The sequence below is a fragment of the Bombina bombina genome, chromosome 3, assembly GCF_027579735.1.
Source record: "Bombina bombina isolate aBomBom1 chromosome 3, aBomBom1.pri, whole genome shotgun sequence".
Taxonomy (NCBI): Eukaryota; Metazoa; Chordata; class Amphibia; order Anura; family Bombinatoridae; genus Bombina; species Bombina bombina.
The window spans coordinates 768,996,258-769,140,436 of NC_069501.1; the positions used below are offsets into that span (position 1 = coordinate 768,996,258).

The 144,179-nt window shown below is 41.4% G+C and overlaps 1 protein-coding gene across 1 annotated transcript; it reads right to left on the reverse strand.

The window, feature by feature from the left end:
* Positions 1-10,537: 10,537 nt before the first annotated feature.
* On the reverse strand, positions 10,538-101,918 carry CHST10 (carbohydrate sulfotransferase 10). The gene is made up of 6 exons (XM_053707635.1): positions 101,605-101,918; positions 67,338-67,473; positions 57,169-57,260; positions 52,353-52,584; positions 39,801-39,906; positions 10,538-11,993 (listed from the first exon to the last, which is right to left on the reverse strand). The coding sequence occupies exons 2-6, from the start codon at positions 67,435-67,437 to the stop codon at positions 11,456-11,458; spliced, it is 1,068 nt and encodes a 355-aa protein (XP_053563610.1). The 5' UTR covers positions 67,438-67,473; positions 101,605-101,918; the 3' UTR covers positions 10,538-11,455.
* Positions 101,919-144,179: the final 42,261 nt, after the last annotated feature.

A 144,179-nucleotide genomic window follows, 5' to 3' on the forward strand; every position in this document is an offset into this window, starting at 1 on the left:
AAGATTTTTAAGCTAATTACACCTATTCTAAGCCCCCTAATAAAATAATAAAGCCCCCCAAAATAAAAAAAATTCCCTGCCCTATTCTAAATTAAAAAAAGTTCAAAGCTCTTTACCTTACCAGCCCTTAAAAGGGCCTTTTGTGGGGCATGCCCCAAAGAATTCAGCTCTTTTGCATTTAAAAACATATACAATACCCCCCCCCATTACAACCCACAACCCACATACCCCTATTCTAAACCCACCCAAACCCCCCTTAAAAAAGCCTAACACTACCCCCCTGAAGATCTCCCTACCTTGTCTTCACCACACCGGGCCGAACTCCTCATCCGATCCGGGGGATGTCTTGCTCCAAGCGGCAAAGAAGAATTCTTCCTCCGGCGATGTCTTGCTCCAAGCGGCAAAGAAGAATTCTTCCTCCGGCGACGTCTTCCTCCAAGCGGCAGCAAAGTCTTCTTCCTTCCGGCAGCATCTTCCATGAAGCGGCATCTTCAATCTTCTTTCTTCGCTCCGCCACCGCGGAGCATCCATCCCGGCCGACGACTTCCCGACGAATGAGGTACCTTTAAATGACGTCATCCAAGATGGCGTCCGCCGAATTCCGATTGGCTGATAGGATTCTATCAGCCAATCGGAATTAAGTTAGAAAAATCTGATTGGCTGATTGAATCAGCCAATCAGATTCAAGTTCAATCCGATTGGCTGGGGGGGGGGGTTGGAAGCAAGAAAACTAAATCTTATCATATTTTAAACACATCTGTCTACTGACCTCTATTGACAACTTAAAGGACCAGTCAACACATTAGATTTGCATAATCAACAAATGCAAGATAACAAGACAATGCAATAGCACTTAGTCTGAACTTCAAATGAGTAGATTTTTTATAACAAATTTCAAAGTTATGTATATTTCCACTCCCCTTGTACCATGTGATAGCAATCAGCCAATCACAAATGCATATACGTGTAGTCTGTGAATTCTTGCACATGCTCAGTAGGATCTGGTGACTCAAAAAGTGTAAATATAAAAGGCTGTGCCCATTTTTTTTTTAATGGAAGTAAATTGGAAAGGTGTTTAAAATTACATGCTGTATCTGAATCATGAAAATTTTATTTAACCTGAGTGTCCCTTTAAGGTTACATAGGTATTTTTCATTAACTTTTTCTTTCAACACCATCTAGTGGTCAAATTACAAAATAACAAAACTAGTCAGGCAAATAAGACAAAATCAGCAGGCAAAGGAGAAGATTAACGTTCAGGCAAGGGTCAGTAAAAAAAGAAGTGAAACACAATTGAAAGCAGAGCTAACTTTATACATGGGCATTGTTACATAGAACAGTGCCCTTTAAAAAGGAATCCCAAGGAAACAGGTAACAACAGTAGTCCCAGACTGAGGCTAGAAGCACTAATAAAATCACAAATCCAGTCAGGGAAAGAACCCCTGCCTATATGTAGCAACAATATCAAACACAGACCTTGCTACAGATAGAGCTAAAGAGTGCTATCAACTGCACTTCAGACAAAGTGTCAGGAGCAACATGCAGTAAGGTAACAATATTAAAGTCTCTATTTTTAATGGATGTCAAGCTCCATTAAAATCTGGATACACAATCAAATAACCTTGAGCACATAATTCACAATGCTCCTGAGCTACGTTCATAATAATTATGTAAATCATCATCTTAATGAAAGACAGCCACACTCAGATGATAATGAAGACTTAAAGAAAGAGGATATAATTACATTGACACAAAAAAGGATTTGTCTCAATACCCAAAACATCTAAAAATAATTAAACTATGCCATACTTAATAGTAAAAAGGAAACCAATATGAGTAGACCTTAAAGGGATAGTCTAGTCAAACTTAAACTTTCATGATTTAGCTAGAGCAGTCAATTTTAAGCAACTTTCTAATTTACTCCTATTATCAATTTGTCTTTGTTCTCTTGGTAGGGGGCGGTGTTGCTGATTACGTAGAGCGTATTGCTCTCCGCATTCAGCGAGGTCTGACGGACCTGATCTGCACTGATAAATATCCCCCTGTATGTGTTCTTGATTTATATTATTCTATTATTCTGTACAGGTATGCTTCACTTTACAGCGCTTCGCTAATACAGCGCTCTGTGGAGATGAAGTTCAGCCTCCAAGGATTTTGAAACAGTGCTGTACTCATCGTGAGATTGCAAGAAAAGTGACTGGCACCATTTTATTATGCTTAGTTCACTCTGTTTACAGCATTGCAGTGCAATCTGTGTCTCAGTGCTATAGTCTGGCAAATTTTACTACAGTAATTGTCACTATTTTACAGGTACAGTATTTATTGAATACTAATTGAAAACTGTGCTGTGCTAGTGTTAAACTAAACATAGCACTAATGCACCCCTAATATATGTTAGTTCAAACATGTTTTAAAGTCTTTAAACACACTGGCAAGTGAAAAGAAAGCTAAAACTGCCTTGTTTCACTTTAAGGCGGTTTTCACTTTACAGCGGGGCTCCGGTCCCTAACCCGCTGTATGAGCGGGGTATACCTGTATTCCTGACTTCATGGATCCCCTGACCTTGTACTGTCCCTTTTTTACTTTAAGCTCAAACACTCTAAAGTTATGATAAGTTAACTACACACAACAACTCAAATACCCCTTTTAAAATATCCTGAGTTATCTACGGTTGCAAATGATATGTCATGATGGGGGTAATTTTTATTCCTGGGCTGCCATACTGTCTCAAAGGCAACATATCCCCAGAAAATCAATGTGACAAATTTCCATGTAAATGGGCAGGCCCCATGTTGGGCCCTGTATCTTCCTAAAAACCCTATAAAACCTGTGCATGGGGGTTATTGTACTTGTGGGACATCGCTGAACACAAATATGGGTATATTATATCAGTAAAACATAAAAGGATGATGATCCAAATAGTAAAAGGGCAGTGTTTGTGTGAGAAACGCAATAAAAAATATGACCAATAAATTTGGCCAGGTGTTGTAACTAATTGGCTACAAAAAAAGACTGGACATACCCCCTTTGAAATACCCTGGGTTGTCTACTTTTGCAAATGGTATGCCATGATGAGGTAATTTTTATTTCTGTGCTGCTATAATGTCTCAAAGGCAAAAAAAGGCCCAGAAAATCAATGTGTCAAATTTCAATGTAAATGGGCAGGCTCCATATTTGGCCCTTTAACTTCCTGAAACCCAATAAAATTAGCATGCACAGTTTTTCATAGGGTGCTGCGGCACATCATAGAAAAAAGACTTTATTGCTATTCATATTTATTAATCATACCAATTACAACCATGACTGACATAGAGGAAATGTGTGAATTATTTTCGCTAAAAACCTCCCCAGAAAGGAGAGGAACTGACATTGAACTGGACAAAATATTTACCACTGACAAGTCACAATTAACGCTGAGCACTTTATTTGATGATATGGAGCTCCTGTTAAGAAGGGAATTGAAAACAAAATGTGACATACAGATCCTCATGAAATATCATGAAATGGGGATAATACCTAGAGGACTCCGCATGAATAAATTCCCCACGTTCATAACTGAAGACAAGGAGTTTATTGCACGTTGGAATCAGACTTTGTCTGAGTGCTCTTTGAAACTTATACTGTTAATTGTTGAATTCAAATCTATTTTATTGAAGGAAATATTAGTCCAGATAGGATTAACTCAATCAGAATTAAATAAGAGAAGGGATTTTGAAGATTTCTTAAAATTTGACAAAATTTTATCAGAAAGTATATCTGAAGCAAAAAAACTACTATTAGAGATTAAACATAGAAAGTACATCAGGGATCAAAATGATTACGACCAAAATAGAGTATATGTATGGAATAGGAGAGACAGGTCACTATCCAGAAATTACCAACAGTATCCCAGAGGCAATAGGGGTAGGAGAGGTAGAGGGAGAGGTAGAAGGGGCAGGAACTATTACCAATATGACAATAGGAGGGTTAGGTTTAGTGAAAGCGAAGCAGAATCTACTGATGAATTCTCAAGTTCAGGAGAGGATGAACAGATACACTCAGGGACTGTTCGGTCATTACCGCCCTCAGATCCTATACAGGTTAGGTCAGAAGAAGTCACAGTAAAACCTAAAATTAAATCTATCCTGGTCCAACCCCCTCCCCCACCTCCCCAAATGTCCACACAAAGTATGGGGGGTCCAGGTACTAGTAGTAAATATGTACCAACCCCCAAACCTGGAAGTACAGAAACCAAAACATATAATGAGCTTGACAAGGTTTTTTGCCTGGGCCCAGTTGGTACAGACGGGGGGGGGGGGGGGGGGGGGGCAAAAGGTAACAAACAATCAGAACCCCCATGCACCAACACTGGAACAAGGCCCATCAGAACAGACCAGGTCCAATCGGTACCCACAGAGAAGCCAGAGAAGGGGCTATCACACAAAGTACCGGTAGTTAACAATGTTATTAATATTTCTGACTATACACTTACAGAATTTGAGATCAAAGTCTTAAATAAAGGACTTAGTTTTGTCCCTACTTCTAACTTTAATCTATTTTCAACACTATTAGATGTCAATAAATTAATTAGAACAATGACACTAAAAAAGTTTTACCAACAAACTGAAAATACTGATATGGACTATGACAGAACTGACATCACTACTATCATACCACAACTCACATTTGAGGAAGATTGTGATATAGTAGCCTTAGAAGACTTACATTCGACAGGAGCAGTGGGATCCTCAGACACTCTAAGCTTGCCGAAATTTAAAGGCAACTCATCCTTTTATCCCATACAGAGTAGGGGTCAAATCTTAGAAATCTTTCAAAAAAGGGTGGAAGATGATCTCACTACCCTCTCAAATAACTGCAGATCACAGTTAGGTAAGTCTAACCTTTCATTAAAAGAAAGAGAAGCTCCTACAAGGCTACAGAACAATGATGATCTAGTAATCAGAGCCGCGGATAAGGGCGGCTCCATAGTGGTTATGAATAGGAACCAATTTCTAGCTGAAGCCAGGAGACAGTTAATGGATACAGAACAATACATTCTGTTAAACAAAGACCCTACAGATGTCTTTGACCTTGAGTTAATGGACCTACTAGACGAAGGAAGGGAGATAGGGATGTTTGATGATGACACGTATAAATACTTAAAAGTAGAATTCCCAGTCAGACCAATTTTCAATCACCTGCCCAAAGTCCACAAACCAGGCACAGAAATACATGGCAGACCAATTATTAGCGGTATTGGATCTCTGACTGAGAGACTTTCACAATGGCTTGATGCGATACTACAGCCATATGTGGAAGGCTTGCCAAGCCATTTGACAGATACAAAGCACTTACTAGGATTATTGAAAGAAGTAGGCTGGAAGAGAACAAACACTTGGCTCACTATAGATGTCAAAGCCCTTTATTCCTCAATACCACACAAGGAAGGCCTAAAAGCTATCAGGTACTTCCTAACGAGATCGGGAAAATTTGAGGATGAACAGTGCAGTTTTATACTCCTACGCTAACCTCTATATGGGGTGGTGGGAGCAGTCCCACATCTATGGAGATAGAAATGAATACAAACAACAGATCACATTCTACAAGAGATTTATAGACGATCTCATAGTGATCTGGCAAGGAGACAGAAATTTGGTCCCCAGATTCATTGATGAGCTAAATAACAACAATATAGGCCTTAGCTTCACTTTTGAAACCAACTCAAACACAATCAATTACTTGGATGTATCCCTAACGGGAACAATATTAGGAACAAAAGGTTACATATCCACAAGTGTTTTTCGAAAACCTACAGCCAAAAACACAATTTTACACGCTAGGAGCAACCATCCCAACAGGGTCTTCAGAGCAATTGCCAAGGGCCAATTTGTTAGTACATTAAGAAATTCCTCTGACAAATCCACATTTGAGACACAGGCAAGTGAGTTACCTGACAGACTGATCTCTAGAGACTATCCCAAGAAAATGGTATCAGGGATCAAAAAAGAGATAAGTAAGAAAGACAGGAATTCTCTACTTGAGACAAATAAAGACAATAACTAAAAGTCATACAAAAGACACTACTACATTTCTGACAACGTATAGTGACCAGTATGGGGAAATTTGTAACATAATTTCCAAACATTTTCCCTTACTCTCAGTGGACGAAGGTCTAGCTGATGTAGTCAGAAAAGGCTGTCGTTTTGCCTTCAGAAGAGGGACCACAATAGGAAACAGGGTGGCACCTACAATGCTCAGAGCTATAAATAGGAACACTCCAGGTTCCTGGCTGAGTGCCAAAGGGGTTTTCAGATGCCACTATAACAATTGCATAGCATGTAACCACTTATATGTATGAAATGGCTTCAGAAGTACTATGACAGGGGAAACTTTTGAACATCAGAGATGCTTTAACTGTAGGGCCACTTATGTAATTTACCTTTTAACATGCTCACTTTGCAATTTGCAATACGTAGGGATGACCTCAAGAGAGGTCAAAACCAGAACATGTGAGCACGTTAACAATATAAAAACAGGTACCCTTACTACACCTTTGATCTCACATTTCTTGCAAACTCATAACAAAAGCCCTGTCACACTAAATTGGACAATTGTAAAACATGTTCCACGTCCCCAGAGAGGAGGAGATAGGGATTTACTGTTATCCAGAGAAGAGGTTTTCTGGATATTGAAACTTAAGACCAGGAGACCCTCAGGACTAAATAGTGAATTTGACCTCATTAATTTCTGGCATTAGGATCATTTTTCATTGGTTAACGTTCTAGAATCGTAATTGACCAGTGAATGTCTGCATTATGGTGTTATCATGTCAAGTTGCATATTGTATACTAATTGTATATTTATTAATTATTAAGATAGAATGGACATGATCCCACTATTAAAACTTTCTATAAGCCCTTATATATGAAATATGAAAAATGTACAAGTGCAATACATGCATAGAGAGTTTCTATGAGGGTAACACGAACCAATTTCTATATGTCTGTTAATGTACATCTCCTATACCAACATATATACAAATGCTTTCTTATATATGAATAATAGGATCTTTACTTGTTTGTTATTTATTGATCACCTGTAGAATTTCATGCTCTTTATTTTTAATTGATTCACTGTATATGAAACCATTTACCATATGAGTCTTCTCTATTGTAATATGTGATAAGTCAAAATAAGAATAAATGACACACTTAGCAAAAAAGCAAGAAATACACACACATCTATGTCAGATCTATATTGTTGCCGCACACTGAATCTTTAACAAAGAGAAATATAATGCTTTAAGCACTACAACATTGGAGGTGTGGTTAATATTATTTTAACCAATCAGGTAAAAGGGTGTCCTTTTTAAACCTAAGGATGATGGTCACTAACTATGCTATGACTACGGCGTGGGATGCCGAAACGCGTCAGCATTAGTGACCACCATCCATGTTGACTTTGTTGTTGCTGTGCCGCAATGAATTAATTGCTGGGGCTGCTATGTATTATGCCTGATTTTACTTGCAAATAAAAAGCCGTGCTGATTTAAATTTCTACAAGAAGTGCCGGATTTCTTTATTCCTTTCTGTCACTTATCCAAGCCTATCGGAAAGTCTGGCTACAATACTCCGGGTTGAACCCCCCTCGCCCACCCAATGGAATTCAGAGGCGGGACCACACAGTGACGTCAGACGCCGCGGAGAGTTTGGCCGCACACACGTACTCACACGGAATCGAGGATCCCAGTGAGCTCGAGGAGGGGAGCGATTGGCAGAGCCGGAGACACCGAGGTGGACGAGTGAAGTACGCTCCCCTAGGATCGAGCACTGAAGCAGCGACCTGTGAGTACCAGAACTTTGTGAGCCTCTCTATATCTGACTATACATTTTTCATCACTTGACATAATCTGTTGAAGTGGGGGCGAGGTGAGGCGTGTATATATACACACAAGTCCATCATTCACACGGATAGGAGAAATCACACTGTATTCTACGTTTGAAATGAGCAGGCCCATATTTGGCCCTTTAACTTTCTGAAATCCGATAAAACCTCTACATTGTAATGCTTGTGGGATATTTTCCTATCAGACCAAACTTGGCCAGTAGTCTTCTTTTCCCGGCATCAAGCAGAAGGATAAGGAAATATCCCAGAGCAAAGTGAGTGTAAGAAATGAGGTATGCAGTACTCACGGTAGACAGGGTAGTCCTTCACGGCAATAAGATTAAGGCAGAGAATGGTCAAAGACAGGCAGAGTTCGGCAACAGAAAGGAAATCCAGCAGTATAGCAGTTCAGAGGTAAACCAATAGAGTGGTCAGGAACAGGCAGAGGTCAGCAACAAAAGATAATCCAGCAGTTTAGGGGTAAACCAAGCAGAGTAGTCAGGCAGGCAGAGTTCAGCAATAAGGCAATCCAGCAATTCAAGGGTTAAACAGGCAGAGTAGTCAGACAAGCAGAGTTCAGTAATATTAAGGCAATCCGGCAATTCAAGTAATAAAGCACCTAGGAGCACACACAGTAACACCTATACTTCGGCAGTGAATGTAAGTTATGCAGGTACTTACATAGGCACCGATTTGCGCCAAGGAGTTCAAAGGAAGGGAATGGACGTGCAGCGATGACGTCATCCCCGCACGCTCACAGGAACCGCCGCATCCCTGGCAACAGCCAGAGCAGCAACCACCACATCCCTGGCATACATAGGGGGTACTGTTGTACCCATAGCACATAGCTGAACACAAATATGGGTGTTTTATAGCAGTGAAACATACAAGGAAAATGATAGAAACAGCCAAAGTGCAGTGTTTGTGTGAAAAACATACACACACACACAAATAAATTTGGCCAGGTGTTGTGACCAAGTGGCTACAAAAAAGAGACTAGACATAGCCCTTTTAGAATACCCTGGGTTGTCTACTTTTGCAAATGGTATGCCATGATAGGGTAATTTTCATTCCTGAGCTGCCATACTGTCTAAAAAAAATATATATATGTTTTGGGCCCTGTAATGTCCTGAAATCCCATAAAACCTGTACATGGGGGTATTTTTGTACTTGTGGTACATCGCTGAACACAAATATGGGTGTTTTATTGCAGTAATGTCTATCAAGATTATGCTATTCACAATAAAATTGATTGGAAAACAAAACATTTCTTAATTTCTCACTTACTTAGATTTTTTTCATAAAAAATTATAGTTTATTTATAAATATTTGATGTTAGAAGAAAGCCCTATTTGTCCTCTAAAAAAATATATATATATAAGTGTGGGTGCACTTAATGTGAAAGAGGTAAATTATGGCTGAACAGACATAGTTGAAATTCTAGATTTTGTTTACTTTCAGAACTTGGACAATTGCCTCTGTCTTGAATGGGTTAAAGGAGAGAGGCTATGATGACAAACTGTTATGTACTAAAAATGCAGTTGATCGAATTTCACGAGTGTCTTTATTAAGTAATAAGAACAAAAAGGATAATAAACAATCAAAGTTTAGCGAAAAGTTAATATTTAGTACATCAGAGAGTTTACCAATGCTTATTGTGGATCATACTTTGAGTAAAATAGTGGCATCTGGGTGTAATTTTGTTGTCAAAAAAGATAGGACTATTGGTAATTTAAGAGCCCCCTCACACTTACCATATATGAAATTAACACTTGCAGAAGAGGTTTTACTAGGTGTAAAACTTGTGAATTTGTTAAATAAGGGGATATTTTTTCCTCTAGTATATCCAAGAATGAATACAAGATCAATTATAGATTAAAATGTAATTCAACACTTGTAATCTATCTTCACACCTGTAAGGGGTGCTATATCCAATATGTTGGAAGAACGAATAGATTATTGAAGGACAGAGCTCTGGAACACATCAGGGATATTGAAAACCCTGATGTGTTCACTCAAGTGGCCAAACACTTTAAAAATAAGCATGCATGTGATTCATTATTGGTCCAAATACAGGCTATAGATCATGTCCCTTTAAGTAAAAGGGATGGGGATAGAGAATATGTCCTTAGTAAAAAAGAGGTCAAATAGATATTTCTTCTCAATACTAGAACACCATGGATATCATTATGGAAACAGATGTTGATCTATTTATCTAAATATTATGCAAATATAGTTCAAGGATTAGATACAGCTATATTTTTCCATGTAAGAAATATTATTGTGTATGGTCTTGGTCCCAAGGGTTCTATACTCGGTTCAATAAATTTAAAAACATGTGTAAAGAAAGCGTTAATATGTTAATGTTTTCATGCTGTTTGTATGCTTTAAAAGGAGGCATAGGAGACTGCTTGTTCAGGCAGTGAACAAGTGCAGAGGTCCCGCATGACGCGTCTGACTGCTGCACTCTTCCTCCTTTTCTGTGACATGTGGATTATTTGATTTTATGAAACACACAAACTTTATTATTTGACAGTGACTAGGTGTACCAAAAACATTTTCTATTTTTCTTTTGTTTTTATTTCTCTATGCCTGAAAAAATGGAACAGTGTTTGAGACAAATCATTTTATTAAAAAAAAAAAAAAATTTAAATAGTAAACCAATGCAGATAAAATGCTGAAATGCTACAGTTTATTGCAATGTTGGAGCTGGCATACTGTAACATGTTATACAATTTTACTACAGCAGCTTTTTTGTTTAGCAAGAAAACAATATCAAGTTATTTATTTTGTTTTGTTTTAATGTTGACAATCTAGGCTTTATGTCACGCAATATATATAATATAATCAAAATATCATAAATCTCTGCTGCTTGTGCTATTTTCATTAAATGCTATGCCCCCACAACAGTTCATTTATAAAGTGCCCAAAACACAAGTTCCAAATTGTCTGACAAAATCAGGTCAACCTAAAACTTCCAATAATAACAAAATTACTCAAGTATAAATACACAGTATTTAAAATTGAGGTCCATGTTCTCATGTTTGCAAAGTTAATTACAAAAGGCAAATAATGAATTCAGTATTTGCTGCGTGACCATACACATATTAGCAGACAATTATGTCAGAATACTTACAAAAAAAAAAAAAGTTTTTTTGTTTTTTCTTAAAAAAAAATATTTTTGATCACATATAAGAAATGAAAACACATAGCAATAGCACTGTAATGTCAAACGGCTGCATCAGTAATGTGGCTATTGCTAGTAAGATTCCAGTGTTATCATATCATGAGCCTTTGTTCACTTACTCCTTAAGAATATGTAAAGCAACATTTGTGTTTTAACAAGACAAAAATGTTAATTCCCATCCCAAGTATGACTTTTGGGTCTTAGTTAACACAGTCCAAAATAATCATAACAGAGCAGTGCCACAGTCACAACTGGGTCAAGTGCAAAACTTACGGTTGAAACGCAGAAAAGGACCCAGCAGCAACACTGTAATGTAAATACAATTTATTTTCAGGCAGGGAAGATAAAGGAATTCAGTAGTTATGTCACTGAAAAATGTAAACCCTCAGTGAGTCAAAAATGTCACTAAAACAAAAATATTGGCTCCTTATATCCAAAAAGCTTAAAATCACCTTCAAATCTTGCATAAAGGCGCTTGATATCCCTTTTGGAGACTTTAGAGAAGTAATTCTGAACCTTGGATTTGTTGTAGTGCGTGATTCCTGGAGGTATAGCAGGGAAGGATACCAACTTATCAATGCCTGCTTCCTTCAGAATGTATGGCGCATCTTCCTCAAGAGTTTCATGATGTCCAATGACACTGTAATTAATGTTGCATGGTGCACAAAGCTCCACATAAGTCACCCAATGAATTATATGATCACCAAACTGCAGATCAAGAAACCTATGATTTGGGTCTCCCAAGTATCTCACAAAGTCTTGGAACTGCATCCCCCCTCTGGAGACTCTCCGGTCCTTCCTATACTTGCGAATGATGACTGGAGCAATTTCATGCTTATACCAGGGCTCAAAACGAGGATTGTGAACAAACTTATCCTTGAAAGCAGAAATAAGCCTTTCAAAAGGGTCTCTTACAATGAAGAATTTGAAGTATGAATTCAGTCTGCAAAAGAAATAAAGCTTATTAGGATAATGGTAAGGAATGGAAAATAATGAAGTATGATAATACATTTAATGATCTGGGCTTATCTAAAAATGATCTATGGCAACATTGCTTAACTGCGTTTCTTATATGAGGTAGATCAGAAATCATATGGTTGAAGTCTTAATTTTTAAGAGGTTGTCTAATATTCAAATACAGGTAGCCCTCAGTTTACGCCGGGGTTAGGTTCCAGAAGGAATGGTTGTAAATCAAAACCGTTGTAAATTGAAACCCAGTTTATAAGGTAAGTCAATGGGAAGTGAGGGAGTTAGATTCCAGGCCCCTCTCAAAATTGTCATAAGTAACACCTAATACATTATTTTTAAAGCTTTGATATGAAGACTTTAAATGCTAAACAACATTATAAGCCTAATAAAATAATCACACAACACAGAATATGTAATTAAACTAAGTTAAATGAACAAAAACATTTGCTAAACAGCATTATAAACCTAATAAAATAATCACACAACACAGACTTTACTTGCATTTTTCTGCAAACAATTATTTTTTATGCATTCCAATCTGGACTGATTTATAGACAGGAAGATCTTTTTCCTATGAAAGGATAGCTCAGGTCTCGATAGATTGATAGCTCAGGTCTAGTTATACTGATTAATTTTAGCTTGCTTGGATTGCATATCTTTGCTGCTACACAAGCGGACAGCTCCACCTACTGGCTATTTTAATCAATGCACTGCTTCTCAATGCTTTTCAATAGCAGTCACATAACTGGAAAAAAAGGTTGTTATTCTGAAACGGCGCAAATTGAACCGTTGTAAATCGAGGGCCACCTGTATAAACCTTAGCGATGTTCCTATTGATGGAGATGATCACTGTTGATGTCTTTGTGGACATTTGTAGATAAATCATTTGATAAGATTTTCAAAAAGATTGTGATCAATACTGATGTGTTTTATTACATTAGAGAACAGATTGTCTTAGGTGAAGAAGAGTTCCTATATTAAATAGCAACATCTCTATATTTTCTAATTTCTCTAGAAAAAAAGGGTGCTTGAGAGGGGACATAATTACTTATACAGAGAAGCCAAAAGCTCCGTTTATTCCAAGAAAAGTGTTTGTAACAAGAGATCACAATTTAAGGCTGGAAGAAAAGAGATTTAATCTCCTTCAAGGTAAACAGTTTTCACTGTAAGGGCAATAAAATTGTGGAATTCATTACCTAAGGAGGTAGTAAATGCCAATACCATAGATACATTTAAAAATGGTTTAGATACATTTCTGACTAGAAACAGAATTCAGGGATATAATTTTATTACAAGACCAGAGACTCATATTTTTCATATATCTTTCTTTTACTACTCATATGCAGCATTTAAAAGTATTGATACAGAAGTAAATTAATCCAACATTAAAACAATAAGGGAAACACAGAGTTAACATAAGTAACCAATGAAATGGATACTTTGGAAAACACAGAAAAAATGGACCAATAAGATGAGTCATAGCTTCCTTAAACTGTCTAATACGTTCGCCAACTTCCTCTTTCTTTTGCTGCTCTTATATATTTTTTGTGTTGTTAATATCTTGTGTATTTTTTCCCTTTTTTGTCATTAATTTTGAATTACTACCTTTATTCATTACTTCCCGTTTATTTCAGTTTTTCTATTATTTTTTATTATTTTATTTATAATAAATTCCCCCTTTTTATTTTTTGGTTGCTATTATGTTTCTCTTGTTTATGGTATCTACCGCCACACTACCCATCTGGGTCTGTGTGTAATTTAGTATTTTTGACCTTCTCCCCCTCCCTTTCCCTTTTACTTTCCTTCTGGCAGCTGGGTCCGTCTCGAGCGGCTGCCTGCCATCTTGTGACATCACATTCTTCTCTCTGTTCTTCCCACATCCTTTTCCCGCCCTCTGACGTTGTCAAAATTTTTAATTCTTTACATAACGCCTGTTTACTCCTCTTCTCCGTGTCCGGATACTTTTAGTATACTTTATTTCTTCATAACCCCTGTTATATTTGTGTTATATAACCACTAGGTGGAGGCAAAACTATATATTATCTATTTGCTTGCAGACTTTTTTATAAAAAGAAACGGTCTGAAGGAAAATTCATTTGTATTTTAACTGTTGTTTATTTAAGATCTCTATTGTAATTGAAGTTCTTATATGTTTTTCTTTAATTTTATTTATTTTTTCATAAATATGTCTCAAGCTACTGAGTCAAATGAACCCTTAACTGCACAGTCTGTGCAAATGACGATTGATAATTCTATGGGCAAAATGATGTCAATTCTCCTATCTCAACAGCCTAATCCTAAAACTATTTTTAAAAGTTAAAGGCCTTGTTCTGTTTTGGCTAGTAAAAAATTACTTTCAAAGTCTCGTCAGACTCTTGCTGACACTTCAATTCCTGGCGGTAAAGTAAGAAAACATCAGCAAAACCTCCCCCTAATACCAAGGGGTTACATATGGGATCAAAAAATACTGAGACTTTAACTATGAAAAAACCTAACGGCTAGATTACGAGTCTTGCGTTAGCCGTAAAGTACGAGTCTGGCAGGTACAGGTGTACCGCTCACTTTTCTTCCGCGACTCGACCTTACCGCAAATCCCCTTACGTCAATTGCGTATCCTATCTTTTTAATGGGATTTGCCTAACGCTGGTATTACGAGTCTTGGAAGAAGTGAGCGGTAGACCCTCTCCTGTCAAGACTCCTACCGCATTTAAAAGTCAGTAGTTAAGAGTTTTATGGGCTAACGCCGTAACATAAAACTCTTAACTAAAGTGCTAAAAAGTACACTAACACCCATAAACTACCTATTAACCTCTAAACCGAGCCCACCCCCAAATCGCAAAAACTTAAAGTATTTATCCCCTAATCTGCCGACCCGACATCGCCGCCACTGTAATAAATATATTAACCCCTAAACCGCCACACTCCTGCCTCGCAAACACTAGTTAAATTTTATTAACCCCTAATCTGCCATCCCTAACATCGCCGACACCTACCTACATTTATTAACCCCTAATCTGCTGCCCCCAACGTCGCCGCTACTATATTAAATTTATTAACCCCTAAACCTAAGTCTAACCCCCCCTTACTTCAATATAATTTAAATAAAACAAAATAAAATTACTACAATTAAATAAATTAATCCTATTTAAAACTAAATACTTACCTATAAAATAAACCCTAAGCTAGCTACAATATAACTAATAGTTATATTTGTATCTAGCTTAGGGTTTATATTTATTTTACAGGCAACTTTGTATTTATTTTACCTAGGTACAATAGTTATTAAATAGTTATTAACTATTTAATAGCTACCTAGTTAAAATCAAGACAAATTTACCTGTAAAATAAATCCTAACCTAAGTTACAATTACACCTAACACTACACTATCATTAAATTAATTTACTAAATTACCTACAATTAAATACAATTAAATTAAATAAACTAAAGTACAAAGAACAACAAACACTAAATTACAGAAAATAAAAAAAGAAATTACAATTTTTTTAAACTAATTACACCTACTCTAATACTCCTAATAAAATAAAAAAGCCCCCCAAAATAATAAAAATCCCTACCCTATACTAAATTACAAATAGCCCTTAAAAGGGCCTTTTGCTGGGCATTGCCCCAAAGTAATCAGCTCTTTTACCTGTAAAAAAAATACAATACCCCCCCCAACATTAAAACCCACCACCCACACACCCAACCCTATACTCTAAAACCCACCCAATCCCCCCTTAATAAAACCTAACACTACCCCCTTGAAGATCACCCTACCTTGAGCCGTTTTCACCCAGCCGGGCACAAGTGGACCTCCAGAGGGGCAGAAGTCTTCATCTGATCCGGGCAGAAGAGGTCCTCCAAGGGGCAGAAGTCTTCATCCAGGCGGCATCTTCTATCTTCATCCATCTGGAGCGGGTCCATCTTCAATCCAGCCGACACGGAGCATCCTCTTTAAACAAAGTCCAAGCGAAGAATGAAGGTTCCTTTAAATGACGTCATCCAAGGTGGCGTCCCTTAAATTCCGATTGGCTGATAGGATTCTATCAGCCAATCAGATCTAAGGTAGGAAAAATCCTATTGGCTGATCCAATCAGCCAATAGGATTGAGATTGCATTCTATTGGCTGATTGGAACAGCCAATAGAATGCAAGCTTAATCCTATTGGCTGATTGGATCAGCCAATAGGATTGAACTTCAATCCTATCGGCTGATTGGATAAACCAATAGGATTTTTCCTACCTTAATTCTGATTGGCTGATAGAATCCTATCAGCCAATCGGAATTCAAGGGATGCTATCTCGGACTCTCTCTCTTAAAAAATCAAAATCTTCTAAAAAAGAGAATTCAAAAATTTTTGACTGCCTTGGTAATCCCAGATTCTGTGCAGATGATTTACATCACCCCAGATCTTCTGAGTGGTGCCCCTCTTTAGACTCTTTTTCGAAAACAAGCCATTCAAAATGTCAATTTTTCTCAGGATCTCTTCCTCAGCAATCTTTTTCTTGTAAAAAAGAAAAACGGTCAATTCCGCCCTGTCATAAATTTAAGAGATGTAAATGCTTTTGTTTCCCATCATCATTTCAAGATGGAAGGAATTCATCTTGGAATTGCATCAGAGAAAACGATTGGTTAATTCGCTTAGATCTGACAGATGCTAATCTGACCGTTCCTATAGCTCCGGATCATCGGAAATTTCTAACTTTTTCCTGGAAAGACCAATTTTGGAGTTTTACTTGTCTTCCTTTTGGTCTTTCTTCAGCTCCTTGGATTTTTACGAAATTATTAAAACCAGTTATGGCCTGGTTAAGACTCAGAGGAGTCTGTCTAATTATTTACCTAGACGAAATTCTGATTATGAACCAGAATTTAATTTATCTTCAAAATCATTTATCCCTTACCATTCATCTTCTGGAGAATCTAGGTTTCATAATAAACAAACAGAAATCTGTCCTGATTCCTACTTAGTCTCTGGTCTTTCTGGGTTTCACCATAGATACTTTGAAAGCCATTCTCAGTTTACCTCCAGACAAAATAAAAAATATCAAGAAAGAAATATCTCGTACTCTCTCAGCTCAATTCACTCCTATCAGGAATATAGCCAGAATAGTGGGGTTACTTTCATCCTCTATTCAGGCTATATTTCCTGCTCCCCTTCACTATCAGGAATTAAGTCTCATAATCTTCCATTTACATAAAGGGTTTTCTTATTCTCATTTAATAGAACTTTCTCCAGAGGCCAAGGAGGAACTCTCCTGGTGGCTCTCTCATATGGAGGCTTGGAACGGGAGAGCTATTTTCGGCAATTCTCCGGACCTTGTAATTGAATCAGACGCCAGCAGGGGTGCTCATTGCGGTCCTTCCATCACAGGAGGAAAGTGGTCTCTGAAGGAGAAATGGTTCCATATAAATTGTTTAGAACTGTTAGTGGGTTCTTTCGCTGTCAAGAGTTTTTTGAGGAATTCTTCTCCAGTTACCATTTTGCTTCGCATGGACAATATCTCTGCAGTTCGACATCTAAACCGCTTGGGGGGTACAAAGTCCAGAGATCTTTCCAATATTACCAAAGAGTTAATTCATCTGTGTTTAGACAGGGATATTTCTGTGAAAGCAGAATATATGCCAGGTCTTTCAAACACAGCAGCGGATTGGGGCTCTCGTTTTATGGTGGATTCCAGCAATTGAAGTCTTGACAGAGATGTCTTCCTTTCTCTAACCCACCTCAGAGGTCCCTTCAGTCTCAATCTTTTTGCGTCTCGTCTGAATTTGCAAATTCTTCCCTGCTTTAGTTGGAGACCGGAACCAGAAGCAGCGACAATCAATGCTTTTCTCCAACTCTGACCTCCTCAAGGATTTTGAGAACAATTTCAGTGGTTCGCAGAGACAAAATTTCTCTTCTTTTAATAACCCCCATTTGGCCGACTCAACCATGGTACCCTGCACTTCTGGAAATGTCCTTCAAACTCCCTATTCTTCTCCCTCATTTCAACATTTGTTAACCAATACAGAAGGAGATTTTCACAATCTCATTCTTCAAGACTCCCTTCGTCTCATCGCTTGGTCAATTTCTGGGATTCCTCTCCTCTCGAAGGACTTTCTGAAGGAGCTAAGACTCTCATGCGAGAATCTTGGGCTCCAGGCTTCTTGCCTTCTGAAGCTTCTCTTTGTGTTGTTAAATGTATGAGTCTAAAACTTCTCTCTTAAGATCTTCTTCTAATCAACTTTTTATCTCCTTTTTTCCTCCTCATGCTCCGGTTACTAATACTTCTTTTTCACACTGGGTGAAATGGGTTATGAAAGAGGCTGGTATTGATATTTCATTTTTTTTCTGCCCATTCTGTTAGAGGTTCAGCTGCTTCTAAAGATTTTCTAAAAGCTGCTCCTTTACAACAAATTTTAATTTCTGCTGATTGGTCTTCAGACTCTATTTTCAAACAGTTTTATTTCAAGCCCATTCATCATCCAGCTAATAATTTATTTTGTTAGCTGCTTTAAACTAGCAAAATATGCGTCTCTGGTCTTGTAATAAAAGTTCGATTATCCTAACTTGTGAAGGTATAATCTAGATTTTATTAAAAGATACAGACACAAGTATTTTCCCACCCTTTGTCCCTTATATTCTCCCAATATTAATAATTTATTTGGTTTTCAGTTACCAACCAGTTATGAAGATCTACTTAAAGGTGGTTTTATTCCTCTTCATTCTTCACTTCAATCAAATCATTACAGTCTGCGGAATCTCTTCTCCTGGATCAAATAATCCTGGTTGCTTCCTTCATCTCTTTGTCATGGGATTTAAAGAAGTTTCTTAATTTCCAGCTGGATTTTGATTCTTCTGTTGGTTTTTCTGCTCATGTTGGAACTTTCATCTGTTATTTTTAATTTTTTGTTTTTCAGCGTCAGCCAAGAAAGAGGAAGTTGGGGAACGTATTGGACAATTTATAGAAGCTATGACTCATCTTATTGGTCCATTTTTTCTGTGTTTTCCAATATGCTTCATATGAGTAGTAAAAGAAAGATATGCAAAATAGTCGTCTCTGTGTCTTTAATAAAATGTAGATTATACCTTCACAAGTTAGGATAATAGAAATTGCTTGTGATAAATGGGTCACCTTTTCTTAATGGAATTAATTGAAGCTTAACTAGAGCTATTTTGTAAGTATATTAAGATTTATATAGTTTGAACTCAATGGACATCAATTTCACAATTATAATAAACTCAAAACTATAATACTTCCATTATGTATCTTTGGCTTATGTATTAGGAAACATTAATTAATTTTATATTTATAGGTTGAACTGTATGTACTTCTGTCTTTTTTCAACCTCATCCACTATGTATATTTGCATTGTTTTAACTTCCATTAAATGTTTGTATCTGTTATATATCTGCAACATGAGTTATGAATGTTCAAAAATGACAATGGGAAAAATTCAGAGAGATAAGAAATGGCATTCGTAAAAAAACCCCATAATTTATGCTTACCTGATAAATTTATTTCTCTTGTAGTGTATTCAGTCCACGGGTCATCCATTACTTATGGGATATATTCCCTTCCCAACAGGAAGTTGCAAGAGGATCACCCAAGCAGAGCTGCTATATAGCTCCTCCCCTCACATGTCATATCCAGTCATTCGACCGAAACAAGACAAGAAAGGAGAAACCATAGGGTGCAGTGGTGACTGGAGTTTTAATTAAAATTTAGATCTGCCTTAAAAGACAGGGCGGGCCGTGGACTGAATACACTACAAGAGAAATAAATTTATCAGGTAAGCATAAATTATGTTTTCTCTTGTTAAGTGTATTCAGTCCACGGGTCATCCATTACTTATGGGATACCAATACCAAAGCCAAAGTACACGGATGATGGGAGGGACAAGGCAGGAACTTAAACGGAAGGAACCACTGCCTGTAGAACCTTTCTCCCAAAAACAGCCTCCGAAGAAGCAAAAGTGTCAAATTTGTAAAATTTTGAAAAAGTGTGAAGTGAAGACCAAGTTGCAGCCTTGCAAATCGGTTCAACAGAGGCCTCATTCTTAAAGGCCCAGGTGGAAGCCACAGCTCTAGTGGAATGAGCTGTAATTCTTTCAGGGGGCTGCTGTCCAGCAGTCTCATAGGCTAAACGTATTATGCTATGAAGCAAAAAGGAGAGAGAGGTTGCCGAAGCTTTTTGACCTCTCTTCTGACCAGAGTACACGACAAACAGGGAAGAAGTTTGACGAAAATATTTAGTTGCCTGTAAATAGAACTTCAGGGCACGGACTACGTCCAGATTATGCAAAAGTTGTTCCTTCTTTGAAGAAGGATTAGGACATAACGGTGGAACAACAATCTCCTGATTGATATTCCTGTTAGAAACTACCTTAGGTAAAAACCCAGGTTTAGTACGCAGAACTACCTTTTCTGAATGGAATATCAGATAAGGAGAATCACAATGTAAGGCCGATAACTCAGAGACTCTTCGAGCCGAGGAAATAGCCATCAAAAACAGAACTTTCCAAGATAAGAGCTTAATATCAATGGAATGAAGGGGTTCAAACGGAACCCCTTGAAGAACTTTAAGAACCAGGTTTAAGCTCCACGGAGGAGCAACAGTCTTAAACACAGGCTTAATCCTAGCCAAAGCCTGACAAAAAGCCTGGACGTCTGGAACTTCTGCCAGACGTTTGTGTAAGAGAATAGACAGAGCAGAAATCTGTCCCTTTAACGAACTAGCAGATAAGCCCTTTTCTAAACCCTCTTGTAGAAAGGACAATATCCTAGGAATCCTAACCCTACTCCATGAGTAACCCTTGGATTCGCACCAATATAAATATTTACGCCATATCTTATGGTACATTTTTCTGGTAACAGGCTTCCGTGCCTTTATTAAGGTATCAATAACTGACTCCGAGAAGCCACGCTTTGATAGAATCAAGCGTTCAATCTCCATGCAGTCAGCCTCAGAGAAATTAGATTTGGATGTTTGAAAGGACCTTGTATTAGAAGGTCCTGCCTCAGAGGTAGAAACCATGGTGGACAGAACGACATGTCCACTAGGTCTGCATACCAGGTCACCTGGCCACGCAGGCGCTATCAGAATCACTGATGCTCTCTCCTGTTTGATCTTGGCAATCAGTCGAGGTAGCATCGGAAATGGTGGAAACACATAAGCCATGTTTAAGACCCAAGGGGCTGTCAGAACATCTATCAGCGCCGCTCCCGGGTCCCTGGACCTGGATCCGTAACAAGGAAGATTGGCGTTCTGGCGAGACGCCATGAGATCCAGATCTGGTTTGCCCCAACGCTGAATCAGTTGAACGAAGACCTCCGGATGAAGTTCCCACTCTCCCGGATGAAAAGTCTGGCGACTTAGAAAATCCGCCTCCCAGTTCTCCACGCCTGGGATGTAGATCGCTGACAGGTGGCAAGAGTGAGACTCTGCCCAGCGAATTATCTTTGAGACTTCCAACATCGCTAGGGAACTCCTGGTTCCCCCTTGATGGTTGATGTAAGCCACAGTCGTGATGTTGTCCGACTGAAATCTGATGAACCTCAGTGTTGCTAACTGAGGCCAAGCTAGAAGAGCATTGAATATTGCTCTCAACTCCAGAATATTTATTGGGAGGAGTTTCTCCTCCTGAGTCCATAATCCCTGAGCCTTCAGGGAGTTCCAGACTGCGCCCCAACCTAGAAGGCTGGCATCTGTTGTTACAATCGTCCAATCTGGCCTGCGAAAGGTCATACCCTTGGACAGATGGACCCGAGAAAGCCACCAGAGAAGAGAATCTCTGGTCTCTTGGTCCAGATTTAGCAGAGGGGACAAATCTGAGTAATCCCCATTCCACTGACTTAGCATGCATAATTGCAGCGGTCTGAGATGCAGGCGCGCAAATGGCACTATGTCCATTGCCGCTACCATTAAGCCGATTACTTCCATGCACTGAGCCACTGACGGGCGTGGAATGGAATGAAGGACACGGCAAGCATTTAGAAGTTTTGATAACCTGGACTCCGTCAGGTAAATTTTCATCTCTACAGAATCTATAAGAGTCCCTAGAAAGGAGACTCTTGTGAGTGGTGATAGAGAACTCTTTTCCACGTTCACTTTCCACCCATGCGACCTCAGAAATGACAGAACTATCTCTGTATGAGACTTGGCCATTTGAAAGCTTGACGCCTGTATCAGGATGTAGTCTAGATACGGAGCCACCGCTATGCCTCGCGGTCTTAGAACCGCCAGAAGTGAGCCCAGATTCTCGGGGCCGTAGCCAACCCGAAGGGAAGAGCTACAAACTGGTAATGCCTGTCTAGAAAGGCAAATCTTAGGTACCGATAATGATCTTTGTGAATCGGTATATGAAGGTAGGCATCCTTTAAGTCTACTGTGGTCATGTATTGACCCTCTTGGATCATGGGTAGGATGGTTCGAATAGTTTCCATTTTGAATGATGGAACTCTTAGGAATTTGTTTAAGATTTTTAGGTCCAAGATTGGTCTGAAGGTTCCCTCTTTCTTGGGAACCACAAACAGATTTGAGTAAAACCCTTGCCCTTGTTCCGTCCGCGGAACTTTGTGGATCACCCCCATTACTAAGAGGTCTTGCACACAGCGTAGAAATGCCTCTTTCTTTATTTGGTTTGCTGATAACCTTGAAAGATGAAATCTCCCTTGTGGAGGAGAAGCTTTGAAGTCCAGAAGATATCCCTGAGATATGATCTCCAATGCCCAGGGATCCTGGACATCTCTTGCCCAAGCCTGGGCGAAGAGAGATAGTCTGCCCCCCACTAGATCCGTTTCCGGATAGGGGTCCCTCTCTTCATGCTGTCTTAGGGGCAGAAGTAGGCTTTCTGGCCTGCTTGCCCTTGTTCCAGGGCTGGTTAGCTTTCCAGCCCTGTCTGTAACGAGCAACAGGTCCTTCCTGTTTTGGAGCGGAGGAAGTTGATGCTGCTCCTGCCTTGAAGTTACGAAAGGCACGAAAATTAGACTGTTTGGCCTTTGATTTGGCCCTGTCCTGAGGAAGAGTATGACCCTTACCTCCAGTAATGTCAGCAATAATTTCTTTCAAGCCGGGCCCGAATAAGGTCTGCCCTTTGAAAGGAATATTAAGCAATTTAGATTTAGAAGTCACGTCAGCTGACCAGGATTTAAGCCATAGCGCTCTGCGCGCCTGGATGGCGAATCCGGAGTTCTTAGCCGTTAGTTTGGTTAAATGTACAACGGCATCAGAAACAAATGCATTAGCTAGCTTAAGTGCTTTAAGCTTGGCCATAATCTCATCCAATGGAGCTGTGCGAATGGCCTCTTCCAGAGACTCAAACCAGAATGCCGCAGCAGCAGTGACAGGCGCAATGCATGCAAGGGGCTGTAAGATAAAACCTTGTTGAACAAACATTTTCTTAAGGTAACCTTCTAATTTTTTATCCATTGGATCCGAAAAAGCACAACTATCCTCCACCGGGATAGTGGTACGTTTAGCTAAAGTAGAAACTGCTCCCTCCACCTTAGGGACCGTCTGCCATAAGTCTCGTGTGGTGGCGTCTATTGGGAACATTTTTCTAAATATCGGAGGAGGGGAAAAGGGCACACCGGGTCTATCCCACTCCTTGCTAATAATTTCTGTAAGCCTTTTAGGTATAGGAAAAACGTCAGTACACACCGGTACCGCAAAGTATCTATCCAACCTACATATTTTCTCTGGAATTGCAACCGTGTTACAATCATTCAGAGCCGCTAATACCTCCCCTAGCAATACACGGAGGTTCTCAAGCTTAAATTTAAAATTAGAAATCTCTGAATCCGGTCTCCCTGGATCAGATCCATCACCCACAGAATGAAGCTCTCCGTCCTCATGTTCTGCAAATTGTGACGCAGTATCAGACATGGCTCTCACATCATCAGCGCGCTCTGTCCTTAACCCAGAGCTATCGCGCTTGCCTCTTAATTCAGGCAATTTAGCTAATACCTCTGTCATAACAGCAGCCATGTCTTGCTAAGTGATTTGTATGGGCCTCTCTGATGTACTTGGCGCCACAATATCACGCGCCTCCTGAGCGGGAGGCGAAGGTACTGACACGTGAGGAGAGTTAGTCGGCATAACTTCCCCCTCGTTGTCTGGTGATAATTTCTTTACAGATATAAATTGACTTTTATTCAAAGTGACATCAATACATTTAGTACACATATTTCTGTGGGGCTCCACATTGGCCTTCAAACATAGTGAACAAACAGATTCCTCTGTGTCAGACATGTTTAAACAGATTCGCAATGAGACTAGCAAGCTTGGAAAATCCTTTCAAGTAAATTTACAAGCAATATAAAAAACGCTACTGCGCCTTTAAGAAGCACAAAAAATCGTCACAGTTGAAATAACAATGAACCAAATCAGTTATAGCAACCAAATTTTCACAGTAAATGTATTAAGTTAGCAAAGCATTGCACCCACTAGCAAATGGATGATTAACCCCTTAATACCCAAAAACGGATAATCAATTTAACAATTAACGTTTTTATCACAGTCAAACACACTGTCACAGGTCTGCTGTGACTGATTACCTCCCTCAAAATGAATTTTGAAGACCCCTGAGCTCTCTAGAGACGTCCTGGATCAAGGAGGAAGAAGCAGGAAGACTGAAACTGAATTTTTACTGCGCAAAAAAGCTCTAAAATAGGCCCCTCCCACTCATATTACAACAGTGGGAAACCTCAGTTAACCGTTTCTATGTAGAAATAAACGACAGCCATGTGGAAAATCATGCCCCAAAAAATTTATCACCAAAGTACCTCACAAAAAACGAATAACATGCCAGTAAACATTTTAAACATGCACTTTTAAAAGTTAGATAGTGTTATTAATAAGCCTGCTACCAGTCGCTTCTACTGCAGTTAAGGCTCATACATTACTTCAGGATTAACAGTATTTTCTTAGTCAAATTCCATTCCTTAGAAAATTACTTATTGTACATACATTCATCAGCCTGATACCAGTCGCTACTGCATTTAAGGCTGTACTTACATTACATCGGTATCAGCAGTATTTTCTTAGTCAATTCCATTCCTTAGAAAAATAATTTACTGCACATACCTTGTTTGCAGGATTCCCCACACGCTATTCCCTTTCTGAAAGTTACCCCACTCCTCAGAATGTGCGAGAACAGCCAGTGGATCTTAGTTACTTCTGCTAAGATCATAGAAAACGCAGGCAGATTCTTCTTCCAAATACTGCCTGAGAACAAACAGCACTCTCCGGTGCCATTTAAAATAAACTTTTGATTGAAGAAATAAACTAAGTATAAAAAACACCACAGACCTCTCACAACGTCCTATCTAGTTGAGTTGCAAGAGAATGACTGGATATGACATGTGAGGGGAGGAGCTATATAGCAGCTCTGCTTGGGTGATCCTCTTGCAACTTCCTGTTGGGAAGGGAATATATCCCATAAGTAATTGATGACCTGTGGACTGAATACACTTAACAAGAGAAATGGTATTCCAATTCTGTTGAATTGCAATATTGTGATTGAATTATCCCCATGCATGGTATAGGGTGTGTTAAATACAGCATGAATGCGTAAATAAAAAAAATTAAAAAAACAGTTAAAGAGTAGCTTATTGCAGAGTTTTCTAATAAATTGGAATATCTTTAAAATTGAAACTCCCCCAAAAAAGTAATTTAAAACTATTGTCATGGGTTTATGTGTTTTATCTTCAGAAGAAACACTTTTATTCTAAAAAAAAAAATCAGCAGCAGATTTACCAAAGATTTAGTTAAATTATTTACTATAATAATCTAATTTTTATTTAAGGTCAAATATAGAGTTCAAGTAAAGGTAGATGGATCTAGAGCAGTGGTTTTCAAAGTCTTACACAGTGGCTCTCCCCTTTGGCAAAAATTTCAAGATGAGCCCCCCCTATTGATGTTATAACATTTCTGAAAGAGTGCTCATTGAAATGCTTGTAGTTTATTTACTTAAAATGCAAAATTATTATAATTTGAAGAAATATCATACACACAAAAATTATTTCAAGTTTAATTTTTATCACTAGGCAAGCATAGCTATGCATATACAATACAGCAGTGTTTAAAAGTTTTTATTTTAACATTTCTATCCCTTTAAGCAGCATGAATGTTGTGCTTTGCTGGCTGCTGATCCCATTGCAAATCACGCTCACCAGGACCTTAACCCTTTAAGGACACAGCTTTCAGTTTGCTCAATTGTTTTATGACGGAATAATTCCGTCATATGTCCTTAAGAGGTTAAATATCAAATAAGATAAGGGTCTCTATTTTTTTGTATTTACAAGAGTGTATGTTTCAGTAATTTAGTTGCCATATGTAAGGGTTATTTGTTGGAAATTTGTGTGCTGGGTCCCTATCACTAAAACAGTTGAAGTCACCCAGTATTATTTACAGAGTGTCAGGGTTTATTACCTGCTTTGTTTGCCATGTGCTGCTGGCAGCCATTTTACTCACCTTTCTTGCTGAATCTGGTTCAGAGTGTGTGATGCTGCTCATTTCCTGCACGCCCTCTTATGGCCAGACTGTTGTACATCATCCGTGTGAGACAGGTTGCAGTCTCAGAATTGTGATGTCATCACTTATTATTTAAAGGGCCTCTGTTCAGTGTGCTTTGCCCTTGCGTTGCCTGTTTGTGAGTTCCTGTGTATTACCTGGCTAGTCTGACGTCTCTTCTGGTTCCTGATCCCTGGCTTGTTCCTGACTTTGCTGTTCTCCTTGTTCCTAATTCCGGCTCGTCTGACTACTCGTTTTGGCTCCTGACTCGACTCGTCTGACTACCAGTTCTGGTTTTGACTCCTGGCTTGTTATTTGACTTGTAGACTTTATATTATTTTTGTTATTAATAAAGGTGTGATTATTTTTGCACTTCTTGTCTCAGTCTGATTCCTGACATTACGCAAGGGCAATGAATCCGGATGGTGCTAATAATCCACCTTTACCTACAATCATTGATGAACAGGATTACCACTTGGATCAATTTGCACTAGCCCTAGAAAACCCTGCTGACTCGAACTGCACATTTGGACCAGAGTGTCCCAAAAGTTATGGCTGCTCCTGTATCCACTGCTGTACCTAGTCTTACCAGGAACATTCCTGGTTCTGCACCTCTACTTCAGCGTTATGGAGGTAATCCTAATCAGTGCAGAGGGTTTTTGAACAAAGTGGGGATTTACTTTGAGATGTTACCTCAGGCGTTTCCCTGTGACAGAGCTAAGGTGGGATTTCTCATCTCTTTACTCTCTGACACAGCCCTTGCCTGGGCTAATCCCTTGTGGGAGACTAATAAACCTGTGATATCTAATTACCCTGAATTTGTGGCCTCCTTTCGAAGGATATTTGATGTTCCGGCTCGCTCCTCCTCTGCTGTCATACGATTCGTCCATTCAGCAAGATACGAGATCTATTGCTCAGTATGCCATTGAGTTCCGTACGCTTGCCGCAGAGGTTGGTTGGAACAATGAAGCCCTTGTTGCCGCCTTCTTTCATGGGCTTTCTGATGTGATTAAAGATTAAGTTGCTGCCAGAGATTTACTAGAGGATCTCGAGGCTTTGGTGTCTTTTTTAATCCTAAATGACATCAGACTCAGAGAGAGGCCCTCTTTCAAGGAGTGCTTGCGGAAGCCTCCTGTACCGTTTTCTCCTACGTTGTCATTCCCACCCATGCCTCCTTCTCCTCCCATGTCTCCTGGTTCCGAGTCACCAGGTATTGCTGTGCCGATGCAGTTGGGATTTACACGTCTCTCCGCGGCGGAGAGGGCCTTTAGGAGGAGGGAGGGGTTACAGGGCCACCTTTAAAGTTTTGGGGGCAGACCTTGGGTTCGTCCCCGGAACCGCTAAAGGAGAAACCTTTGGTCATGGTTGTCCTTTCCTGGGTGGACTCCTCCATAGTCACCCAGGCTTTTGTTGACTCCGGTGCTGTGGGCTATTTTATTGACAGTGCTTTTGTATCACAGCACCCCATTCCTGTATTGCCTCGGTCCGTTCAGCTTGCTATTGAGGCCATTGATGGCAGGCCTCTTCAGCCTGCACTCGTTACTCACAAAACCACTCCGTTATCCATGGCTGTTGGTGCTCTCCATTTTAAAACCCTCCAGTTCCAGGTGATTAAATCCGCATTTTCCAGTTGTTCTGGGTTATCCCTGGCTCCAAAAGCACAATCCCAGTCTCGACTGGTGAAGGTCCGAAATTTTGTCGTGGTCTCTGCGATGTATTTCCACTTGTCTTCGGAAACCAGTCAAAGTCCTGTGCACTTCTTCGGTATCTCAATTGTCTGAGGAGTACCAAGAGTTCAAAGACGTTTTTGACAAGGTGCGTGCCGGTATGTTGCCTACTCACCGGTCTTACGATTGTGCCATAGACCTGCAACCCGGAGCCATTCCTCCTCAGGGCCGGGTTTACCCTCTCTCGGTTGCAGAGAATTGTGCTATGGAGGAGTATGTTGCCGATGCTCTGTCACGGGGGATCATCCTGCTCTCCTGCAGGGGCTGGCTTCTTCTTTGTGAAGAAAAAGGGTGGCGAGTTAAGACCATGCATCGATTATAGGGGTCTTAATCGTCTTACCATTAAGAATGCTTACCCTATTCCGCTCATTACGTAAGTCTTTGACCGCCTCAAGGGAGCTACAGTCTTTTCTAAACTTGATTTGAGAGGAGCATACAATTTTGTTAGGATTAAAGAGGGCCACGAATGGAAAACAGCATTTAACACCAGGAGTGGGCATTATGAGTATCTTGTAATGCCCTTTGGCCTATGAAATGCTCCAGCTGTTTTCCAGGAATTTATTAATAATGTTCTACGAGATATGTTGCAACAGTGTGTTGTGGTGTACTTAGATGATATCCTCATACACTCACCCACTCTTAAGGCTCATCGTTCTGATGTTACACGGGTACTTCAGAGACTACGTGAGAATGGCCTGTTTTGTAAACTCAAAAAATGTGAGTTCCATCAGACTCAAGTAACCTTTCTAGGTTATGTAATCTCCGTTTGCAGGGTTCTCCATGGATCCTGACAAGTTGCCTGCAGTCCTGCAGTGGCCTAGCCAAGTACTATAGGAAGTTTATTAAAAACTTTTCTTCCTTGGCCAAACCTATCACTGACATGACCCGTAAGGAGAATGATCCACTCTATTGGTCACCTACTGCCAATAAGGCTTTTAAGAGTCTTAAGACTGCCTTTGCTGCCGCTCCAGTTCTGGCTCATCCTAACCCTGTCCTGCCTTTTGTTCTTGAGGTTGATGCATCTGAGACTGGAGTAGGTGCCATCTTTTCTCAACGTCCTACGCCGGACTGTTCCTTGCATCCGTGCGGTTTCTTCTCTAAGAAATTGTCTCTGGCGGAGTACAATTATGAAATTGTCAACAGGGAATTACTGGCCATAATTTTGGCACTCAAGGAATGGAGGCACCTTCTCGAGGGTACTAGCGTACCAGTGCTCATTCTTACTGACCACAAGAATTTGACTTATCTATCCGAATCAAAGTATTTGTTGCCCCAACAGGCCAGATGGGTGCTATTTTTGTCTCGGTTTTATTATGTGGTCTCCTACCTGCATGGTAGTAAGAATGTTAGGGCTGATACCCTCTCTCATCAATTTTCACCTCTGTCCAAGGATGAGTCTATACCTATTCCAGTTATGCCTCCTGACCATATTTTGGCCACCATACGTACCAATTTGACTTCTCCCTTAGGGGAGGAGATCCTGGCTGCACAAACCAATGCACCTCCTGAGAAACCTAGTGGTAAGTGCTTTGTACCTGAGAATCTTCGAACTAAACTATTGCACACTTACCAATATCCTAAAGCCGCAGGTCACCCGGGCAAGAACCAAATGATTTGTTCTGTCACTCGACAATTCTGGCGTTCCTTTTGTGCTCAAATGGGGATCTAGCTTTCCTTCTCCTCAGCATATCAACCCCAATCCAATGGGGCTGTGGAACGGTCTAATCAAACTCTAGGACAGTTCCTCCGTTTCTATGTCTCAAATCACCACAATAATTGGTCTGAACTGTTACCTTGGGCAGAGTTCGCTCGTAATAGTGCTATTAATGCTTCCTCCCAGTTATTCCCGTTCATGGCGAATTATGGGTTTCAACCATCCTTGTTGCCTGATTCATTCATGTCTCAGGGAATTCTGGCTTTGGAGGAGCATCTCCAGCAACTCCGTTCCACGTGGGTACAGATTCAGGATTGCCTTCATCGTTCTATGCAGCGCCAAAAGTTCCAGGTTGATCGTAGGCGTCTGCCTGCGCCTTCCTACCAGGTTGGTGAGAGGGTTTGGCTGTCCTCCCGCAACTTGAACCTTTGTGTGCCTTTCAATAAACTGGCTCCCCGTTATGTTGGTCCTTTTCGGATACTCCGAGTCAATCCTGTGGCCTACGCGCTTGACCTTCCTCCTGCAATGCGCATCTCCAATGTTTTTCATGTCTCCCTCTTGAAACCATTGGTTTGTAATCAGTTTACCACTGTGTTGCCTCGTCCCCGTCCTATCTTTGTTTACAATCACGAAGAATATGAGGTCAGCAGCATTATTGACTCTCGTATGTCCAGGGGTCGCGTACAGTATTTGGTTCACTGGAGGGGTTACGGTCCGGAGGAGCGTTCATGGGTTCCCTCCTCTGATGTTCATGCTCCCACCCTCCTCCATACCTTCCATGCCCATTTCCCCATTAAGCCTTTGGTCCTCCCGGGTCGTTGAGGGAAGGGTACTGTCAGGGTTTTTTCCCTGTTTTGTTTGCCATGTGCTGCTGGCAGCCATTTTACTCACCTTTCTTGCTGAATCTGGTTCAGAGTGTGTGATGCTGCTCATTTCCTGTACGCCCTCTTATGGCCAGACTGTTGTACATCATCCGTGTGAGACAGGTTGCAGTCTCAGAATTGTGATGTCATCACTTATTATTTAAAGGGCCTCTGTTCAGTATGCTTTGCCCTTGTGTTGCCTGTTTGTGAGTTCCTGTGTATTACCTGGCTAGTCTGACGTCTCTTCTGGTTCCTAATCCCTGGCTTGTTCCTGACTTTGCTGTTCTCCTTGTTCCTGATTCCAGCTTGTCTGACTACTCGCTTTGGCTCCTGACTCGGCTTCTTCTGACTACCAGCTCTGGTTTTGACTCCTGGCTTGTTATTTGACTTGTTGACTTTTTATTATTTTTGTTATTAATAAAGGTGTGATTATTTTTGCACTTCTTGTCTCAGTCTGATTCCTGGCACCCTGACACAGAGCTGCACTAATAGCCTAGAGGGTCCAAAAAGCCCTCACTAAACTTAACTTTCCAATACAACAACATTTTAGCAATCTTTGCTGAGACAGTACACATCCTCAGAGAAGATTACTCAGCCAGTCCCCACTCCACTTCCCTGCCTTTTGTAAGGTAACCCTGCAGTAAAATAAAATTAAAGTTATCACAAGCATCCTGCCAGCAAAAAGTTATACCTGCAGCTGTGCTATAATAGATTGGCCAGAGGATTCAGCACTGTTATAGCACAGCTGCAAGTTTTTTCCTGGCAGGATGTCCTTCCTTCACACTCAGCAACGCACCGTCCTCCCCTCTGGCCATTTGTACTTACGGGAACACGATGATCTTCACTGCACGGCAGGAAGTTGCGCACACTCTCCTCAAAGCGCTGCTCGTTCAGGAAGCAGGAACCAAAGAAATATTATACATTTAAAAAAAAAAAAAAAAAACACACACACACTCCTGCTCTGGCGTCTCCCCTAAAGAGCTCTGGCGCCCCCCTAGAGAGATTAGAAATCAATCTTAAAATGATACAATTTTAGGTCGATAGAAAGTAATAGAAATACGCAAGAATTCTGTCTGCCACGCACCTTTCCCCTCAAGCTTCCACCTATCATGTTAGTAAACGGCCACAGATTTAACAAACGCGTCCACTAATTTGGAAAGCAGAGCATGTTTGAAAATCTGATTAGCACAGTACACAATTTTGAAGAAAATTTTATATAAATGGTAAATCAATAAATTTTAAAACCATTTAACTACAGGTATGTGCCAATGTGTAAGAAGTGAACAAGATCAATTTCCTTGTCACAGTTATTTTACTGTGCCTAACTAATTGTGATGGCAGGGGAAGAAATAGAAAAACGCAATTTTACTTAACTGAATTTCTATATCCTAGCTCAGTTACCTAAACAGCACTCACTATGAAGACTTGTCACCAAAAGCCATTGTTTTCACATACTGTAGTATTTATTCACAAAAGTTTTAAAAGATCTGCATGCAAAATAAATGTTTTAAAATGTTCATATTTTTCAAAATTTTTATTGCTTTTCAGTTTAGTGATAGATCTCATCTCCTCAGTTGTGGTCAGTTAGAGAAATTTATAAAAACACAATTTATGCTTACCTGATAAATTTATTTCTCTTGTGGTGTATCCAGTCCACGGATCATCCATTACTTGTGGGATATTCTCATTCCCAACAGGAAGTTGCAAGAGGACACCCACAGCTGAGCTGTAATATAGCTCCTCCCCTAACTGTCATAGCCAGTCATTCGACCGAAAACAAGCCGAGAAAGGAGGAACCATAGGGTGCAGTGGTTACTGTAGTTTAAATTTAAAAATTACCTGCCTTAAAATGACAGGGCGGGCCGTGGACTGGATACACCACAAGAGAAATAAATTTATCAGGTAAGCATAAATTGTGTTTTCTCTTGTAAGGTGTATCCAGTCCACGGATCATCCATTACTTGTGGGATACCAATACCAAAGCTAAAGTACACGGATGAAGGGAGGGACAAGGCAGGAACTTAAATGGAAGGAACCACTGCCCGTAAAACCTCTCTCCCAAATACAGCCTCTGAAGAAGCAAAAGTATCAAATTTTTAAAATTTTGAAAAATATGAAGCGAAGACCAAGTCTTCGCCTTGCAAATCTGATCAAAAGAAGCCTCATTTTTAAAGGCCCAAGTGGAAGCCACGGCTCTAGTGGAATGAGCTGTAATCCTTTCAGGAGGCTGCTGTCCAGCAGTCTCATAGGCTAAGCGGATTAAGCTTCTTAGTCAAAAAGAAAAAGAGGTTGCTGAAGCCTTTTGACCTCTCCTCTGTCCAGAGTAGACAACAAACAAAGCAGATGTTTGACGAAAATCTTTAGTAGCTTGTAAGTAAAACTTTAAAGCACGGACCACGTCCAGATTGTGTAACACAAGGATGGAACAACAATCTCTTGATTGATATTCTTGTTAGATATCACCTTATGTAAGAACCCAGGTTTGGTACGCAGGACTACCTTATCCGTATGAAAAATCAGATAAGGAGAATCACATTGTAAGGCAGATAGCTCAGACTCTACGAGCCGAGGAAATAGCTACCAAAAAAAGAACTTTCCAAGATAAAAGCTTGATCTATGGAATGAAGAGGTTCAAACGGAACTCCTTGAAGAACCTTAAGAACAAAGTTTAAGCTCCATGGTGGAGCAACAGGTTTAAACACAGGCTTGATTCTAACTAAAGCCTGACAAAATGCCTGAACGTCTGGAACATCTGCCAGACGCTTAATTAGCTGACAATCCTTTTTCCAAACCTTCTTGGAGAAAAGATAATATCCTAGAAATCCTGACCTTACTCCATGAGTAACCCTTGGATTCACACCAATAAAGATATCTACGCCATACCTTATGGTAAATTTTCCTGGTGACAGGCTTTCGTGCCTGTCTTAAGGTATCAATAACTGACTCGGAGAAGCCACGCTTTGATAAAATCAAGCGTTCAATCTCCAGGCAGTCAGCCTCAGAGAAATTAGATTTGGATGGTTGAAAGGACCCTGAAGTAGAAGGTCCTGTTTCAGAGGCAGAGACCATGGTGGAAAGGATGACATGTCCACTAGATCTGCATACCAGGTCCTGCGTGGCCACGCAGGTGCTATCAGAATCACCGATGCTCTCTCCTGCTTGATCTTGGCAATCAGTCGAGGGAGCAGAGGAAACGGTGGAAACACATAAGCCAGGTTGAAAGACCAGGGCACTGCTAGAGCATCTATCAGTGTCGCCTTGGGATCCCTGGACCTAGATCCATAACACGGAAGCTTGGCGTTCTGGCGAGACGCCATGAGATCCAGTTCTGGTTTGCCCCAACGATGAATCAGTTGTGCAAATACCTCCGGATGGAGTTCCCACTCTCCCGGATGAAAAGTCTGACGACTTAGAAAATCCGCCTCCCAGTGCTCTACACCTGGGATATGGATAGCTGATAGGTGGCAAGAGTGAATCTCTGCCCAGCGAATTATTTTGGAGACTTCTAACATCGCTAAGGAACTCCTCGTTCCCCCTTGATGGTTGATGTAAGCTACAGTCGTGATGTTGTCCAACTGAAATCTGATGTACCTCAGAGTTGCTAACTGAGGCCAAGCCTGAAGAACCTTGAATATCGCTCTTAGTTCCAGAATATTTAATGGAAGGAGAGACTCCTCCTGAGTCCACGATCCCTGAGCCTTCAGGGAATTCCAGACTGCACCCCAACCTAGAAGGCTGGCATCTGTCGTAACAATTGTCCAATCTGGCCTGCGAAAGGTCATACCTTTGGACAGATGGACCCGAGATAGCCACCAGAGAAGAGAATCCCTGGTCTCTTGGTCCAGATTCAGTTGAGGGGACAAATCTGTGTAATCCCCGTTCCACTGACTGAGCATGCATAGTTGCAGCGGTCTGAGATGTAAGCGTGCAAACGGCACTATGTTCATTGCCGCTACCATTAAGCCGATTACTTCCATACACTGAACCACCGAAGGGCGCGGAATGGAATGAAGAACCCGGCCGGAATTTAGAAGCTTTGATAACCTGGACTCCGTCAGGTGAATTTTCATTTCTACAGAATCTATCAGAGTCCCTAGAAAGGAAACTCTTGTGAGTGGGGATAGAGAACTCTTTTCCTCGTTCACTTTCCATCCATGCGACCACAGAAATGCCAGTACTACGTCCGTATGAGACTTGGCAATTTGGAAGTTTGACGCCTGTATCAGGATGTTGTCTAAATAAGGGGCTACTGCTATGCCCCGCGGCCTTAGGACCGCCATAAGCGACCCTAGAACCTTTGTAAAGATTCTTGGGGCTGTAGCTAATCCCAAGGGAAGAGCTACAACTGGTAATGCCTGTCTTGAAAGGCAAACCTGAGAAACCGATGATGATCTTTGTGTATCGGAATGTGAAGATAAGCATCCTTTAGATCCACTGTAGTCATATATTGACCCTCCTGGATCAGTGGTAGGATGGTACGAATAGTTTCCATCTTGAACGACGGAACTTTGAGGAATTTGTTTAAGATCTTTAGATCCAAAATTGGTCTGAAGGTTCCCTCTTTTTTGGGAACCACAAACAGATTTGAGTAAAAACCCTGTCCCTGTTCCTCCTTTGGAACTGGATGCATCACTCCCATAACTAGGAGGTCTCGTACACAGTGTAAGAATGCCTCTCTCTTTATCTGGTGTGCAGATAATTGTGAAAGGTGAAATCTCCCTTTTGGGGGGGAAGCTTTGAAGTCCAGAAGATATTCCTGGGATATAATTTCCAACGTCCAGGGATCCTGAACATCTCTTGCCCACGCCTGGGCAAAAAGTGAAAGTCTGCCCCCTACTAGATCCGTTCCCGGATAGGGGGCCGTTCCTTCATGCTGTCTTAGAGGCAGCAGCAGGCTTTTTTACCTGCTTACCTTTTTTCCAGGTCAGGTTTGGTCTCCAGACCGTCTTGGATTGAGCAAAAGTTCCCTCTTGTTTAGCATTAGAGGAAGTTGGTGCCGCACCTGCCTTGAAGTTTTGAAAGGCACGAAAATTAGACTGTTTGGCCCTAGATTTGGACCTGTCCTGAGGAAGGGCATGACCTTTTCCTCCAGTGATATCAGCAATAATCTCCTTCAAACAGGCCCGAATAGGGTCTGCCCCTTGAAGGGAATGTTAAGTAGCTTAGATTTTGAAGTCACGTCAGCTGACCATGATCTAAGCCATAGCCCTCTGCGCGCCTGTATAGCAAAACCAGAATTCTTAGCCGTTAGTTTAGTCAAATGAACAATGGCATCAGAATAAAAGAATTGGCTAAATTAAGTGCTCTAAGTTTGCCAAGTATGTCATCCAATGGAGTCGCTACCTGTAAAGCCTCTTCCAGAGACTCAAACCAGTACGCCGCAGCAGCAGTGACAGGGGCAATGCATGCAAGGGGCTGTAGGATAAAACCTTGTTGAATAAATATTTTCTTAAGGTAACCTCTAATTTTTTATCCATTGGATCTAAAAAAAAAAACTGTCCTCGACAGGGATAGTAGTACGCTTTACTAGAGTAGAAACTGCTCCCTCCACCTTAGGGACTGACTGCCATAAGTCCCGTATGGTGGCGTCTATTCGAAACATTTTTCTAAAAATAGGAGGGGAAGAGAACGGCACACCTGGTGTATCCCATTCCTTATTAATAATTTCTGTAAACCTTTTAGGTATTTGGAAAAACATCAGTACACACCAGCACTGCAAAGTATTTATCCAGTCTACATAATTTCTCTGGCACTGCAATGGTATCACAGTCATTCAGAGCAGCTAAAACCTCCCTAAGCAACACGCGGAGTTGTTCAAGCTTAAATTTAAATGTAGAAATATTAGAATCAGGTATCTTTCCTGAGTCATTAACATCACCCACTGACTGAAGCTCTCTTTCCTCAGCTTCTGCATATTGTGAGGCAGTATCAGACATGGTTCTTAAAGCGTCAGTATGCTCTGCATTTTGTCTCACCCCAGAGCTATCTCGCTTACCTCTAAGTTCAGGTAGTCTGGCTAATACCGCTGACAGTGTATTATCCATGACTGCCGCCATGTCTTGTAAAGTAAACGCTATGGGCGCCCTAGATGTACTTGGCGCCATTTGAGCGTGAGTCCCTTAAGCGGGAGTCAAAGGGTCTGACACGTGGGGAAAGTTAGTCGGCATAACTTCCCCCTCGTCATATTCCTCTGGTGATAAATTTTTTAAAGACAGAAAATGATCTTTATTGCATAAAATGAAATCAGTACATTTGGTACACATTCTAAGAGGGGGTTCCACCATGGCTTTTAAACATAATAAACAAGGAGTTTCTTCTATGTCAGACATGTTTATACAGAATAGCAATGAGACTAGCAAGCTTGGAAAACACTTTAAATCAAGTTAACAAGCAAATATAAAAAATGGTACTGTGCCTTTAAGAGAAACAAATTTTGTCAGAATTTGAAAAACAGTGAAAAAATGCAGTAAATCAAACGAAATTTTACAGTGTGTATAATAGGCTAACAGAGGATTGCACCAACTTGCAAATGGATGATTAACCCCTTAGTTCAAAAAACGGATCAAAAAAATGAAATAGACATTTTTTAACAGTCACAACCAACTGCCACAGCAAGCTGTGGCCCTACCTTCCCCAATAAACGACTTTGGAAAGCCTTTGGGCCCTTTAGAGATGTCCTATAGCATTCAGAGGGCCTTTGAGGGAAGCTGGATGTCACAGTTTGTAATTTTAACTGCACCAACTGTAACTTTTATACTACAACAGTGGAAATTGTTTCTAGTCAAAATTTAAGCCAGCCATGTGGAAAAAACTAGGCCCCAATAAAGTTTTATCACCAAAGCATATATAAAAACGATTAAACATGCCAGCAAACGTTTTATATTGCAATATCATAAGGGTATTACCCCTGGGAGTAAGCATGATACCAGTTGTTATTAAATCACTGTATTCAGGCTTAACTTACATTAATCCGGTATCAGCAGCTTTTTCTAGCATTTACATCTCTAGAAAAAATTATAACTGCACATACCTGATAGCAGAATAAACTGCACACCATTCTCTTGCTGAAGTTACCTCATCTGTGTAATCCCCTCAGACATATGTGAGAATAGCAATGGATCTTAGTTTCAACCTGCTAAGATCATAGAAACCTCAGGCAGATTCTTCTTCTATTTACTGCCTGAGATAAAATAGCACAACACCGGTACTATTTAAAAATAACAAACTTTTGATTGAAGAAAATAAACTAACTATATTTAACCACTCTCTCCTACAACGACCTAGCTTGTTGAGACTTGCAAGAGAATGACTGGCTATGACAGTTAGGGGAGGAGCTATATTACAGCTCAGCTGTGGGTGTCCTCTTGCAACTTCCTGTTGGGAATGAGAATATCCCACAAGTAATGGATGATCCGTGGACTGGATACACCTTACAAGAGAAATTAGCTACTTGGCTTAGATTGTTATGCTAAATATGAACAAAAGATGGTAGTGTATCTTCAGTAGGTATTTATAGTAACATATAATAACAAGATAGTATGCCTATGTAGAAAGGAAAGTGTCCAGAGCTTCTCAAATGGTGTCAGTGATCTAGCGAAATTCTGTTTGTGTTTATTTGTTGTTATGAAATGGTCTAATTGTGCATAGCTAAACTATAAAGAGAACAAATCTGTATTCTATTCCTGTAACGTACCTTGCGTTTTCAGTTTTCCTTGCTTGGTAGTGTTAAATACTAGGCCTTCATCTAGGGTAGAGTTGATTCTGATCTTTTGTGCTTTTATATTATATGCTGTCTCAGAGTTTTCCTGGAGTCAAATGAGAATATGGTGTGGATATATGCTTACTGGTAAGTTTGTTTCATTCAACTAAGAAAAAAATTAATACTAACTGAAGCCAAGCTTTGTAGACAGAGTTGTGTGACTCCAATCTACCAGCCTATGTAAATATACATTTGGGACCCCATCTCTTGGTAGATACATTGGCTTCCTGTTCGTTCAAGGTTTGATGCCTTTCCAGATATAGTCTTCCATAAGATTTTGATGTTGCGTAAGATAATTTTTAGAAAATGTTCATATATTTTTTGACCACACACTTAAGGACTGTTATATTTAATAATGTCACAACATGACTTTATATTAAAGTGTATTGGTTAAATCTTACATTAAAAGATCCACTGTTCAAAATACCATTTTGAGCTTGGTTCAATTTGTATTTTTCCTGTGTAAGAGCTGCTCCATGTTGTGTGATGTTTCCTGTCCCCTGACTGTCCCTTTGACATGCCAAAGGACACAATAGAAGATAAGTACAATCAGGCTTACAGTTTATACACATACAGCTCCTAAAGTTTTAATAGGAAGTTTGTTTGTATTTATTAACAAAGTTGATTGCAGACATGACAGATATATAGGCATTCAGTGGAAGTGACCTGTATTTTAATGGAGAAACATCGCTGTGGGTTTCTAATATTCAAAGCACTTTCCTCCATCTTAGCTATCCCTTTTCAGCCATATCAGTCTTGCCAGCTTTACAATGGCGATAATTCACAGTGCTACAAATCTAGTGAATGTACAGTGAAACTTAATTTACATATGCATCATTTGAAGTTCTACTATACAGAAGACTTTTTTTTTATTTCTGCAAATGCACAGCCTATTTCGTTTGAATACGCATTAAAGACAGCCAACCCCCCCCCTCCCCCCCGCCGCAGTTCAGTGGCGATGTAAACAGAAGTTGCGATCCCCATTATATCCTATGGGAGACACATCCCCTCTCGCCAGCACAATAAATATATCGACAGGTTTTCTATAGGTTTGTGCTTTTCAGGTTACCTGGGCAATTCTGTCTGTAGTGTCTAGGATTGACAATTCTGAGCTGCTCTTTTGTAAGAAAAAGGATGGATAAAGAAAATAAAATACTGGCTAATAATAATAGTTATTTTTTAGTTTTGTTACGTCTTCACAATAAAACTGAAATTAAACTACTCTTGTTAGTACAAAAATTCTAAAAAGGTTCATGAATGCAAGATTAATGGATGAGGGTCATACCTTTCTTGTATATCAGGTGCGCTGTATGAAGAAAGCCGAGGAAGTCCATTTTTCTCATGGTCATGGACCACAATGTCAGGAATTTCCTCAACTGAAGAATATGCACCTGTATAAATAAAGCCAATATAAAACTAAGGGATACAAGCAAAAACATAAATTATGCTTACCTGATCATTTCATTTCCATCTGTGGGAGGAGAGTCCACTGCTTCATTCATTTCTTGTGGGAACTGATCCCCAAGCTCTAGAGGACACTGAATTAAAAGAAAACAGGAGGGTAAAACGAGGCAGACCCTATACTGAGGGCACCACAGCCTGTAGAACCCTTCTCCCAATAGCTGCTTCAACCGAAGCAAAAACATCTAATTTGTAAAATTTTGCAAAAAGTATGTAAGGAAGACCAAGTAGCCGCCTTTTCAAATCTGCTCCATAGAAGCCTCATTCTTAAAGGCCCAAGAAGAGGCCTCAGCTCTAGTTGAGCAAGCCGTAATCCTCTGAGGAAGCTTATGTCTCCCTGTCTCATAGGCCAAATGGATAATGCTCCTCAACCAAAAAGACAGTGAAGTGGAAGAGGCTCTCTGCCCCCTGCCCTTCCCTGAATACACCACAAATAAAGATGAAGTCTGTCTGAACTCCTTCGTGGCCTGAAGATAAAACTTCAAGGCCCGAACCACATCCAAGTTATGAAGCAACCTTTCCTTTGACTAAGAAGGGTTAGGATACAAGGAAGGAGCTACTATTTCCTGATTGATGTTACGATTTCGACACAACCTTGGGAAGAAATCCCACTCCAGTGCGAAGAACAGCCTTATCAGTGTGAAAAACCAAGTAAGGCGACTCACATTGCAAGGCCGCTAACTCAGAGACTCTGCGAGCCGATGCAATAGCCAATAGAAATAGGAACTTCCAGGAAAGAATCTTAATGTCAAGAGAATGCATAGGCTTAAACGGAGCCCTCTGCAACATCTTAAGTACCAAGTTTAAGCTCCAAGGAGGAGCAGAATTTCTAAAGACAGGTCTGATCCTAGACAGAGCCTGAACAAAAGACTGAACATCAGGAAGCTCTGCATGCTTCTTGTGCAACAGCACCAATAAGGCTGAAATCTGTCCCTTTAAGGAACTGGCGGCAAGAGTCTTATCCAGTCCATCCTGAAGAAAAACCAAAATCCTGGATACCCTAACCTTGTGCCAGGGATAATCCACGTTCCTCACACCAGGATAAGTATGTCCTCCACACCTTATGATAGAGGCGGCGAGTGACCGACTTCCTGGCCTGAATGAGTGTCATCAATTACTCTTTCAGAAAAGCCTCTCTTAGCCAAGACTAGGCATTCAATCTTCACGCAGTCAGCTTCAGAGAATCAGAGATTTTGGTGAAAAAAAAGGGACCCTGAACCAGCAGATCTCTGCGACAGGGTAACCTCCATGGAGGAGACAATGACATCCCCACCAGATCCGCAAACCACGTCCTCCGCGGCCACAACAGAGCAATAAGAATGGTCGAAGCTTGCTCCTGTTTGATGCAAGCCACCACTCAAGGAAGAAGTGGCAACGGTAGAAAGATGTAAATTAGGTTGAACTCCCAAGGCACCGCTAAGGCATTTATCAGTTCTGCCTGGGGATCCCTGGATGGCAACCCGTATCTGGGTAGCTTGAAGTTGAGTCTGGACGCCATGAGGTCTATCCCTGCCATCCCCCATCTGATGCAGATCTGCGCAAACACCCCAGGATGGAGAGACTATTCCCCCGGATGAAACAATCGTCTGCTGAGAAAATCCGCTTCCCAGTTATCCACACGCGAAATGTGGATCGCTGAGAGCGAACAGTTGTGAGTCAACGAGATACTTCCCTCATGGCTAGTGAGCTTCTCGTTCCACCCTGATGGTTTATGTAAGCCACCGAGGTAACATTGTCCGACTGGAATCTGATGAACTGGGACGACATGATACTATTTCTCTAATATCACTCGAAGTTCCAGAATGTTTATCGGTAGTCGACTCCTCTCAAGTCCAGCTGCCCTGTGCCCTTCTGGCACCCCAAACAGTTCCCCTTCCTGATAGACTTGCGTCTGTGGTCACAATATCCCAGGATGGCCTCAAAAAGAATGTCTGGGACTGCTGTCCCGGACAGATCCACCAAGAGAGGGATTCCCTCACTCCAGAGATGTCTGTTGGGATAGATCTGAGTGATCGCCATTCCATTGTCTCAACATGCATAACTGAAGAGGTCTGAGATGGAACCTGGCGAATGGAATGAATGGCAGGATACCACGAGCCCAATCTTCATACACCTGGCCACAGATGACCTTGAGGAGGTCTGAACGGCAAGACAGCTGGACGCAGTCTTGGAACGTCTCTGATCTGTCAAAAATGTCTTCATGGATATGGAATCTATTATCGTACCAAGAAATTCCACCCTGTTGCTGGGGACCAGAGAACTCTTTCCTTCGTTTATCTTCCATCTGTGGGATCGAAGGAGAAGAAGAAATGCCCTCGAGTGATCCTCTGCGAGACTGAAGGACGGAGCTTGGACCAGGATATCGTACAGATAAGGGGCCACTGCAATACCTCTGGCTCTCGCTACCGCAAGCAACGCTCCCAGAACCTTCGTAAAGACTCTTGGGTCAGTCACCAGACCGAACGGTAGGGCCACAAACTGTAAGTGTTGGTCCAGAAATGCGAATCTTAGGAACCTGAAGTGATCCCTGTGGATTGTCAAGTGAAGGTAAGCATCCTTCAAATCTACTGTCGTCATAAACTGTCCCTCTTGAACTAGGGGCAGAATCGATCTGATCGTCTCCATTTTGAACGATGAGACCGACAGAAACTTGTTTAGGCACTTTAGGTCCAGAATTGGGCGAAACGTGCCCTCCTTCTTTGGGTCCACGAAAATGTTTTAATAATACCCCAGACCTCTTTCTGCTAGAGGGACTGGGGTGATAACTCAGAGAGAGGAGAGATCCCTCTCACATCCTAGGAAGGTGTCTCTCTTCTCTGGTCTTGAAGATAGGTTTGACAGGAGGAATCTGCCTCTGGGCGGATGAGTCTTGAATCCTATCCTGTAGCCCTGGGCTATGACCTCCAGAACCCAAGGGTTCTGAACGTCTCTTATCCAGGCCTCTGCAAAAAGAGATAGTCTGCCCCCTACATGATCCAAAGACGGATCGGGGGCAGCCCCTTCATGCTGATTTAGTCTCGACGGGCTTCTTACTCTGCTTGGTCTTGTTCCAAGAGTGAGCTGGTTTCCAAGATCCCTCGGACTGCTCAGTCTTCACGGCATGCTGCTGGCATTGAGACTTCTCTGAACGAAAGGGACGAAAAGTAGACCCCTTGGGTTTATTCTTCTTATCCTGCAGTAGGAAGGCACACTTGCCCCCCCCCCCGTGACTGTGAATATGATAGAGTCCAGACCGGGACCAAAGAGAACCTTCCCCTGAATCAGGAGGGAAAGTAATCTAGACATAGAAGTCATGTCCGCAGACCACAACATTAACCACAGAGCCAGGAGGGCTAGAACAGAAAAACCTGATGTTTTGGCATTCAGACGAATAATCTGCATATTTGCATCGCAGATGAACGAATGAGCTACCCTTAAGGCCTTAATTCATTCCTGTATCTCTTCGAGGGAAGTTTCCACCTCGACCATAGCTGACAGAGCGTCAAACCAATAGGTAGCAGCTCCAGCCACCGCAGCGACTGCAGGTTGAAAAACAAACCCCGTGAGTTGGTACATCTTCCTCAACATGGACTACAATTTTTTATCCATGGGCTCCTTGAACGAAGAACTATCCTTGAGCGGAATAGTCATTTGCTTAGCGAGTATGGCGATAGCACCATCCACCTTAGGATTGCGCCCCCCCCACAGCTCAATTTGAGCGTCCGAAACGGGGAACAGCTTTTTAAAAGAAGTAGAAGGGGAAAAGGACGAACCAAGTTTCTCCCATTCGTTAATATTAGCCATTTTAATGGGAACCAGGAAGGTCTGTGGCACCACCCTGTCCTCGTAAACCCTATTTAGCTTAGGGATCGAAGGTTTCTCCGGCAGTTTCGGTTCCGGAACCTCTAACGTAGCAAGCACCTCTTTTAGCAGGAAACGCAAATGCTCCATCTTAAATTTAAAATCTGGCTCCTCCGCAGATGGAGGCCTAGATGTCGCCAATTCCGTCCCAGAAAAAGCGTCCTCCGAGGATTCTGAGTCATCTTCATCAGCGAATAATCTATCAGAGACATCCAGCTGAGTAGATTACCCCTAAGACTGAAAGCTATGTTTCACCTTTCACTTGCGCTTAGCAGGGCGTGGTAAGGCATTGAAAGCCGCAGATACCGCCGTATGTAGCTGATAAGCGAAATCTGGCGCCCTGGGGAGCTGCATGTGCATTCGGAGATGAGTGTAGGGAACGCACCTCGCGGGACGGAGAACCCTCAGAGGTGGACGGCTCAGTTGTACTAAATATCTTAGTCTTCTTAGATATTGCAATCTTATCAAAGCATGTGGAACAGAGTTGAGCAGGCGGAGCAACCCGGGACCTCCTCACAATAGACACAGTTATTAGTTTTAATTAAAGAGGGAGTACCCTCTAACATATTAGAGTCCTCCATAGCTTACGCCTTTATTACGGACTATATAAGATTAAATGGCACCTTTATATCCCAATGGCCGGAGCACTCGTCACCTCCTATGACCCGGTCACAGAGAAACCGCTTTGTCTCCTACACAGCCGGTCAAGAAGAGGAAGTTAAAAGAGGCCACACCCAGGTCACATGGAGTTCCATTCAGGACCACTTCTGCACCAGAGAGAAACGCGCCAAAAAGGCCAGCGTAGATCTCTCGATAAGAAACTGACTGTTCACACACTGACAGAGCCACATCTCGCACGTCGCAGCAATAAACACAATAAACAATATTATGCACAAATCCCCCCGTTCAATAACCTCCCTTCCGGGGGTATTAACCCTTGTTTCTATACAGATAAAAGGAGACACACTGTGACCCTGTCTTCTTATATTAACATATGTGTATAGATGAAACGATCTTACCAGAATCTATGCAGTGGAACAGGAACATGGCCTTTCAAGTGACAGGGTAGTAGCATCGCTCCTGACATGGACTTGAGAGCAGAAAGCAGGCAGTGAACCTCGTCAACGCTAATTGCTTATGGAGCTGTTAATCTAAGTCGGGATGGTTTCGCAGAAAGACTCTCCCTGCATCTCCGGACTCTAATTTTCACCCATGCTCTCACTGAAAGGCTGACAGGACTGCTTAAAACTCCAGTCCCATTGCGAAGAGTAATACCCTCCATAAGAGACTACTCCGAATCTTCCGACATTTCTCTGCCAACCTCCTGTGATGAAAGGCAAAGAATGACTGGGGGATGAGTGGAGTGGGGGGGGGGTATTTAAGCCTTTGGCTGTGGTGTCTATGCCTCCTCCTGGTGGCCAGGTTCTTAATTCCCACAAGTAATGAATGAAGCAGTGGACTCTCCTCCCATTAAGATGGAAAAATGCTTATAGGCAAGAAAACAGAATTTATGTTTACCTGATAAATTACTTTCTCCAACGGTGTGTCCGGTCCACGGCGTCATCCTTACTTGTGGGATATTCTCCTCCCCAACAGGAAATGGCAAAGATCCCAGCAAAGCTGGTCACATGATCCCTCCTAGGCTCCGCCTTCCCCAGTCATTCGACCGACGTAAAGGAGGAATATTTGCATAGGAGAAATCATATGATACCGTGGTGACTGTAGTTAAAGAAAATAAATTATCAGACCTGATTAAAAAACCAGGGCGGGCCGTGGACCGGACACACCGTTGGAGAAAGTAATTTATCAGGTAAACATAAATTCTGTTTTCTCCAACATAGGTGTGTCCGGTCCACGGCGTCATCCTTACTTGTGGGAACCAATACCAAAGCTTTAGGACACGGATGAAGGGAGGGAGCAAATCAGGTCACCTAGATGGAAGGCACCACGGCTTGCAAAACCTTTCTCCCAAAAATAGCCTCAGAAGAAGCAAAAGTATCAAATTTGTAAAATTTAGTAAAAGTGTGCAGTGAAGACCAAGTCGCTGCCTTACATATCTGATCAACAGAAGCCTCGTTCTTGAAGGCCCATGTGGAAGCCACAGCCCTAGTGGAATGAGCTGTGATTCTTTCAGGAGGCTGCCGTCCGGCAGTCTCGTAAGCCAATCTGATGATGCTTTTAAGCCAAAAGGAGAGAGAGGTAGAAGTTGCTTTTTGACCTCTCCTTTTACCAGAATAAACAACAAACAAGGAAGATGTTTGTCTAAAATCCTTTGTAGCATCTAAATAGAATTTTAAAGCACGAACTACATCCAAATTGTGCAACAAACGTTCCTTCTTTGAAACTGGATTCGGACACAAAGAAGGCACGACTATCTCCTGGTTAATGTTTTTGTTAGAAACAACTTTCGGAAGAAAACCAGGTTTAGTACGCAAAACCACCTTATCTGCATGGAACACCAGATAAGGAGGAGAACACTGCAGAGCAGATAATTCTGAAACTCTTCTAGCAGAAGAAATTGCAACCAAAAACAAAACTTTCCAAGATAATAACTTAATATCAACGGAATGTAAGGGTTCAAACGGAACCCCCTGAAGAACTGAAAGAACTAAATTGAGACTCAGGAGGAGTCAAAGGTTTGTAAACAGGCTTGATTCTAACCAGAGCCTGAACAAAGGCTTGAACATCTGGCACAGCTGCCAGTTTTTTGTGAAGTAACACAGATAAGGCAGAAATCTGTCCCTTCAAAGAACTTGCAGATAATCCTTTCTCCAAACCTTCTTGAAGAAAGGATAGAATCTTAGGAATTTTTATCTTGTCCCAAGGGAATCCTTTAGATTCACACCAACAGATATATTTCTTCCATATTTTGTGGTAGATTTTTCTAGTTACAGGCTTTCTGGCCTGAACAAGAGTATCAATGACAGAATCTGAGAACCCTCGCTTTGATAAGATCAAGCGTTCAATCTCCAGGCAGTCAGTTGGAGTGAGACCAGATTCGGATGTTCGAACGGACCTTGAACAAGAAGGTCCCGTCTCAAAGGTAGCTTCCATGGTGGAGCCGATGACATATTCACCAGGTCTGCATACCAAGTCCTGCGTGGCCACGCAGGAGCTATCAAGATCACCGATGCCCTCTCCTGATTGATCCTGGCTACCAGCCTGGGGATGAGAGGAAACGGCGGGAATACATAAGCTAGTTTGAAGGTCCAAGGTGCTACTAGTGCATCTACTAGAGTCGCCTTGGGATCCCTGGATCTGGACCCGTAGCAAGGAACCTTGAAGTTCTGACGAGAGGCCATCAGATCCATGTCTGGAATGCCCCACAACTGAGTAATTTGGGCAAAGATTTCCGGATGGAGTTCCCACTCCCCCAGATGAAATGTCTGACGACTCAGAAAATCCGCTTCCCAATTTTCCACTCCTGGGATGTGGATTGCAGACAAGTGGCAGGAGTGAGTCTCCGCCCATTGAATGATTTTGGTCACTTCTTCCATCGCCAGGGAACTCCTTGTTCCCCCCTGATGGTTGATGTACGCAACAGTCGTCATGTTGTCTGATTGAAACCGTATGAATTTGGCCTTTGCTAGCTGAGGCCAAGCCTTGAGAGCATTGAATATCGCTCTCAGTTCCAGAATATTTATAGGGAGAAGAGATTCTTCCCGAGACCAAAGACCCTGAGCTTTCAGGGGTCCCCAGACCGCGCCCCAGCCCACCAGACTGGCGTCGGTCGTGACAATGACCCACTCTGGTCTGCGGAAGCTCATCCCCTGTGACAGGTTGTCCAGGGACAGCCACCAACGGAGTGAATCTCTGGTCCTCTGATCTACTTGTATCGTCGGAGACAAGTCTGTATAATCCCCATTCCACTGACTGAGCATGCACAGTTGTAATGGTCTTAGATGAATTCGCGCAAAAGGAACTATGTCCATTGCCGCTACCATCAAACCTATTACTTCCATGCACTGCGCTATGGAAGGAAGAGGAACAGAATGAAGTACTTGACAAGAGTTTAGAAGTTTTGATTTTCTGGCCTCTGTCAGAAAAATCCTCATTTCTAAGGAGTCTATTATTGTTCCCAAGAAGGGAACCCTTGTAGACGGAGATAGAGAACTTTTTTCTACGTTCACTTTCCACCCGTGAGATCTGAGAAAGGCCAGGACAATGTCCGTGTGAGCCTTTGCTTGTGGAAGGGACGACGCTTGAATCAGAATGTCGTCCAAGTAAGGTACTACTGCAATGCCCCTTGGTCTTAGCACCGCTAGAAGGGACCCTAGTACCTTTGTGAAAATTCTTGGAGCAGTGGCTAATCCGAACGGAAGTGCCACAAACTGGTAATGCTTGTCCAGGAATGCGAACCTTAGGAACCGATGATGTTCCTTGTGGATAGGAATATGTAGATACGCATCCTTTAAATCCACCGTGGTCATGAATTGACCTTCCTGGATGGAAGGAAGAATTGTTCGAATGGTTTCCATTTTGAACGATGGAACCTTGAGAAACTTGTTTAGGATCTTGAGATCTAAGATTGGTCTGAATGTTCCCTCTTTTTTGGGAACTACGAACAGATTGGAGTAGAACCCCATCCCTTGTTCTCCTAATGGAACAGGATGAATCACTCCCATTTTTAACAGGTCTTCTACACAATGTAAGAATGCCTGTTTTTTTATGTGGTCTGAAGACAATTGAAACCTGTGGAACCTCCCCCTTGGGGGAAGCCCCTTGAATTCCAGAAGATAACCTTGGGAGACTATTTCTAGCGCCCAAGGATCCAGAACATCTCTTGCCCAAGCCTGAGCGAAGAGAGAGAGTCTGCCCCCCACCAGATCCGGTCCCGGATCGGGGGCCAACATCTCATGCTGTCTTGGTAGCAGTGGCAGGTTTCTTGGCCTGCTTTCCTTTGTTCCAGCCTTGCATTGGCCTCCAGGCTGGTTTGGCTTGAGAAGTATTACCCTCTTGCTTAGAGGACGTAGCACTTGGGGCTGGTCCGTTTCTGCGAAAGGGACGAAAATTAGGTTTATTTTTGGCCTTGAAAGACCTATCCTGAGGAAGGGCGTGGCCCTTGCCCCCAGTGATATCAGAAATAATCTCTTTCAAGTCAGGGCCAAACAGCGTTTTCCCCTTGAAAGGAATGTTAAGCAATTTGTTCTTGGAAGACGCATCCGCTGACCAAGATTTTAGCCAAAGCGCTCTGCGCGCCACAATAGCAAACCCAGAATTTTTCGCCGCTAATCTAGCCAATTGCAAAGTGGCGTCTAGGGTGAAAGAGTTAGCCAATTTGAGAGCATGAATTCTGTCCAAAATCTCCTCATAAGAAGAATCTTTATTGAGCGCCTTTTCTAGTTCATCGAACCAGAAACACGCTGCTGTAGTGACAGGAACAATGCATGAAATTGGTTGTAGAAGGTAACCTTGCTGAACAAACATCTTTTTAAGCAAACCCTCTAATTTTTTATCCATAGGATCTTTGAAAGCACAACTATCTTCTATGGGTATAGTGGTGCGTTTGTTTAGAGTAGAAACCGCCCCCTCGACCTTGGGGACTGTCTGCCATAAGTCCTTTCTGGGGTCGACCATAGGAAACAATTTCTTAAATATAGGGGGAGGGACGAAAGGTATGCCGGGCCTTTCCCATTCTTTATTTACAATGTCCGCCACCCGCTTGGGTATAGGAAAAGCTTCGGGGGGCCCCGGGACCTCTAGGAACTTGTCCATTTTACATAATTTCTCTGGAATGACCAAATTCTCACAATCATCCAGAGTAGATAACACCTCCTTAAGCAGGGCGCGGAGATGTTCCAATTTAAATTTAAATGTAATCACATCAGGTTCAGCTTGTTGAGAAATTTTCCCTGAATCTGAAATTTCTCCCTCAGACAAAACCTCCCTGGCCCCCTCAGACTGGTGTAGGGGCACTTCAGAACCAATATCATCAGCGTCCTCATGCTCTTCAGTATTTTCTAAAACAGAGCAGTCGCGCTTTCGCTGATAAGTGGGCATTTTGGCTAAAATGTTTTTGATAGAATTATCCATTACAGCCGTTAATTGTTGCATAGTAAGGAGTATTGGCGCACTAGATGTACTAGGGGCCTCCTGTGTGGGCAAGACTGGTGTAGACGAAGGAGGGGATGATGCAGTACCATGCTTACTCCCCTCACTTGAGGAATCATCTTGGGCATCATTTTCTCTAAATTTTGTGTCACATAAATCACATCTATTTAAATGAGAAGGAACCTTGGCTTCCCCACATACAGAACACAGTCTATCTGGTAGTTCAGACATGTTAAACAGGCATAAACTTGATAACAAAGTACAAAAAACGTTTTAAAATAAAACCGTTACTGTCACTTTAAATTTTAAACTGAACACACTTTATTACTGCAAATGTGAAAAAGTATGAAGGAATTGTTCAAAAATTCCAAAATTTCACCACAGTGTCTTAAAGCCTTAAAAGTATTGCACACCAAATTTGAAAGCTTTAACTCTTAAGATAACGGAACCGGAGCCGTTTTTATATTTAACCCTTTACAGTCCCTGGTATCTGCTTTGCTGAGACCCAACCAAGCCCAAAGGGCAATACGATACCAAATGACGCCTTCAGAAAGTCTTTTCTGTGTATCAGAGCTCCTCACACATGCATCTGCATGTCATGCTTCCTAAAAAACAAGTGCGCAATAGAGGCGCGAAAATGAGGCTCTGCCTATGATTAGGGAAAGCCCCTAGAGGATAAGGTGTCCAATACAGTGCCTGCCGGTTATTTTACATAATTCCCAAGAATAAAATAATTCCTCAAAGCTATGAAGTATAAAATATGTTTATATATCAATCGTTTTAGCCCAGAAAATGTCTACAGTCTTAAAAGCCCTTGTGAAGCCCTTTTTTTCTTATGTAATAAAAATGGCTTACCGGATCCCATAGGGAAAATGACAGCTTCCAGCATTACATCGTCTTGTTAGAAATGTGTCATACCTCAAGCAGCAAAAGTCTGCTCACTGTTTCCCCCAACTGAAGTTAATTCCTCTCAACAGTCCTGTGTGGAAACAGCCATCGATTTTAGTAACGGTTGCTAAAATCATTTTCCTCTTACAAACAGAAATCTTCATCACCTTTCTGTTTCAGAGTAAATAGTACATACCAGCACTATTTTAAAATAACAAACTCTTGATTGAATAATAAAAACTACAGTTAAACACCAAAAAACTCTAAGCCATCTCCGTGGAGATGTTGCCTGTACAACGGCAAAGAGAATGACTGGGGAAGGCGGAGCCTAGGAGGGATCATGTGACCAGCTTTGCTGGGCTCTTTGCCATTTCCTGTTGGGGAGGAGAATATCCCACAAGTAAGGATGACGCCGTGGACCGGACACACCTATGTTGGAGAAATAATGTTTAGAAACACAATTGTATGCCTTTATTCAGAAACCATAGTGATAAATGTAACACAAACATTTAATATAGATGTCTTGCCTATTTTTCATGATTGATGCTGTAATTAGCACAGTGACTAGCCTAAACTTGCATATTATAATAATTGTGCATTCAGTTATAGAATAGAAATAACAAATTAATTTAACTACATATGGTTGTGGAACACATCTTTATGATTGGCTGTGACTTTTGTACTAGCAACACTACTTTCATACAATATCTGTCACTTTATAGACACACCAATTGGTCTCATTTTAGCTTTATACTTTTTAGCGTTTTACCGAATCAGTGTAAAATGTTTACATATTCAATTAGGCCTAAATGTTCTATCTAAAAGAGAAAGTTTAAAAAAAAACAAAACTGTAATACATTTTCAAATTGATGATCCTGTGCTAAAGAAACATTTTTTTATGTGGCAGTTATTAGCCAATGAGTAATAGATTCCCAAGACTCAGTTGTACATAATACGCTTCCAGTTAGTTTCATTTCAATTTAAAAGCTTTCGCTTAATCTTTTTTTTCACACACCCCAAAAAAACCTTTAAAGGAACATAAAACAAATTTTTCTTTTGTGTTTCAGATCGAGAATACAATTTTAAACAACTTTACAATTTAATTCTATTATGTGTTGGTATCTTTTGTAGAAGAAGAATTGATGCATTACTGGGAGCTGGCTGAATGCATTAGGTGAGTTAGTAACATGAGTCATATAGGTGCTGCCACCAATCAACAGCTCCTGAGCCTGCCTAGGTATCCTTTGTAAACAAATGATACCAAGAGAACAAAACAAATTAAAAAGTAAATTGAAAATGTGTTTATAATTACATGTTCTATCTGGATTATAAAAGAAAACAATTGTGTTTTGTGTCCCTTTGCAAGTCTTCAATTTCTGTTAAAATTGGTTAAATTGTTTAAACTTATTTTTTAAATTAACATAACTTTCTCATGGGAAAAAATCTTTTCAATTATTTTTAAATAGATTTTTTTCATATGTAAAATATGCTGTACAATTGAACATCTCTTGAAAAGCTTCATTTGTCAACTTAAATTTTGGCCTTAACAATCCTTCAGCGATACAGAAAGATACACACACATAATGTTTAAACTTACCATTTAAAACAATGAGAACTTTTTTCCATTGGGTATTTCCAACTTTGGGGGTCTGACAAAACAGTATCTTGTGTTTATCAGAAACAAAAATTCGGTCCAGTACAAACTTGGAGATGACAGAGTGGGACTGATTATGAATGGACTCATTTCTACAGACGCTTCTAAGCAGATCAAGACGCTCCTTGTGGATAAGATTTGTGCGATTCCAATCCTTTGGAGACCTTGCAGTTGGCTTAAAAATAAGTGAGAACAGAAATAAATAATAAATACATAATACAAAAAAGAAACCACTGGTTGATAAAAAGGACTGTGTAACAGCAAACAGTTCAGTAATGCAGAGTTTTCAATTTATTAGTCTATATTCCTACAGTCAGATACTTCACTATTATATATGATGGCTTCTTGGTACAATATATATTTATACCTATATATACACAATTATATATAGGTATAAATATATATATATATATATATATAAATAAATATATAGATATAAAAATCTTTTTACAAATACATAGAACATATTCTGCTATGTGCAGAACATTGGAATGTGAACTTTTTACAGTAAATACACAGTATAACGCTTTATTAAATATTTATATTGCATAAATATCTTACATATTTTCATCTACTTAACTGCACTGCAAATGGCTCCATTGCACACATATATATATATATATATATATATATATATATATATATATATATATATATATATATATATATATATATATATATATATATATATATATATATATATATCTGTACGTATGTATGTAGCTTAAAACATTTAAAATAATTGTTATGCAATATTCATATTTAATAAAGTATTTAACTGTATATACCTGTAAATTGCTGTGGCATTCAGAACAAAAAATAAAAAAAGATGCTAAAACATTTGATAGTGTATTTAAAAACAATAAATAAAACTCTAGAAAAATCCTCTCTCATATCTGATTAGAGAGCATTTTAGTATGATGAACTACAAGTAACAGTAAACATTTACTTTAATGCTGCAGTACCTCTTGGAAAGACAAACCATCTGCCAGGAGACATGACCAGATGAAAAAGGCTTATTGAAGAAAGAAAAAAAAAGGAACCACATGCATGTACAGCAAACTGAAACATATTGCTAAGCCTCTAAACATTTGCTGCATTTGGTAAGCCCGTATTAAATCCACATGCTTTACTAAAACTCTAGCTGCACAAATATTATAAACCCTAAATTGAATTAGAAGACAAAGTTTCAAGGATTTTAAAGGACACAAAAATAGAATTTAAAAGCAAATAAGAACTTTCTCCTTTGTCCATCTTATGCGCTGTGTAATATCACAGACAAACCATGTGGCAGATCTACAGTGTGTATATTAAAGTGAAGGTAAACTTGAGTGTAGTCGCTCAAGTTATAGGATAGAATTTAAAAAATAAGTGAGACTTTCATTCATGAAATCGCTAATTTATCCTTATGACTCATATGCAATCTACTAATCATTGTGTGTCCCCCACCCAGGGCATTCAGCTCCTTTGCACAAACGTCATGGCCCCGGGGGAAACAATGATTTGTGGATTCCAGATGAGTCAGCTGTCAATCAACTGAGGGCTATGGTGGGCGGTGGAATGGCGCTTATCGTACAGGCAATAAAATATAAAAATCGAAGAAGATAAGGATAAATTAGCGATTCCATGAATGAAAGTCTCACTCAATTTTTAAATTATATCCTATGACTTGAGTGAGTACGCTCAAGTTTACCTTCATTTTAGCAAGGATTAATTTTAACAAAAAATTTTTTTTTGCAAACTAAAGTATATAACAAGATCACTGTAAAGCAAAGTGTGAACTCAGCACTAATGAAGCTGATTGGTGGTTGTTTTTTCTTTACCATGCAGATGACAATAAAGAGAGTGACATGAAGAACTTTTAAGGTAAATAACTCCCTTTTTTACATAGAGGTGTTCACGTAATATTTGAATCTATGCTGTGGAGGTTATTATTGGGATTGACATCACAGATATACCCCCACTCCTGAGTGACTAAAAGGAGGAGCCTATGGATGCAGTGGCGTTCGCTCACCCTTCTGCCACTTTAGAGGAAGTCTGCTAGTAAAGAGAACTCGGTCAGTTGAAGAACAAAGCCTTACTATGGGCTAGATTTATTAAACCTCTACTGCTGCAAGTTCTCAAAAGAACTTGCTTGCTGTTATTTATCAAGCAGCGGTCACCAGACTGCCGCTTCCCTAACCTCTTCGCCACCTCTAATGTGGCGAAATTCAATCTCCTCGGTCTAGTCAGACCGAGGAGATTGTTAGCTCCTGCCCGCGCGTGATTGGCTGTGTGCGGGCAGGAGGCGGGATTGCACGTGAGCGCAAAATTGCGCTCGAGTGCAATGGCGAATAACTACGGGTAATTTCGCCCCGCCACAGGCAAGCTGAGGCATACAGGGGCGCGTATACTCGCCCCTGTACGCCTCAGCTTTAATAAATGTAGCCCTAAACCTACCGAACAGTGTGGGGACCCAGGCCGTGAGGGTTTTTACAGACAGTGTCCTACCTATGGAAAGTCAAGCTGGAGAGAGATCCGTCTTTGATGGAATATGACAGTTCTGTGAGCTTCAAGCAGGGGGTTATCTGTGTATGTGTATTTAAAGCAATTAAGCATTCTATACCCCCTCTTCACTTACAGCTTGTAAACTGATATATATACACACACACAAAATAAGGATTGCACTCACAGGTCTTTTTTTGCAAACAAGTAAAAATACTTTTATGTAACGTTTTCGGGGAACTGGTCCCCTTCGTCAGTGCAATCCTTATTTTGTGTATCTTATCACATCATTGCACCCAGGCAGCTGACAGATGGGAGAGAGAGAGAAAGAGAGAGAAAGAGAGAGAGAAAAAGAGAGAGAAAAAGAGAGAGAAAAAGAGAGAGAAAAAGAGAGAGAAAGAGAGAGAGAAAGAGAGAGAGAAAGAGAGAGAAAGAAAGAAAGAAAGAAAGAAAGAAAGAAAGAGAGAGAGAGAGAGAGAGAGAGAGAGAGAGAGAGAGAGAGAGAGAGAGAGAGAGAGAGAGAGAGAGAGAGAGAGAGAGAGAGAGAGAGAGAGAGAAAGAAAGAAAGAAAGAAAGAAAGAAAGAAAGAAAGAAAGAAAGAGAGAGTGAAAGAAAGAAAGAAAGAAAGAAAGAGAGAGAGAAAGAAAGAGAGAGAGAAAGAAAGAGAAAGAAAGAAAGAAAGAAAGAAAGAAAGAAAGAAAGAAAGAAAGAAAGAAAGAAAGAAAGAAAGAAAGAGAGAAAGAAAGAGAGAGAGAGAGAAAGAGAGAGAGAGAGAGACACATTACTTTCACGCTTTGAGCAATTTCACAGGAGGAACTGTGGTAACATTTTCTTGGCAGCTTTTTACAGTTTTTCTGCATCATTTTCAAGAGATATATCATATGGGTATTATGTTCCTTTAATGGTTGTTTTCATATGTAAGTGATCTAAAAAGGAACATTTGCTTTATTATTCTGCTTGTTTTCCCTGTCTTGTCATCACTTCTATAGCTATTTTAGGATTGCTTAGGTACATGTTCTATTTTAGGTTAAAATTAAAGGGACAGTCTAGTCCAACATAAAATTTCATGATTCCGATAGGGCATGTAATTTTAAACAATTTTCCAATTTACTTTTATCACCAATTTTGCTTTGTTCTCTTGGTATTCTTAGTTGAAAGCTTAACCTAGGAGGTTCATATGCTAATTTCTTAGACCTTGAAGGCCACCTCTTTTCAGAATGCATTTTAGCAGTGTTTCACCACTAGAGGGTGTTAGTTCATGTGTTTCATATAGATAACACTGTGCTCATGCACATGAAGTTATCTGGGAGCCAGCACTGATTGGCTAAACTGCAAGTTCTATCAAAAGAACTGAAATAAAGGGGTAGTTTCCATAGGCTTAGATACAAGATAATCACAGAGGTAAAAATTATATAAATATAACTGTGTTGGTTATGCAAAACTGGGGAATGGGTAATAAAGGGATTATCTATCTTTTAAAACAATAACAATTCTGGTGTAGTCTGTCCCTTTAAGTTTATAAGATTGGGAAAGAGAGAAGAGAACAATAGAAATTAAAGTGGCACATAGCAGTATACAAAAGGAAACAAGTAAAACTGCTATAGTGGGAATTTAGCAGGAATGGTCCTCAAAGGAAACAGATTAGTATAGAAAAGGCTGTGTTTGCTAAAACAATATAGAACGGGCAGGGTATGATAATTATGACACACTGTAAATAAATATGTGTATTTAGATATTCTTTATCACTTTGCGGTTTCTAAGAGGTACTAGGGCACTGAATAACACCATGGGGCATATTTATCAAGCTAAATATGGAGCTTGATGCTCCGTGTTTCTGGCGAGCCTTCAGGCTCGCCAGAAACACAAGTTATGAAGCAGCTGTCTAAAGAACGCTGCTCCATAAGCTGTCCATCTGCTCTGAGGCGCCAGACCGACATCGCTGGAAATCAACCCGATCCAATATGATCGGGTTGATTGACACCCCCTGCTAGCGGCCGATTGAACTGAATAAATATCGGATCATGTCCGCTCGCACTTTCTTAAATAGGCCCCCATACCTCATCATTTGTAGCTTTGATACAGGGACCAAGGGGGTTGAGAGGGGACAGTAGGGAGGGATTGTGGACATGTCTGGGTTGTCGTAGGCTTCTCTGCAAGATTCATAAGTGTCTAGATGAGGCTAAATAAAGTCCTGCAAATCTGGAGATCTGGCTGTCTCAGAGGTAAAGAGCTCAGAATTAGGGACTGTCCCTCTAGTTGGGGGGTAACATTGTACCTGGCTGTCAATCTGCAGATTCCTCACTTCGGTCACAGTTGTTTTTTCTATTTCAGGTAAAATGGTTTGTAATCCTTGCTTAGTTCCATAACCTGTATATAAACATGAAGAATGAAAATAAATCCACTATACATTTATGAAACATGTAAAAGCTGCAAGATAACAATAATAAAGGAAATCACTGCAACGAGTAGCTTAAAAACCGCTTTGTTATTTGTTAATAAGGGGTAGATGTAATTAAAAGGAACTTAAAAACAATGTTCTGTTTTGCAGGTATAAATTAATTATTATTCACACAGTATATGGTAGAAACTCTGCATTTGTAAATAACCAAAGTACAAATATAATAAATTGCTATGTTTTTGTAGAAAACAGTTATATATTCCAAGTCCAGTAAGCAATTACTTCCTGTTGGACCTTGGGAGTGTGCGTGCACAAAACAAAAAGAATACTATACTATACAATACCTCCCAACAGCTTTTAAAGACAGAGCGATGAGGGTGACTGTTGGGTGGTGGCCCACCTGTGTTTGTGGGCTGCTCCATAATGTGTCATGGGCGGGACAAAGCATGCCATAAGAGGGGTTGGGTGGAGTGTAGAAGTATTGTGGCTGGACCAGGTAGTCACTAGAAACTGGGACATTGGCCTTGATGGGAGATGATGTGGAAGGGAGAATGGACTTGTGACAGTCCCGCAATATCAGGGACGGTTGGGAGGTATGCAGGTTGCTACTACTATAACGCTGCTCTCTAAAGCCAGAAAATAGCAACTGCAATGTTGTTTTGCTAATACAACATAAAGCTAATTCAACTATATTTTTATATAAAGCAAAGCTTGCTGCTGTCTGCTACACACGGGAGGAGGCATGGACGTTGCCTGGGTAACCAGCCCTTCCCTGTAACAAGAGGTAATCTGTGTATTCAGCTCACAGAACTGCAGGCAGTGAGCAAAGTTTATCTTTTGTGAGAGTAGCAGCACCATATTGGCTTTGTTTTAAAAAAAAAAAAAAAAAAGCCCAGCACATACAGCTCTGTTCACTGTTAAATTACCTAGTAGGACAAACAAACACTTCTGACTAACCTTGGAGAAAGCAAAGGGGTAATCAGTTTTATATGCTGGAACCTGTCAAAGCTGCAAACACTTAAAGGGACACTTAAAGTCAAAATAAACTTTGATGATTCAGATAGAACATGCAGTTTTAAGACACTTTCCAATTTACTTAAAGTGTCAGTAAACCTTAAAAATAATGTTATATAATTCTGCACATAGTGCAGAATTATATAACATTATATTAGCCAAACTTTGTAAAACATAATATACCCTTTTAATTTTTTTAAAAAACGACTGTTTTACAGACAAGAGCTGCACAGAGCGAGCTGCACTGTGTATAATGGCACGGTCGGGCCGGGCTGTGACTATACAGCTGGCCCAATGCGCTGTGTGAAACAAACAGACCAGTTCAGAAGAGCACAGAGAGCGGGTCTGTAAAACAGCCGTTTTTAAAAAAAATAAAATAAAAGGGTATATTATGTTTTACAAAGTTTGGCTAATATAATGTTATATAATTCTGCACTATGTGCAGAATTATATAACATTATTTTTGAGGTTTACTGTCTCTTTAAATTATCAAATTTTGCACAGTCTTTTTATATTCACAGTTTCTAGAGAACAAGATCCTACTGAGCATGTGCAAAAACCTTACAGGGTATATGTATACTAGTCTGTGATTGGCTGATGTCTGTCACATGACACGGGGGAGGAAAATGGGAGAAAAAAATAAAATTTATCAGAAAAAAAATATCTACTGCTTATTTGAAACTCAGAGTAGGTGTTAAATAATTGCCGTTTTATTATGCACTTTTTAATTACACACTTCTACTGCATTGAGTGGTCCTTTAAAGGGGCATGAAACCCAAACCCTTTCCAATTTTAAACAAATTTCCATTTTACCTATATTATCATATTTGTTTCATTATTTTGTTATCTTTTGTTGAAGGAGCAGCAATGCGTTACTGTAATCTAACTGAACACAGGTGAGCAAATGACAAGAGGCATATTTACAGCCACCAGCAGCTAGCTACTAGTAGTGCGTTTCTGCTCCTAAACCAACCTAGGTATACAATTCAACAAGGGATAAAAAGAAAACAAAGCAAATTATATATTAAAAATATATTGAAATGTTGTTTAAAATTATATGCTCTTAATCATAAAAAATATCCCTTTAAAGAGGCAGTGTACTTAACAAATTTTGGTCAACAATATTAAAATGCAGCATTTCAACATGTTGACAGTATCAGTTATGTACTTTCCACTAATGCTAGTTGAATTATAAGCATTTCCTTTCTACTGATGCTCCGTGAGTACCTATCAACCAATTAACATTTACAGGAAGTATCTATCAGCCAATGAACATTTACAGGAAGTACCTATCAGCCAATTAACAATAGTACATATATGATACAACTGTATTATTTTCTGTTTACATTTTAAAAGTTTTTCCATGTAAAATGTAGTTGCTGTTGCTACTTTTTCATATGAAAAACCTTTTTTTCTACACTGTTCTTTTAAAATTTAAAAAAAAGAGAGAGAAAAAAAACACTAAATTATTGTCCCACTGTAATAAAAATAAACAGCCCTAACATATACATACCCCCCAACTGTCCCGATTTTTGCGGGACAGTCCCGATTTTTTTTTTGATTTTTTTTTATTTTTTTTTTTTTATTTTATTCTGTTGGGTCCATACTCAGAAGCAGCTGGCTTTGCTCTCACAGGGTTAGATACCTGTTAGATTCCCTGTGGAAAAGGAATGGTGTGTGGGTTAAGCAGGAGTAAGGAGGCTATATACACTCTGACCACGGGTAATGGTGACCTCTCTAACCTACCTCTGGTAGTGATGATGTCTAACCCCTGGTGATAATACTAGCATGCCTTCAGTTTTATACAATGAGCAGTGCTAATACCAGGGTAACGAACAGTGGCAGCCGCAGACTGCCAGCTAATGTGCTTGCCAACCCCAGGACCCCATACAATGAATTACAGATACCCATATATGATGTAGTGTGTGTGTCTATCTATATCCATAACTGTGTGTGTATCTGTATGTATAAGTTTATGCTATGTAGTGTGTGTGTGTCTGCATGTATAAATGTAAGCTATGTAGTGTGTGTATGTGTATCTGCATGTATAAGTGTATGCTATGTAGTGTGTGTCTGCATGTATAAGAGTATACTATGTAGTGTCTGTGTATCTGCATGTATAAGTGTATGCTGTGTAATGTGTGTGTGTATCTGCATGTATAAATGTATGCTATGTAGTGTGTGTCTGCATGTATAAGAGTATACTATGTAGTGTCTGTGTATCTGCATGTATAAGTGTATGCTGCCTGTATAAGTGTATGCTATGTAGTGTGTGTGTGTATCTTCATGTGTAAGTGTATGCTATGTAGTGTGTGTATCTTCATGTGTAAGTATATGCTATGTAGTGTGTGTATTTTCATGTGTAAGTATGTTATGTAGTGTGTGTGTATCTGCATGTATACGTGTATGCTAGGTAGTGTGTGTGTGTGTGTGTGTGTGTGTGTGTGTGTCTGCATGTGTAAGTGTATGCTATGTAGTGTGTGTCTGCATGTATAAGAGTATACTATGTAGTGTCTGTGTATCTGAATGTATAAGTGTATGCTGCCTGTATAAGTGTATGCTATGTAGTGTGTGTGTGTATCTTCATGTGTAAGTGTATGCTATGTAGTGTGTGTATCTTCATGTGTAAGTATATGCTATGTAGTGTGTGTATTTTCATGTGTAAGTATGTTATGTAGTGTGTGTGTATCTGCATGTATACGTGTATGCTAGGTAGTGTGTGTGTGTGTGTATCTGCATGTGTAAGTGTATGCTATGTAGTGTGTGTATCTGCATGTATAAGCGTATACTATGTAGTGTGTGTGGGTATCTGCATGTATAAGTGTATGCTATGTAGTATTTGTGTATCTGCATGTGTAAGTGTATGCTATGTAGTGTGCTACTGTGCATTTTTGCTGACTTTAAAGGCCAGAATTTAGAATATTAATGGAGAATACAGAGAGCAGTTTTAAAGAATTTATTATTAAATGTCCAATTAAGATAAAAATATTTAGCAATGTCTTTGCAAAGGATAATTAAATACATAGCTCACATAGCCATACCAGTGGTTTGAGCTTGTGTTTGATTTGCTGGCTAAGTGTATTAAAATCTATGACTTTATTTAGAATTTTATTTATATTACTTTGGTCTTATGATTTATTTTTTTTCCTCGGGGGGGGAGAGAGTGGGGGTGTCCCTCTTTTGAATTTTGAAATGTTGGGAGGTATGCATATATAAGATGGTCAGACTAGATATAGGAAAGGCAAATTAATAGGACAAACTTGTATCTGCCAATGTTATAACACTTTAAGAATTCACTAGCCATAATAAAGTCCCTCAATCACCAGAAAGCTCTCATAAGTATCACTGTGGATAAAATTGTCAGTTGACCCCATGCTGTACTCACTTACCCTAGCCAACCTGTCTGCCTGTCAGATTTGCAGGCACACAGAGAAAGGGAAGGCAGTGTTAGCCTACAAGTTTGTAGAACTCTATCAAAGCAAGGGTTAAAATGTGCCTGTGTGTGAGAAATCTGAAAACAGCATACCCAGGTGGAGAAAATGTGCAATTTGCTGCCTAAATAAGTAATAGACAGTGACCAGACCTGCAGGCACAGAGTTGTTTTGTTTCCCTTAAAGAGCATTTTATTAGTTAAAGTTAGTTAGTTACATTGCTACCACTCTCACAATGAAAACTAAAGCTCACGGCATGCAGGTCAGCACACCTTATGAGCGACATAGAAGGAAGAAGGCCTGCTTGTTGCTTAGGAGACAGCTAAGCCGTGCACTCACTTTCAGAGAAAATCTTAGCTGCTAATTGGTGGGTTCCAGTCTTGTACACTGCTTAGCTGCTTTACTATGCTGACACAGCCGGTGTCAGCTCATTGGATAGCATATGATTTTCTCAAGGCAGTGCAAAGCTTACATTTTTTAAACGTTAATTTAAAAACACCAACAAAAACAGATGTCAACTGTAAAAATAAAGGGCGAGATTACATATGCGGCGCAAGCTTCATCGTAACTGCTGAAACCTGCGCCGCACGTAATTTCACCTTGCACATCGGGGTATCAAATATACGGAACCGCCAGTTCATAAGGTGTCATAAGTCGGATAAACTAGCGATGTCCAGAAATGTGCGTAAATACAAATTTCTGGAGTCGCCAGTGACTTACGGCCGGCGTCTAAGAAAATAATTAAAAAAAATAAATCTCCCGTAAAAGTCTCCCAAAAATAAAGCCGACACGTCATAACCCCTATATCCGCAATCCCCCACATCGCAACTAATAATAAAAGTATTAACCCCTAAACCGACAACCCCCCACAATGCAATATGCCTAATTAAATTATTAAACCCAAATCCGCCATTCCCCCACATCGCGATCTACCTAGTAAAAGTATTAACCCCTAAATCCACCAACCCAAACATCGCAAACTAGCTAATAAATGTATTAACCCCTAATCCACCATTAACCCACATCGCAACAAACCTTATAAATCTATTAACCCCTAATCTGCCATTAACCCACATTGCAACAAACCTTATAAATCTATTAACCTCTTATGCACCAAACCCACACAACACAATAATCCTATTAAAACTATTAACCCCTAATCCGCCAAACCCCCACAACGCAAGTACCCCAAATTAACCTATTAACCTCTCATCTACCAAACCCCCACAACGCAAATAACTAATTACTAAGCCCCCTAAACCTAACACACACTAAATTAACCCCTAATTACATAAAATAATAAAATACTAAATTATAATTAAAATAAAAAATCCTAACAGTACTTAGAAAAATAAATCTAAGAGTAAATTAAAATAAATTCATCTAAAATGACCAAAAATAAAAAAAGTCTAACATTACATAAAATAATAAACAAAATTATCCAAAATAAAAAAATTAAACCTACTAATCCCTATGAAAATAAAAAAGCCCCCCAAAATAAAAACACCCCCTAATGCTTAACTACCAATAGCCCTTAAAAAGGACAATGCCTTACAAAAAGCCCAAGTTAAACAGCTCTTTTGCATTTAAAACAAATTCTAAGTCCCCCGTAACAGTAAAACCCACCACCCAACAAACCCCGCAAAATAAAAATAAGAAACTAACACATCTCACTTAGACAGGCCCAAGAGAAAGTAGACAAGCTATTTTTGGGGTGCCTGTTAAAATGGCATAATTACTATACCATAAGGAAATATATGTGGCTATTACTATACAGTTCATTGTAACTAAAGTGCGTATGGCTGTAATTTCCTTCTATATATTTTTATTTTTGATAATTTGGTTTATTATTTTATGTAATGTTAGACTTTTTTATTTTTTGTAATTTTAGATTAATTTAATTTCAGGCTTTTTATTTTTTTATTTTTAAGTAATGTTAGCTTTTTATTTTAATTGTAACTTAGTATTTTATAATTTAGGTAATTGGGGTTAATTTAGGGAGTGTTAGGATAGGGGGCTTAGTCATTTAATTAGTTATTTGAGTTGTGGGGCTTTGGCGGATTAGGGGTTAATACAGGGCCGGACTGGGACCAAAAAAAGGCCCGGGCATTTTTGGGCAAAAAGGCCCACTACCCGCCCCCCCCCCCCCCCCGCTCACTATTTCTTATGCACATACATGCATATATATATATATATATATATATATATATATATATATATATATATATACACAGCATATGAAGGACATCCTTTTATTATATATCACCTCTAGGACTTTATTTTATACATAGCACCACAAGGATTAACTCTCAAGTGAAACCTTTAAACACAGCACCTCTAGTTAACCCTTTTCATCACAGTCAACATAGCACCTACAGAACTCTCTTATATGTAGAACTAGGAGACACAGCTTGAAAAGCTCATTAGTGTCTGCATATGGATCTGGGAGTGTTCAGCTGCTTCACTTCACAAAACAGAAATAATAAATAAAGGCAACACACAAAAGATAACAGGTGGTAGGGGTGTGGGGGGAAAAGGGGGCATTCCCCGAGTCAATAAAGAAGCAAAATGCAATACCTACATTAAAAGCATAGTGCATATTAAAGCCTGCTATCCCCTTATATAGGAAAGTGTCAAAGTGATTCTTACCAGGCTCTACTCCAGATTTTGTGTCTATCTTCTGGATAGGCAGAGTGAAGAGGAGGAGTCAACAAGAGGGAGGAGAGAGATGTCGATTTCAAACTCAGCTGGATTGGAGATGGGAGAGATCTCAGAGACAGCTCTGTGTTAGGCAGGGGAAAAAACACTCACGCTGGATGCAGGGACTGAGCTTAAAGAGCCATCTCATGGCACTCCTGTCTGCTAGGACCCGGTAGCACTGTGCTGTCTTACTGTAAGACACTGAGCAAGTGAAGGGAATAAAAGCATCAGCACATTTTTTGAGAAGCCTGGCCCTGAACTGATGCTACAAACACTGGTAAAGCTGCAGTGTTACTAGTAGCCATCTGCTCAGCACAGCATGTCAGTATTACAGCAGGGCAGGCAGGAGGACTGACATCATATGGACACTAACACGCTCAGTTCCTGCATGCAGCGCTAGTTCTGTCCCTCCTTTCTCATAGAGCCTGCGCGCCGCGGTACTTGTAGACTGACACTGAGTGTAGACTTTGTAAGTATAAATGATCATCACTAACTAAACAATCTGTACAAAAATGATCAGATTCAGCTTAATTCATCAGACTCTGCAGCCGCTGCAGCGGCTCCCACCTCCCCCGAATTGATGCTCATCCAACCTGTTACCACACTCTCTGGTGGTGTCTCTGTCTGACTGTCACTCACAGCAGCCCTCCAAAATGTCAGGCAGCCTCTGCGAACGCCTGTAGTCACCTGCTGCTGTGTAGGCTTGCTAGCCTAATTTAACAAACATAGATAAGATGAAGATCAATGATCATTGCCAGCCCAGCTATATTTGTTTAACAAAAACGCAACCTACCTCACCTGTTGTTCTGTCGCAGTGTTCAGTGCTGTGACTGTGAGTGGTGCGTGCCTCTCTGCTGCAGCTGCCGCCTGCCTGACCTGAGCCTCACCTCAGCCTGTGGTTCTTTTCCCGCCCGGCACCAAGAGGAAATTGCGTGCGCTGGCGCATGAATGACATGCTTGACTCTTGAGTCCTCCCCAAAATGGCCGCAGAGAAATAACAATGGGCCGGCCTCCTAATAAAAACGGTCCTCTGGCTGGCTCTGCTCTCTCAGATTGATGCCTGAATGATTATGTTTATGCAACATATAATACCGGCCGGTATTACATGTTGCATAAACATAATCATTATATTATTCACAACAAATAATTTGGGCACTCGGTATGTGGGGGGCCTAAGATGACCGGCGGCCCACCGGGCAAATGCCCGGTATGCCCTATGGCCAGTCCGGGCCTGGGTTAATAGATGTATTAGGATTATTGCGTTGTGTGGGTTTGGCGGATTAGGGGTTGATAGTTTTATTAGGTTTATTGCGATGTGGGTTAATGGCAGATTAGGGGTTAATACATTTATTAGGTTTATTGTGATGTGGGTTAATGGCGGATTAGGGGTTAATACATTAAGTTTGTTGCGATGTGGGTTAATGGCGGATTAGGGGTTAATATACTTTATTAGTTATTGCGGTGGGGGATTGCGGTTGACAGGTAGATAGATATTGCGCATGTGTTAGGTGTTAGTTAATATTTTCAGGCAATTACAGGAGTTACGGTGCTTACATTTTCAGCGTAAAACGTAAAAATGGAGTAAAATGTATCCATTTTCTCTGTGTAAATCCTTGCGCTTAATATGTGATACCGATTTGCGACGCAGTTCTAAGTTAGTTTATGGGAGTAAAAATTGCGGGTGACGGGTAAAATATACACACCGCATTTTTATGTGGCGCTGTATATGTGATACCAAAACCGCTTAAAAAACGGCGTCAACGGCTCTTGCGGGCGACGCCACATATGTAAACTTGCCCATAAATGGCAAATAAATGCTGTAGACCATTTCTTTTTTAAAAATGAGTATAATGTCCCTTTAACAAAGAGTCACTAATGATAGAGCTTTTTAGAATGTAATTTACTTTGCTGCAATTACAAGCATACGGATTACAGGAAAAAATATGTTTTAATAAAAGGAGGTTAAAAGTTAGGAACTGAAAACTTGGACTGGAATTTCTCGTAATGAAGTAATTTGAGTATATAGTCACCTGCCATTAGATATTCGAAGCAAATACTTTTGAGGTGTAATTGCTCCTAGTGTTCCTTATGTAACTACTAGGTACTCTGTGAACTACATACAGTAAATGCTGAAATCTTACCCCAAGCATTTATAAAAATGACTCATCTCATTACCCCCGTCATTAGTAAAACACAATTTGGTTCTCTCCTGTAGGTTTAGGGATCAGAGGGGAATGGTGCTTACAGAACTCTCATTTTTAGGACGTCAATTTCCCCATCTATTTACTTATACATTTATTATCAATACAGACAATGAAAAAAATTAATTAGGCGTACATTCACTGGAAACAAGATTCTGCTAGACAAACAATAGTGATTTTTATATTAACTCAAGACTGTGCAAACTATTAGTGGAGCGGAGATTGGATTATTTAAATGGAACCTTGAAATCATATTATACATATGTAATTGAGAACTGTTTTGCAAAATAAATGTTTTAAAATAATTTAAACGCTATCATTTTTCTTATCAAAATGACAATGTTTTGCAAATCAAGAGCAGGCCAAGTATACTTCTCTTGAAAAGCCTGTTAGAATGCGTGTTTCAGTCTCCTTTGCTGTGACCAATTAGGGACAGATGTAACTTAGCTAAGTCCTGATCCAACCATTGTATAGAATGCTGCAGGAGCACTCCAGCCTCTTTAAATGAAGTGGGACAGGCACTTGTTTCAGAGGTATTTTACCTCAAAGGAAGGCAAAATAATTAAAGTATATTGCAATGTTCACTTTTCCCTAATTAATCATTTACAAGGATATAAAATGTTAAATTTAATGTTACTTAAATAAAAGTAACAGTTATTAGAAAAATGCTGTCAGGCTATTGCCGATAAACATACTGTACCTTCAGGTTGCTTCACTGTGAGGGTGATAAACTTGCTAGCGACCATCAGTATGAAGAGAACCCACAAACATGCAACCAGCATCAGCCAGTGGTGGTGCATGTTGTCAAACACCAGCCATAAATCTTCTAGTTATTTCTGGGAAAGACATAAAATACAAAGAAAAATATTAACGTCCTAGCATCTGCCCAGAAGAGAACCTGTGAGTAGAAACAATATTCATAAAAGTGCTTTTTATTTCTTAAAAAGGGACAGGATACTCTTTTTATGTATTTTTTTTCACATATATCTGTAAGAGCATAAGTTAAACATATTAAAAATATAATAGTAAAAGATGGTAAAATGTATGGTAAAACTTACTAATCAGTACATGATTATGTACAATTGAGTCCTGGGACTGCTCCCACATTACATTTAGATAACTTGAATATAAGAGACAATTGCTCACCTAATATGAGGGTAATAAAAATGAATTACAAACACGTATGATGTTCGATGGGTAAATCACAAACCACACTCAACACCACCTGCAAAACAGGAGATTTTTTTTTACACGCTGACACTAATGAAAAAGATTGATGGCTTTCATTAAAGGGACATGAAACCCAAAATTTGTTTTTCCTTATTCAGATAGAGCAGACCATTTTAAACAACTTTCCAATTTACTTATATTATCAATTTTGCTTCATTCTCTTGTTATCTTTTATTAAAGGAGATGCAATGCACTACTGGGAGCAAGCAGAAAACATCAATAAGCCAATGAAAAAGGTATATTTGTGCATCCATCAATCAGCATCTAGCTCCCAACCCGTGAGCCAACCTAGATATGCTTTTCAACAGCAGATGCCAAGAGAACAAAGCAAAGTAGATAATAGAAGTAAATTGGAAAGTTGTTTAAAAGTGTATGCTCTATCTGAATCATAAAAGAAAATGTTTGGGTTTCATGTCCCTTTAATGCCAGTCCCAAACAAACTGTAGCCTTATAAATGTCTCACCCACTAGGCTCCTGAAGTATCCTATATAAGTCTTTACTTGAGTCTGTTTTTGAAACAGTTTATTATGTATGAAAGGAGGGGGTTTTATATATTTTATTTTTTGTCTTTGCAATAAAGCTAGCCAGACATGCAGCTAATATTTTCTTTGCAGTTTATTAGGTTATCCTCTCCTGTTTAAATTACATAGTACCAATATGAATCAATCATTTATGCCTTTTCCTTGTTCCCATAAAACTGCTTTTAAAAGACACAATGTCATTTGTTTACTAACCCTTGCTTTTCTATTTAGTGTAATAGGATCACAAATGTATTTTACCTTTCAGTACAAGTAGGTGTTTGATACACTGCATACCTCTTTAGTGACCAAGAGGATACAAATAAACACCAAGCAGAAATAAGAAAACTCATGAATAACAAAAGGAATAATATTCCATTCTTTGTAAAGTCTACTTGAAAAGTTAGCAGCCTCTTGAAGAAAGGCAGGAGCACGGCCACCTGTACTGATCACTGATCAAAATAGAATCAGGGCTGGTGCTAGGATTTTTGACTACGCAGGCAAAGACACCGCTCCTCCCACGCAAAAAAAAAATATATATATATACCCATTACTGCTTCTTAACAAAATACTCTAGTGATGTATTAAAGGGACATGGAGTCCGACATTTCTTTTCATGAATCAGGTAGAACACAAATTTAAACAACTTTCCAATTTACTTCTACTATCAATTTTGCTTCATTCTCATGGTATGCTTTATTGATGGAGCAGCATTACACTTCTGGGAGCTAGCTGTACACATTAGTAAGCCAATGATAAGAGGTATATATGTGCAGCTACCAATCAGCAGCTAGAGCCTTGAAAAAGCTACATCAAGTGGGGAAACGTACGTCGGCTGACACGTTACCAGGATGTGCAGAGCAAAAGCGGAGTTGTGGAGTAATTGTGGTGTGCACTGTTACACTGGGACAAACTGAATGAGAGTTTGCTTGTTATCCGTAACTACCTCCTTTGCTGCTGTAATAGCCTACAGCCCTGAGTGCCTTTTAAATGTACCATTCTTCACTTTAGTCTCTATGTATTTGCATTATAATAAATTGTCCACAGATGAGATTCTATTGGCCTGGGAATTCTGTGTATAGAGCGCTTACCTTAAAGCTATTGTAGCTCCCTCTTTGTGAGTACACCATAAGCTAAGATGAAATAAATGATATGTGATAGAATTACACTTTGTTTCTCAACTTCTTTCTTTAAAAATTGTTTAATGACTGCTTTGCTGGGATGATTGATTGCTAAACCTGGGATATTTTTATCATTTATCCTTTGTGTCACTTGCATGTTAGAGTAATATTTTATTTTAAGAGGTATATATGTGCAGCCAACAATTAGCAGCTAGGCTCCTGAGCATACCTAGGTATACTTTTCAACAAAGGATACCAAAAGAACAAAACAAAGTAGATAATAGAAGTTTAAAATTGTATGCTCTTTTTGAATCATGAAAGAACATATATGAATCTAGCAATAAAAATATTGTGCACATATATTTAAGAACATTATAATGCACATGTAAACACACACACTATATATATATATATATATATATATATATATATATATATATATATATATATATATATATATATAAAAAACATACATACACATACATATATATATATATATATATATATATATATATATACACACACACATATATATATATATACACATACATACACACACACACACACACCACCAGTGTAGGCGGCAAAAAAATACACTAGCAGGGGATAAAGACATCTTACTTGCAATATGGTAACGTCCAGGTTGCACTCCTGCAATTCAAAGAGGTGTTAAAATCTCCAAAGTGGTGTATAATCTCTGCCGAATATGCCCGGATAAATTAAGGAAAAGGTCTGCAAGTCCTAGAGTTTGTTGCAATAAATGTCCCCCTTGCTGGGGCATATCCTATTTCCCAAACAAAACTTGGCAAAAGAAAAGAAGAAAAAAAAAAGAGAATGCGCAACTGCGACTCAAATAAAAAGGTATTTATTACTAACAAATGCGCTATAAAGACAGATACTTAAAAGATAAAAACTATATATAGGGCATATCACTGCTGCTGTCTAATCTACACTTCCCCACTACTCTCTTGTTCCAAAATTTCCCGGCTTGGATTCAACTCCGCCATCAAGCAGGGATGTAAGTCCTCAGCGTTCAGGAGCAGGACGTGGGCTGCGGTGGCTCTAGAGCAGTGTCTCTCCCCTATTTTGCCCTCTCCCCCTCTTTTGCTCTCTCTCTCCCCCCTCTTTTGCGCTCTCTCTCTCTCCCCCCCCCCTCTCTTTTGCTCTCTCTCCCCCTCTCTTTTGCTCTCTCTCCCCCCCTCTCTTTTGCTCTCTCTTCCCCCTCTTTTTTTTTTTTTTTTTTTTAAATATTTTTATTGAGATTCAATTTTAGGCACACACACAATATATGATAATGAGATCTATACAGACAGACATTTATACAGACAGATACTCTCCATAAATACAATCTTAAATACATAACAGAGAAAGGAACCACACAAGGTAAACAAAAAAAAAGTTTCAGTGAGACTGCATATGAATAGAGTTAGATAAACATTGTGCCATATAAACTGTATGCCCTCTAAATATTTTATGAAGCTGCTCTTGGGCCCCCAAGATAACATTATGATGCGACAGAGGGTATCAATGGACAAAAGGAGGCCACTCTTGGACCTCCAATGGAGAATCTCATTTTTTCATTTTTTATAACACAGAAAGTAAAACTGGAATAGTTAATACACTATTCTTTAGTACATGAGAATATATGAAATGAGAAGAAAAAAACAAAAAAAAAAAAAAAACTTTCCTCTGGGATAAAACAAACAAGAACACCATCATATTACTGATATGAGGTTTAGGAATTTCTGTGATACGTGTGATAAAAACTCACCCCCCTCTAAAATTTTCTGATGGGAATAATAAATCAGTACCCGTTCATACATCGCTAATCATCATTATAGATGGAACTGGAATGGTCTATTACTCTAAATTGATATTGGAATACGTGTAGGATACCTTTGTGATAACTAGGACAGACCCAATTTTAAAGTTAAGCTGAGGACTATCAGGCATTGCTATTATGTGGGGAATCAGAATATGCATTAATGTGGTGAAAGACTTTGCTAGCTATAAGCCCTCACTCATGTCTCTCACTTTATCTCATGCAAGTCGGGCCATCCCGCCACCCCGGCCGTAGGTAGCGGGACTACCCCAACCACCTTAACATCATAGTGAGGGGTCAACTTTCCCTGTGAAACCTGGTCCCTAGATAGCTCAGATGTCAATTCTCCTCTGTAAGGGGTCACAGCACAGTTAGAGGATTAGGTACTGCCTTATATCAATGTAAAAATTATAAATAAGTGCCATATAAAGCCAAAGTTGATAAGTATATCACTGTCATTGAAGGCATTAATGGGCAGAGTAATATTTGTGTCAAGGGCCATAGTTTAAGAATATAAAAATTTGAGCTTTTCCTATCTATGACTCTAGACAAAGATAACTATAGGCAAGAGATATATGCCTTCAATTAGAGTAGCAGTTAGGTAATTTTGAAGCAAATCAGACATACTAACACATAAACCATGATCTTTGTAAACAGGCAATAGTGTTCATGCAGGGGTATCTGAAACATCACCCAATAATATAAAACGGGCCACAAAGGATTAAACACCTCCGTAACTGTTTCATACAGTTTAGATATGTATTATTTTCACTAGCATCTATAATTATAAAGTGTGTTAAAGTAACAGGTAATATGTACATTTGAGAACATTATCCCTGATTACAAGGACAGGTAACTTATTGCACTTATGTTCATAAAAGGCTATGAGATAACATAAGAACTGAGCCAGAGGAGCCCACAGTTTCATTTGCTCAATGCTGGGAGGAACTGAAACTATATGTTTCCCACATTGGATTATAGCACTATATGATTTGAACTGAACATTAATAGGGACAATAGTCTATATTAATTTTTAAATTGAATTATGATAGTTACACATTCAGCCTTTAAGAAAGCGAAACTGCATACTTTATCTCTTTTTTTTTTTTTTTTGTCCCTTTTGTTTTCCCTTATGCCATTGTAGGTGTTAACTGTCTAATGACCTAATACATATATTTTAAACCAGCCAAAAGAAAGTAAAAAATACTGAGCAAGTATTAGGCAATAGGGAGTACTAAACTCTTATACACAAAACACATGAACAAATGAAATAATATGCGAAACAAACATTATGGTAAATAGATATCCCAAGCTTCAGATTTATAAGCCAACTTTAGGAGTCTCAAAAAGTAACACGCAAGCATAACACGGAGTCTGGATAGCCAAGGGAAATAAGTCATTTTTATGCGGCAGTAGCGTGAGCGATTACCCAGAAACCGGATAGGACTTGTAAAGGAGTTCATCCGATGCCTATTTTGTCTGAGATTCTCGCCTTATCAACCAGTATGTTCCGTATAAGGCCAACACAACACTAGGTGCCTGGGGGCGATGGGAGTAATAAAAGATGAAGCGATTGTGGCCATGGTGCTGTGTGAATTTTAGGCAAGGTGCCATCTAGGGATCTCCCGATCAAGTATGCTTTAGTCCCCTTCCTTGTCTGGGGGGTTGAATTAGCAGCCCTTAAGTCACCTTTGTCTCGCCGCATCAAGACACTTTTGCCTTCCGGTTGCCGATCCGGAATCTCACCAGGCATTAGCCCCTTCAACTTCAGCGCTCGATTAGCGATCTCTCTTTTCACCAGAGCAGGACGACTTGGGATCTTCAAAGGGGCTGGAAGTAAAGCGGTAAGAGTTGTGGGTGATATGGTGAAGTTCGCCGTATTCAGTCTCTCACGGATCTCTTCATCAGCCAGTGCCCGCACTCTCTCACTGTAGTGCACATCTGTTGGAGGTGTCACGACCTGTTTTCCCGAAATGGTACTTTCTTCAGTAGACTCCGGTTTAGACGTTACCGCGTTTACTGTGTCCGTGCTGTGCTGTTGAATAGGATCACCGGCATTTCCCCATGCTGCAGCTATGTCCCTCATAAGCTGTGTAAAGTGATCGTTTAGGATAGTAGTGATCTGTTCTAATAGGATAGCTTCCTCTTGCTCCATCTTGTATATATAATAAGGTAATCCCCGCTGATTAAAGTCAGGTAAAGTCAGTATCTGTAAAGCACAGTAAGTGCGAAAATTGCAATCCAATAGGGAATGCCGTACCCGGATGACCGGGGGGGGTGCTGAGGTCTCAGAGGAGGCCGCCGCCAGAGGCCTCAGCGGTCCAGATCAGCACTCCAGAGTCATGGAGTCAGCAAATTTAACCTAAATCAGTTCAGTGGATTATACTGCGAGCAGTTATAATGTTTTTTTTATATAAATGCTGCAATTATCTGTGTGTAATCGGCGGATTATACAGATCTTCTCCTAGAGCTCCTGATAACACGTCCTGTCATGGACGCCGCCTAGACACGCCCCTCCTCTTCCCCCTCTTTTGCTCTCTCTCTCCCCCTCTCTTTTGCTCTCTCTTCCCCTCTTTTGCACTCTCTCTTCCCCTCTTTTGCGCTCTCCCCCTTCTCTTTTGCGCTCTCTCCCCCTCTTTTTTGCACTCTCTCTCCCCCTTTTTTGTGCACTCTCTCTCCCCCTCTCTTTTAAACTCTCTCTCCCCCCCCTCTCTTTTGAGCTCTCTCTCCCCCCCTCTCTTTTGAGCTCTCTCTCTCCCCCCACTCTTTTGCGCTCTCTCCCCCCTCTTTTTTGCGCTCTATCCCCCTCTCTTTTGTGCTGTCTCCCCCTTGCGCTCTCTCCCCCTTCTCTTTTGCGCTCTCTCTCTCCCTCTTTTGCTCTCTCTCTCCCTCTTTTGCACTCTCTCCCCCCTCTTTTGCGCTCTCTTTTAAACTCTCCCCCCTCTCTTTTGCGCTCTCTCTCCCCCCTCTCTTTTGCGCGCTCTCTCCCCCCTCTCTTTTGAGCTCTCTCCCCCTCTTTTGTGCGCTCTCTCTCCCCCTCTCTTGCGCTCTCTCTCTCTCCCACCTCTCTTTTAAGCTCTCTCTCCCCCCTCTCTTTTGAGCTCTCTCTCTCCCCCCTCTCTTTTGAGCTTTCTCTCCCCCTCTTTCTCTCCCACTCTCTTGCGCTCTCTCTCCCTCTTTTGCTCTTCCCCCCTCTTCTGCTCGCTTTCTTTCTAAATTCATTCCTTCCTTCCTCTGGGTCTCTCCCGCCGGCCATGCCCCTCCCGCGCGCTCCCGCGAGGCCACGCCCCCTCGTCACGCCCCATCGTCACGCCCGCCACGCCCGTCGGTCACGCCCCCATCACGGCACGCCCGATGCCGGTCACGCCCCCACCAGGCAGCTTCCGCAGTGCGCACTACTCTGCAGCTGAAGGCCAGGTCTGTTTGTCCGCGTGCAGTCTCTACTGCGCATGATGGCTTCAGACAAACACACTAGGCCTTTTATAATATAGGATATCTGGCCTGTTAAGGTTGCTGAGGACTGAAGTTGAGAAACACTGCTCTAGAGGACAGAAAGTCTCTACGCGTTTTGTCTTTCTGATGAAAAGACTTTCTCAAGAGGTGGTAAAATTGTATTAAAATAAAGCTGATCAGACGGGATGCTGCCATGCATCTTAAATACTTTAATCTCTATTCACAAAGAGAGTAATTGCAGGTAAATTGTAGGTAATTTGAAATCTTTAATTGACTATGTATTATCAAGGGCCAAACTCAGCGAGTATCTCCTGCAAGAAGAGCAGTTAGCCCTGCATAATACATAGTTAATGCTGTATACAATCCATTTTTTTATCATCAAGTAGCCATCTACTCTTAATTTACTACTACCCATGCCATTAAATTGTGCCATACTGTCCTTAAAGGACAGTAAACACCTTGAGCATAACATATCAACCAAGTATTAACATTTTTAAAACAAATTAAAATCTTGTAGCCAAGCTCCACCCACCATTGGACTTATCTGGAGGAGCCAAAAAAAAGGTTAATATATATATTGTCACCATGATGATTTCTATAGGTTAATACATATCGTCACCATGATGACTGCTATAGGTTAATACATATCGTCACCATGATGATTTCTATAGGTTAATACATACAGTCACCATGATGATTTCTATAGGTTAATACATAGTCACCATGATGATTTCTATAGGCTAATACATACAGTCACCATGATGATTTCTATAGGTTAATACATAGTCACCATGATGATTTCTATAGGTTAATACATAGTCACCATGATGATTTCTATAGGTTAATACATACAGTCACCATGAAGATTTCTATAGGTTAATACATAGTCACCATGATGACTGCTATAGGTTAATACATAGTCACCATGACGACTGCTATAAGTGTAATATGCATTGTAAATATTAATGCTAAAAAAATAACAATATTAAACAATACAAACGTATATGTGAAATAACTTTGATTAATTCATGGCAGAAGGATTAAATGAACATAGTAAACTTATACGCCATGTATTATGGTTACAAATATGAATGTAAAACAATGTTATTGGATAAATCCTTTTCAAATATTAAACATATTTATGTAAAAAAAAATGTATGCACCCTTTCTTGACTAAAATGTGCATATGTAACATCTCATTAAAATAACATATACATAATAAGAATTCTTGTTCTTCGCTGCACATTGCAAAGATGAAAAAATGGGCGTCATTGGCGTTTAACTACTATTTCAAGGAGGCTGTATGGTCAGGCACATCAAATTCTCAAACATGTAAGATAGCACCTGAGAACATGATCACACACAAGTGACTTACAAATATATCAATTGCAAAATAGTTTTTTATCAGTACATTATATAGATAGTGCTAACATTTTACATTTCACAAAAGAAAAAAGAAAAAATATGCTTGTTTCTAAATGTGGATGTTGGGGTGCTGGCTGAACTATGCAGGCCAAGGGAGCTGAGGGGGTAGAGAGGAAGTAGTTGTGGTCCTTATGCAAATTGGCCAGGTGGGATCTGAAAAGCAGAGGATGGGTGGGTGACCACATAAGAATGCAGAAACAAATATATTCCAACCGCCTCTTTTTGGCATTTTGAAGTTAATAAATATAGCACTAATTTAAGTTGACTCATCTTAAGCATGCTCATAATTCTCGCTTCAATTATTGGTGATGGCTTTCCCCTTCATGCACTTGTACAGGGATAGGCACAGACAAAGACTGTGGCAGACATTTTCCAAAGTACAGACCATAGTGAAGGGCACCAAGGTACAATTTAAATTAAAAACATTATTATATAGTGCTGGGTGTTATTATACTGATGCAGATACCACTCACCCTATAACCAGCCCTCATCTGACTATACCCATGAGCCAGTGTCACTACTATGTCATTATATTGTGCTGGGTGTTATTATACTGATGCAGATACTACTGATCCTATAACCAGCCCTCATCTGGCTATACCCATGTGCCAGTGTCACTAGTGTGTCATTATATAGTGCTTGGTGTTATTATACTGATGCAGATACCACTGACCCTATAACCAGCCCTCCTCTGGCTATACCCATGAGCCAGTGTCACTACTGTGTCATTATATAGCGCTGGGTGTTATTATACTGATGCAGATACCACTGATCCTATAACCAGCCCTCCTCTGACTATACCCATGTGTCAGTGTCACTACTGTGTCATTATATAGTGCTGGGTGTTATTATACTGATGCAGATACCACTGACCCTATAACCAGCCCTCCTCTGACTATACCCATGTGTCAGTGTCACTACTGTGTCATTATATAGTGCTGGGTGTTATTATACTGATGCAGATACCACTGACCCTATAACCAGCCCTCCTCTGACTATACCCATGTGTCAGTGTCACTACTGTGTCATTATATAGTGCTTGGTGTTATTATACTGATGCAGATATCACTGACCCTATAACCAGCCCTCCTCTGACTATACCCATGAGCCAGTGTCACTACTGTGTCTTTGTATAGAGCTGGATGTTATAATACTGATGCTAATACCACTGACCCTATAACCAGCCCTCCCCCTGGCTATACCCATGTGTCAGTGTCACTACTGTGTCTTTGTATAGTGCTTGGTGTTATTATACTGATGCAGATACCACTGATCCTATAACCAGTCCTCATCCGGCTATACCCATGTGCCAGTGTCACTACTGTGTCATTATATAGCACTGGGTGTTATAATACTGATGCAGATACCACTGACCCTATAACCAGCCCTTGTCTGGCTATACGCATGAGCCAGTGTCACTAATGTGTCTTTGTATAGAGCTGAGTGTTATTATACAGATAAACATCCAGTACAGGTAGCCCTCAGTTTACGCCTGGGTTAGGTTCCAGAAGGAATGGTTGTAAATCGAAACCGTTGTAAATTGAAACCCAGTTTAAAATGCAAGTCAATGGGAAGTGAGGGAGATAGGTTCCAGGCCCCTCTCAAAATTGACATAAGTAACACCTAATACATTATTTTTAAAGCTTGAAATGAAGACTTTTAATGCTTGACAGCATTATAAACCTAATTAAATAATCACACAACACAGAATATATAATTAAACTAAGTTAAATGAACAAAAACTTTTGCTAATCAGCATTATAAACCAAATAAAATAATCACACAACACAGACTTCACTTACATTTTTCTGCAAACAGTTCTTTCTATGCATTCCAATCTGGACTGAGTTATAGACAGGAAGATCTTGTTCCTTTGAAATCTGCTCAATAGCTCAGGTCTGGTTAAACTGATTAATTTCAGCTTGCTTGGCTTTGCTGCAACACAAGCGGACAGCTCCACCTACTGGCTATTTTAATAAATGCACTGCTTTTCAATAGCAGTCACATGACTGGGAAAAAAAGGTTGTTATTCTGAAACGGTGTAAATTGAACCGTTGTAAAACGAGGGCCACCTGTATTTCACTCAGGCTTTATTTATTACATAGCTTATCACTCAATATCGCTAGCAGTCTATTGGCAAACCACTAACTTTATTCACACTACATATTTTTTTTATTCCTATTATTTAATCTGAAAGAAAAGATATGCTAAGGTTGTGGCAGACACTGCAAGGGCTAGTCACGGACACCTTGCCTATCTCTGCACTTGTATTTTACTGTTAGTTGCTTGCAGGTGCTGCGGGTATGCTTGATATGTACTGGTTAGCTTCAGTAAATGTTGAACTGCTAGTCTATATTCATCAAGATGTTCTCACTGGTTATCTTATAGAGTCATATAAGGGTTAAAATGTTCTACTCAGCTCTGGTTTGCAGGAAAGGTTATAGACAAAGGATGCACATTCTGTGACGGGGGTAGCGACTGACACCTAACAGAGAGAGCGGAGAGAAAATGCTTCTCTTATAATATTGTTCAGGTCTACTTTGGTGATATTATTCATTGTGATGTAAGCAGAACTTCAGTGTATCAGGACTGTTATCAGTCTGTCTGTCTGATAGTTTCCTGAACCTGGATTAAATTCATTATGATTGCTAATAAATGCAGAGACAGAGATATCAGTATGGCTTCATTTACTTCTGAGATTATACAGAAATTACACAAGTGATGGCAGAATTCTAAAAACCTTTGAAATCTATACCTTTACAATGGTATGCATGTTGAATATAGCCTTTAAAAAGTTGGACAGACGACTGAATTGACTTCCGGGGAGGAGCGTGAGAGAACACACGCGCGCTCTATGCTCTGCGCACTCAGCAGCAGAGAGTTTTTGCATCACCCCAGCTCCTGGTCCCCAATGGCAGCGACGAGTGCGGAAGCCTTGGGGTGACAGAGTTCACGGAGCTCTACGGAAGTCAGCGCTAACCGCCAAGGTCAGGTGGTACTGACCGCATCCACTCACTTACACCTGTGAGCAGAGGAAAAGCTGGTGGAGGAACCCTTTCTGCTGACGCAGTGCAGCAATAGAGGAGGAAGGTGCCGGTCCCAGCCCAGGTCCTTACTAAAGAGTAAGCGAGACAAGTGCGGGAATTTCAGCAGGATCTGACTCAGTGTCGGCCCCACGGGAGGTTGGCGCGAACGGGAGGTGTCTCGTTTGGATCGACGTCCAAGTGAGGGTGACGGAACACATGAGCTGCATGCCCTGAGGCAGAAAAACCGCAAGTACAATTTCATTATAAAACAGCATAGAAGCCAGCACTTTATACTGTAAGCCTAATGCAAACTGAGAGTCATAAGGAGACATATGGGGACATATGATGCACTAAGCCTATAACAGATATTGTGTCTCTGCATATGACTTAAGGATCAATCTTTGTTTGCACACAAGTAATGGCATACTCGAAGAGCCGGTGTTTAACCGTTGGGTGAGGAGGCCTATATGCAGCAAGGCAACTTTAATAGTCAGCTGCTTGGATAAAGTTATCTTTGCCTCTGGGAATACTCTGTTATGACTTATCAAATCTCAGAAGGTTTGATTATATATCTCTTAAAAGTTAGGATATAACTAACCTATATTTGTGCACACATTGAGGGCCTTCTGAGAATGCAGCTGGGAGGCCTATAGAAGCTAAAGGAAGCCAAACAACAGTTTCTCATGACATTTTTTGAAGGCTTGTTATTTCGCCTGTCCGGCTGTTGGTACACCCTAGGCAGCAAAGATAAAGGCGTGCAGGTTTAAAATCTACCTGGTGGACATAAAGGTTTTAACTCTATCTGTGGATTAAATAAAGGGTCAAAGGACTATATTGCCAAAAATACTATGAGAGACTGTTTATATATATCCATTTATATCTGGATTATTGCAGATCTGCCTCCTGGTCTCTAGCAAGAGGCAATAAGACACTTTGAGAAAGAGAGCATCGTTTTTCAGTGACAAAGTGTAGATTGGCACAGTCTGAATACAGATTATCTTCCTATATTGTATGCAAGGAGGCAGAGGACTTTGGCCCAGTTGATCTGCTGCTACATATTTCTTTTTGTTTGCATGTATATCTTTGCTTTGTGTTTCTGCCATTTATTTTATATATATGTGGCTGTCTGCAATAACTGTCATACTTAATTTTAGAGCTATTCATTTTCGAAAGAGCAATATATCAATTTGACGATATAAGCATAAATACTATTAGCATAAGAAGTTATGGGGGTGTGAAAACATATAATTCCCTTAAAAAGTAAAGCACTTTTATTTTTTACACACACACACAAGATTGTTTGAAACTGTTTAGGCTTCGTGGGAAGGAGCCGTTTTCAATTCAGACTGTGAATAGAGGTCACATAACCTCCAATTTTTTCTTTTTTGTTTTTCTTTCTCCTCTCTCTCTTTTCTTTTTTTTTCTCTTCTTCTTCTCTTTCTTTCACACTTTTCACTTTTACTTATATATTGTGCACATACATGCCTATAGGTATATAGGCATATACAAGATTCACCACTTGTGACAATTTTGTTTTTATACACGACACTTCATGGAAAGATATATGACTAATATGAAACAAAGATCCCCAATTATGCCCGTCAAGAGAGATAAGAAAGGCAATAAGCCATTAAACGAGGCAGTAGCAGATAGCCTGCTGGAGACATCCATGGTGGCCACCGCCGGCACAGACATACAGATTACGAATAATCAGTTAGCAGAGCTGATTGTACCACAACTTGAGTCATTGAAAAAAGATTTGGCTGGGTTGACGGTGGAGATCAGGCAGTTCTCCAGTAGACTGACAGAGGCAGAGACTCGAATATCAGAGTTAGAAGACTTATATACTATACAGGAAACAAATAACCATAAACTCACAGACACCATTAAAACTTTGCAAAACAAAGTTGACGATCTTGAGGATAGATCGCGCCGAAACAATGTGAGGGTGGTGGGCTTGCCAGAAAACAGTGAATTTTCAGACCTGATACAATTTGCTTCCACTAGGTTACCCACGCTATTGGGCCTGGAATTACAGGGAGATAAATTGGCGGTAGAAAGAGCACACAGGGTCGGTCCAAGTAGGTCAGATGCAGATAATAAAAAACGCCCTAGAATGATAGTTATCAGATACCTGTGTTTTCAAGATAAAATCAGGGTTATGCAGCAATACCGAAAGATTAAATCATTTAGTATTGAAGGTACACAAGTTCTATTATTCCAAGACTTTTCTACCGATACGACAGCTAGAAGAAGAGAAATGTCACCATATTGCTCAGCCCTTATTAAGGCAGGTATAAAGGCTAGCCTCAGGTATCCGGCAAGGTTAATTATAGAAGAGAAAGAAGGGCAAAATCTGTTAAACACCCCAGAAGAAGCTAGGACATACTGTAAAACAAAGAATATCAAGGTGTAACTAGGCAAATACACCAGCACATTTAAGATCAAGATAGCAAAAGAGATATACAATGAATGGCAGTGAAGGGAAATTACCAGCTTGCACAGATATAGTAAGCTTGGGTAGTGAATGGATGCAGGTTTTATTTGTTATATGTTGTGGTTTCCCCTTTTTCCCCGTTCCTTCTTTCTCTCCCCCTGTCCTCCCCTTTTTTTTTTTTTTTTTTTTTTTTTTTCTCTCTTCCCCGCCCGCCCCCGGGTACCCCTCTAGAGGCGGGCTGGCTTAGAAGTAAGACGAATTTAATTCTTAGATGTGTAGAAGTTTAAACTTCATTTCCTGGAATGTTGGAGGTGTGTCATCTCCAGCAAAGCGCAAAGGTATTTTAAAATCAATTAAGAAAATAGATCCAGACATAATATTATTACAGGAACTACACCTAAAGGAAGATGAGATAGTAAAACTTAGAGCGAATTGGGTGAATGAAATAATAGCAACACCATGCACACATAGAAAGCGGGGGGTCGCAATTATATTCAGTAAAAAAATTACATATAAAGTAATAAGTAAAGAAATTGATACAGCCGGCAGATTTTTGATTGTTCAAATCGAAGCAGCACACAAAATATGGACAATCTGCAATGTTTATGGGCCGAACGAATTCGATAGGGAATTCTGGGGTAATATCAAGCAAAAATTAATCCCTTATTTAGGGCAGAATATAATATTATCAGGGGACTTCAACATGGTGCTACATCCTGAAATAGATAGGTTTCGACAAAAGAGTGCTTCAAAATATAGGAAGGAGGCTAAATTTTTTAGAGAATTTTGTGCATCACTAAAGTTAAAAGATATCTGGAGAACACAACATCCAGATATGAGAGAATATTCCTGTGAATCGAAATCACATAGGAACTTCTCTAGAATCGATCTTTTTTTAATAGAGGAGCACCTATTGAAGATAGATATCATATCCCAGATGTATGACTTCACATTATCAGACCATGCAATTATTAGTATCAATTTTAAACTGAATGTGCAGGAAGGGCCGCATGTGAATACATTTAGCTTCCCAGGATATATGATAAATAATAGCCATTTCTGCAACTGGTTAAAAGGGAGATGGAGAGAATATCAAAATTTGAATAATACATACAGTCATAAGATAGAAATATTCTGGGAAGCAGGGAAAGCGGTCTTAAGAGGAGACATTAAGAAATATATGGTAAATCTTAAGAGGAAACAGCTAGCCAGAGAGATTCAACTATCTAACCAGCTGCGAAATACATATAGAAACTATATAAATAACCCCTGCAATAATACATGGAAGAAGTATACACAGGCTAAAGCAGAGCGGGAGGCCTTTTTAAATAATAAATGGGCACTGGAAGATATTAAATCGAGAAGCTATTTTCAGGGGTTCCAAGGAATTTCGGCTAAACATTTGGTTAAAATCAGGAAATTTAGGAAGAGTAGGAATATGATCTCTCTAATAAAATACCAAAAGGAGACATATACAAAAGCCTCAGAAATTAGAGAAGCATTTTTTAAGTATTACCAGACTATATATTCCCAGGGAATAATAGACAACATAGCTAAACAGAATTTTTGGAAGAAAGTTAAATTACCGAAAATTACGAAAGACGCATTAGATAAACTAAACCTAGAAATAACTATAGCAGATATAATTACGGCCATAGAGAAGTCTAAAGCAGGGAAAGCCCCAGGCCCGGATGGACTCTCTGCAGAGTATTATAAAATAATGAAATTGGAAATGGCAGAAACGTTAAGTAGTTTGTTCAATAAGTACTATATACAGAATAATAAACACTCATTATATTTTACAGATTCAATAGTTTCATTAATTTACAAGAAAGGGAAACCTCCAGAGGATATGGGTTCATATAGACCCATATCCCTGCTTAATCAAGACTATAAATTATTCATGTCCATCATAGCTAATAGATTGAAGTTGGTTATCGGAGATTTAATCAGCCCGGATCAGACAGGTTTTATGCCGCTTAGGAACCCAGCAAAAAATATGCGTAGAGTCCTTACTTTACTTGATTACTATTATAATAAAATCTACAGTAGAGGCTCTCAGTCCCTGCCAGACATGGCCTTGATAACGATAGACGCAGAAAAGGCGTTTGATTCCATTATATGGGACCATATGCTTACTTCTCTTTCCCAATTTGGGTTCCAGGGTAATTTTGTTGATACAATCAAACTAATATATAAGGAACCCAGGTCACAACTTCTAGTTAACGGTGAATTATCACCATATATAACTCTGCAGAGAGGAACCCGGCAGGGGTGCCCATTATCCCCCTTACTTTTTAACCTTGCGCTCGAACCATTGGCTGTACTTCTTAGGCAAGAAATGGAGGGTATTCAGTTGGGCAAGCAGAATATAGTTATAACGTTATATGCTGATGATATTATGCTTTTTATTAAAGACTCCAGTATAAATATTCCAAAAAGTATGGAGATAATTATGCATTTTAGTAAGTTCACTGGATACAAGATCAATGCTCAGAAATCTGAGATCTTATGGATTAACAGGAATAAACATAGCTATACGCTTCACCCTTTCAGGGAGGTAGATAGAATAAATTATCTCGGGGTGTTCATAGGCAGAGATCCAGGGGAATGGTATGGCTTAAATTATACTAAAATGTTTGCGAATCTAGAGGTTGAATTCCAAAAGTGGAACATACTTTTTCTCTCTCTTTCAGGAAAAATTATGTTGATTAAAACAATCTTGTTTCCGCGGATCTTATTCCTGTTACAAAATTTACCTCTGGTTATTCATAAAAAGGATATAGTTTTGTACAATCGAGCATGCACATCATTCATCTGGGGCAATAAGAAACCTCGCCTGTCAATTGAGAAATTGTCTATTCCTAAAAAATTTGGTGGCATGGCCCTACCAAATTTAAGATACTATAATTGGGTTACGTTGGCCAAATATGGTGCGGACTGGCTAACGGAAGCACAGTATGTCACATATTTTGACATGGAGTCTGATTTAATTGCACCCTTTAGCTTGAAAGCAGCTCTGCACCATGTATACGCCAAACTACCCTCTAATATTAAACAATTAATTACATTTTCAAATATTGTATTAGCTTGGCAGAAATACTGCAAGATGATGGGAATAGACTTCCAGAAATCCCGGTTTCTACCCATTATTGGGACCCCCGCATTTTCTCCAGGTATACATAATGGGGTATTTAAAGAATGGCATACTAAAGGTATTACATATTTCTCGCAGCTTCTTAGGTTGGACAGTAATATAATTCAACTGTATAGCGTGATATCAGATAAATATAATCTTCCTTCAAATAATTTCTTTGCTTATCTCCAGGCCAGAAGTTTCATAACATCATTAATGGGTTCAGGCATACCAGATTGGAGCTTACATGAGATAGAGCCAGGCCTCAAACTATATAAAGCCGGTGTTAGATCAATCACTTTTTGGTATGAGGCCTTATATTCTAAACTGGGGGATAGACATTTATCTCGAATTAAAGAGACCTTCCAAAGATATTTCACTAATATACAAGAATCTGATATAAAGAAGAGTCTAAGTCTATGTGAGGCAACTACAACTAAGACGGGTTGGAGGGAAGCTCATATGAAACTATTAAATAATTTTTATTTAACACCAGAAAGGATGAATAAATGGGTGCGTGATGAATCAAGGTATAGGTGTTTCAAATGCTGTGCTGATAAGGCAGATATGTTGCACTGTCTCTGGTCATGCCCCAAGATTAGACAATTCTGGGGGAAAGCCAATTTTTGGTTGAATAGACATTTGCAGCAAGCCTGCGAATTTACCCCCAGAGAGATCTTTTTTTTGTGCCATGATCAGACATGTTATGGGGACCAGCAGTTGATTAATACCGTTATCCTAGCGGCCCGCATGTAAGTCTTCAAGAAATGGAAGTCAATAAGTGCCCCGAGTATAGCTGAACTCACAAGTGCAATTAGACTACAAATGAGGATAGAATTATACGACAAAAAGTTAGTATCAGAGAAATATCTCAAGAGATATTTCGGGAAATGGCTAAAGTTAATTCAAAAGTGGCCATTGGCATCTCAGAAACAATTTATCACCCCTCTGACAAATTCTGTAGCGTTTCTTTCACTAGTCGCGGGGGAGATCCTCCCGCGGCAGTGGATGGAAGATCAAAATAGATGAGTGTGAATGGTCAGCGGGGCTGGGAGGGGGCCCCGGGGGAATGGCAGGGGTTAAGATAACAATTGTTTTTCTTTTCTTCTTTTTTTTTTTTTTTTTTTTTTTTTTTTTTTCTTCCCTTTTTCTTTCTCTCCTCTTTTGTTTATTTGTTTGTTCGTTTCGATTTATCCCTATTTTGTTATTTGATTTTCCTTTTTCTCAGAAATGATATAAAATGTGAAGTACTAGAAGACAGAGTATGAAAGTTGAGAAAATTGTCTTCAGATAAATGATTATCTTTATTTCCTTTTGTTCTCTTGGCATATTTAATTTCATAAAAGATGTTTTCACAAATGTTACATATATATTCAGATACAACGATGAATGTTATGTCTTTTTATGTATGAAATGATGTACTTCACCAATAAAATATTTAAAAAAAAAAAAAAAAAAAAAGTTGGACAGACCGTTTTCTTTTAGAATGGCACCAAATAAAAAATATTCTGTCCTGTGAAATAGCCACAAAAATGAATCTTACTATTGTTCCTTATTATATAGGAGATCTGATTTAAAGTAACAATGGTCAAAAAGTAGTAGGTTAAGGAGTATGCATGTGTCTTGAGCAATATGTGGGTTGCCATGTTACACAAGCAGCTTGTAGAGGGAGCTTTAGCTGCTGCAGGCACCACCCACAATTCTACAAATATATATATATATATATATATATATATATATATATATATATATATATATATATATATACACACACACACACACTCAGTTTTTCAGTCTTTTTTTTTTAATAGTGCTTCAAGCTATACAGCTATCATATTCACTAGCTAAGCTTACCATAGAATGTTTACAAGAGTGGTTAAAGCTACTATGCTCTTAACAGGCTAGAAATAGATTTTGCCAGCAGAAAAAAAAAACCATAGGCCAAACAAGGATGCTTTTATAAAATTGCTATGCAGCTCAACTTGGTAATAGTAGTGCGTTTTACATTTTATGTATCAGAGTTCAGTTGAAGAAAAGAAATAAAATGAATTACTAAAGGTTAAAAGGGACACTGAACCCAAATTTTTCTTTTGTGATTCAGAAAGAGCATGCAATTTTAAGCAACTTTCTAATTTACTCCTATTATCAATTTTTCGCCGTTCTCTTGCTATCTTTATTTGAAAAAGAAGACATCTCTTTTTTCTTGGTTCAGTACTCTGGGCAGCGCTTTTTATTGGTGGATGAATTTATCCACCAATCAGCAAGGACAACCCAGGTTGTTCACCAAAAATGGGCCAGCATCTAAACTTACATTCTTGCATTTCAAATAAAGATACCAAGAGAATGAAGAAAATTTGATAATAGGAGTAAATTAGAAAGTTGCTCTATCTGAATCATGAAAGAAAAAAAAAATGGGTTCAGTGTCCCTTTAAGATTTACTGAAATTTGTTAAACATTATTAAGCATCTGTGATTCTGTAAACTGATTCAGGACAGATTCAGTTAGCAGTGTTCCCAATTTGCTTCTAATATAAAAGATGATGCTTGCACTACTTGCTTAGATACCATTCAAAGCCTGCATGTTTGTTTGTAAACTGCGTAAAAGTTTGTATGTCAACATTTATTCAGATTTGTTATAAAAAATATAGTTTAAAAATATGTGAAATTGCTCCATTTTATGCATCAGTTATAGCTAATTGTTGCCAAGTGATCTGGTGAAGAACCAGTGCCATTTAACACAGTAGATATTTTTTCTTTGTGTATGTCAGGGTGCCAGGAATCAGATTGAGAAGAGAAGTGCAAAAATAAATCACACCTTTATTTATAGCAAAAAATAATAAAAAGTCCACAAGTCAAATAACAATCCAGGAATCAAAACCAGAGCTGGTAGTCAGACGAGCCGATTCAGGAGCCAAACTGAGTAGTCAGACGAGCCGGAATCAGGAACAGGGAGAACAGCAGAGTCAGGAACAAGCCAGGGATCAGGAACCAGGAGGGACGTCAGACAGCCAGGTAATACACAGGAGCTCTCACAAACAGGTCTGAGACAACGCAAGGGCAAAGCATACTGAACAGAGGCCCTTTAAATAATAAGTGATGACACCACAATTCTGAGACTGCATCCTGTCTCACACAGATGATGTACACCAGTCTGACCATAAAAGGAAGTGCAGGAAATGAGCAGCATCACACAGTATGCACCAGAGTCAGCAAGAGAGGTGAGTAAAATGGCTGCCAGCAGCACATGGCAAACAAAGCAGGGAAAAAACCCTGACAGTACCCTCTCTTCAACGACCCCCCCCCCCCCGTGGAAGGACAAAAGGCTTATTGGGGAAACGGGCATGGAAGGCACGGAGGAGGGCGGGAGCATGAACATCAGAGGAGGGAACCCATGCCATGCCCCTCCAGTGAGCCAAATACTGTACGCGGCCCCTGGACATACGAGAGTCAATAATGCTGCTGACCTCATACTCCTCATGGTTGTCAACAAAGATAGGACAGGGACGAGGCAACACAGTGGTAAACCGATTACAAACCAATGGTTTCAAGAGGAAGATATGAAAAACATTGGAGGAGGAAGGTCAAGAGCGTAGGCCACAGGATTGACCCGTCGGAGTATTGGAAAAGGACCAACATAACGGGGAGCCAGTTTATTGGAAGGCACACGAACGTTCAAGTTGCGGGAGGACAGCCAAACTCTCTCACCAACCTGGTAGGAAGGCGCGGGCAGACGCCTACGATTAGCCTGGAACTTTTGGCGCTGCAAAGAACGATGAAGGCAATCTTGAATCTGCACCCACGTGGAACGGAGTTGCCGGAGATGCTCCTCCAAAGCCGGAATACCCTGACACATGAATGAATCCGGCAACAAGGATGGTTGAAACCCATAATTCGCCATGAACGGGGATAACTTGGAGGAAGCATTAATAGCACTATTACAAGCAAACTCTGCCCAAGGTAACAGTTCAGACCAATTATTGGGGTGATCTGAGACATAGCAACGGAGGAACTGTTCCAGAGCTTGATTAGACCGTTCCGCAGTCCCATTAGATTGAGGGTGATATGCCGAGGAGAAGGAAAGCTTGATCCCCATTTGAGTACAAAAGGAACGCCAAAATCTGGAGACAAACTAGCTACCCCGGTCCGACAGTATCTCCTTGGGTAACCCACGTAAACGGAAGACCTCCCGGGCAAAAAATGAAGCAAGCTCCTGAGCGGTAGGCAACTTCTTCAAGGGAATGCAATGTGACATTTTAGAAAAACGGTCAACCACCATAAGGATAACAGTATTGCCATTGGAAAAAGTGAGCTCGACAATGAAGTCCATGGAAAGATATGTCCAAGGACGCTGACCATTAGCAATAGGTTGAAGAAGACCCACAGGAAGAGTCTTTTTCTGTGCACAAACTGAGCAGGAGGCAACATACGCAGCAACATCAGAACGAAGACCTGGCCACCAGAATTGTCGAGTGACAGACCAAATCATTTGGTTCTTGCCTGGGTGACTTGCGGCTTTAGGATAGTGGCAAGTGTGCAAAAGTTTAGTTTGAAGATTCTCAAGAACAAAACACTTACCACTAGGTTTCTCAGGAGGTGCATTGGTTTGTGCAGCCAGGATCTCCTCCCCCAAGGTAGAAGTTCCTTGAATGAAAAAATTATGGCCAGTAATTCCATGTTGCCAATTTCATAATTGCACTCCGCTGGAGACAATTTCTTAGAGAAGAAACCACACGGATGCAAGGAACCGTCAGGCATAGGACGTTGAGACAAGAGGGCACCTACTCCAGTCTCAGACACATTGACCTCAAGAATGAAAGGCAGGACAGGGTTAGGATGAGCCAAAACTGGAGCGGCAGCAAAGGCAGTCTTAAGAATATCAAAGGCCTCAATGGCAGTAGGTGACCAATGGAGTGGATCATTCTTTTTACGGGTCATGTCTGTGATAAGTTTGACCAAGGAAGAAAAGTTTTTAATAAACTTTCTATAGTAATTGGCGAACCCCAAAAAACGTTGAATAGACCTAAGACCAATTGGGCGAGGCCACTGCAGAACTGCAGATAACTTGTCAGGATCCATGGAGAACCCTGCAACAGAGATAACCTAACCTAGGAAGGTTACTTGAGTCTGATGGAACTCACATTTCCTGAGTTTACAAAACAGACCGTAGTCTCTGAAGAACCCGTGAAACATCAGAACGATGAGCCTCAAGTGTGGGTGAGTGTATGTCGTCTAAGTACACAACAACACACTGTTGCAACATATCTCGTAGGACATCATTAATAAATTCCTGAAAAACAGCAGGAGCATTACATAGGCCAAAGGGCATTACAAGATACTGATAATGCCCGCTCCTAGTGTTAAATGCTGTTTTCCATTTGTGGCCCTCCTTGATCCTAACGAGATTGTACGCTCCTCTCAAATCAAGTTTAGTAAACACCATAGCTCCCTTGAGGCGGTCAAAGAGTTCCGTAATGAGCAGAATAGGGTAAGCATTCTTAATGGTAAGATGATAAGGACCCCTATAATCGATGCATAGTCTTAACTCGCCACCCATTTTCTTCACAAAGAAGAAGCCAGCCCCTGCAGGAGAGCAGGATTTGCGGATGAACCCCTGTGACAGAGCATCGGCAACATACTCCTCCATAACACAATTCTCTGCAACAGACAAAGGGTAAACCCGGCCCCAAGGAGGAATGGATTTGGGTTGCAGGTCTATGGCACAATCGTAAGACCGGTGAGGAGGCAACGTACCGGCACGCATCTTGTCAATAACGTCTAGGAACTCTCGGTACTCCTCTGGCAATTGAGATACCGAATAAGTGCACAAGACTTTAACTGGTTTCCGAAGACAAGTGGAAATACATTGCGGAGACCACAACAAAATTTGGGACCTGCGCCAGTCGAGACTGGGATTGTGCTTTTGGAGCCAGGGATAACCCAGAACAACCGGAAAATGCAGAGAGTTTATCACCTGGAACTGGAGGGTTTCAAAATGGAGAGCCCCAACAGCCATGGATAACTGAGCAGTTTCGTGAGTAACGAGCGCGGGCTGAAGGGGCCTGCCATCAATTAGCGCCAATACTCTAAAGTCCATCAATGGCCTCAATAGCAAGCGGAATGGACCGAGGCAAAACAGGAATGGAGTGCTTCGATACAAAAGCACTGTCAATGAAATAGCCCGCAGCACCGGAGTCAACAAGAGCCTGGGTGACTATGGAGGAGTCCACCCAGGAAAGGACAACCGTGACCAAAGGTTTCTCCTTTAGCAGTTCCGGGGACGAGGATAAACCACCCAAGGTCTGCCCCCGACAGGACCTTAGGTGTGAGCATTTCACGGACGCGTAGGACAAGACTTCAAAAGGTGGCCATGTAACCCACAATAGAGGCAGAGCCCCTCCCTCCTCCTAAAGGCCCTCTCCTCTGCAGAGAGACGAGTGAATACCAACTGCATCGGCTCAGCAGTACCTGGTGACTGAGGACCAGGAGGCATGGGAGGAGAGGGAGGCATGGGTGGGAACGAACACGTAGGAGACAACTGAACAGGAGGCTTCTGCAAGCACTCCTTGAATGATGGCCTCACACTTAGTCTGATGTCAATTTGAATAAAAAAAAGACACCAATGCCTCAAGATCTTCTGGTAAATCTCTGGCAGCAACTTTGTCTTTAATTGCATCAGAGAGCCCATGAAAGAAGGCGGCAACAAGGGCTTCATTGTTCCAACCTACCTCTGCAGCAAGCGTACGGAACTCAATGGCATACTGAGCAACAGATCTTGTACCTTGCTGAATGGACATGAGTCGTTTAGCAGCACAGGAGGAGCGAGCCAGAACATCAAATACCCTTCGAAAGGAGGCCACAAATTCAGGGTAATTTGAAATCACAGGTTTATTAGTCTCCCACAAGGGATTAGCCCAGGAAAGAGTTGTGTCAGAGAGTAACAAGATGAGAAATCCCACCTTAGCTCTGTCAGAGGGAAACGCCCGAGGTAACATCTCAAAATAAATGCCCACCTGGCTCAAAAACACTCTGCACAGATTAGGATCGCCTCCATATCGCTGAGGTAGAGGTGCAGAACCGGACATGCTCCTGGTAGGACTAGGAGCAGCCATAACTTGCGGGACACTTTGGTCCAAATGTGCAGTGCGAGTCAGCAGGATTTGCAGGGCTAGTGCAAATTTATCCAAGCGGTGATCCTGTTCATCCATCCTGGAAATTATGGCAGGTAAAGGTGGATTATTAGCACCATCAGGATTCATGGCCCTTGCTTAATGTCAGGGTGCCAGGAATCAGACTGAGACGAGAAGTGCAAAAATAATCACACCTTTATTTATGGCAAAAAATAATAAAAAGTCCACAAGGCAAATAACAAGCCAGGAATCAAAACCAGAGCTGGTAGTCAGATGAGCCGAGTTAGGAACCTAAGCGAATAGTCAGACGAGCCGAGTCAGGAGCCTAAGCAAGTAGTCAGATGAGCCGGAATCAGGAACAAGGAGAACAGCAGAGTCAGAAACAAGCCAGGGCTCAGGAACCAGGAGGGACGTCAGACAGCCAGGTAATACACAGGAGCTCTCACAAACAGGTCTGAGACAACGCAAGGGCAAAGCATACTGAACAGAGGCCCATTAAATATTAAGTGATGACATCACAATTCTGAGACTGCATCCTGTCTCACACGGATGATGTACACCAGTCTGGCCATAAAAGGATGTGCAGAAAATGAGCAGCATCACACAGTATGCACCAGAGTCAGCAAGAGAGGTGAGTAAAATGGCTGCCAGCAGCACATGGCAAACAAAGCAGGGAAAAAAACATAAGTATTGTAGAGTGTTTGGATGTGAATTAGCCTGCTTACTTGAATAGCCTTTTCACACAATATGCTTACTGATAGAATGTTAGAATGAGGCTTGAAAATTGCAAGAGAATACACACTTCGTGAAGACTGGATTGTATGACAACAAATACCCATTTTTTTATGCTTTGCTTGATTTGCACTTATTTCAAGCAAATTTGACACTACACTGGATCGTCAATAGCACTATATTTTTATCTCCCCATAACTATGTACACCTATATGTGTAGAAATAAATCCTAAATTTTTTGTATGAATAGACTTGTATGCAGATTCGCCCAAGGACAGTGATGATCATTTCCTCAACCTTAGGCCAGTCAACCCGGAAGATGCCTCAGATGAAAGACATACAGAAACAGTTCCAGAAAATTTTAGCATAGTCTTGGAAATATTGACAGAGCTCCACATTCTGATCTGTATTCACAGTCTAGAAGTATGGGGATTTAGTGGTTAATAGTTGTTTGGGAAGTTTAGCTGCAGGGGATATTGTCATGGCATGTTGTGGTGGTTTAGGTATTAATAGTGAGATGGGAGGCAACATTTGTGGAAAAGTCATGGTGTGGGGGTTGCCTAGCTCCTAAGGGCTAGATTACACAACATTAGCTACCTGTAGCAAGAGCATTTTACCATCACTAGCTACAAGTAGCAAATCATCAGTTATCACACTTCACTAGGTACAAATGGTAGCAAGAGCTCTTGTAGAGTAGTATGAGGTTGTGGATGCCTAGACTTTCAATAGGATTTCTGAATGCATTGTACCTAACTTATCATACGACGCTTGCTACAAATTTCTAAGCTGCTGCTACATCTCTTTTGCTATATTTGGATTCAAAACTTGTAAGTTCAAACTAGGGGAATCTTTGTGTTGTAAACTATATAAGATTGCATTTTTTTAAATAAAACATATAATTAACGTTTATTAATCTCTCCTTTGAGATTACACATATATATATATATATATATATATATATATATAGATATAGATATATATAGAATAGATAGATAGATAGATAGATAGATAGATAGATAGATAGATAGATAGATCAAGACACCATTAAATAGTATCAAAACCAAATTTAATTTATTAGATATATACTATAATGGGTTAGTAGTAATATGAGAGCATTGGTGAAATATGGTATTAAAATAAGTGAAACTCTAGCCTAATGACTTCAACAAATCTAATTAGATTTGGAAATTGGCAAACCTGGTATCCAATTTATGAACGAGATTGGAGGTGTGGGTTAGAGCTACTTTGACTTATAAAAAGCTCTCAAACATTTTGAGTTTGCTAATCACAAAATGCATCTGTTGATGTAAACCATGCCTCGCAAAAAAGAGACTTCAGAAGACCTGCAATCAAGAATTTTTGCATTGCATAAAGCTGGAAAAGGTTACAAACTTATCTCAAAGACCTTAGATATTCATCTGTCCACTGTTAGACAAATTTAGTACTGTGGCTACTCTCCCTAGAAGTGGCCGTCCAGCCAAGATGACTCAAAAGGTCACACCACACAATTCTCCATGAGGTAAAAAAGAACCTTAGAGTGACAGCTAAAAACGTGAAGAACTCATTGGAACTGGTTAACATCTCTGTTCATGAGTCTACTATACAGAAAACATTGAACAGGCATGGTGTCCGTGACAGGACACCACAAAGAAAGCAGCTGCTTTTCCAAAAAACAGTGTGCTGCGACTGACATTTGCCAAACGTCACTTTGACAATCCCCCAACGCTACTGGAAAAACATTTGTGGACTGTTGAAACTAAAGTTGAGTTGTTTGGGAAACACATGCAGCATTATGTATGGTGTAAAAAGGGTACCACATACCAACATGAAAACAACATCCCAACAGTTAAGTACGATGGAGGAAGCATCATAATTTCGGGATGCTTTGCTGCTTCGGGGCCTGGACCACTTGCCATCATCAAAGGAAAAAAAGAATTCCCAAGTTTATCAAAATATCCTACAGGATAATATCAGGGTGGCTGTGCTGATGCTCAGTAGAAATTGGGTGATGCAGCAGGACAATGATCCTAAACATCAATGTAAATCCGCATTTTGGAGTGGCTCAGTCAGAGCCCAGACCTTAACCCCTTAGAGATGCTGTGGAATGACCTCAAGAGAGTTCTTTAGACCAAACATCCAAAATTCCACCTGAACATAGTGTAGGTCTGATCCACAGCTACCATAAATGCTTGGTTGAGGTTATTGCTGCCAAAGGAGGATCAACTAGCTATTAAATCCAGGTGTTCACTTACTTTTTCAACAACACTATGAATGATAAAAAATATTCAGAGGAAGACAATCCCCTAAGCTCAGCAGTTTTAGGATGGCATAGAACGTCCTAATGATGTCTAGGGGTTAAGCTTGCTGCTCTGCAGACAAATGTAAATGACTTCAGAAGAAGTTTGCCTTGACATACATATGTACCTATATTGAGGTGTAATTTATACTAACCTATCCAGTAAGGTTAACTTATGCTAACCTATCCACAGTCAAAATTTTACAGACAAACTTTACATTTTGGATAAAATACAATTTTGGGTGAACAATTTTGTTTTACAATTTTTGATGTACCTTAGCAATGCAATATTTCCCTGCATGTTTTTGTGTGAATGGTTGCATTTTTTATTTTGTATGATTTTTAAATTATAATTTTCATTGTGCACTTTTGTAATGTATGTAGCTTCTTCATATACGAAAATGCAGTATACACCCCTTAGCGAGACACCCTGTTTTAAGGGTAAAAAGTGGCTTTTTATAATTCCATCAGGGAAATAGAAGGGCTGGCAAGCATTCTTATAGAATCTCACCAGCCCAGAGACCTTTTTAGAATCGGGCCATAAATCTTGATTTTCTAAAGTCTCAAGTCATTTAATGTCCTTTTAAGCAAATCTCTATATCACGAGCAGAATGGAAGGCGCTTCACTCGTACAGTGCTAGAGGCATCTAGGAATTTAGGTGTTGACAGGGCATTGCGCTATACTAAGATCTGAGGGGTGTATCTTTGCGGATTGACAGTTTGCCGATTTGATCCCCTGTTTGCAGGTTTGAGATGAGTTCCTAGTTACATGCCTTGGTTACCAACATAGAGGGCGTGGTAGGTCTTACTGACACGTACACGCGTTTAGATGATTGGCTGACTACACACGCCTCCGGATGATTGGTTGGATTACAGGATACATGTTTGCCCTATTACTTTCTATTTATGTTTGTACACACATAGGTTTCTGTTGTTTTTATGAGTACAGTTGGCACTGATCCCTCCACTGGGAGTATCGTTCGTGGTATCAGTCTGATGTTAATTTTCACAATGTTTTAAATTATATTTTAAACCATACTTCACACAGTTAATTTATGTCACTCACATTAGGATGTTTACATTGGTTACTTACTGGGGGTGTATTTTTATGAACGGTCATGATTGGCTGTTCTCTTAGGGGAGTGTTTCTAGGTGCCTGTTAAAAGGCCATATGTTTGCACTGTTTGTTTGTCAGAGGAAGGGACTGGTTCTGTCCCAAAACGTCACACTTGAATAAAAGTTTCTCTTGTTGTCACAGATGTTGCCAGACCATATATATATATATATATATATATATATATATATATATATATATATATATATATATATATATATACATATATATATACACATACATATATATATATATATATATATATATATATATATATATATATATATATATATATATATATATATATATATATATATATATATATATATATATATGGTACTGGCAGACAGCTGCAGAAAAAAATATATAATAATACAAATAACACTTTCATAACATAGGCAATTGTCCAAGTTCTGAACGTAAACAAAACCTAGAATTTCAGCTATGTCTGTTCAACCATAATTTACCTCTCTTTCACATTAAGTGCACCCACACTAATTATATATTGTTTTTTTAAGGACAGATAGGGCTTTCTTTTAACATCAAATATTTATTTCTAAACTATGATTGTATATGAAAAATTCTAAGTAACTGTGAGAAATTAAGAAATGTTATGTTTGCCAATTTTATTGTGAATATCATCATCCTGATATATATTACTGCAATAAAATATCCATACTTGTGTTCAGCGATGTCCCACGAGTATAATGATACCCCCCCCATGCAAAGGTTTTCTGAGATTTCTGGAATTTACAGGGCCCAACATAGGGCCTTGCCCATTTACATAGAAATTTGGCACATTCATTTTCTGGGCTTAAGTCGCCTTTCATACATTATAGCAGCCCAGTAATGAAAAAACACCATCATGGCATACCATTTGCAAAAGTAGACACCCCAGGGTATTCCAAAAGGGCCATGTCTCGTCTTTTTGTGAAGCCTCTTAGTCACAACACCTGGCCAAATGTAGTGGTTATATTTTTTGTATGCGTTTTTCATACAAACACTGCATTTTGGCTGTTTCTGTTTTTAACCTTTTATGTTTTGCTGCTATAAAACACACATATTTGTGTTTGGAAATGTCGTACGAGTACAGGTTTTATGGGGTTTACAGAAGTTACAGGGCCAAATATGGGGTCTGCCCTTTTCAGTCTTCATGCGTGGAAATTTAGCAACTTGATTTTTTGAGCCTATGTCCTCTTTGAGACATTATAGCAGCCCAGGAATGAAAATTACCCCATCATGGCATACCATTTGCAAAAGTGGACAACCCAGAGTATTCAAAAAGGATTATGTTTAGTCTTTTTTTATAGTCACAACATCTGGCCAAATGTAGTGTTCATATTTTATTTTTAGTTTAGTTTTTGCTGTTTATATCATCCTTATATGTTTTACTGCTATAATACACCCATATTTGTGTTCTGTGATGTCCCATGAGTACAACAATACCCCCTATGCATGGGGTTTCAGGAAGTTACAGGGCCCAATATGGGGTCTTTTTCTGGACATATGTTGCCTTTGAGACAATGGCAGTCCGGAATGAAAATTACCCACTCATGACATACCATTTGCAAAATTGTATAACTCAGGTTATTCTAAAAGGAGTATTTTAGTTGTTTTGTTTAACTTATCATGGCCTTAGAGTAGATGGGCTTAACATATAAAGGGGCAGGGGATCCATGAAGTTAGGGATACAGAATAATAAAATAAATTAGGAACACATACAGAGCGATTTCAAATTAAAAGTGGAACTCTGTGTGATATATTTGAAAGCAATTAGTGTAACAGAGGCCTGGTAGATTGAAATGTCCTCCAGCACCAGTAGTTGTTAGAGTGCACACCAGAAAAGCCACTGCTAAGACTCCAACACAATCTTTAATAAAAAAATCCAGCAGCACATCAGAGGTTAACAATTATCCACTTTTATTGTACCAAGAGACAATAATACATGATGTTTTTTGCTGATTGGATCCTGGGGGAGTGCCCGAGCTGCTAGGCACGTCCCCCAACTGGATCCAGCACGGAAGAGGCACAGGAGAGAGAAAGTTCTATTCTATCCTAACGGCACTAAAGACAAGCGCTATTAGGACGGAATAGAATGCCATAAAGGCGTTAAAAGGTTAAAAACATACAAACTGCATACTGGCAGACTTGTCTGCCAATATCTAAGATGGTGGTGATGAATGTGGGTGGGGGGAAGAGAGCTGTTTATGAGGGATCAGGGGGTGGAAGGTGCATCTCTACACTAAAATTAACCTTACAACCTACCTGATTAACCCCTTCACTGTTGGGAATAATAGAAGTGTGGTGCACAGTTGCAATTGGCATTCTTATTACCAAAAAACAATGGCAAAGTCATGTATGTCTGCTATTTCTGACCATAGGGGATCCCAGAGAAGCTTTTACAATTGTTTGTGTCATGATTGCACAAGGGGTATGTAAATAATTTCAGTGAGAAACCCAGTTTGTCAAAAAGTTGAAAAAAAATGTTATATGATTGCATTTGGTGGTGAAATGGTGGCATGAAATGTACCAAAATGGGCCTAGATCACTGGTTTTCAAACCTGTCCTCAGGCCTCCCTAACAGGCCACATTTTGAGGATATCTGAACTAAATCACAGGTGAAACAATCAGCTGATTATTAAATCTGGTTATTTTACCTGCTCTCATCCAGGGTTAGCCAGAAAACCTGGACTGTTGGGGAGGCCTGAGGACAGGTTTGAAAACCAGTGCTCTATCTGAATCATAAAAGTTTATTTTGCCTTGAGTGTCCCTTTAATGTATGTTAGCACAGTTGCTAAATATTTATTGAACAATTAAAAATTAAAGTTATTAAAATTGAGAGTAAAGTTGTCTGCTTTACTCTTCTACAATTAGTTGTGTAATATGGTCTTAAACGGATATTAAACAAGTGTATAATAAAAACACATTGCAATAACACTCTAAAACTCAAAAAAGCAGTAGATATTTTTATGGCAAATGTATTATCCTATTTTCCAGCCTCCTGTTTCATGTGACAGACATCAGCCAATCACAGGTTAGTATACTCAGTAGGAGCTGGTGCCCCAGTAAGTGCGTATTTATAAAGACTGTGCAAAATTTGATAATGAAAGAAAATTTGAAAGTGTCTTAGAACAGCATGCTCTGTCTGTATCATGAAAGTTAATTTTGACTGTAGTGTCCCTTTAATTGGAGCACAGGTGAAATAATCAGCCGAATAGCAAACAGTTATTTTACCTGCTCTCATCCAAGGTGATCCTGAAAACCTGACCTGATGGGGAGGCCTGAGGACAGCTTTGAAAACCCGTGGTCTAGATCAATACCTTTGGTTGTCTAGTAAAAATATATACATAGTTTTGACAGGTAAATAAAAATACTCTATTTGTGTTTAAATGGAGTAATAACAAAAATGCTAAAAATTCTCTGGTATTTTGGCCAAGTTCTTCTCTGAAATTCCCAGTAGCGAATGGTTAAACGTGAAGCCCAACAGCTAAAAACCACTTTGGAGTTTATTTTTAAGATGAGCAGACTAAGTACATGGCCCCCAGTTACTTGTCCTAATACAGCATAGCTCAGGTTACAAAAAAACACCTGGAAGGAGATATCTGCTGTTCAGGGTCTACTGCATAAATTAGACCTTTTTTTTACATAATGAGATGACAGAATTCCTAATCATTTTTACTTAAAGGGATATGAAACCAAAATATGTACTTTCATGATTCAGACAGAGCATGCAATTTTATACAACATTCTAATTTACTTCTGTTATCAAGTTTCTTCCTTCTCTTGGTATCTTTTGTTGAAAATCAGAGACTTAAGCACTAGATGGCCACACTATTTCCTGCCATGCAGTGCTCCAGATGCCTACCTAGGTATCTATCTCTTCAACACAGAAAATATGGAAACAAAGCATATTTGATAACAGAAGGAAACTTTTTTTTAAAATAGTATGCTCTGTATGTCCTGTCTGAATCATAAAAGAAAAATGTTGTTTCATATCTCTTTAAAGAATGAATCTGGTTTTAGTCTTAAGATTAGAGATGCTGTTTAAAATGCATAGTTCACTTATAGGGGAGACAGTAAACGGTTTTATGTTTATAGATAGCACTACTTATGCATTTTATTGTCTAAAAAGAAAGATAATCCCTTTATTATCCATTCCACAGATTTGCATAACTAACAGTTATATTAATACACTTTTTACCTCTATGATTACCTTGTATCTAAGCCTATGAATACTGCCCCCCTTACTTTAGTTCTTTTTACAGACTTGCATTTTAGCCAATCAGCGCTGACTCATAAATAACTGCACAGGAGTGAGCACAATGTTTATCTAAATGGCACACATGAACTAGCACCATCTAGATGTGAACAAAGGCAGAGATAAGAGGCAGCCTTCAATAGTTTAGAAATTAGCATATGAGCCTACTTAGGTTTAGCTTTAAACAAAGAATACCAAGAGAACAAAGCTAATTTGATGACAAAAGTCGATTGGAAAGTTGTTTCAAATTGCATCCCCTATCTGAATCATGAAAGTTTAATTTTGAAGTTAAAAGGGGACTGGGTCCCCTTTTAACTTCAAAATCAGCAAATTAGATATAAACCCAAAAATTTTCTTTCATGATTTGGATAGAACAAACAATTTAGAGCTTTCCAATTTATCATCAAATTTGCTTCATTCTCTTGTTATCCTCTGCTGAAGTAACAGCACTGCAATACTGACAGCAAGATGAACACATCTAGTTAGCCAATCACAAAAGACAAATGTGTGCAGGCACCAATTAGCAGCTAACTCCCACTAGTGTATGATATGTGCGTATTATTTTTCAACAAGGGATACCAAGAGAACGAAGCACATTTAAAAATAGAAGTGAATTTAAAAGTGTCTTAAACTAACAAGCTCTATCTGAATCATACAAGTTTAATTTTGACTTTCCTATCCCTTTAAGCTACTAACACTACTTATTGGCTGATAAGGACCACTGCCATAGCTCTATTGGTTAACATGGACACAAGACTGACAAGAAAATCTTGGTTTATGTATAAAGGCAACATACATTTTTTTACCAAGGCAAATAAATCGATTTCAAAATCCTTTCCTTTAGGTAACACAGAAAAAGACAGCCATATTACAAATAGTCAGAAACAATTGTGTATGTCATATTTTCAATAAAGTCTTCATTCTGAGCTTGTACCGATATTTTAACAAGTATGTCTCAAGCAGCAAAGCAATAGATTGACTAAAGGTTCATTTTCCCCACACACAGAGCTTATGCCACTGCTAGTTCGCATACGTGAATACAATTTCCTGCATATATTGATATAATTTATATACATTGTATATCATATAAAGTATCACCATTTTTAATGTGTGTATGTACCAATCTTCTGTATAACAATATATTTTCCCACATGATGCCATAATAGATATTGCACTTATATGGAATGTACAAAACATCAATTTGACTACCAGACAAATGGTTCACGAACTGAGCCAACACTCCATGTACTGTGACAGTACCCTGGTGACTCACCTGCAGCAAGCGTAAGATGTTGCTCAGTTATTATGTCATCTTACATTGGACCATCAGTAAACTGCACACAGTGAAAACAATCATTACTGGCAATGTCAGCGTATTGGTAACATGATCCCACGGGTACCTCGCTTTCATCACTGTGCACACACTGCAGAATTATGGCTGCATCTCTAAAAGGATAATAAAGATTCCAATCTTAAAGCTAGCTGATCCCTGGGCCCGTGATTAGCAGGGGAGAAAATCCAGGATGGGCCTCTAAACCAGAGGGGGAGGGTTTTACGTCTGACCTCCACAGCTCAATGCGACCACTGGTGGTGTAGTATGGAAGCCTGAATCCCCACCAGATCCTGCATACTTTCTATTACAGCATTCAGGTTTAGTCTCCTCCCTGCCTCTCTCACAGTACAATTTACTTTTAAGGTGGAATATCATATTTGTTGCTAAGTGAGCACATTCCTGTGTGTCAGTTTCATGGTTTATCATTAAACACTGTTGTCAGAAAACATTTTTTTTTATTTGAAAAAAGAAGTACTTAAACAGTATTTTTATCATGTAAATGTATTAACAATTTTCCAGCTAAAGTTGTTAAAATTAAGACTAAAACTTTCCTGCTATAACCTGTGCATTACTATTGTAATGTCCCCTCTTCCTATACTCCCTAGCCAGCGTGCACAGCTACCTAATCAGAAGCTCAACAACTGTGGCTGTAACAGTACTAGCTATGTACAATATATTGTGCACGGCTGTAATAATACTTGGTACATTATTATACACATCATAGAAGACAGCAGTTTTTTGTGTTACATTAGCAATAATAAAGTGTAGGGAAACAAATAATGCAGCTGTTGCCTGTCTATCTGCGACCCCCCAGCTTGGATTTAGATGATTTCTATTCCTGCACAAGGTTACCTTGGTAACAAACTAGGCTCTGATTTCAGTCAGTAGTTGAATTAAACTTGCACTGCTCTCTAAACGAACTTAAATGAATACATTGTCTTAGCTTCATGTTTTGTGCCCACCACCACTATATTTCTGCTAATGTTGTCGTCTGTATTGTACATAATATACTGTGCACAGATAGCTCTTCTACAGTCAGTGGTGATGGGCTGCTGAGTAGATAGTTGCAGGGCCGTCTTTAATACTGACTGGACCCTGGGCAAACATTTTCTTGCCCCCCCCCCCCACCATGCAATTTCGCTCTCCACCCCAACATCCCAAAAAACAACTAAATCAATTTATTTTATATATATTTTTAAATCATTAGCCCAGCAGTGGATCATCCACTGCTGGGCTAATCATTAAAAAAAAAAATTGCAATATGTGAAACTGGACCTAAGCATAGGCTTACCATAATTTTTAGAGGTGAAACTGGGACCACCTGGTGCGGTGCCAGTGGGGGTGTGGTCAGGAGCGTGGTCAAGGGGGCATGGCAATTACCGGTCCTTTTAAAGTAGTAGCTTTTATGTGTGTAATGTTTTGTGGATACTCTACCCTTCCTCAGTCAAACAAGTGAATCACACAGTTTAAATAGACCATAACACCACCCCCTAGTGAAAAAGGCACCATTACGTTGTCATGGCAAATAAATCATTACTCTAAATCTCAGATTCTAAATAATGCCAAACATCAAGCATAATTATCACTTTCATAATTATCAATTTCACAATTTAATATCTGCAGTGTAATATGTGTTTTATGTGTCTAATTAAGGAAAAGAGCCAAATACTGATAAAGCATAAATACAACATTGAATGAAAGTAAAAAAGAAACACGTACCTGCTAAAGCTGTTTATGAGGCTACTCTATACCATAATGCAGGAAGATTATAGCCAAAATGCTATCCTGCATGAAGTAAAGCAAGATCCAGGCCAAAAATCCTGCCTGTCTGTACTTCCTAGTCATACCCATATGATTCCCCTAAAGGTGTATTACCGGCAATGACACCAAGGGTCGGCGGGGGGGGTTAAATTCTTAGAAAAATAAACCAAGTAGTACTACAAAATTAAAAAACCCTATGCTGCTTAATCAGCCTGTATTACTAAATGTAAACTTTGAAGGACACGAACGTTAAGCTAAGCAGGGCTGTATGTAACAAAGTACCAGCATACAACTATGCTGGAGAGCCACAGTCCAGTCATTTTGAATAATATGTCTGGGTTTCAGGAGGTCTGAAACCCGGACACATGATTTGAAACCTGGAGGTGGCAACCCTACTGGGACAGAATGAAAAATTGGGTGGGACACTGGGACAGCGCCTCCAAACCGGGACAATCCCAGTAAAAGTGGGACTTCTGGTAAGCCTACCTAAGCAGTACTAATAACTAGTAAATAAATATATAAATTCCTCCACTCTGGATTAATTTAATATGCTTTTGAATGTGATTCTGGTGTGAGGTTAGCTGGTTAAAGAGATTTAGGGCAGCCAACAGGAGCAAAGCAAGGTAAAGACTGAGGTGGAAGCATAGAGGTGCAGACAGATATGTTTACTGACTGGAACAGTAGAACTACTATGGGAAGCTGTAAAATCTGAAACAGAGAGAAATAAATACTATAAAAATAAAACTTACCTTAATGTGTGAAGTATCAGCATGACACTGTACATCAGCCACAGCAGCACATGTCACTACTTTGCTAGGAACAAGTTCCCTCTCATCCTGCACTAGACAATGCTGCATGGGGGAGGGGCATGTGTACACTCACTTATTCTTCCCACTGACACCTTTCTACAAAGCACTGTTTTCCTTACAAACTTCAGTTAGTTGATCTTAGAGCCACAGCAGAAAGAGCAGGGCTAAGGGGACCAGCAGACTGGATGCTGTCTGCCCAAGGCTGCATGGATACAGACGAGTCACACAGCCTCAAGACTAAAGAGAGCAGTGTGTGCAGCTGCACAGATGCTCAAATCCTCACGTGCCTGCCACTCCAGCTTTCTGCTGCATGCGCCTATAGTGAGCCCTACCCAGAAACAATCCCCACCACCAGAACAGTTATCTGGTAACAGTGGTAACCCCAGCAGGACCTTTTCTGATGCAGTTGGATTGACTGGATGCCTAGTTAGGGCTTAGCATCCAGTGCTGCACAGTGCACATCTAAAACAGCACATGGCACTAGCTTGGAATGTCACATGACATCGGCACGGTCTGGCACAGTTTCTCACAAATAAATATAAGCAGAGAACTTTTGACTGTGACAATATTAGGACTGACTGTGTGTATGTCCCATGTCACATGATATCAGCAGTCTGGCATGAACTAAAAAAAAAAATTTTTTTTTTTTTTTTTTTTTTTTAGGACTCTTGGGCCCCTCAACAAAGACTGGGCCCAGGGCAACTGCCCCTTTTGCCCTGTGTTAAAGACGGTCCTGGATAGTTGTACTGATGATTTATAGCAGGCTAGGGAGTGTAGGACAATAATGAGCTGTAAATCATTGATACAATAATGTATTATAGCAAATATTAACCTGAGAATAATGTGTACATGCATTTTTTAAAATGACATTAGTTTTTTTTTAAATATTGAAAAAATAAGGGTAACTTTCTAATGTCCATAAATCAGTGGGTGCCGCCATACCGTAACTTAGGTTTCTTTTTCTGCTAAGGCAAACTAAGGACAGTTATAAATGGCTTACTAAAATATGCAACCAATAATTGTGTGGATTAGAGCTGTGTCTGCACTTACACTTTTAACAGGAATTTGGGAAGCCCACAATATTCAGAATTCAATTACAGGAAAAGGAAACAAAATAAATAATGGAATTAGATTGCAAAATTGTTTTACTACATACAATTAAAGGGACAATACAGTCAAAATTAACTTTCATGATACAGAGAGCGTGCTGTTCTAAGACACTTTCCAATTTTCTTTCATTATCAAATTTTGCACAGTCTTTATAAATACACACTTACTGAGGCACCAGCTCCTACTGAGTATACTAATCTGTGATTGGCTGATGTCTGTCACATGAGACAGGAGGCTGGAAAATAGGATAATACATTTGCCATAAAAATATCTACTGCTTTTTTGAGTTTTAGAGTAAGTGTTATTGCAATGTGTTTTTATTATACACTTGTTTAATGTCCGTTTAAGACCATATTACACAACTACTTGTAGAAGAGTAAAGCAGACAATTTTAACAAATTTAATTTTTAATTGTTCAATAAATATTTAGCAACTGTGCTAACATACATTAAAGGGACACTTAAGTCAAAATAAATTTTTATGATTCAGATAGAGCACTGGTTTTCAAACCTGTCCTCAGGCCTCCCCAACAGTCCAGGTTTTCTGGATAACCCTGGATGAGAGCAGGTAAAATAACCAGATTTAATAATCAGCTGATTGTTTCACCTGTGATCTAGTTCAGATATCCACAAAATGTGGCCTGTTAGGGAGGCCTGAGCACAGGTTTGAAAACCAGTGAGATAGCAGTGGTTGCCAACCGCGGTCCTCAAGGACCCCCAACAGTCCTTGTTTTCATTATAGCTAAACCAGTGCACAGGTGAAGTAATCAGCTGATCTGTAACCAATCTGCTCTCATCCATCAGCTGATTATTTCACCTGTGCACTGGTTCAGCTATAATGAAAACCAGGACTGTTGGGGGTCCTTGAGGACCACGGTTGGCAACCACTGAGATAGAGCATGCAGTTTTAAGACACTTTCCAATTTACTAACATCATCAAATTTTGCACAGTCTTTTCATATTCACACTTTCTGGGGAACAAGATCCTACTGAGCATGTGCACAAGCTCACAGGGTATACATATACTAGTCTGTGATTGGCTGATGTCTATCACATGATACAGGGGGCCGGAAAATGGTAGCAAAAATACATTTGTCAAAAAATCTACTGCTTATTTGAAATGCAGTGTAAGTGCTATTGCATGGTCTTGTTATTGTGCCTTTGTTAATGATGTAATTCTCTACTCCATTGAGTGGTCCTTTAAGCCACATAAGAAATCTAGAGGGGACTGGGATTGATCTGTGTACTGAATGAAGGAAGAGTAATACTTTATCTACTTGGGTAACATGGTAAATATATCCTAAGCCACTGGAAGCAAACTAGTCCAGAGGGATTGCAATGGATCTGTGCACTGAATGAAAAGAATGTAATATATTATTTACTGGGGTAATGCAAAATAAAGCCTTAGCTAGTTAATTATTTGCCCTAAATGGTCAGTGCAACTTGCGTTAATGGTTTTCAGATAATTCATCGTCTCCATAAAATGGGAGAGAAGAGAGAGATAGAACACAGAGGGGAAGAGAGAGATGGGGGGGGGCGTGATAGAGAGAGAGAGAGAGAATTTAAAAAAAAATATTTAGCTAAATAACTGTTTTTGTGCAAGCTACAAAAAAACCTAACATTACATAAATATAAAAAGCTACCATTACAGAAAATAAAAAACCCACCATTACAGAAGAAAACTAACACATTTTCAAAAATAAACCCCCAACCCCACAGAAGAAAGGCTATCTAAAAAAAAAAAAACAACTCTAAAAATTGCATTTTCATTTGGTAGGGCAGTACCCTAAAGCTCTTTTGCTGCCTAAAAAGGAAAGAAAACCCTTTTCTAAAAAAAACAAACCCACAAGGAAAAAGTCTTTAACTAAATCCTTAAGATGTTACTCACCAAACTTGAATCCTACGTGATCACCAACTGCGGTGCTCCTCTTCTATCCCTTTGGCAGTGGTCCCTCTTCATCCTGGCTGCAGTGGTCCATCTTTATCCATCTTCTTTTCTTCTTATCTTCGGATCTTCTGTTTCCGACATCCTCTTCATGAGGTCACCAGCCACATTCTGAATATCCCCCCCTTTATATAGTAGTACCCTTTCATTCCTATTTTCATTTTGAAATCAGCCAAATTCAGTGCACGGTGCGTGACCACATAAAGAGGACATTGGGGATGGAAGAAAAGAAGATGAATGAAGATAGAAGACAGGTACCAGGATGAAGATGGACCAGTGCAGTTGGGATGAAGATGGCCACCAAATGCCCTACTAAGGGCAATGCCCAACCAAAAGCCCATTTCAGGGCAAATTTAGAGTTTTTTTTAGATAGCCCTTTTTGTAGAATGGGGTACCAATAGTTTTATTTTATTTTTATAGAAAATTAGCTTAATCACTTTAGGGCTATGCTCAACAAAAAGCCCCTTTAAGGGCTAATGCTATAGTATTTTTTAGTGTTAGTATATGGTTTTTTATTTTAGGATATTTTTTTAAGTGGGGCTTTAGTTTTAGAATAGTAATGTCGCGAACTTAAAAATTTCGGTTCGCGAACGGCGGACTCGAACTTCCGGTATTATTCGCAAACCGCCATTGACTTCAATAGGCGAACTTTAAAACCTACAAGGACTCTTTCTGGCCACAATAGTGATGGAAAAGTTGTTTCAAGGGGACTAACACCTGGACTGTGGCATGCTGGAGGGGGATCCATGTCAAAACTCCCATGGAAAATTACATAGTTGATGCAGAGTCTGCTTTTAACCCATAAAGGGCCTAGATCACCTAACATTCCCAAATTGTTTGCAATAACGTTCTTTAAAACATCAGTTATGATGTCGTATGTATCAGGTAGTGTAAGGGTTACGGCCGCTTCACAGTGACAGAGCAAACTCCAAGTGTAATGCACCGCAAACAACCGCAAACATTCCATTTGCACAACCACGAGATAGATAGATTTGATAGATAGATAGATACATAGATTACATAGCTCAATCGATGCAATATACATATGATCGATACAAATTACATAGATCAATAGATGCAATATCCATTTGATAGATAGGAATATTATCGATCCAAAGATGCAATATACATTTGATAGATACGAATTACATCAACCAAAATATGTAATATACATTCTATAGATACGAATTAAATCGATCAATAGATGCAATATACATTTGATAGATACCTTTGATAGTTAGATCAATTTGATAAATAGATAGATTTGAAAGATATATAATTTCCCTGACGGAGTATAACAATAAGACATGCGGTCTGTGACCCGTGGTGTGTTAAGTAGTACTATTCTTAGCAGTTTACTACAACCTGTTACTCCCCCTATTGGGGGAGGTCTATATGGCCTGCATTTTTGGAACCGGGAGATGGAAGAAGATGATTGGTCTGTCCTCCTACTTTAAATTTGTCAAAAACACAAGTGGCTGTCTCAAAACAGTCCGGACACAAGATAGATAGGATAGATAGATATACATAGATTGATAGTTAGAATCGATAGAAGATAAATAGATAGATTTGTTAGATATATAATTACCCTAACAAAGTATAATAATTAAACATGCGGTCTGGGACCCATGGTAACTAGGTTGTGTTAAGTAGTACTATTCTTAGCACTTTCAGTCCTGTAACTCCTCCTATCGGTGGAGGTCTATATGGCCTGCATGATTACCATGACAAAGTATAACAACAAGACACGCGGTCTGGGACCCATGGTAACTAGGTTGTGTTAAGTAAAACTTTTCTTAGCACTTTAATCCCTCTTAATCCCCCTTTCGGTGGAGTTCTATATGGCCTGCATGATTACCCTGACAAAGTATAACAACAAAACATGCGGTGTGTGACCCATGGTAACTAGGTTGTGTTAAGTAGTACTATTCTTAGAACTGTAATCCCTGTTACTCCCCCTATCAAGGGAGGTCTATATGGCCTGCATGATTACCCTGACAAAGTATAATAACAAAACATGCGGTCATGGACCCATGGTAACTAGGTTGTGTTAAGTAGTACTATTCTTAGCACTTTAATCCCTGTTACTCCCCCTATCGGGGGAGGTCTATACGGCGTGCCTGATTATCCTGGCAAAATATAACAACAAGACATGCGGTCTGGGAACCACTGTTAACTAGGTTGTGTTAATTTTTACTATTCTTAGCACTTTAATCCCTGTTACTCCCCCTATCGGGGGCGGTCTATATGGCCTGGCTGATTATCCTGGCAAAATCTAATAACAAGACATGCTGTCTGGGAACCACTGTTAATGTTAACTAGGTTGTGTTAAGTTGTACTATTCTTTGCACTTTAATCCCTGTTACTTCCCCTATCAAGGGAGGTCTATATGGCCTGCATGATTACCCTGACAAAGTATAACAACAAAACATGCGGTCTGGGACCCATGGTGGTACTGGTATAACTAGGTTTTCTTAAGTATTACTATTCTTCGCAGTTTAATCCCTGTGATTGCTCTGTCCTCCTACTTCAAATTTGTCCAAAACACAAGTGGCTGTCTCAAAACAGTCTGGACAGAAGATAGATAGATAGGATAGATAGATATACATAGATTGATAGTTAGATAGAATCGATAGAAGAGAAATAGATAGATTTGTTAGATATATAACTACCCTGACAAAGTATAATAATTAAACATGTGGTCTGGGACCCATGGTAACTAGGTTGTGTTAAGTAGTACTATTCTTAGCACTTTCATCCCTGTAACTCCCCCTATCGGGGGAGGTCTATATGGCCTGCATGATTACCCTGACAAAGTATAACAACAAGACACGCGGTGTGGGACCCATGGTAACTAGCTTGTGTTAATTAGTACTTTTCTTAGCACTTTAATCCCTGTTACCCCCCCTATCGGGGGGGGGGGTCTATATGGCCTGCCTGATTACCCTTACAAAATATAATAATAAGACATCTGCTCTTAGTCTGGGACCCATGGTAAGGTTGTGTTAAGTAGTACTGTTCTTAGCATTTTAATACCTGTTACTCACCCTATCGGGGGAGGTCTATATGGCCTGCATGATTACCCTAACAAAATATAATAATAAGACATATGCTCTGGGACCCATGGTAAGTTTGTGTTAAGTAGTACTGTTCTTAGCATTTTAATACCTGTTACTCACCCTATCGGGGGAGGTCTATATGGCCTTCAAGATTACCCAAACAAAATATAATAATAAGACATATGCTCTGGGACCCATGGTAAGGTTGTGTTAAGTAGTACTGTTCTTAGCATTTTAATACCTGTTACTCACCCTATCGGGGGAAGTCTATATGGCCTGCATGATTACCCTTACAAAATATAATAACAAGACATGCAGTCTGGGACCCATGGTAACTAGGTTGTGTTAAGTAGTACTGTTATTAGTTTAATACCTGTTACAACACCTAATGGTGGGAGGTCTATATGGCCTGCATGATTAGCCGCACCAAACCAAAAAAAAAGGCATGCGGTCTTGGACTAAGACCCATGGCTAACTCGGTTGTTTAAAGTAGTACTATTCTTAGCACTTTCATCCCTGTTACGTCCAGGCCTCTCGGGGGTGGTCTACATGGCCATCATGATTAGCCTAACAAAGTACAATAAAACCTTGGCTCTTGAAAGCCTGTTAATTGGCTTTATTTTGGTAGTACTGTTCTTATTAGTTTAATACCTGTTACAACACCGAATGGTGGGAGGTCTATATGGCCTGCATGATTAGCCGCACCAAACAAAAAAAACAACATGCGGTCTTGGACTAAGACACATGGCTAACTCGGTTGTGTAAATTAGTACTATTCTTAGCACTTTCATCCCTGTTACTTCAAGGCCTCTCGGGGGTGGTCTACATGGACATCATGATTACCCTCACCAAAATATAACAAGACGTGCGTTCAGGGAACCATGGTAAGGTTACTTCCTTTTGCAAAATCGAGTATACCAGTTGCAGGCAGAGGTTCTGAACCTGCATTATGGCTGCACCTCTCCCTAAAAGAGGCATCCGTTACAGAGTCTGTGGGCATGTATGCAAAGAGCTGGCCTGCCTAAAAGGAGCAGCAAGGCAGTACAGGTCGTTCTCCTTCAGCCGTTTTATACGATGGCCCACGACCCTCAACAGCCACAACAGAATGAAACACCACATATTCCATCCTTTTGAACAATAGAGTACAGGTATGGCATTGATTTTAGGAACACAGAGATAATTTTTGGGAACCGTGAAATTGAACAAAAAACCATGCTTGGACACCCAGTACAGTACAGGTCGTTCTCCTTCGGCCTTTTTATAAGAGGGTCCAGGACCCTCAACAAAAACAACAGCAGGAAAGAGGACATATGGCGTCCTTTTGAACAATAGAGTACAGGTAAGGCATTGATTTTAGAAACCCGGAGATAATTTGTTGGAACCGGGAAATTGAACCAAAAAAAGGATTGGACACCCAGTACACTTCTTTCTACTTCAGCCTTTTTATAAGAGGCTCCAGGACCCTCAACAGAAACAACAGCAGGAAAGAGGACATATGGCATCCTTTTCTACAATAGAGTACAGGTACAGCATTGATTTTAGAAACCCGGAGATAATTTTTAGGAACCGGGAAATTGGCCAAAAAACCATGCTTGGACACCCAGTACAGTACAGGTCGTTCTCCTTCAGCCTTTTTATAAGAGGGTCCAGCACCCTCAACAGAAACAACTGCAGGAAACACCACATATGCCATCCTTTTGCACAATAGAGTACAGGTATGGCATCCATTTTAGAAACCCGGAGATAATTTTTAGGAACCGGGAGATGGAAAAAGATGTTTGGACAACCAGTACACTTTGTTCTCCTGTAGCCTTTTTTATAAGATGGCCCAGGAACCTCAACAGGCACAACAGCATGAAACACCACATATGCCACCCTTTTGCACAATAAACTACAGGTATGGCATAGATGGAACCCGGAGATAATTTAGAGCAACCAAGAGACGGATAAAGATGCTTGGTCGGTCCTCCTCCTTCAAATTTGGGGCACTGCGCGTGCAATTTAATGGTCCACCAGATATGAGTGGTGTGTTAAGTTGTACTATTCTTAACAGTTTAATCACTGTTATGTGCCTTTTTTTTTTGCTTTGAGTTTTGTAGCCACAGAGCAGCAGCAGAGGCCAGAAAAATTAGGCATGTACAATTGACTGAAAAATTGGGTATTGTTGCAGCCACTGCTGTAGCAGCGGCCAGAAAAATTGATGTTTGTAAAACATTTAGAAAGTGCCCTAAAAGCTTGCGGCTTGAACACTAGTTGTTGGCGGATAAGTCACGCAAGTCATCCTGCATTATAAGAAAAAAAAAGCCAGCGTGTGTACCAGTTGTAGCCCAAGCCAGCTCATCTCATCATCAGGCCTTTTTTACTCAAATGTATCGCCCAATGTCAGTCCCTTCGGGATCCATCCCTCATTCATTTTAATAAAGGTGAGATAGTCAAGACTTTTTTGACCTAGGCGACTTCTCTTCTCAGTGACAAAACCTCCTGCTGCACTGAAGGTCCTTTTGGACAGGACACTTAAAGCGGGGCAGGCCAGAAGTTCAATTGCAAATTGAGATAGCTCAGGCCACAGGTCAAGCCTGCACACCCAGTAGTCAAGGGGTCCATCACTCCTCAGAGTGTCGAGATCCGCAGTTAATGCTGGGTAGTCTGCTACCTGTCGGTTGAGTCTTTCTCTGAGGCTGGATCCCGAAAGGCTCTGGCGATGCATGGGAGTTAAAAAGGTCCGCATGTCCTCCATCAACAAGACGTCAGGAAAGCGTCCTGTCCTTGCCACCGTGGTCGTGGGAGGAGGAGGATTACTTTCACCTCTTCCCCTGTTACATTTCCGTTGTGCTGTGACATCACCCTTAAACGCTGTGTAAAGCATAGTTTTTAATTTATTTTTAAAATGCTCCATCCTTTCCGACTTGTGGGAATTTGGTAACATTTCAGGCACTTTATGCTTATACCGGGGGTCTAGTAGCGTGGACACCCAGTACAGGTCGTTCTCCTTCAGCTTTTTTATACAAGGGTCCCTCAACAGGCACGACAGCATGAAAGAACCCATTTGCACAAGGTTGGATGCCGAGCTAATCATGTCCCGTTCCTCCTCCTCACTGATCTCACTGAGGGTATCTTCTTCCCGCCAGCCACGTACAACACCACGTGTACCAGAGAGGTGACAACAACAAGCACCCTGGGATGCCTGTTGTGCTTGGTCTTCCTCCTCCTCCTCCTCAAAGCCACATTCCTCCTCTGACTCCTCTTCCTCACAATCCTCTTCCTGCGTTGCCGCAGGTCCAGCAAGCGATGCTGATAAGGCTGTTTGTGGTGGTGATGGACACCACAACTCTTCCTCTTCCTCTTCGTGCTCATCTACGGCCTGATCCAGCACTCTTCGCAGGGCACGCTCCAGGAAGAAAACAAATGGTATGAAGTTGCTGATGGTGCCTTCGGTGCGACTGACAAGGTTTGTCACCTCCTCAAAAGGACGCATGAGCCTACAGGCATTGCGCATGAGCGTCCAGTAATTTCGCAAAAAAATCCCCAGCTCCCCAGAGGCTGTCCTAGCACCCCGGTCATACAAATACTCATTAACAGATTTTTCTTGTTGGAGCAGGCGGTCAAACATTAGGAGTGTTGAATTCCACCGTGTCGGGCTGTCGCAAATCAAGCGCCTCACTGGCAGGTTGTTTTGACGCTGGATATCGGACAAGTGCGCCATGGCCGCGTAGGAACGCCTGAAATGGCCACACACCTTCCTGGCCTGCTTCAGGACGTCCTGTAAACCTGGGTACTTATGCACAAATCGTTGTACAATCAGATTACACACATGTGCCATGTGTCAACTTGCCCAATTTCAATGCCGCCCCCAAATTACTTCCATTGTCAGAAACAACCTTGCCAATCTCCAGTTGGTGCGTAGTCAGCCACTGATCCACCTGTGCATTCAGGGCGGTCAGGAGTGCTGGTGCAGTGTGACTCTCCGCTTTCAGGCAAGTCAACCCCAAGACGGCGTGACACTGCCGTATACTGGATGTGGAATAGTACCTGGGGAGCTGGGGGGGTGCCATTGATGTGGAGCCAGAAGCAGAAGAGGACTCAGCTGAGGAAGAGGTTATGGAAGAGGATGGAGTAGGAGGAGTAGAGGAGGTAGCAGCAAGCCTGCCTGCAAGTCGTGGCGGTGTCACCAACTCTTCTGCAGAGCCACGCATTCCATGCTTGTCAGACGTCAGCAGGTTTACCCAATTCGCAATGTAGGTGATATACCTGCCCTGACCATGCTTTGCAGACCAGCTATCCGTGGTCATATGGACCCTTGCCCCAACGCTGTGTGCCAGACATGCTATTACTTCCTTTTGCACAACAGAGTACAGGTTTGGGATTGCCTTTTGTGAAAAGAAATTTCTGCCAGGTACCTTTCACTGCGGTGTCCCAATAGATACAAATTTTTTGAAAGCATCAGACTCCACCAGCTTGTATGGTAAAAGCTGGCGGGCTAAGAGTTCAGACAAGCCAGCTGTCAGACGCTGGGCAAGGGGGTGACTTTGAGAAATTGGCTTCTTACGCTCAAACATGTCCTTGACAGACACCTGACTGTGGGCAGATGACCAGGAACTGCTACATAAGAGAGACTCAGTGGAGGATGGTTGAGAGGGGGCAAGGAGGACAGCAGTGGTTGACGTGGCTGAAGATGCTGGAGCAGGAGGAGGAGGGCGGCTTTCAGTTTGTGTGCTGCTTCTTCTCATGTGTTCTTCCCATCGGCGTTTGTAATGTGAGACCATGTGCCTTCGCAAAGCAGTTGTACCTAGGTGGGTGTTGGACTTCCCACGACTCAGTTTCTTTTGGCACAGGTTGCAAATGGCATTGCTGTTGTCAGAGGCAGACACACAAAAAAAATGCCACACTGCTGAGCTCTGCGATGACGGCATTCTGGTGGTGGCAACAACATGCGTTGATGGTCGTCGGCGTGCTGTCTGGCTGACCCCGGGTGCCGATGCATGCTGTCTGACTGTGCCACTAGCTCCTTGCGACGACCTCCCCCTGCTTCCAACTCGTCTCCTCCTCCTCCTCTCTGTCTCCCCATCTGAACTTCCCCCTCCTTCTTCTTCTTCTCTTCTAGCAGGCACCCACGTGACATCCACCGACACATCATCATCAACCGCTTCACTTGTATCTGACACATCAAGAAAGGAAGCAGCAGCGGGTACAACATCATCATCATCATCACACCGTACCTTCATGTCTGTAATGCTGCCTGACTGAGACATATCACTGTTATCTACATCCTCTGTCAATGATGGTTGCGCATCACTCATTTCTTCCAATTTCATGTGCCTTCGCAAAGCAGTTGTACCTAGGTGGGTGTTGGACTTCCCACGACTCAGTTTCTTTTGGCACAGGTTGCAAATGGCATCGCTGTTGTCAGAGGCAGACACACAAAAAAAAATGCCACACTGCTGAGCTCTGCGATGACGGCATTCTGGTGGTGGCAACAGCATGCGTTGATTGGCATGCTGTCTGGCTGACCCCGGGTGCCGATGCATGCTGTCTGACTGTGCCACTAGCTCCTTGTGACGACCTCCCCCTGCTTCCAACTCTTCTCCTCCTCCTCTCTGTCTCCCCATCTGAACTTTCCCCCTCTTCTTCTTCTCTTCTAGCGGGCACCCACGTGACATCCATGGACGCATCATCATCAACCGCTTCACTTGTATCGGCGTTTGTAATGTGAGACCATGTGCCTTCGCAAAGCAGTTGTACCTAGGTGGGTGTTGGACTTCCCACGACTCAGTTTCTTTTGGCACAGGTTGCAAATGGCATCGCTGTTGTCAGAGGCAGACACACAAAAAAAAATGCCACACTGCTGAGCTCTGCGATGACGGCATTCTGGTGGTGGCAACAGCATGCGTTGATTGGCGTGCTGTCTGGCTGACCCCGGGTGCCGATGCATGCTGTCTGACTGTGCCACTAGCTCCTTGCGACGACCTCCCCCTGCTTCCAACTCTTCTCCTCCTCCTCTCTGTCTCCCCATCTGAACTTTCCCCCTCTTCTTCTTCTCTTCTAGCGGGCACCCACGTGACATCCATGGACGCATCATCATCAACCGCTTCACTTGTATCTGACAAATCAACAAAGGAAGCAGCAGCGGGTACATCATCATCATCATCATCATCATCATCATCATCATCATCATCATCATCATCACACTGTACGTCCATGTCTGTAATGCTGCCTGACTGAGACATATCACTGTTATCTACATCCTCTGTCAATGATGGTTGCGCATCACTCATTTCTTCCAACTGATGTGTCAATAACTCCTGTGACAGATCAAGTGAAGCGGCTGTGGTGCTAGTGTTGGTGGTGGTGGTGACAGGCGGGCGAGTGGCACTGGTCACTTGAGACGTGCCCAAAGCACAGCTGGACGTAGATGGTGCGTCAAGATTAGGAGGACTAGGAGCGGAAGCTGTAGAAGATTGGGTGTCCTGTGTTAGCCATTCAACTAGGTCCTCCTCAAAACTTTTCGCGTCCCCCCTGGCACCCGTCGTCTGAGCAATGTGCATATTTGTAGGGTCTAAAGGAATCACAGCAGCACGACCATGACGGAACCTGCGGGGTGGCCTGCCTCTGCCTGTCATTTTTTTTTAAATGGACACTTACAATACTATTACACAAATTATGAGTGGTGGCACTGGGCAAGTGGGCACAGTATACGCTGTGAGACTGACAACAAAAAAAAGACTGATGTTTCAAAGTAAAAAATGTTTATTTTTTAAATATTAGAAGTACTGTGACAACAAATATGATTGTTGGCACTAGTTGGCAAATGGGCCTGTCTGGCTGGGAGTAAGGCAACTGCAATTAGATTAAACTAGCTGAGTCATGCTTCTTAGTCCAAAAATTTTTTTTAAAAAAAATTGACAATACTGTTAGAACAAATATGATTGTTGGCACTAGTTGGAAACGGCAAGTGGGCCTGGCACACACGCTGGCAGGCAACTGCAATTCAATGGCACTAGCAGAATGATGATTGACAGTCAAAAAAGTTATTATTTAAAATATTTTCAATACTGTTACAACAAATATGATTGGTGGCACTAGTTGACAAGTGGGCCTGGCACACACGCTGGCAGGCAACTGCAATTCAATGGCACTAGGAGACTGAAGATTCACAGTCAAAAAAGTTATGATTTAAAATTTTTGAAAATACTGTTACAAGAAATATGATTGGTGGCACTAGTTGGCTAGTGGGCCTGGCTCACACGCTGGCAGGCAGGAGGAAACTGCAATTCAATGGCACTAGCAAACTGATGATTCACAGTCTAAGAATTTTTTATTTTAAATATTTACAATACTGTTACAACAATTATGATTGGTGTAACTAGTTGGCAAGTGGGCCTGGCACACAGGCTGGCATGGAAAGGCAACTGCAATTCAATGGCACTAGGAGACTGAAGATTCACAGTCAAAAAAGTTATGATTTAAAAAAATTTCAATACTGTTACAAGAAATATGATTGGTGGCACTAGTTGGCTAGTGGGCCTGGCACACACGCTGGCAGGCAGGAGGAAACTGCAATTCAATGGCACGAGCAAACTGATGATTCACAATCTAACAATGTTTTATTTTAAATATTAACAATACTGTTACAACAAATATGATTGGTGTAACTAGTTGGCAAGTGGGCCTGGCACACAGGCTGGCAACTGCAATTCAATGGCACTAGGAGACTGAAGATTCACAGTCAAAGTTATGATTTAAAAAAATTTCAATATTGTTACAAGAAATATGATTGGTGGCACTATTTGGCTAGTGGGCCTGGCACACACGCTGGCAGGCAGGAGTAAACTGCAATTCAATGGCACTAGCAAACTGATGATTCACAGTCTAAGAATTTTTTATTTTAAATATTTACAATACTGTTACAACAATTATGATTGGTGTAACTAGTTGGCAAGTGGGCCTGGCACACACGCTGGCAGGCAGGCAACTGCAATTAAATGGCACTAGGAGACTGAAGATTCAAAGTCAAAAAAGTTATGATTTAAAAAAATTTCAATACTGTTACAAGAAATATGATTGGTGGCACTAGTTGGCTAGTGGGCCTGGCACACACGCTGGCAGGCAGGAGGAAACTGCAATTCTATGGCACTAGCAAACTGATGATTCACAGTCTAACAATTTTTAAGTTTGAATATTTACAATACTGTTACAACAATTATGATTGGTGTAACTAGTTGGCAAGTGGGCCTGGCACACACACGCTGGCAGGCAGGCAACTGCAATTCAATGGCACTAGGAGACTGAAGATTCACAGTCAAAAAAGTTATGATTTAAAAATTTCAAGATTGTTACAACAAATATGATTGGTGGCACTAGTTGGCTAGTGGGCCTGGCACACATGCTGGCAGGCAGGAAACTGCAATTCAATGGCACTAGCAGACTGATGATTCACAATCTAAGAATTTATTATTTTAAATATTTATAATACTGTTAGAACAAATATGATTGGTGTAACTAGTTGGCAAGTGGCCTGGCACACACGCTGGCAGGCAGGCAACTGCAATTCAAAGGCACTAGCAGACTGATGATTCACAGGCAAAAAAATATTTATTCTAAATATTTACTATACTGTTATAACAAATATGATTGGTGGGAATAGTTGGCAGCAAGTGGGCCTGGCACACACGCTGGCAGGCAGGCAACTGCAATTGGATTACACTAGCAGACTGATCTTTCAGAGTCAAAAATTTATTATTTTTAATATTTAAACTACTGTTATAACAAATATGATTGGTGGCACCAGTTGGCAAGTGGGCCTGGTACACACGCTGGCTGGCAGGCAACTGCAATTCAATTGCACTAGCAGGCCGATGATTCACAGTCAAAAAATATTTTATTTTAAATATTTACACTACTGTTATAACAAATATGATTGGTGTAACTAGTTGGCAAGTGGGCCTGGCACACACGCTGGCAGGCAGGCAGGCAACTGCAATTAAATAACAATAGCAGAGTGACTTAACAGTTTGTTTTTACAAAAGTTACAAAAATGTTACAACAGATAGGAGTAATGGCACTCAGGATAGAACTAGGCACAGTATGTGCTGGCAGCCTGACACACAGGCTGGCACTAGTGGTGGCAGGCTGGCCTGTGAAATAATATTAAATAACACTCGAAGAGTGATGTAAACGTTTTTTTTACAAAATGTAATATTATGTTACACCAGATAGGAGTCATGGACTGGCACTGAGGATGGAAGTAGGCACAGTATATGCTGGCAGCCTGACACACAGGCTGGCACTAATGGCAGCCTGGCTGGCCTGGCAACTAAAATTAAATAACACTAGAAGAGGACTGATGTAAAAAAATTTTTTACATAGAATTTACACTAATGTTGTTACACCAGATATAAGTGGTGGAAAAAAAAATATTAATCAGTGTCACACTATATGATGTGGGCCAGAAACACACAGGCCTGATGGAAAAAGAAATTAAATTACACTAGCAAAATGATTTTAATTTTTTTTTTTACTTTAAAATAAAGTAAAGCAGATATGAGTCGTGGCTGGTAGGTAGGGCAGCAATTTACCACAGTATGCTGTGTAAGTGAGAAAGAAACAGGCCTGATAGAAAATGAAATTAGATTACACTAGCAAAATAATTTAAAGGGTTTTTTTTGGAATTTAAAAAAAGGTTAATCACATATAAGTCGTGGCTGATAGCCTAGGAAGGGCAGCAATTAAACACAGTATGCTCGGTAAGTCAGCAAAACACACAGGCCTGATAGAAAATAAAAATAGATTACACTAGCAAAATGATTTAAAGGGTTTTTTTTTAATTTAAAGGAAAAGGTTAAGCACATATGAGTCGTGGGCCGGCTGCTAGCCTTGGTAGGGCAGCAATTAACCACAGTAGGCTCTGTAAGTCAGATACACACAGGCCTGATAGAAAATAAAATTAGATTACACTTGCAAAATGATTTAAAGTTTTTTTATTTTTTATTTAAAAAAAGGTTAAGCACATATGAGTCGTGGCTGATAGCCAAGGTAGGGAAGCTATTAACCACAGTATGCTCTGTAAGTCAGGAAAACACACAGGCCTGATAGAAAATGAAATTAGATTACACTAGCAAAATTATTTAAAAGTTTTTTTTAAAATTTAAAATAATGTTATAAGCAGATATGAGTGGTGGCTGGCACAGAGCAATGAACCACAGTTTATGCTGTGTGAGCCTGAGACACAGGCCTGATAGAAAATGAAAATAAATTACACTAGGAAAATAATTTCAAATTTTTGTTGGTTAAATTTAAACTAATGTTAAGTAGATATCAGTGGTGGCACTAATCACAGCATATGCTGTGAGCCTTACACACAGGCTGAAAGCCAGGCAAATGCAAATAAAAATACAAAGAAAAAAAGAAAAAAAAACACTGAAGTTATAGCCCTAAAAAGGGCTTTATGGGGTGCTGTCCTTGCAGCAGAGATGAGTCCTTCAGGACTGTAGTGGACACTAAATACACTACCCTCGCTATCTATTTCCCTATAATGTCAGCAGCAGCAACACAAAAGGTCCTCTCACTAAGAAAGCAAGATCGTAATGAGTCTAAAATGGCTGCTGCCAAGAAGCTGGGAGGGTCTGTGAGGGAGTGTCTGATGCTGATTGGCTCTAATGTGTCAGAAGGCTGTGACATACAGGGTCAAAGTTTCCTCAATGATGACACATAGGGGGCGGATCGAACATCGCATATGTTCGCCCGTAGCGGCGAACGCGAACAAGCTAAGTTCACGGTGAACTGTTCGCGGGCGTCGCTATTTTAGGATAGGCATAACAATTTTTTTTTTTTGGTAATTTGTTTGTTTACTTCTGTAATGGTAGATTTTTATGTCATGTAATTGTAGATTTTTTTAAGCTACTGTTAGTTTTTTTTAAAGATACTGTTAGGTGGCTCTTTTTAGTAACTTTGGGGGTGTTAGGTTAGGGGTGATAGTGGTTAGCTGGTAGCTGGTTAGGGGATTTAGAGGTTAGTGAGTACTTTGCAATAGTGGTTGTTGCAGTTTAGGTGTTGATAGTATAGATGGGAATTTTGCAATGGGAGTGTGGCGGTTTAGGGGTTAATAGTCTAGTGAGGTATGTTACGATGGTGTTGTGGCATTTTAGAGTTTAATAGTGTAGAGGAGCGTTTTGCAATGTGGGTGTGGTGGTTTAGGGGTTAATAGTGTAGTGTGTTACTTTGCGATGGGGGTTGTGGTGGTTTAGGGGTTAATAGTGTAGTGGGGTACTGTGTGATGGGGATTGTGGTGTTTTAGGGGTTAATAATGTAGTGGGATGATTTGCGATTGGGTGGTGGTTTAGGGGTTAATAGTGTAGTTTAGTGAAACCTTTTCATCTGGCCAAACTCTATTTGCGAACTGCAATTATGTTCGAGCGATCACATTTTATTATCTTGTAATAGGAGCGGACATTGCTGCTCAACGCCACCCACAGAAAATATGGTAAGTGAAAATTACAGCGAGTTCGCATAAACTAATTTGCAGTTATTTAAACAGCGTGCCACTTGTAATATGGATTTGAGCGTAAAAAAAACCTGCAATCTCCTGATCGTGTTTACACTCCTCGCGCTAATGATAGTGCTCCATTTGTAATCTAGCCCATGGTGTTTACATAGCAGCGCAGCTCCTTCTTGCTGCATGGCTGCCCTGCTCCTCTCCCCCTCCACAGCTCTAATCTCTCTGCAAATCCCTGCATGCAGGAAATTATTACAACCTGCGTGCGGGTAATATCATTTAAATATAAATTGAATTACAAGAATAAATAAAATAAAGCTACTCTCCAGTCTCATTATGCAATCGTACCGGTCGACCAGATGAGTGCATTTTTCAAGCAGTATGGTTTGAAAGTGCGGTCCAGTTCCGTGATTTGTATGTGTCTAGGGAAATTACGAAGGGCTTGTGTCACCCTTGTTTGTATCTTAGTGTTACAAAAGGGATTTTATATCTCAGTAATTTTTTAATGGTTTTTAACAAAAATGATTTTTTAATTATTTTTGTCACTATTCACCATGTTGCAATGTATGCAGAAAATTAGTAACTATTACATTTCTAACCTTACAAATATTACACAAATTTTAAATTATTCAAAATTCTGAATTACCAGAGGGGTAGATTAACCAATTTTGAAACTGTATGCATATTTCTATACATGCCCAAAATCACTCGGCATAACAAAAAATATTTAAAAAAACAAAAAACGTAAAATAGTTGTACCAAAAGTCATCCTATATAGAGTTTCACAAAATATCACTTATTTTTACATTCTCTTAGTTTAGCCATATATTTTGATTCTTACAATTTTTTTTATTAGTTCAGACAAATATTGGGGTATGAGCCCTAACATCAACAGTAAAAATGAATGAGGCAAGTGCTTACTGCAGGGTTATTAAAGTGATGGTACATTTCAGACTTTAAGAATGTTGCAATGAAAAATATGTTAGTGTACAAGCAAACCCTGCATAATTATTTTTCAAAAATGTGTACATACATTTTATAATACAAGATTTATAATCCTAAATGGTATCTTCTGTTCCTCCCCCCCTCTACGTTTCCTCTTTTGTATGGGCTGGGACATTGAGAGCTGTCCCACCCTCTCTCTACACAGGCTTCCTAAGGGCTTTCAAAGGGCTGGACTTCAAGAATGTCATATGGCACATACACTGATTGGATGTTCATTGGAATTGTTATTTAAAAAAAAAAAAAGAGTTCAAGCCATTGTAATAGACGCATTACTATAGACGTATTTAACACTTTTCATGGACAGATTTAAAAAAAAAAAAGGTACAGATTATTTTTTAATGGCAAAGATTCCATATATGGTATTTAACTAGCTAAAATTTACCATCACTTTTTCAAATGTTGGGTATCATAATATGTTGTTATGGTCAGGGGATAATAAAGGTCTCTTAAAAAGCATCAGAACTCCCAAAATATAACACAAGATGAGAGGTATTTGACATTATTGTGACAATCAGAGGGAGATAGGACCACTCATTTGAAAGACGGGGATTGCTTTCTGGCACTGCACATTTTCAGACATCACCAGGCATGCAAATCTGTCCATACTATGAAATATTTTTCAAAGTAGGTAGTCCTGGTAGTAGAGGTTTCAGCTGTCCCGTATTTTGTGTGCTTGTCACAGTTTGGTAGATGTGTCCTTGTTCTCTTGTATCTCACCAGGGCATTATAAAAGTCTCAAGTTGACAGGGGCAATCCTGTCATGTTGTCAATCCACCCATCTCCTGTCCCTGCCCAGTTATGCCCACTCCCCTATCGCACTCTGCCTACCATGTGATGTGATTTCACCCTATGGTGGCCATCACTCTGTCATAGGATCTGTATGACTAAGCCTTCTCCTTCCCCACTAGTCTGTAGGAAATATTGGTAGGTATATGGAAGTTTATAACAAAATTATCTATTAGGCCAGTGGCTACAGAGAGCCCTGCACATCTTACTGCTGATGAACTGCTCTGAAGGGAGTGACATATATGATAAAGGGGCAGTAAAGCCAAAATTAAACTTAAAGGGACAGTAAAGGTTCAGAATAATGTTATATAATTCTGCACACAGTGCAGAATTATATAACATTATTTAAGCGGTAACTTCAATAATGTAAAAGTATTTTCAGATTTTGCAGTGATTTTGCAGGATCTACTGAGCGGGTCTTGAATATCCAAAGCGATTTGCGGCTTGCTGGATAGTCACAGCACGCCAGGTCGCGCTATTGGAATAAATGTAGCTCGCTCCTGCTACTAGACCAGAGCGGGAGTGAGTTACATTTATTCCAATAGCGCGACCGGGCGTGCTGTGACTTGCCTGCAAATCGCTTTGGATATCCAAGACCCGCTCAGTAGATACTGGAGCGCAATCCATCGTTCACTGCAAAATCTGAAAATAGTTTTACATTTTTGAAGTTACCGCTTAAATAATGTTATATAATTCTGCACTGTGTGCAGATTTATATAACATTATTCTGAACCTTTACTGTCCCTTTAAATAGATTGTATAGAGCATGATATTTTTTACTTTCATTTTTACTTATGTTATCAATTTGCTTAGTTTTCTTGGTATAATTTGTTTAAAGTGAATGTAAATTTTGATGATAAAATGCCTGGTTTTTAAAAATCTGATTAAAAACAGGGGCACTTTAATTCATCAAAATTTACATTTCACTCCTGTTGTGAAAATACTTACCTTTTTTAATCTTGACAACTGCTCCAGCTTCCCCCAGTCGTCTTAAGCCTCTTCCTACGTCAGAAATGACGGATCGGTCATTCTCCAATCATGGCTTCCACCCCGGGGGAATTAGTGTCTGATTCAATGCCGTGGTTGGAGGAAGTCGGATTCCTCATTTTAGACCCAGGAAGTGGCTTAGCAACGGGCGGAAGAATCGATGCAGCGGCTGTTAAAGGGACATTATACACTCATTTTTCCTTTGCATAAATGTTTTGTAGATGATCTATTTATAAAGCCCATAAAGTTTTTTTATTTTAAAAATGTATAGTTTTGCTTATTTTTAAATAACATTGCTCTGATTTTCAGACTCCTAATCAAGCCCCAAAGTTTTATGTGAATACCGTCAGCTACCTTCTCCAGCTTGCTCCTGTTTGTGTAAAGGGTCTTTTCATATGCAAAAGAAGGGGGAGGGGGGGGTCTTATTTCCCACTTGCAGTGGGCTTTCCAGCTACCTTTTCAACAGAGCTAAAGTGACAGCTTCTAAGTAAGTTTTTAAACATTTTTATACTGGATTTTTATATCAGTATCTGTGCATCTTATTCTTTATAGTAGTGTCTATTACATGCAGTTATATGAAAATGAGTGTATACTGTCCCTTTAAGAATAAAAGGTATTTTCACAACACGAGTGAAATGTAAATTTTGATGAATTAAAGTGTCCCTGTTTTTAAACGAACTTTTAAAAACCCGGCACATTATCATCAAAATTTACATTCACTTTAAGAGTAATCCTAGGTGAACTCAGGAGCTTGCATGTGTCTTTAGCCATCTGGCATGTGTTTGCAAAAATGTTTATAGCAGTGTTTTTCAACCAGTGTGCCGTGAGAGATCCTCAGGTGTGCCGCGGCAGACTGACAACAGTGCGGGGGTGTCCCTCTTTCAAATTTTGAAATATTGAGAGGTATGTGACAGGCTCATCAGGCATCATTTACAACCATGACATTGACAATTATTCACAGACAATCATTATGATTGTTTGTGAATGAATGTCAATATGTCATGTATAGTTTGTAGGAGGCATGGTATGACAGCACAGTACGGTGTGTGTATATATATATATATATATATATATATATATATATATACTGTATATATATCCTGTATTAGGCTAAAATGTGTGCTTTTGTAAAATTTTGGGATGGTGGTGTGCCACATGATTTTTTAATGGAAAAAAAGTGTGCCACGGCAAAAAAAAGGTTGCAAATCACTGGTTTATAGCATTGTTATACATAGTTGCAAACACTGCTGCCATAGAATACTACAGTAAATATGAAAGTTTAAAACTGGATGCTCTGTCTGAATTTCTGAATGTTTAGTTTTGACTTTACTGTTCCTTTAAAGTCTTGTTTTGACTACCACAACATATCAACTTTCTGTCTTGTTGCAGAGTATGACAGCCAAATGTGCCAAATGTACCAAATGTCCAGCACCTGTGTATGATATATGGGTAGAGGGTTCACCTCTGCCAACAGCTCAGCACCTGAGTGCTCACCTTAATCAGGCAAATCCAGAGTAATAGCAGTAGCACTCCAATATTTTTGACGCTGAATAAAATAAATGGATATTTTTTTACATTTAGAGTGCTACTGCTATTACTTTGGATTTGCCAGAGTATGACAGCCAGACAGTATAATATCCTTCATACCCACCCACCCCATGTGTAATTAAAAAGGGACTATATTCACCTTATTATAAGATTTTCTGTAGTTGTGCAATAAATTAACATATTAGTTGAGTGTAAACATTTTTAATTTAATTAAGTTGTTGCTGCAACGGTTTTTAGTAACCAAACTCCACCCACCACTTTCCTTATTTGGTGGAGCCATTCTGTGCTTGCAACCTCAGTAGACAAGATTTGCCACTGTCATTTTGTTTTCTTGTTCTTATCTCTGCTGAAGCCAATGAGGGACATATATGTGGCAAGGTTACTTGAACTTTTAAAACGCACAATTTTCAGATTTAAATTACCAGAAAAAGGGGACATAAATAATTAAGGTATATTGTTGTGCTATGTTTCATACAGTGATTGCTTTATCAGTGCAAGGGCTTTTATATTTATATATATATATATATATATATATATATATATATATATATATATATATATATATATATATATATATATATATATATATCATGTTTGAAGAGCAATGGAATAAGGGCATATTGACCCCCACTTAACATAGGAATGGAAGGTTCCGCTGATGAGGGGTGGAGTATAATAGGAGGGGTTAAATACCCATCCCCTGCTCCAGGACGTCACTAGCAAGTCCAGGAGCAGTACGGCAGGAGGTTTTGCTTTGCTTACCTGCAGGATGGATGCGCTTCTACAGGAGTTGTTGGTAGCTGCAAGTAGGAATGGGGAGCAGTGGATCCGGGAGCGGCTGCAAGGGGAGAGTGCGGAGTCATCTGGAACCCCAGCCGGGGGTGCGGCTGTAGACAGGAGCAGGGGACGGCCGGCCAGGAGGTTGAGGCCTCCAGAACGACTTAGTCCGGAGGGGTACAGTGCCAGGCTCAGGAGAGGGAGCAGTGGGCCTGGCGGCCAGGTAGCGGTGCCGGTGCGGTCAGATGGGAGAGGTCGTCAATCTGGAGCTGCGGTGGAGGCGAGGCCGTTAATGGCGCCGGCCGATGACATCATGGTCAGGCGACGTCGTGAGGAGCTGGGCTCAGGGCGGGGTAAGTGGAGGCCCGCGAGAGCCAGGAGGAGTGGCGGCGGAGATGTTAAGTAGCGCTGAGTTATCGAATGCAGGGGACACAGAGTGGGGGCACTGGTAAGGCCAAAAGGGGACACTGGTTTCTGAAGGGGCCCAAGGAAGGGGGCTATGTGAAAGGTCAAGGGGTGGTGGGAGGCCATGCATAAGGCCTGTTCTCAGGGGGATACGAGTGAGGAGAAAAGGGGGTCGGTAGAGGCCAGCAATAAGGCCTTTAGGAGAAGCAGGAGACAGGGTACCAAGATGAAGGGGTAAGGAGATAAGCCTGGGATAAGGCTTATTAGGAGTGTACTTTGGGTGCGAGGGAGGCCGCAGATAAGGCCGTTGGGGGGGGGAGGCCGCGGATAAGGCCTTCAGAGAGGTTTCGGCAGCAAGTTAGGATAATAGGGGGAGGAGCTTAGGTCTGATGTGTGCAGGGGAATTTAGGCCGGGCGTTAGCCTCGGCAGGGTTTTAAGTGGAGGTTGGCAAGGGGGGCCGGTAGCTAGCTGTTGTGGCCTAGTGGTTAGCAAGCCTGGCTTGAGAAATCATGGGTGTAGGCTAGGATGAAGGGGAGGACGATCCGGAGGAGGGGATGACTGAGGGGGATAATTGAGGGAGGGGAAGAGAATAAAAAGAAAAAAAAAAGAGAGAGAGATAGTACAAGTAAGGGTGAGTGAATTCAGATAGTGAGGATTTGTTGGGGTTGCACATGGGGATGGGTTTTCAGAGGGGGGAGAGAGGGGCCAGACGGGGGACGGCGGTTGCCTCCTTGCATGGTCATTAGGGTCGTGAATGGGGCAAAGGGGGGGGGAAGAGGAGGGTAGCTCCCAGGGTATTTGGGCATGGGGTAGGGTGAGTGGTTAACAGGGTACTTACTCTTGGTTCCATTTCAGGGTAGGAGGAAGTGGACAGTAGGGGTGTGGAGGCATCAGAAGCAAGAAGAGATGTGGTTGCGGCACAGCAGGACCCGGTTACGGAGCCGCCGCTGGTTCTGGAGGCCAGTGGTAACTTCGATGAGGAGGAGGATCCTTTGGAGGGGACATCAGCGGGACCAGGAACGGCTGGCCAGGTAGGAGGCCTATCGGCTCTGGCGCAGCTTCTACAATTGTTGTCCCCTCCACGGGGAGGTAGGGGAGCGGGGCAGGGGTCTCAAGAGAGAGGGGCAGTTGGTTCCAGGGATGGTGGTGGGGAGGATGTTAACCGGGTGTCTCCCTCGCAGCCCACAGGATCAGAGAGCAGAAGGGGGAGAGGTGTGTCGCCCACGGTTCGGGCTGGGGTGTCCGGCGGACGCCGGAGGTCCAGGTCCCCGCTGAGATAACCCCGCATGGGAGGCCACAGTCCTCTGACGTAGGGTCAGCTGGAGAGAAATCTAGGACGGAGCAGGCACGGCAGGGGGCTTTCCCCTGCAAGGCGGGACAATGTGTGCAGAAGGTTGGACACTAGTGGAGGTCGGGAGAGTGACAGGGATCGGAGGAGGGAGCCGATGGCAGGTCGCGGGAGTGAGCCAGTAACGGTGCAGCAGCCAACAGGTGAGGTGGTGGCTGGGGATGCGCCTGTGGTGAGTGTTTCGGGGAATGGTGAGAGAGTGACTATTGTGGCAGGTTTAAAAGGGTTGCTTTCGGCGCTGGAGAAGCCAAATAGTTCAGGGAGCGCGGTAGCATCGGCCTGGGTAGCACCGGGTGTGGGGACTCCAGGAGCAATGCCACAGGCAGGCAGCGGCGGAGAAAGGACAGGCACGACACCGGTGGCGGGAGTAGGTGAGGTTATTCGGGTGCCAGAAGGGGCCCTGAGGAGGCCTTGCTTATGCTTGGTGGGACCATTGGGTATTCACCTGACGAGCAAGTTGAGGGAGAAGATAGGGAAGAGGGAGTTTGTGGAGATATTTTCATTACTGCCATTAGAGCATGTATTGGAAGTGAAGGAGGATGAGAAGGAGAAGGGAAAGAAGGAGGAGGAGGAAAGAAGGAAGCGGTGGAGGAGGTTACCCAAGACTTTTGGGAACTGGTCCCGGGCCTTCTGTATCTTGGCCAGTGTAGTATGTGAGAAGTTCCCGGAGCAGGGAGCCCCCTTGTTCTGTTATTTTGATGAAATATCGAGTGCATACAGGACGTACGGGGGGATGGTGTGGTGGAGGTACGATGAGGGCTTTAGGCAGCGAATGGCGGTCCATCCCGAGATGCGGTGGGATGACAGGGACATGGGAATTTGGTTGGAAATGATGACCCCCTTGCAGGGGAATTATTCCTTTCGAGGATATGGACAGGCGGTTGGGAGCGGCGGAGCAGGTAGCGGAACTGGGACGGCCATACGAAAAGGCCTGTGTTTCCAGTTCAATGAAGGGCAGTGTAGATTCGGGCCTCGTGCAAGCATAAGCATGAATGTTCGGTATGTGGAGGGATTCATTCCGGAGCAAAATGTTTCATGAAGGGGAGACTTGGGACCCGCCCAGGGGAGGTGGGTTCAGCGGGCACGGACACCGGTGAGAGTAGAAAGGATGGTGCCGTGGTTAGGGGATTACGCCCATGAGCGGGGGCATTCGGGGGATGCAGAGTTGATTTTCACTGGTTTTAGCACGGGGTTCGTGATCCCATACAAGGAGAAATCGGGGTTGGCAATTGCGGGGAATTTGAAATCGGGTAGGGAATACCCAGAGGTTTTGAGGGAGATATTGTTGAAGGAGGTGAAATTGGGTAGGATGGCGGGCCCATTCCGGGATCCGCCGTTGCCGAACTTGCGGGTGTCACCATTGGGGGTTGTCCCTAAGAAGGCTCCGGGGCAATTCCGGATGATCCATCACCTGTCCTACCCGAAAGGGTGCTCAGTGAATGATGGCATCGATCCAGAGCTAGTTTCAGTCAAATACGCGTCCTTCGATAAGGCGGTGGCAGTGGTGAGAGCAGCGGGTAGGGGAGCGTTAATAGCGAAGGCGGACGTTGAATCCGCTTTTCGCCTTTTGCCGGTACATCCAAAGTGCCACCACCTTTTGGGTTGTACATTTGATAGTTTCTATTTCGTGGACCTCTGCCTCCCGATGGGCTGTTCGATATCCTGTTCTTATTTTGAAAGGTTCAGCTCATTTGTGGAATGGGTGGTGAAAAGGAAGGCAGGGAAGTTTTCAGTAGTACACTATTTGGATGACTTCCTGTTCGTCGGTCCGGCGGGGATGGGGGTTTGTTAATTGTTGGTCAGGGTGTTCGGGGAGGTAGCACAGGATTTTGGTATATTGGTGGCGGTGGAGAAGTCCGAGGGCCCGTCCATGTTACTAAGTTTTTTAGGCATTGAGGTAGATTCAGTCAGGATGGAGTGCAGACTCCCGAGGGACAAAATTCGGGACCTACAGCTAGCGATTGATGGGGCATTGAGGAGCAAGAAAGTATTACTACGTGAGGTGCAATCACTTTTGGGGAAGTTGAATTTTGCTGGTCGAATCATACCTATTGGGCGGGTATTTTGCCGTAGGTTGTCTTTGGCAACGGTGGGAGTCACCGACCCGAGATTTCACATTCGTTTGTCTAAAGAGGTGAAAGAGGATTTTAGGGTGTGGAAAATCTTCTTGGAAGATTTTAACGGGAAGTTGCTGATTCAGGAAACAGGGTGGTCGGACAACCAGCTTTGTTTATACACTGATGCATCAGGGGCCCATGGCTTTAGAGCATTTCTGAATGGACACTGGTGTGCGGCAGCTTGGCCACATGAGTGGGTTGGATGGGGGTTGACCAAGAACTTGACGTTCTTGGAGCTTTTTCCGCTGGTGGTGGCCCTGAGAATATGGCCGGAATGATTGAGTAACAAGAGGGTTTGCTTTCACTCGGACAATCTGGGTGTGGTGTGGGCTATTAACCGCCTGACGGCGAATCCGCTGGCGGTGATACGGCTGCTGAGGACATTTGTACTGGAGTGTTTGCAGTGTAATATTTCGTTTAGGGCGGTGCATGTCCCAGGGCGTTTTAATGTGATTGCTGACTCTTTGTCCCAATTCCAGTGGTACAGGTTCCGAGAGGTGGCCCCGGAGGCGGACATGGAAGGAGTCGAATGTCCGGGGGATCTGTGGCAACTTGGTTGTCAGGAGCGTTGAGTTTGGTAAAGGGGGTGCTAGCCCCTAGCACATGGAGGGCATACGCCCGAGTGTGGCAGCTGTGGGGGGAATTTGTGGATCCTGAGCACGTGCAAAGGGTAGGTGAAGGAGAGGTTGGGATGCTTTTACAGTGGTTAAAGTGCTGGGAATGGGAGAGGCTGTCGCCTTCGGAATGTCGCAAGTGAATGGCGGCATTGGCCTTTTTGTTTCAGATGTTAGGCTGTGAGGATTTGACTAAAGTATTTGTGGTTCGCATGGCGGTTAGAGGATTGTGCAGGGGAGGCATCAGGCCTGATGGATGGAGGCCGGTGACTTTTGCTATACTTGAGGGGTTGGTAGCAAGATTGGGGGAGATTTGTTCTTCACGGCACGAGGAGACATTGTTCAAAACAGCTTTTGTTTTGGCATTCTTTGGGGCATTCAGGGTATCAGAATTGATGGGAAAGAATCAGGGGGACCGGAATGGTCTAGGGAGACAGGACATGTTACTGAAGGACGGGGTGGTAGAGCTATGGGTCCAGAGGTCTAAGACAGACCAGGAAGGAAAAGGGATAAAGGTAAGGTTGCGGGAGATTGGGGGATGCTGTTGCCCGGTGGGAGCGGTGAGGGATTTTCTTAAGGCAACCTACCACTCCTCGGGGCCATTGTTGGTCCATGCTGATGGTTCTTATCTAGGTTTCAATTTACATCGGTATTACAGAGGGGATTGGCTGTGATGGGGTTGAGGGGAGCGGATTTCAGGTCTCATTCGTTTAGGATTGGGGCGGCTACGGAGGCAGCGAATTTGGGATTAGATAGGGAAATCATTAGGAGGATCGGTAGATGGAGGTCTGAAAGATTTCGTGGGTATGTGAGACCGGGTTTGGTTCCAATGGGGTTGCCTGATGAGTTGTGATTTCTTTCATTTGACAGGTCCAGCGCGATGTTGGATTTAAGGACATTCCTATGTTTTCTGGGCACGGAAGGCAGCTGCAGTTAGAGAAACTGGGGTGCAGATGGGGTTTTCTAAAGATAGGGTGTCCCTGAGGTGGTTTGGGATACGGAGTATGAAGTGGGGTCAGGTTGTGGGAACAGTGGTGGAGTATGCGAGATGGTTCAGTCCTCCTCAGGTGCTAGTGGTTCACGCGGGTGGGAATGATTTGGAGTTCATGCCTCAAAAAGACCTAGTGGAGGAGATGAAAATGACTTTTGGGAGGTTTAGGGAATTGTTTCCGGGTTTTATAATAGTATGGTCGGAGATTGAGAGTAGGCTGGTGTGGCGCTCAGCCTGGGATCTTAAGAAGCTGGAGGCATCTAGGCGTAAGGTAAACAGAATGGTCAGCGGGTATGTGAGGAAGTTGGGGGGCATTGGACTCCGACATGTTGAGTTTGAGGGCAAGTCAGGTAGGTGTTTCTACCTGAAGGATGGGGTGCATCTAAACGAGGTGGGGTTGCACCTTTTTAATTTTACACTGAGGGAGGGGATTGAAAAGGCCTTGGCTTTGTGTGGCAGTACTCGCTGAGGGCGAGTTGTGGCGGGGTGCTTGCTATGGTCTATTGAGGCTTACGCCTGATGGATAGTGGCTGGTACTTTGGTTGGTAACAGAAAGGAAGTGATGGTGGATGCCCCGCCTCGAAAAGGGTGGGGGCTTATAGAGAGGACGATAAGCAAGCACTATGGGTATTTTAAAGAGAAATGAAAGGTTGTAAAGTGTTGAGAAATAAAAGTTTAATTGTTGATGTTTTGTTAATAAATAAGCTGCAGCCTTTTCTTCCCAAAACACGTGGTCTGGGTTTTCATTTAAGGTATGGAATGGATGAATTGGAAATATGGGGTCAAGAAAAGCCCGTTTGAAGAGCAATGGAATAAGGGCATATTGACCCCCACTTAACATAGGAATGGAAGGTTCCGCTGATGAGGGGTGGAGTATAATAGGAGGGGTTAAATACCCCTCCCCTGCTCCAGGACGTCACTAGCGAGTCCAGGAGCAGTACGGCAGGAGGTTTTGCCTGCCCACCCTCCCTAAATCTGGGTTGGATGTTTTATTGTTGCAGCTATGGCGGGGTGCTTGCTATGGTCTATTGAGGCTTACGCCTGATGGATAGTGGCTGGTACTTTGGTTGGTAACAGAAAGGAAGTGATGGTGGATGCCCCGCCCCGAAAAGGGTGGGGGCTTATAGAGAGGATAAGCAAGCGCTATGGGTATTTTAAAGAGAAATGAAAGGTTGTAAAGTGTTGAGAAATAAAAGTTTAATTGTTGATGTTTTGTTAATAAATAAGCTGCGGCCTTTTCTTCCCAAAACACGTGGTCTGGGTTTTCATTTAAGGTATGGAATGGATGAATTGGAAATGTGGGGTCAATATATATATATATGTATATATATATATATATATATATATATATATATATATATATATATATATATATATATATATATATACAGGGCTCAAAATTTCCACTCTTTACTAGCCAATGGCGAGTGGAAATTTAATGGTGGCGAGTAAAAGTTAGTGAGTGAAAAAATGTACACTCCTATTGCAGCATTGACAAACATACATTTTGGGCTATGTGCTAAACATTATCTAAAGGGATGTTATATATCCTAGAAAGAGCAAGGATAAGTTATTCCTCTAGGGCTGTAGGAACCCCATTAATGTTTAGACTGTTACTACTGAGAGGGCAAACAGGGGGGCAGAGAGGTATAAAGATGAAAGAGGGGAAAGAGAGAGAATAAAGAGAAGATATGGCCCTAGAGATAAGGGAGAGGATAAAAAGAGAGATTGAAGAGAGAAGGGAGGGGAGATAGTTAAGAGAGTGAATGAAGAGATGATTATTAAAAAGAAAATGCAGAAAGAAAAAAAAAGTGCACCTCTATGCACATATTTACTGTATGTAGCATTATTTAATTTTTCTAAAATAACAAATATTAAAAATAACTGCACAATAATGTGTTTCACAATGGCTAAAGATACACAAAGAGGGGGTGGAGTAGTGAATGTGGTGTGGGTAGGCTCAGAAGTGGCGAGTAACATTTTGGCCTTGGCTAGTGGTTTACAATCTGAAATTTTGAGCCCTGTATATATATATATATACTGTATATTAGCCCCTCAAAGGTCACAGCAAATGTGGTAATACAAACATGCTCAAGAAACATTTCACGGGATGTCATTGGACTGCAAAGCAATGCAAATTTTGTCAACACAAAATGTATTTTTGATGCAGATCTTTTGCAACGCAGTACTTAAAGGGATAATTAATGAACCCTTATTTTTTTATTTCGTGATTCAAATAGAGCATGCAATTTTAAGCAACTTTCTAATTTACACCTATTATCAAATTTTCTTCATTCTCTTGGTATCTTTATTTGAAAAGCAAGAATGTAAGTTTAGAAGCCGGCCCATTTTTGTGGAACAAACTGGGTTGTTCTTGCTGATTGGTGGATAAATTCACCCACCAATAAACAAGTGCTGTCCAGGGTTCTAAACCCAAAATTGGCTGGCTTCTTAGCTTAGATATCTTTATTTTAAATAAAGATATAAAGAGAACGAATAATAGGAGTATGCTTAAAATTGCATGCTCTATCTGAATCACGAAAGAAAAAATTTGGGTTCAGTGTCCCTTTATGGGGACCTTAAACTCAAGTTAATTAATTTAATTCACCTTAATGACCCAGATTATAAGTGGGACAGTAGCGCTACCATGGGACGCAATAAGCAGTATCGCTAGACTGCGCTAAAATTAGTGCGCAACTTGATATTACAAGTCCATCGTAAATTAGATTTACTATAAAAAGTTTAGCACGAAAATTGTAAAATCTATAATGTCATTTTCAAATACAAAGTCAAAATTGTTCCAAAAAGTGCAATATTAAGAGCATTTTATTTTTCTATTGTTTTGTATATCACCCTTGGTTTGTGGGATGAGCAGGAGCATTTTTTAGCATCCTATGCCTGCAGTTCTTGCTGTCTTATATTTTTTGGCTCTGAAAAAATGTAAAGCACTTTAAAGACCACTATGCAGTAGAATTTAATAGCTGACAAATGCACAATAAAAATACAATGCAATAACACTTACTTTGAATTTGAAAAGAACAGTAGAATATTTTCTGGCAAATTTCAAAGTTAGTCCATTTTCCCTCCCCTTGTATCATGTGACAGCCATTATCCTATCACAAAATGCATATATGTATATATACTGTGCACTTTTGCACATGCTCAGTAGAAGATGAAGCCTCAGAAAGTGAGCTTATAATAAGAATGTGCACATTTTGAAAGTGGAAGTATATTGGAAATATTTTTTAAATTGCATGCTCTATCTGAATCATGAAACTTTAATTTTAACTTTAGTGATCCTTTAAAGGGTTACTAAACCCAAATTGGTCTTCAATGATTCAGATAGAGCATGCAATTTTAAGCAACTTTCTAATTTACTCCAATTGACATTTTTTTCCGTTCTCTTGCTATCTTTATTTAAAACAGGAATGTAAAGCTTAGGAGCCGATTCATTTTTGGTTCAGCTACTGGGTAGCGCTTGCTGATTGGTGGCTAAATGTAGACACCAATATGCAAGCGCTATCCATGGTGCTGAACATAAAATTGGCTGTCTCCTAAACTTTACATTACTGCTTTTCAAATAAAGATAGCAAGAGAACATAGAAAATGTGATAATAGGAGTAAATGAAAAAGTTGCTTAAAATCGCATGCTCTATCTGAATCATATATAGTATATTACTTTCATTCTCCCCTGCAAGATTCTACTCCCTAGAGAGAATTGAGTGTGCTTATGAGAGGGCTGGAAAGATTATTTCTACTTGCAAATTTTAGAATATCATGCCCTGTGTCATCATTCTTAAGATGGACCCACTTCAAAAATATAGAGATCTGAAGGATAAGGATAATAAGTGCTGGAAAGCAGCAAATGCATTACATATACTAATGGTAGTGGAGGGCATATTTGTGCATGTAACGTCTTAAGGGTTATGCTGCCTGACTGAAATGTGAAGCTGTGCAGTGTGTGAGTTTGCAACAATTGTTGCAATGTGTGGGGTGGGGACTCTTACCTGTTATAAAAGTGCATGGATGCTGGAACACTTCCTCTTTCTTGTCTGCAACTGCTGGTGAAAGTTTTTTTCTGGCTTTTTCTTGCAAGATGATGCGGCCTAGGCGTCAGTCGGTTCCTCCAAAGCGGATGAGGGAGTCTTCGCCAGTGTCACGGCGAGTATCTGTGAGGGGGAGAGGTGGTAGTTTAGGTAGTGAGATGGTAGGCCCTAGCCCTTCTCAGGAGGTAGGCCTCACCCCTTCCCGGGATTCAGGGGAGCCCTCTGGAGTGTCTTCCTCCCCTTCCCTTTTCCCGGAGTCCCAGGGGGAGGGTTTGGCAGATTCAGGGTTGGTTTCTGGGGGCGGTGGAGGTGAGGGGGGGAGGAGATGCCACCGGATGGCTCGATCGGCCTCCCAGAGGTGTTTCAGGCCGGGCAGATTGCTCAGAGTGGGGGGCGTTCCGGCGGGCCTAGTTCGGGGCCTCTAGCGACATCGGGGCGGGAAGGCCCGGATCGGGGGCGGGGGGTGCAGGGCCACGGGCAATTAGGCGGGCCAAGTTTGGGGCCTGTGGGGGCGCTAGTCGCACGGGAGCGAGAGGGCCTCAATTTGTGCGGGGAGCGGGAGGGCCTGAATTCGAGCGGGGGGCCTTTGGGCCTACACCGCGTGGTCGCGTCTGGTGGCCTAGTGGGTCCCTCCCCTACCCCGGTTCCTTTCAGCGGCGTGGATCGCGGCCCACATGGTGCCCCCTCTTTCGTTGGTGGTACCGGTGTGTCTGCGGGCCCTTCTTGGGATGGGTACTTACCTAACTTACCTGTCCCGGAGGCGGCGCGAGCGGCGGTTGTGGCCTTAATACAGGCCCTTTCGACGGGAGCGGGTCCAGGCGTCGCATCGGGTGGAGAGCGGTCTGGCATCGTCTGCGGGGGTCCAGCGGGTGTTCCGGCGGTCGGCGGCGTGGTCCAGGCTGGAGCGGCGGGCGGTGCTTCCTCCTCCGGTGGAGTCTTCCAGTCGGTGGTGGGCGCGGGTGACGTCACTTCCGGTAGTCGCGTCGGTGACGTCACTTCCGGGCGTCGCGCATATGACGTCATTTCCGGTTTCGGGCTCGGCGGAGCGCAGTCGACGGATGGAGGCGCAAGAGGTGAGTCGGGAATCCGGGGATCCGGGAGGGGCAGCACCGGACAGGCTGCGGCGGTAAGCGGACATGGTGGGGCAGGCACTTGGCAATTGGAGAACCTTGTGGGGGCGCATGGGAGCAGGCAATTGGGTGCTGGCAATGGAGGGTTGGAACCGCATGCTGGGGCTTCCGTGGGCCTTGGAGTTTTTGGCAATAGGGGGTCTATTGGTGCGGGGCACTTGGGTGGGGGGGGTCGGGCAGCTACGGCAGTCCCGGGTCTGAGTGGAAGTGTTGGACAGGAGACACTTCCTGCTGGGGGGAGTAATCAGATGGTTGGAGGGCTGCAAGTTGGGCATGAGCCTCTGGGGAGAGGACAACAAGATGTGATGGGGGAGATTTTCAGGTTGGCATCAATTTTGGCCCAAGGGGCGCAAGCGGCATCCTCTGGGGTGGGGGAACAGCAGCGTACAGCACAGGTCAGCGCTGTGGGTTTGGAGTCAGGTCATGTTGGTGTTGTGGGTAGAGGGAGAGTGATTAGACATGGGGCAGCAGCTGGAAATGAAGGGGGTGGTGGGAGGGGGCAGTTGGGAGTTGGGGTCACGGTGGGTGGCCAGCAAGGTAGTTCTGTAGTGGGAGGGGGTGGGGGTGGTGCCCGTTCCATGATCCCTGGTACTCCCGACTCTGTTTTGTTTCCACAGGTGAGCGGGGATGCTGCGGTGGCAGTTTGCCAGGAGGTTAGGCGAGAGGTGCCTCAGAGGACTGGACCAGGCCAGGAGGCTCTTCCCCCGGCGGCGTCAGGAGTAGGTGAGATTGCATTGTGTGGGGAGCTGGGGGAGGGTGCGGGTGGGTCATCTAGGGACACTGGCTCTGAGAGCGACGACTCCTTAGGGCCAGTGTCTAAACCTCAAAAACGGGTATTGAAGTATCTTCGTAGGCTGGTAGCTGGGCAGCAGAGGCAGGAATTGAGGCTAGATCCGGGTGGGGGTGTGCAGATGGGGGCCTCAGTGGGTGATAGTCAGCAGGTAGGGTCAGGGGCTGTGAGCTTGGCGGTGGCAGACAGGAAAGTGGCGCTACAGGGGGATGCTTAGCCCTGCAATGTACACTCATTGCACTCGCACCTTAAAGCTAAGACAATCAAGAAAATTAGGGATGGCAAATATGTGCACATTTTTGATTTGTCGCTTGAGGCCCATAAGGCCAAGGAGCGGAACGAGGACGGCTCAGGCCCTAAAAAGGTTAAGAGACCAGAGACAATGGACGAGTGGCGCACGTGCTTTAGGGTTTTGGCTTCCTGCCTGGTGGAGGCGAAGCCTGAGCTGAGGGTGGACGTGCTGAAATACATGGAAACTATTGAGTTTGTCCATAAAACGTATAAGGAAGGGGTGTGGCGGTCTTATGATGCGGACTATAGGCGGAAGATGGTGGGGAACCCTTTGCTGACCTTTGGCACCACAGATGTGCATTTATGGCAGCGCTTGGGTTCAGAGCGCTCCCCCTCCCCCCCTTCAGGTGCAAGGGTGGGGGGGAGTAGGCAGATGGGGGTAGTCAAGAGAAAAGGACGGGAGTGTTGGAAGTTTAACGACGGGAAGTGTGATCGAGGGGCAAACTGCTCCTTTCGACACTCTTGCATATACTGCGGAGCCGGTCACCCGGGGACCGAATTTGCAAGACGTAAAGAGATGGGGGGCCGCGGAGCCGGCAGAGGGGCTGCTGGGGCGAAGGGCACCAATGCTGTTGAGGCTGGCCGCCCTTGAGCCATGGCTCAGGGCATACCCGGACAGGCGGGCGGGGGAGCTGCTCCTGTCCGGGCTGCGCGAGGGTTTCCTCATTCCGGTGGTAGGGCCGGTGATTGGGGCACGTCAGAACCGGAACCTCAAGTCGGCGTATGAGTACCCTGACGTAGTGAGGGATAAACTGGGTGAAGAACTGAGTTTGGGAAGAATGGTGGGCCCCTTTCAGGAGCCCCTCATTGAGGGCTTGGTGGTTTCCCCGCTGGGGGTTGTGCCAAAGAAGGAAGCGGGGAAATTCCGGTTGATTCAGCATTTATCATACCCGAAAGGTAATTCGGTCAATGATGCTATCAGCCCGGAGGTTAGCTCAGTTTTTTATCAGTCATTTGACCAAGCAATGGTTTTGGTACAACAGGCTGGGGTTGGGGCACTCTTGGCAAAGCTCGACATTGAGTCGGCTTTCCGCTTGTTGCCTATTCATCCGGCATCCTTTCGGTTGATGGGGTGTTGGTTCGAGGGTGCCTATTATGTAGACCGCTGTCTCCCAATGGGTTGCTCGGTCTCATGTGCTTTTTTCGAGATGTTCAACACATTCTTGCACTGGGCTGTGTTTTCGGAAGCGCGGGGTGGGATTATAGCCCATTACTTGGACGATTTTCTGCTAATCGGCAGAGCTGGGTCAGCTGAGTGCGCGCGGCTCATGTCGGTGATGCGAGCCCTATTTGCGCATTTTGGGGTCCCATTGGCGGAGAAAAAGACCCAGGGGCCATGCACTTGCCTGACGTTTCTGGGTATCGAGATCGATACTCTAGCAAGGCAGTGCAGGTTGCCAGAGGATAAGGTGGTGCGCATGCTAGCCGCGGTTTCTTCGGCCGCAGCGGCTGATCGGCTCTCGATAAAAGAGTTGCAGTCCTTGCTGGGTCTGCTTAATTTTGCGTGCAAAGTTATCCCGATGGGCAGAGTATTCAACCGGAGGTTGGAGGGCCCTCTAAAAGGGGGCAGCGGGAGCCGCAAGTCGTGTGCGGTGCCTCCAGATATGAGGGAGGACTTGAGAATCTGGGAATTGTTCCTGGTAGATTTCAATGGGGTCCTGTTGTGGAGGCAAGTAAGGACATCCAGCCAGGCTCTGCATCTGTTCACGGATGCGGCAGGAGCCTGGGGTTACGGGGCTTACTTCAACGGCGCCTGGAGTGCCGGGGAGTGGCCTGGGGCCTGGATTGAGAGCGGATGGACCAGGAACCTTACACTCCTAGAGTTGTTCCCTATTGTCGTGGCCATCGAGTTGTGAGGGCGGCATTCAGAAAGTTGGCACCAGGGGCAGCGAAGGTTGGTACTCCTTGTCCTTCCTTTCTTTGGCAGGTGGACGGAAGGGGGGACGTGCTGACTTCAATGGTTCAGGCGTCGCTGGCGCCTGCTACCTGGAAGGCCTACGGCAAGTACTGGGCAGAATGGGAAGTCTTCCTCAAGGGTAAGGGCGTCCCGGTGGAATCCGGATCGCCAACTATGTTGCTTGAGTGGATGGTGTGTTTGAAGGAAGGTGGCTGCAGGAAAGGATCCATGCAAGGGAGGCTAGCTGCTTTGTCCTTTTTTGCTAAATGGAAGAATATCCAGGACGGGACGAATGCCTTTCTGGTTAGGCAGGTAATGAAAGGTTGGGGTAGGATAGAGGCTAAGTCGGCAGATCGGCGCGAGCCCATTACCAATAAGCGGCTGGGAGCGTTATTGGCAGCGCTTCCGGGAGTGTGCGCAGACGAGTATGAGGTTGCTTTGTTTAGGGCGGCGTTTGCGGTGGCTTTCTTTGGTACTTTAAGGGTAGGAGAGATAGTTAGCCCAACCAGGTCGTCGGAAGGTTGTGGTATCCAAGCGCAGCATGTCAGGTTTGATATGCAAGCGCTATTGTTGTTTATCCCCAGATCCAAGACGGATCAGGAAAGGAAAGATGTATGGTTGTCCATACAGCAGCAGGATTCGGTGGAGTGTTGCCCCATCCGGCTCTCTTCTGAGTTTTCGTTTAAGAGACCAGGGAGTTCAGGGCAGTTTTTCATTCACGCGGATGGGTCCAACTTGTCCAGATTTCAATTTAGGCGGGCTCATTGCTCCCCACTCCTTTCGCATAGGAGCGGCCACCAGCGCGGCTGCTGCTGGGGCATCGGAGCGAGAAATTAAAAAGTTGGGAAGGTGGAGTTCAAAAAGGTATAGGTCATACATTAGACCCCTTCAGAGTAAAGTGTAGATAGTTGAAAAAGGGGGGGAATGGCACAAGTGGACGGGTGCTTAGTAATGTGGATTTTTGTTGATTCTAGGTTTAAGAGCCCCTCCTTGTAGAGCGTGGATAGTCGGCCACTTGTACGTTCACTGGGCGGCCATTCACGCTTTGAAGCGCCTGGGCGGCCAGCAGCTGGGATTTCGTCCAGATGCGGTTTCAATTAGATGGCTGGGAAAAAGGGGAATGTTGTGGAGTGATTTGCCGGGTCGTCTGGAGGAGGCCTTCCTTCGTTGGGGGAGACCTTCATTGATAGTGCTGCATCTGGGTGGAAATGATGTGGGGAGTTTGCCTGTGCTGGAGTTGGTAAACAACATTTAGTCGGATGTACGATGGTTGAAAGTGCGTTTCCCGGGGGTGCGAGTGGCCTGGTCAAATGTGATTGCGCGCTTGCAGTGGCGTCATGTGAGGGTGCACCGTTCAGCCTACCGTATCCGGAAGAAGTTGAACAGAGATGTGGGGAGGTTGATCGTGGAGGAAGGTGGTTTTGTAATCAGGCATGATAACATCTTGGGGGACTGCAAGCGGCTGTACAGGCCAGACGTGGTTCATTTAACTGAGGAAGGCTTAGAGCTATTCTTGGCTAATTTAGCTGGCGCGTTGAGGCGGCATGTCAGTTAGCTATTCCCTAGGTGTGGCGGCAAGAGCTCCATTATGGGAGGCAGGTGTGTGGTATCTCTTGTGGCGGGGTCCCGGCCGAATAATTTTTATGGTTTCCGCGAGGGTGTGGTCGAGCTAATGGGAGGGGCATGATGTTGCAAGTCGCAGCTTCTAACGCCTCTCCCCGTGGGTCTGCTGACCTAGAAACCCCTTGTGGATGATGCCAGCCTCTGAAGGGCAATGCTTGGCAGGAGCATTGCGACAACCAATCCGGGCCGGTGACCTCACTACGCTTGTTGTAGATACTAAATTATGGTTAGGCTTAGGATATAGTTTAGCCTCAGATGCCGCCACCTGTAGATATAAGCCTTAAGCTTATCAAGTTAATAAGTTTAGATATTTGCCTGGTTTGGTTTAATAAACGCGACCTTGCTTCACGGTCTTATACCTCCAAATATGTGTCTGTGTCTTTATTGGGTAAGGTGGGAATGAAGTCATGGCGATTTGACCCTTATGGTAGTGGAGGGCATATTTGTGCATGTAACGTCTTAAGGGTTATGCTGCCTGACTGAAATGTGAAGCTGTGCAGTGTGTGAGTTTGCAACAATTGTTGCAATGTGTGGGGTGGGGACTCTTACCTGCTATAAAAGTGCATGGGTGCTGGAACACTTCCTCTTTCTTGTCTGCAACTGCTGGTGAAAGGTTTTTTCCCCGCCCATCCCTCCCTTGTTGTTAACATGTTTGATATTTTGTTGCAGGAAAGGGGGCGGCACTGAGGGAACAGCTGCCATTAGGGTGTTTTTGTTAGGACTTTGGCAGGGGCATGCCTACTCAGGCTAGCTGATCTTAAGTCCAAAGTGGTAATTTTTGGCTTCACATCATGGGCGTTTGTTGTGCGTCTTACGTCTAAATGATGACCTTTATGGGTACGGAGCAATTTGCTAGCATAAGAATAGAAATCACCAGCTGGCGTGGCGGGGTCCCGGCCGAATAATTTTTATGGTTTCCGCGAGGGTATGGTCGAGCTAATGGGAGGGGCATGATGTTGCAAGTCGCAGCTTGTAACGCCTCTCCCCGCGGGTCTGCTGACCTAGAAACCCCTTGTGGATGATGCCAGCCTCTGAAGGGCAATGCTCGGCAGGAGAATTGCGACAACCAATCCGGGCCGGTGACCTCACTACGCTTGTTGTAGATACTAAGTTTAGATTTTTGCCTGGTTTGGTTTAATAAACGCGACCTTGCTTCACGGTCTTATACTTCCAAATATGTGTCTGTGTCTTTATTGGGAAAGGTGGGAATGAAGTCATGGCGATTTGACCCTTAAGGGAATTACAGGATTTTTAAAGTTTCCATAGCAGGTTCTGTATCGCATCATGTGCCTCTCAGATCCGTATCATGTTGTATGTACCACAAAGATTGATTTTACTGAAATTTAGAACCCAACCCTACCACTTGTTCCAAGTAACCAAAATGTTGTCAAGTGTTTTTATGGAGGACAGCTTGCAACCCTTGTAACAGCATCTTTCAGAAAAAAATTCTCAGAATTGTAGTCTCAGATATTGGTCTGTATTTTGCTGTAGCCTGGAGGACAGTGAACACTGTCCTGTTACCTATAGTATGTACTAAACACAATTCACACACAGATTCTGCACAAATACACATTACACACAGGGCCGGATTTATAATAAGGCATAGTAGGTATGTACCTACAGGTGCCCTCCCTGTCTCTGCCTATTATAAATACCAGTCAGTTGGCGACCTTCACAAAGATGGCTGCCAGGAGTGAAATAACAGCACTGTGCTTGCGTGGCAGCCATCTTTGTTCAGGTTTCCATGAGTATTAAGCACACATGGTAAATGGCTAGCCCTGTGCATGCAAAATGATTGTGGCGGTCTTAACAAAGATGTTGCTGCACATGCATGGTGCTGTTATTTCACTGCTGGCAGCCATCTTAATGGAAGTCGCCAGCACAGCGGGGAATATACACATACTTAGGACTCATTTCCATTGATTCGTTAAAAATGGAGCAGTAAGCTACCAAAGTTGCTGACAGGTAAAAGTAGTTTAATAGTATCA

Excerpts from the sequence above, each read along its gene's own strand:
- CHST10 (XM_053707635.1), bottom strand. The coding sequence starts at position 67,437 with ATGCACCACCACTGGCTGATGCTGGTTGCATGTTTGTGGGTTCTCTTC. Across the intron at positions 52,585-57,168 it reads ATCTGCAGATTGACAGCCAG|CCAACTGCAAGGTCTCCAAA; the intron begins GTACAATGTTAC and ends CTTATTTTTAAG. Across the intron at positions 11,994-39,800 it reads GCACCTGATATACAAGAAAG|ACTGAATTCATACTTCAAAT; the intron begins GTATGACCCTCA and ends TTTCTTTTGCAG.